Source organism: Malania oleifera, chromosome 13 (genome assembly GCF_029873635.1).
Source record: "Malania oleifera isolate guangnan ecotype guangnan chromosome 13, ASM2987363v1, whole genome shotgun sequence".
Classification (NCBI taxonomy): domain Eukaryota; kingdom Viridiplantae; phylum Streptophyta; class Magnoliopsida; order Santalales; family Ximeniaceae; genus Malania; species Malania oleifera.
Window position 1 is genome coordinate 79,622,328 of NC_080429.1, and position 144,179 is coordinate 79,766,506.

Genomic DNA, 144,179 nt, shown 5'->3' on the forward strand with positions numbered 1-144,179 from the left:
TTTTTCAGGGAACAGGGATAGGCCAGGTGATAGAGCTCTGTGATCATAGGGAGCTGGGATCCTAACACCCAGGGTGAGTTTCTAGACTAGGGAAGGTGTAATTCCCCTAGAGTTGAGTTGTTTTTGAGTCTGTTATGGTGATGTATATAGATGTATATTAATACTCTAAGTATGGTATTCTGACTGATCTGTATATACTGTCTTCCACTGTTAGGTTGTAGAATGAAATAATTTTTAACCAGGTACCTAATGCGGGTCGGTTTGTTTGAATGGTAGTAGGATTGTTGACGTGACCGATTTGTGGATGTTGTTTATGACGAATGAATTTATTTATTATTGTTGTTTTGAAAAAAATTTGTACGAAATTGGGGCGTCACAAATCGCAAGTTTTAGAAAACCATGGTAAATCTATCGACAATGATGTTTTCAAGTAGAAAGATGGGAACTTAAAATTAGAACTCAAAGATTTGGTTAGCTGATAGTGGGAAAAGTCTTTGAAGGAGAATCTTGGTAATTTAGGTGTTGTGATTTGATCATTTGTGGTCAAGTTGGATGCTTGATGTTTTTAATTGAGGATTTGAATGTTAAGTAACGTATTTGTGCATATCTATGGAGTATATTGAATTTGTAATATGATGACAGTGAAGTAATTTTAGGGTTAGGTAAAATGATTGATTAGCAAATTTCGAGAACTAATTTTTTTTAATGGGCAGAGAATGTAGTGATCCCAAAAAAAAAATTAAATTAAAATAAAATTAAAATTATTTATTTAATTAAATAATTAAATAAATAATAAATCATAATTATTATTAATTTAATAATATAATAATAATAATAATAATAATAATAATAATAATAATATTATTATTATTATTATTATAAAGGTTATCTTCCTAAGGAAGATAACTTCCTTAGGAACAGATTACAGAGAGCATTCCCTCTCTCTCTCTCTCCTCACACCTTCCCTCTCTCTCTCTCCTCATTTTCTCGGTCAATTGGAGAACGGAAAATAGCACTGGGTTCCTATCTCAGCCACCAACATTTTAACTAAAGTGGATTTGTGATTAGGGCGTCATAGGCACCACTCTTGGGATAAGGTAAACCCACTCTCTCTCTTCAATTTTTCCCCAATATTCAGCCAAACTGATGATCGAACACCACCACAGAGTCCCAGCTTCGATCCTTAGCAAGTTAGTCAGAGTAGATTTTAGGTTTGGACTTTCTAAACACCACTCTTGGAATGAGGTAAAGGGAATAAATTATGTTAGGAATTTTTATAAATTAACCGATTAAATTGTAATATGAGATTATAAGAATTATATACAAGTTTTTTTTAATATTCTGACATATGAAAATTGGATTTTGGAATATTATTATTATTATTATTATTATTATTATTATTATTATTATTATTATTATAAATTGATTAAATTGGTGTTTGTGAGTCTAGGGATTTTATAATAAGTATTACTTTAAAGTTGAACTGATTGAATTAAAATATTTGATTTCTCGATGATTATAACAGATTTTTTGAATAAATTAAACAGATGAAATTAATGGTCTTGGATTATTAAAGTATGATTTATTATTTACAAACAGCTTAGTAAATTATGGTTAAACACATAAATCGTGTGGCATGAGATTAATATTTTATTTTAATAAATTGGTTGTGATTGTTGTGGTGTGAGTATTTATATGTTTGTGTGATTTAGTGTCCTTCATGCATATCGCAATATAACGTTGGCTGGCTAATGAGGAGTTCATTATATTGTCCATCATATAAGTTGTGATATAAGGTAGGCAGGATTATGAGGAGTTCATTATATATATTGTCATTTATATATATTAATGGGGCAAAAACGTTGGCAGGATGGATAAGGAGTTCGTTTTTGTCAATGTACTATGAATGGTGTTGTGTGTATTGTATCTGTGAAAGTCCCTATGTGGGTCACATATTGAGATCTACTCGGTACGCAGTGGGAATGATGAATATTGAAATTCTTGTGCATTATCTTTGGTGGGTGTGAGTTTGTGTAGGTGAATTGATTACATTATGATTTTGGATATGTTGTGTTATTATGAAAAGTACGTGTATGTTGATTCTGTGGTATGATTGATGATGAATGTGTGTGAGTACATGTATGTGAATTAAAATGCATAAACAAATTATGGCAAGGTAAGACTTTCTGCCCGAGAGCTTGCTGAGTAAGGCGAGTGCCCTAATAGGTATCAGTTATAGTCACACCCAAACTAAATGGGTAAGGTTGCTTAAGGTATTAGAGCAAAGGGACGTTACATGTATGGGCATGTAATCTCCCCAATTCTCGGGAACTCTCGCTTTTAAAATAATGTTGCATATGTGAATACAATTTATAAGTGTTTTAACAGTTGTCGTTTAACAAATGATTATATTTTGTATATACTAAAACTCATTTGGCCACACACTGATAATAATTTATTCCATCCTTACTAAAAAGTGTCTCACCCCATTATTATCAAATATTTTTTAGATGCCCTGTGGAGTTTTACAGGAATCAAGTAGTGCAGTGGAAGCGTGAGTGGGGTTAGAAATAGTAGTTTAGATTAATTATTAAATTTGTTATTCATGGTTTATCTTGAAATTCCTAAGGATGTATTAAATTGATATTAAAGATATTATTGATATTTTATTTAGGTTTTAATGAGTTGGGAACTTCATTGAGATAATAGGATGGATTTAATGTTATATTGGGATATTTTAGCTATTCTAGTAATTTTTATGGAGATCTTCCACTGTTATTTATGTGGTATCATAGATTTAAGTTAGAATAGCACCCCGGACCCCACTTGGCGGGTTCTAGGGCGTTACAATTATTGTTTTCCATAACCCATTTTCTTTCCTGCTAAAGCACCATACCCATTTGCTCAAAAGAGCTTTGTTCATTAGCTCTAATTGTTTAATGCCCAATCCACCATGGGCTTTAGAACATGTAACAATGCTCCATTTGCAAAGGGGTATTTGAATTTTTCTTCTAAAAAATTCCTTTGCGTCCTCCCTAGAACCTACATTAGCTTCTTGGGCATGGAAAATAATGACATGAAGTAAATAGGCCGATTGGATAAGAGAGAATTAATGAGTGTGAGTCTACCTCCCATTGACAAAAATTTTGACTTCCATGACGCCAGCTTACGCTCCATTTTGTCCACCACGAGATCCTAGATATGACAAGAGTTTGAATTTACTCCTAATGGAAGCCCTAGATATGTTGTGGGAAAGGCATCCAGATTGCAATTGAGGATTTCCGCCTTCCACTCTGCTCTTGTTGACACGCCCATTGGGAATATACTACTTTTGGAAAAATTGACTTTCAGCCAGTTACTACCTCAAAACGGAGTAATATTGCCCTTAAATTCTTGAATTCAGATGAAAAATTGTTACAAAAAATCAAAGTGTCATCTGCGAAGAAAACATGAGTTAAAGTGGTGGAGTGAGATGGACTGTAAATATTTACTTCGTTTAATAGATTCTTTTACAAACCTCTTATTATCATCTGCAATAGAGCTTCCATCACAATGACAAAAAGGAAGGGAGAGAGTGGGTCTCCTTGAATTATACCCCGGGTGCTATTAAAGAATCCAATAGCCTCTCCATTTACCAACACTGAAAGGGAAGCCGTTGATATGCACCATTTCATCTATTTCCTCCATTTTTCTCCGAAGCCTATGATTCTCAGAATATTAATAAGGCAGCTCCAGCTTACATGATCAAAAGCCTTTTCCAAATCAAGCTTGCAGGCAAAACTTCTAATCTTCTTTCTCCGCAAGAAGTCCACACCTTCATTTGCTATCAAAGCTGCATCTAAGATTTGTCTTCCTGAGACGAAGGTCATCTACTATTGGGTATAATCATAGGTAAAACTTCTTTAAGCCTGAGAGATAGAACCTTTGCTAAGATTTTTGCAGAAGATTCCAATTAAACTGATTGGCCTAAAATATTTAATATTCTCAGCCCTTCCCTTCTTTGGTATGGTAACTATGAATGTGGCGTTTAGAATTTTTTCGAATCTTTCTTCTTCATAAATTTCCTGGAACGCCAATATGAAGTCTTCTTTCAAGAATCCCCAGCATTTCTGAATAAAAGCAATGGTAAAACCATCTGGGCCAGGAGTTTTGTCTCCGTTCATAGAGGAAATGGCTCTCCATAGTTCGGTCTCTGTAAATTGTCTTTCAAGCTCCTTTGAACTGTTGTCTGTCAAGGAGATAATCCCTTCTTTCTTTTGTCTAGGTCTCCACTCATATGGTTCTTGAAGGAGATCTTAGAAAAAATTTGTGATCCCAAATTTTATTTCTTCCTTTTCTGTGCTCGTCTTATTCCCGATGACTATCCTTGAGATGTAATTCTATCGTCTGTGTTGGAAAGCCATATTGTGGAAAAAACTAGTATTTCTATCTCCTGCTTTTAGCCATAGTTCTCGGGATTTTAATCTCCATGAAGCTTCTTCCCTATCTAGCAGAATAAGAAGCTTTTTATTAGCTTCTTCTTTAAGAGCTTTGTCTTTTGGGGAGAGAGGCCCCTGCTCTAACTTAATATTCCACGCATCTACCTCCTTTAGCCATGAAGCTTTAAGCTGTGTTTCGACTACCCTGTGCTCCTTCCTCCACATTTTTAAGAAATCTTTCAAGCCCTTCAATTTTTTGGCTAGAACAAGTGAAGCTGATCCTTTGAAAGACAAAGACCCCCATTTTTCCTCCATCTTTCTTTGAAGCCCTTCAATTTTTAGCCAGCTGCTATCAAATATGAAAGGGGAATTACCCCATTTGATACCTCTGCAATCTAACATGATAGGATTGTGACCTGATAAACATCGAATTATATCCAATTAAGCAATCTGAGGAGAATTTAACATCCACTCTGATGTGACCAAGAATTTGTCAATTCTGAACATTGTGGGAGAATCTTGGTTGTTAGCCCAAGTGAACTCAGCCCACTAAGCAGTAGGTCTATTAGCTCCCATTTGGATATGAAGGCAGAAAAGAGACCCATGGACTGAGAGATTTGTGTGTAGCCTGTTCTTTTGTTAGGAAATCTAATCTCATTGAAGTCTCCACAAATGTGTTGGGTTATTTCCTTCCATGTGGAGGAAGTCCAAGTGAGGTTTATTAAAAGTTCAAAGTTCAGCCCTTTTAGTGTGAAAAAACCTAAAGGAAGTTATAAAAAGAGAGGGGAGAAGAGAGGACCCGTCACTTCTCAAAAGAAAGAGAAAAACATGATTTTCTCATGCTGTCCAAATTTTATCAAGACTCCGATCTCGCTTCGTCTGTGGTCTGATCGAGCTGAAATTTGGAGGAGAGGTTCACGACTCAATGAGCTACAACCTGAACAGTGGAGATCAGATTTGGAGCTCGAGAATTGAGGTTTTTGCTCGTGAACAGTAACCGCGAATTTGGTATGTTATCTCCAATTCTCTTTGTATTTGCCAAGATTGTTGATATCTTGATAAGAGATATTTGTATCCTCTAATTACGATTAGAGAAGACTTTGTATACCCATTATTTGATTGATAGTGGAGATTTTAACTGGATTAAGTCCCATGATTTTTCTTCTTCACACTGGGGATGTTTTCCACGTAAAAAATTACTTGTATTCTTGTGGCTTGGTGTGATTGATTATTTCTCTTATTATTTCCAGCACGTATAAAAGTAGAGATACACTATATTTTCTTGCATAGAGAGAGAAGAATTATTCCACTATGGTTGTTTATTGATATCTCTCCCAACAAAGTGATATCAGAACCCGATTAATAGATTGTCAGGTTGGTAGTTTGAGTTATGGAAGCAAATACTAGTACAATAATTAATCTCAATGGTTCAAATTATCACATATGGAAAGGAAAAATGGAGGATCTTCTTTGTGTTAAAGATTATTACCTACCGATGTTTAGTGCTGAAAAACCAGAAAAAAAATCTAATGTGGAATGGACTTTGTTACATCAACAGGTATGTGGATATATCAGGCAATGGGTAGATGATAATGTTTTGAACCATATTAGTGGAGAAACAAATGCACGTTCTCTATGGAATAAGCTTGAACAGTTATATGCTAGAAAGACTAGAAATAATAAGTTGTTTCTGATTAAACAAATAATGGCTTTGAGGTACCAAGACAGGACTCCTTTATCTGATCACCTGAATATATTCCAAAGAATTATGAATCAGCTGGCTGGAATGGGTATTAAGTTTGATGATGAGATACAAGGGTTATGGTTGCTTGGTTCATTACCGGACTCGTGGGAGATGCTCAGAACTTCATTGTCTAACTCTGCTCCATAGGGTGTAATCACAATGGATATGGCCAAGAAATGTTTGCTAAATGAAGAGATGAGAAGAAAAACACAGGGATCCTCTTCACAGTCAGAGATCTTGGTTATAGAAAAGAGGGGGAGAAGTAAGAGCAGAGGTCTGAAGAACAGAGATAACAGTAGAAGCAAGTCCAACAAGTTTGCAAATGTTGAGTGTCATCATTGCGGGAAAAAGGGACACATCAAGAAATATTGCAGGCAATTGAAGAAAGAAAACAAGAATGAGAAAGGGAAGGGAACGAAGAATAGAGATGACAAAGATGGTGATGATAGAGTTGCTACCACCACTCTTGCAGAATTCCTCATTATTTATGATGAAGAGATGATAAATGTTGCATATCATAAGACCAGTTGGGTGATTGACAGTGGTGCCTCCATTCATGCTACATCTTGGAAGGATTTCTTTACATCCTATAGATTTGGTGACTTTGGAACAGTAAAGATGGGCAATGATGGCCTGGTTAAAGTCATTGGAATTGGTGATGTGTATTTGAAGACAAATAATGGCACGAGTTTAGTTCTTAGAGATGTAAAGCATATTCCTAACATTCTTTTGAATTTGATTTCTATAGGTAAACTTAATGACGAGGGGTATTGCAGCACTTTTAGTGATGGCCCGTGGAAGCTCACCAGGGGTGCTATGGTTGTGGCTCGTGGCATGAAGCACTCTGCATTGTACATTCTGCAAGCAAAGATCTCCAACTACATTATTAATGCGATGGAGGATAATGGTATAGTAGAGTTGTGGCACAAGAGACTGGCTCACATGAGTGAGAAAGGATTAGCTCTACTTGGAAAGAAAAGTCTACTATGTGGACTGAAAAGTACACTTCTGAAAAGATGTACTCATTGTTTGTCAGGGAAGCAGAGCAGAGTTTCCTTCAAGAATTCCCCTCATTCAAGAAAGTCAAAGATACTGGATTTAATACATTTGAATGTGTGTGGCCCTATGAAGACGAGAACACTTGGTGGCTCCAGATACTTTGTGACCTTCATAGATGATCATTCAAGGAAGTTGTGGGTATATATCTTAAAGTTAAAAAACCAAGTGTTGGCTGAGTTCAAGAAATTTCAAGCCCTAGTTGAGAGACAAACTGGGAAGAAACTGAGGTGCATCCGGACTGACAACGGTGGAGAGTATTCTGGTCCATTTGATGAGTATTGCAAACAGAAGGGCATTTGGCATCAAAAGACTCCTCCAAAAACTCAATTGAATGGCATAGCAGAAAGGATGAACAGAACACTGCTTTAGAGAGTGAGATGTTTGCTTTCACAAGCCCGGTTGCCAAAATCCTTTTGGGGGGAGGCATTAAGCACTGTTGTTCATGTGTTGAATCTTACACCTTGTGTTCCTCTATAGTTTGATGTGTTAGACCGAGTTTGGACAGGTAAGGATGTTGCCTATAATCATATACGTGTTTTTGGGTGCAAAGCATTTGTGCATATTCCAAAATATGAAAGGTCCAAACTTGATGAGAAAATGCGACAGTATATATTCCTTAGCTACGGTCAAGATGAGTTTGGATACAAGCTTTATGATCCAATTGAGAAGAAAATTGTGAGAAGCAGAGATGTCGTGTTTGTAGAAGATCAGACGATTTAGGATATTGAGAAGGTAAAGAAATCTATGTCTAACAAGGTGACAGTATGTTTGATGTGGATCCAGTTCCTTTGAAGAATTTTTCATCTCAAGTTGAGAATGATATTCAGGATGACCACCAGGATAGAGGTGATATGGATGTTGCCTTACATGTTCAAAGAGATGTTGAGACTGATGAGCAGTTAACAGTGCCAAAGATTCCACCAGAGATTCCATCCAGGAGGTCAGTTAAAGACCAACATCCTTTCACTCGGTATTCAGCAGAACAATATATGTTATTGACTAACGGGGGAGAGTCCCAGTGTTTTGCAGAAGCCCTGGAAGATGAACACAAGACAGAGTGGGTTGAGGCCATGCAAGATGAGATGCAGTCATTGTATGATAACCACACCTTTGAGTTAGTGAAGCCGCCTAAAAGAAAAAGGAGCTTTGGAGAACAAGTGGATTTACAAAAAGAAGCCAAATGAGTTCTCTTCACGACCACAGTACAAAGCTAGATTGGTTGTAAAAGGGCTTGGTCAGAGAAAAGGTATTGATTTTGATGAGATCTTCTCTCCAATTGTAAAGATGTCATCGATCCGTACAGTACTCGGTTTAGCAACTAGTCTTGACTTGGAAGTTGAGCAGATGGATGTGAAAATTGCCTTCCTTCACGGTGATTTGGAGGAAGAGATTTATATAAAGTAGCCAAAGGGTTTCAGAGTGAAAGGAAAAGAGGATTATGTGTGCAAGCTGAAGAAAAGCCTATATGGTTTGAAACAAGCACCGAGACAGTGGTATAAGAAGTTTGAGTCTGTTTTGGGGGAGCAAGGCTACTAGAAGACAACTTCAGATCACTGTGTATTTATTCAGAAATTCTCTGATGATGATTTTATTTTCTTACTGCTTTATGTGGATGACATGCTAATTTTTGGCAAGAATGCTTCAAGGATTGACCAGTTGAAGAAGTAATTGAGTAAGTCATTTGCTATGAAGGATTTGGGGCCAGTAAAGAAAATTCTTGGCATAAGAATCAGTCGTGACAGGGGTGTTAAGAAATTATATTTGTCACAGGAGGAGTACATTGAGAAAGTGCTTCAGAGGTTCAATATGGACAAAGTTAAAGTGGTTAGCTCTCCTCTTGCTACCCACTTCATACTAAGTACAAAGGAATGTCCTTCTACAGATAAGGAAAAGGAAGACATGGAAAGAGTTCCTTACGCCTCAGTAATAGGAAGTTTGATATATGCAATGGTTTGCACAAGACCAGATATAGCCTATGTAGTTGGTGTAGTTAGCTAATTCTTGTCAAATCCAGGAATAGAGCACTGGAATGCAGTGAAGTGGATCATGAGATATCTTCGAGACACTTCTAGTTTGAGACTTGGTTTGGGAAACGGACAACCATTGTTAGTTGGCTACACAAATGCAGATATGGCTGGGGATGTGAACACTCATAAGTCTACTTTGGGCTATTTGATAACTTTTGCAGGTGGGGCTATAACTTGGCAATCGAGACTTTAGAAGTGCAATGCTCTTTCTATAACAGAGGCAGAGTTCATTGTAGCAACGGAAGCGACTAAAGAGTTGTTATGGGCAAAGAAGTTCTTGAGAAAACTTGGTTTTGAGCAGCAGAGGTATGTATTGTTTTGTGATAGTCAGAGTACTATTCATCTTGCTAAGAATTTCAGTTTCCATACAAGATCGAAGCACATTGATGTACGATACCATTGGATCAGAGATGTGTTGAACGATAAGTTATTGGAACTTGATAAGGTTCACACTGATGATAATGGTTCTAATATGTTGACAAAGACACTACCAAGGGAGAAGTTTGAAGTTTGTTGTTTGATTGCCGGGATGGCGATTCCCTCCACATAGTTGGAAAGGGGGAGATTTGTTGGGTTATTTCCTTCCATGTGGAGAAAAGCCCAAGTGGGCTTTATTAAAAGCCCAAAGCCTAGCCCTTTTAGTGTGAAAAAACCTAAAAGAAGTTATAAAAAGAGAGGGGAGAAGAGAGGAGCCGTCACTTCTCAAAAGAAAGAGAGAAAAACGTGATTTTTCTCATACTGCCCATATTTCATCAAGACTTCGATCCCACTTCTTCTATGGTCCGATCGAGCTAAAACTTGGAGGATAGGTTCATGACTCAAGGAACTACAATCTAAACGGTGGAGATTGGATTTGGAGCTCAAGAGTTGGGGTTTGTTCCCGTGAACAGTAATCGCAAATTTGGTATATTCTCTCTAATTCTCTTTGTATTTTCCAAGATTTTTGATATCTTGATGAGAGATATTCGTATCCTCTAATTACGATTAAAGAAGACTTTGTGTACCCATTGTTTGATTGATAGTGGAGATTTTAATTAGACTAGATCCCGTGATTTTTCCTCTTCACACTGGGAAAATTTTCCACGTAAAAAATTGCTTATGTTCTTATGGCTTGGTGTGATTGATTATTTCTCTTATTATTTCCAGCAAGTATAAAAGTACAGATACACTATATTTGCTTGTATATAGGGAGAAGAATTATTCCGTTGTGGTTGTTTATTAATATCTCTCTCAACAAAATGCACCAAGTTAGTGACCTGTTTTCTTTGTAGCTCAACAATTCTACTCAAAAACTGGATTTTTCTTACACTCTGTAAGGGTCGTAGTCAACCGTGTGGAGTCATTCTCATCCCATGGAGATGTTTTGAATGACGATGGAGATAGAGAACTTTCCTTTGATAATTTCCTTATGTGAAAATTTAGCTTTATTCCAAGCTACTAAAATATGTCCAAAGATCCATTCACATTCAAGACTGTGCTCTCTGATTGACTATTGTTCCATACCAGTTTCACGTCCTTACTTTCCGTATCAGTTGAGATCGCCGTTGTAGTTACCAATCCATAAGCATCACTAAACCATCACTAATAATTAATAGTGACGGTTTAAAACCGTCACTAAAAATCTTTTTTTTTTGTTTTTTTTTTTTTTTGTAGTATATATGATACCAAAAGTTGTAGAGTTGGTCATCTTCATATTGAGTAGTCATTGAAGCAACGAGTCGGGCAATAATCGTATAAATCAATCTATCTTTTAAAATAAAATAAAAAATTTATTAATGTGTTATGCATGAAAGCCTCAAATCACTCACGAATTGCAGGTTCTAAATTCACAAATGCCCTGTATCGGTGCAAAGTCAAGTATGACTTCTGAGTGAAGTCTTTAAGCTTAACTTCAATAAATTGTTGTTTCCTTTCTAAAAGAAAATTATATATAATAATCCAAGAAAGAAGAAACTTTTCAAAAATGAAAGTTTACTAGATTAAGATAAGGGTGACAAGAAATTAATCAACCTAAAAGTGATCCTGTGAACAATAATCAAAACACATATTATATATTATAAAATAGTATTTCTGATTGAACGAAGCTTTAATTTCTCGTCATATCACCGACAAGATAAATTAAGGAAGACAGGTGAATTAAGCAATTCACAATCCACATGGTAACATCACTTTAACACGTACGCACTGAGCTAGCGGAATCTCTTTTATCCTCTTTCCCATAAATAAAGCCTCATCCCTAAAGCCATGCATGCACCAATCACCATGCAAACCCAATAAAGCATAATAAAGCCAATATTATACATCTGTGCATGGTGGGCATAGTGGAAAACCACATGGAAAGTGTATGTAAAAGCATGCATGAATTCTATCTGTACATGTTCTGCATGTGTATATCTATCTTTCCGGCCTTAACTTTAATGTATACACATATATATAATGCATGAGGTACGTGTGGTTAAGCTAAGAATTAGAGGGAGGTCTAGCTAGGGTTGATGCTATTACTGATGGAGACAACGACGCAGCAAGAGCCACAACAGGGAACAGCAGCGGGGGCGGCCGCGACAGCGATAGAGAACCCAGAAGCCGCGGTATCGGGCGGTTCGTGGCAGCAGTCGGGATCAATCGGGCCATTTTTCGCAGTGATCTCGGTTCTCGCTGTTCTTGCCGTGCTTTCGTGCGTGGTGGGGAGGAGCTTCGCCGGCCGGGAAGCGATTCCGTTGAGGAGAATTAGTATGGAGAGTTGCAGGGGCTGTTCCTTAGTTGCGTGGGTAAAGTGCAGGTGGCGCCACCGTCGGTGTGCCTGCGATGTTGAAGTGGGAGGAGGAGTAAAGAAGGTGACTGCAGCTCCCTGTGAAGTGAATGCTGATGGAATGGAACATGCCCCTCCTTCTGGTTGATCCTAGATTGCATATTGCAAGATTATTATATTAGACTACTCACTTGTAATATGTTTGAAATTTTTTTTCTTTTATGATCCAAAATCTCAATCTAAGCAAGTCGTTCGGATCCAGCAGTATCAAATCGAAGGAAGAAAACATTGCCGCTCGTCTATTAACACATCATGTCCCTGATAATCCATGAGACAAATTAGAAGTGAAAAATCAAACTTGGGACCTTGGAGCCACCAAAGTCCAACTTCACCCTCCCAACTTGAGTAAATCCAATTAGACAATATGTTTGAAATTTTTATATTGGAGATTATCTTAAAATGCAAACCTATATTTAGATTGAACTGGGAAATAGGTTGGATTATTTTTCCTTTGTGAAGATCAAGTTCGACGGGTCTCTCAAGTTAATTAGTCAGTTAACTTGCCAATTTTCTGCATGTCTATTCTGCTCATTACTTCAAAGGTTGCTAACAGAATTGAGAAGCTCCAAAGAGACTTGTTTTGGAGAGGAAGTGCCGAGAATTTCAAATACCCTTTGATCATATGGGCTAATTGCTATCATCCAATTTCGAAGGGAGGCTTGGGCATAAGATCATCAAGCTTATGAACAGAGAGTTGCTTGGGAAATGGAGCAGGAAGTTTTATATTGGAAAAAAATAAAACACAGAAGTGGAGATCATTCATCGAACTAAAATATGGGTACAATGGTTATAAAAGGGAGTTGGAAGATTATAGAAAAAATCAGGGATGGGCTATATGAAAAGGAGTTCAAAAAGCAAAGGCAGAATTTTGGAATTGTGCACAAATTCAGATTGAGAATGTCAAAAAAAAAAAATCCTTCAGGCATCACAAATGGGCAACAAATGCATCTCTCAAAGTTTAATTCCCTGATCTTTTTAGTTTATTCACTCAGCATGAAGCTAAGATCAATGAGTTGCTAGTCATTAATCAAGTCAAATGGTATTGGAATGTTGAGTTCTATAGGAGCCTCAAAGGTAATGAAGTTTCTTAAGCCATAAAGATGTTGGAATTGGTTTATTTGGCAAAGAGGAACTTATCTGATAATAATTTATTCCCAATTAAAAGCTTTTACCGTCATCTTTAATTTGTGTGTTTCTATTATGATTTATAACAGAGCAGCAGTAGCAGCAGCTACTGCTCATCTCACGCAATGATTAGCAGTAGCAGCAGTTAGCAGCAGCTGCAGTTAGTAGTAGCAGCAGCTCTCAGTTGGCAACAACAGCTTGCAGTTGTAATTTAGTTAATTGTTAATTTAGTTCTTCGGTTGGTAGTTCAGTTGTTACTTTAGTTAGTTGTTATTTTAGTTCTTGAGTTGGTAGTTCAGTTATTGAATTGTTGTATATATATACACTATTGTAGGCTACTTTTGGTGTGAATAAAACTGAAGTACTTTCACAAATTTGATATTGTATCAAAGAAATTTTGAAGTGTTTTCTCTCAAGCTTCTCTAATGGTCAAAGCTCCAATTTCCAACTCCTTTCGCATCTATCATTCCACCTTATTCTTCATTAACCATTGATGATTTTGTAAATCCATATCATTTTAGTAATTCAAACCATCCTGGTGTTGTTCTTGTTTCTCATGTCTTGACCGGAGATAATTGTCATACATGGAGTCGATCGATGTTCACTTCTTTGAATGCAAAGAATAAGATAGCTTTCATTGATGGATCTCTCCCTCAACCATTGATTTCATATTCTCTTCACTATCCATGGAGCCGCTGTAATAGCATGGTTGTGGCATGGCTTCTCAATTCAATTTCTAAGGAGATTGTAGCCAGTGACATCTATGCGACCATTGCTCATGCAATTTGGTTGGATCTTCATGATCATTTCTCTCGCAGCAATGGTCCTCGCATCTTTCAACTCAAGAAAGTTATCTCGGATTTATCTCAAGGTCAATTTTCTATTACTCAATATTATACTCAGTTAAAGGGCTATTGGGATGAACTTCACAGCTATCGTCCTTCTTCCTTATGTTCTTGTGTTCCTGCTTGTTCTTGTAGTGCTGTCAGATCTATTGTGGACTTTCAACACTAGGATCATCTTTTTCAATTTCAAATGGGCTTGAATGAATCCTATAGTCACATACGGGGTCAAATTCTTTTACTTGATCCTCCTCCACTGATCAACAAAGTATTTTCTCTCTTACTTCAAGAAGAGAGTCAACGATAGAATGTAGTTACATCTGCTCCTCTTTTTGATTCAACTGCATTGATCAGTTCCTCTATTCCAGCATCTTCCACACTCAGTAACACAAAATCTTCCATCAAGAAAGATCGTCCTATTTGTTCGCATTGTGGTATAACAGGTCACACTATGGAAAAATGTTATCGGTTGCATGGTTTTCCTCCCGAATACAAATTTACTAAGTCTAAATCTGCAACACCAAGTTCAGCTCACAATGTTTCTACTGAGCCTACTTTTGATTCTCCATCATTGTCTTTTACTCAAGAGCAATGTCAGCAATTGTTAACTCTCATTCAGCCATTAGTTTCAACAATTACTGGTACTTCTTTAACTCCAACTCACATGACATGTATTCTTTCATCCCAGTCTCAAGATTTTGCTTCTCTCATGGTTAATTCTCCTTCCACTTCATGGATTATTGATACCGGGGCTACTGATCACATGGTTAACTCGGTTACTTTCTTTTCTTCCATTACATCCATTGTTTCAAGTTTTTTTGTGCTTCCTAATGGTCTTCAAGCACCTATTACTCATATTCGTAATATTGTGCTTTCTGATTCTTTAGTTTAAACAATGTTTTGTGTGTTCCTTCTTTTACATTCAATCTTATTTCTACTAGTAAATTGGTTCGGATCTTCCTTGCTCCTTCATTTTTATTTCTTCTTTTTGTTTTATACAGGACCTGCAGTAATGGAGGACAATAGGCTTAGGTAAATTGCTTGATGGCCTTTACCATTTGATATCACCCTCTATTTCGGCTCCAAAGTGCTTCACCGCTACATATTCTTCTTTAGATATTTGGCATAAAAGGCTTGGTCATCCATATGATTCCAGGTTATTGTTGCTTCGTGATCTCCTTTCTTTTTCCTCTTTCAAGTCTACTAATAATTCTCCTTGTACTGTTTTTCCAATGGCTAAGTAGCATCGCTTGCCTTTTCCTTCAAGCGCTTTAGTGACTACATTTAGTTTTCAAATTGTTCATGTTGATATTTGGTGCCCTTTTTCTATGGCTTCCTTACAAGGATTTTGTTATTTTTTTTTTCCATTGTAGATGATTTCTCTTGATGTACATGGATTTTTTTAATGAAGAATAAAAGTGAGACACATATGCTCCTTCGTAATTTTTTTATTCTTGTTGAAAATCAGTTTCATACCTCTGTCAAAATTCTTCACACTGATAATAAGCCGGAATTTCTTATGTCTGATTTTCTTGCTTCAAAAGGTTCATCCACCAATGCACTTGTGTTGCTACACCTCAACAAAATTCAGTTGTTGAATGAAAGCACCAAAATCTGCTTAATGTTGCTCGTGCTCTTCGATTTCAAGCTCACCTTCCTTTACCCTTTTGGGAAGATTGTATCCTCATTACAGCCTATTTTATAAACTAAATGCCTACTCCTCTTTTGTCTAACAAATCCCCTTTTGAAATTCTCTTTTCTAAACTTCCTTCTTACAAACATTTACGGGTATTTGACTGTTTGTGTTTTGCATCAACTTTATATTCCTCTCGTAACAAGTTTGATTCTCAAGCTCGAAAGTGTATATTTCTTGGTTATCCTTTTGCTGTCAAAGGTTACCGATTGTTTGATCTTTCCTCTCATGAAATTTTTATTTAACAAGATGTTATTTTTCATGAAACACACTTTCCTTTTTCATCTCTTCCTTTTAATTTTCTCACCTCTACTTCTGATTTTCTTTCTTCTTCTATAGTTCTTTCGCGTCCTTCTGATGATATTTCTTTTCCTTTTCCATCAAACACTTTGGTTTCTAATTCACACACTCAGGCTTCTCCATCTAATTTTACTTCTAATGATTTTGATATTCCAATTGTTCTACTCGTATTCATCATCCTCCATTATATTTATGTGATTATCACTGTAATCTAGTCAATGTTTCACAACCTGGAAATTATGTTCTTCATTGCTCTCGGCCTTCTTCAGGTATGCCCTATGATCTTAGTTTAGTTCTTTCATATTCTTCACTATCTCCTACCTATCACTTTTTTGTTCTTAATGTTTCTTCCACTAAGGAACCACAATTCTATCATGAAACTGTTAAGTTTTCTCATTGGAGAGATGTTATGGCTATTGAGATTAAGGCTCTTAAAGAAAATCATACATGGACTATCACTGCTTTGCCTCCCACACATCAACCTATTAGCTGTAAATGGGTCTATTGGATTAAATATCGTTTAGATGGTTCAATTGAATGTTATAAAGCCTGTTTGGTAGCCAAAGGATATACTTAACGTGAAGGCCTAGGTTACATTGAAACTTTTTCACCGGTTGCTAAGCTTGTCAATGTTCAGTGTTTACTTGCTGTTGTTGCCTCCCAGAATCTCTTTGTTCACCAGCTTGATGTGAATAATGCTTTTCTTCATGATGATTTGTCTGAGGAAGTGTATATGAAGCTTCCTCTCGGATTTGCAGCTCAGGGGGCGAATATGGTTTGTAGATTGATTAAAAGCTTATATGGTTTAAAGCAAACTTCACGTCAATGGTTTTCTAAGCTTTTTTTTTTTTTTTTTTAACAAAGAGTCAATAGCCACCCACATAGTGGTCCCGTCCCAAATTTAGTAATAAACCCTCACTTGTGGCAGAGGAAAACCGTAGTTATATTTCAAAGCCTTTTGGAGATTACAAATAAGAAGAAAAAAAAAAAAAAAAAACCCTCCCAAAACAAACCACAAACATAAACCATAAACAGAAAGAAATCAAAACTAAACAACACTAACCAAACGGCCCAAACTAAACAAGCCTAACTCAAACATCCAAGCAAACTACATAAAACTAACTGAAAGGAAGGGTGAAAGACAAAACATAAACATCTAATGTTAGGGAAGCCAAGACTATCAAGTCTTAATATACCTCTAAGCTTTCTCGGAAGCTCATCTGCCTTCTCGAATTGAATATCATACCTTCTTCACTTAAGCACTTTTCTCTTATGGATTCACTCAATCGAAAGCTGATTTTTGCTTGTTTACTCTTATTAATGGTGCTAATTTTATAGCTCTTCTCATCTATGTTGATGACATTATAATTTCTAGTTCTAATATTTCTTGCATTACTACCATTAAATCATTTCTTAATGAGAAGTTTAAGATTAAGGTTCTTGGTTCCTTGCCTTATTTCTTGGGTTTGGAGGTAGCTTGTTCTTCAAAGGGTATTTCTCTTTGTCAGTGGAAATATGCCTTGGACATTCTACAAGATTCAGGTTTTTTAGGATGTAAACCAGTTGCTTTTCCAATGGTGCAGAATCTCAAACTTACCAATGAAGATGGTGAGTTACTTGGTGATCCATTACCTTATAGAAAGCTGGTTGGTCACTTGCTATATCTTACTATCACTCGGTTTGACCTGACCTACAACATTCAAGTTCTAAGCTAGTTTATGGCCAATCCACGTACTCCTCATTTCCAAGCTGCAGAACGTGTATTACGTTATCTCAAATCTAGTCCTGGTCAAGGATTGTTCTTCTCAAGTAGCTCAAGTTTTCAACTTATTGCTTTCACTAACTCAGATTGGGCCAGCTGCTCTACAACTCGAAGATCTTTTACTGGTTTTTGTGTCTTTCTTGGTTCATCTCTCATTTTGTGGCGTTCTAAAAGGCAAACAACAGTATCTAGATCCTCTGCTGAGACTAAATATAAGGCTATGGCTTCTACTACATGTGAGCTAGTTTGTCTAGTATCTTTACTTAAGGATCTCCATGTTTCTCATCTGCAATCTATAGCCTTATACCATGATAACCAATCTGTTATGCACATTGCCTCGAATCTAGTCTTTCACAAACAAACCAAACATATTGAAATAGACTGTCATTTGGTTCAAGATCATGTTTAGTCTGGTTTTCTTAATTTGCTTTATATGCCTTCATTAGAAAATTAAATTAGAAAATTAATCTAGAACACTTTCATTCCATTTAAAGTTTCAATCTTCATGGGTTGGCTTCCAAAAATAGACTTCTCACCATGGACGACTTGTAGAGAAGAGGATGACAATTTCCCTCAATCTATCACTTATGTAAAAAGGAAGGGGAGACAGTTGATCATCTTCTCATTTATGCTAGTTCAGTTCACAAATTTGGAACCTCATTTTACATAGCATTAAGCTGCAGTGGTTTATGCCAAAAACATTTCAAGGAATGCTTAACAATTGGGTTCTATCGAAAAGCAAGGGAAAGAGCAGAAAGCTTAAATTTTCAATCTCAATAGCAAAGAAATGTAAGAATTTTTCAAGATAAACACGACACTGCTTCTCCTATGTATCTATAAGAATATTTTGAACAATCTATTCTTTTAAAACAAACCTAATTTAAGTTTTATAGCAATGGAATGGAAAGATTTCATTGCTTTTTGTTAGAATTGGTGTATTCCCAAGAGGGGGGGTGAATTGGAATTTTAAACTTTTCTCTTAGGTTGAACTAGATGTTAGCAGAATATTACAACCTAGGGTCTTTCTATGCAGTTCCAAATACACCGATAAATATAATATATGGAAATTTAAATCAAGCGAATCATTCATATAATAACATAAACGTGCGGTAAATATAAAATGTAGAAATATAAATAAACACACGATATGTTATCAGGGTTTGGCCAACTGTGCCTACATCCCCGCCTCTAACTCGCAAGCCCAAGTATTTCACTAAAGGCTCACTTAAGGGTGGAGCGGCACCGATTACAACCCAGTCAATTAGCACAGGGCTAACCTCAACCTTAACAACCAGGTCAATTTGCGGGGCTGACCTAAATCTACACGCCTTAACAGAACGGCACATCTAGCTTTCCTAACCGGGTCTAAGCCAATCCGGGACTATTTCAAAGGGCTAGTCTCCCTCTTCAGGCTCATGCCTGGTATACAACAATTTTGCTCAATAAATGAAATGGTACAGTGATTATGCTTTCAAGTAAAGCAGATGTGTACCCAGATACGCTCATTCACATACACCACAATATGATTTAATATGTAAGCTCAATGTGGTTTAAGATATATCAGCTCTCAACTAAATATTTGCTATCGATGTAATCAGTGCGTGAGAGTACCAATCAAACAATCTTTGCATCACAAGATATTCAACCAAGATGTTCACACAAAGATATCAAGTGAGTCTCAAGTATATTGATCAGTATGATATCTCAGTCACGTAGATCAGATAATGTATATGCTTGGTTTGCAAAAGATGTATAGTCTTTGTATTCAGCAAATGATATGCAAATAGATATTGCAACAAAGATCTATATTACAAACGAAAATATCTTCTCAAAGATATATCAATATAAATCACACAAAATATTTGAGTATGTTTTGAAAGAGTTTTTGTAACACAAAGACAAATACAAGTTTCCTAAAATATTGCAACACAAATGCAATACTCAAAAACTTCGGCGAGTCTTCTTAGGATAGGCTTATGAACAAAGCCCCCTAAGAATACTCTAGTTTAGCTCTCGTTAAAATCGAATCAATCAAATACAAATAGGAGAGCGAACCTATAGTAATAAACACTCAATCAACTTACAAATGACTTTTGGCAATAAGAGAAAGTAAGTATGAGTGGTTGGGGCTTAGATATAAGTATTATAGGTTTTGGAAATTTCATAGAATCTCTCCTAATCAAAGTGACTAATCATGTACTAATAATCCCAAATGAGGGGGTATATATAGACATCCCATGAAATATAACCATTGGGGACATAGCTGGGATTATTAGAAAAGTTTAATGAAGTATTAGTCATTTTAATCATGTTTTAAAATTATTAACCACGGTAAAAAATCAAGGCAACCCGAGAGGTCCTGTCGACTAGAAACCTTTTCGGTCGATCGAAGTTCATATGGTTCGGTCGATTGGGCCATTTTTGAACTACTCAGTCGGTCGACCAGGAGAAGGTGGATTTTTCAATTCACATGGCTCGATCGACCAAAGGAAAATGAACTGAGCCTCTCGGTCAACCAGATTGTTGGGCCAACTCTTGAGGACCCTCGGTCGACCAAGTTGGTGTAATACAAAATTTACTCGGTCGACTAGGAAGTCAAACTGTTGACTTCAAGAGGTTTCGGTCGACTGGGGTAAAATGAGCTTTAGAAACTCGGTCAACCGGACTGCGGTCAACATGTTGACCTAGACCTGATTCGGTCGACCAGGGCCAAAATGAACTCCCTAGGTCGATCGACCGAAAGTGCCTAACTTGTGCATTTCGGTCCTTTTTCAATACACAATCACCATATTCAAGTGCCTAACACATACAATTGCAATGGTGAGTGTCCTAGGGTCATTTCTAGGCCTTTTTCAAAACATCGAAAAAATCTTGTGTCGGTCGACCGAAGGGTAATCCCTAAAGTCTTTCTAAGGTCATTTTTAATTATATTTCAATTTGAACTTACCTATTAAATCATGCAGGTGATGCATGCAATTATTACAAGTCATAAGCCTTAATTACTATTACAGACCGTTTGCATAGAAATGAAATACAATACAATCGTAAATTGAGTCTTCAGCTTCAGTTCCTCTTTGTGCTATTACTATGATCTTCCAATTAGAATACCTGCACATCATCTCGGCAGACATTAAATACCTAAGTATTTATTTTAAATTGTTCTTCTCAATTTCCTTGTACTGATTCTGCTCTATCTCAAGCTCCTTTCTTATGAGTTATTTCAATAAGTTTCACTTAACCTTTTAATATATATATATATATATATATATATATATATATATATGAGAAGTATCATCATCCATTTTTTTCATTTCTCAATTTAAAATAAATTTTAACTTAATGACAATTTACAAGTAAATATAAATCTTACTAAAAGCTACGTACATAATATATCATAAATTTTATCCATATATCATACTTTACAAAGCTAACCACTAGGGGGATTTGTTTCACAGCATTTTTCAAGATTATTAGAATTGTGATGCTCATGGCATCTCATTTTCATGTTTGTTTGACTATGGAATCTAATGTGGCGGGTATATTCACATTCATGAAAATGTAAGAATTCCCATAAAGCATGGACATTTTATTCCCACCTGTTGTGAAAATAGGGTCTCTTCCAACAATGCGCAATGAAATAAACATTATATAAAAGGATCACACATATACTAGCAACAATATCAATGATGAATACAAAATCATTATGAAAACTAAGGTGTAATCCCAAAAGGGGGGTGAATTGGATTTTAAAATTTCTTTTACTTCTTTTTAATGTATTCTTGACTTCTTGTTGGTTTACCAAATACACAACCAATACTTAAAATAATATACAATTCACAACCATATACTAATAAAGTATTTAAACAATTAAGTAATCAATCAATCAATCAAACCAATCAATTTTTCAATCAACCACAATATCCAATCAAGATGGTTATTTTGTTTGCAGCCCTGCATATACAATTTTGTAAGCCTTGTAGAGAATGTAATTTGTTTCTGAATTTAACATTCAACAAAACATTCACACTCTTCCCAAAATTTAGAATCCAAACAAACTCTTAGTAAATTTATCTTTGTGTGTTAACTAAGTAACGTACTCCCTTATGGTTTCCGCAAAGTAGGGTTTAACCAATGTACACCCTTTTGGTTTCCGCAATCCCAAATCAAAATTAAACTTTAAGTTTACTTGATTTCCAAATATGCGTAATATATATAATTAAGAAATTAAATCATCCACGCAATTTATATGTGCTGAAAATAAAGAGTAAGGGAAAGAGAGAGTGAGACCACGATTTTTACGAGGTTCGACTTATACCCAGTCTATGTCCCTACCTTTGGCAAACCACCAAAGGATTCACTAAAACCAGTTCTTTTTCCGAGCGGAACAACACCGTTTACACACTCCTTTAGTTGGCTTGAGTCCGCCTCTCCAAACGATGTACCCTCGTTCGGTCACTCCTTCAATTAGGCTAGAGCCCACCTCTCTAAGTGATATCCCCGTGCTTAGCCAACAATCCAAATAACCTTGAACTGTCAATATCTACAACATATAAATCAAATAGAGGTGTACAAAGAATGCTCACACAAAGAGCTAATTAGTACAAGTTAAATCTATATACTTCAATCAAATTCACAATATGGAAATATGAAGCTCAAGAAGATATCACCGTAAGCCTTCTTTCTACGTTGAAAGAATTAAGAGTAGGCTCAAAATTTTCTTGATAAATTCACAGCAAATCTTAGTAGTGAAACTTGGAAATTGATTGCATAAGAGAGCTTTGAGAGAATTGGGAGATTTGAGAGCAAGAAAGCTTGTTTGCTATATTTTCTTGGTGTGTTTAATCCTTAGCCTTGGGGGGGTATTTATAGATGATAAATCAACTCTATTTCATGTTCTCCAAGTGGCTTGGAGTGTTTCCCAATTTTATAGAAAGTTTGAAGCACAAAAAATATAAGTTTGAATTTAAAATCTCTTCTCTCAATACGATAACATTTGACATATACAAAAGTAAGAAGCAAGGGCCCTCTATCCTCTGTTAACAAAACCATCACACATTGATTGGAGGCACCTACCCAATCCACTTGAACATCCTCTTTCCAAAACAACCAAATCTTCTCACCTTCCTCTACATTAGAGCAAAAGTTAGTAAATTGCAAATACACTGCCCACCTTCTTATCTTTTCTATATCTTGAAAAGGTTTTGAAACTGCCAAAATCGAAACTTTCTAATCTTTCACAATTTGTTTCAATCTTCTTTTCGACGTGCTCAACCCTCTTAAATTCCAAAACATAGTTTTTTCCATCATAAGTTCAACTTTTGAGGCACTGCCTTAGCCCTCTTAGACTTTTTCACTTGACCATTATCTTTATATCTTCCCTCCGACTCACCCATTGTGAGATTACCTAGAATAGAATGATATTCTTTTTGAGTATTAATGCAAACCTCCATATCTCTCTCAGAAAACACATCATAATTCTCCCTACACCCTACACCCTCCACATCACTCTCTCTCTCATCCACCTCCTCCACCAAAATCACCTCCCCATCCTTGTCCTTTTCAACTTTTCCCCTCTCTCCTTCATCAGCAACTTCGATTTCCTGGGCAGACCTAGAGCAACCTCCCAGTTCTACCTGCACCCCTACTACCTCTGATTTCTAGTCTTGACAACAATTGACTTTCTCTCCACTCTTTTTCTCCATCAAATTAACTTCATCCACTTTTTGAGTGCCCACATTATTAACCTCATTCAAAATTTCTTTATTTTTCTCAATCTCCTTCCACAGCCCACTCACATTTCAATCCTTCTTCTCCTCCATCCTCTGAACCTGAATCTTCAAAACAGGACCTTCCACTTCAACTAACATATTCTTTTTTCTACCCACTTCTTTCCAAACCCTCTTATCTCCCTCCTTCCTCATACCTACCTTTCTTTTATCCTTAGGCTTAACTCCAAATCGGCATACTACTTCATTATGACCTTGTCTACAACATTTATAACAATAGAAACCTCTTTTCTCATATATTACCCTTTGCCAATTCTGCTTTTGTCCTACCACCAACGGAAAACCCTCCACAGGATCTTTTTGCAAGTCCACTTCAACACATATTCTCGCACCAGTGGCGCGTGTTCTATATAATGTGGCATTATTTGTCCCCAGGAATCTACCAAACCTAGTGGCCAAACTTTGCAAATAGTCCATTCTATATAAATGTAAAAGCAAACCTAGTAGGAAAATCCACTGACATGCAATCAATGGCTCCTTGTTTACATCAAAATTCATAGACCAGTTAAAAAGCCGAAATTGGCACCCTGCCACCTATCTTCCTTCTCATGCCCATGCATGAATGTAATCCTTTTCGTATACCAAATTCAACAAAACATGGTAGTTGTCCATAAAACTTATCATTGGGACTACAGAGAGACCCCATGATTGGATAATATGCCTCCGAAGGACATCAATAGACAACCTTACAGAAAGAAATTTAAGAACCAACGCAAACTTCAGATCCTCAGCGGCCTTTTCCATCTCCACATCCGAGAAAACAAAACCTAATTCTTCATTAATTAATTCCGGTTTCCTCAACGGGATTTTGAATTTTGAAGATGGGATTGGCCTCTTCAAGGCTTCCGCAAACGATTTTCCCCCAGCGAAACCTCCCCCCTTTTCGACCTTATTTTCCCCTGAACCACTCCCCTCAACCCATAAGCTAGCGTTGACACCTCCCCTCAACCCTCCGGTAATAGCTACCATAGATGGGGTCATGACTAAAAGTTATTCCATATTGAATACCAAAAAAACAAAATAACAAATAAACAATAATAAAAAACCAAACCTGCGGTAGACTTATGTCTTCCGTCACCGTATATCGCCGACAGAGGTTCACCGTCACCACTTTGTCGTTGTCGTCGTCTCAAATCATTAGAGTTTGTTCAAGGAATTAACATAAGAGGCAAATAGATGAACATCAACCATACAAAATGTCAACATAAATAAAGAAGATGAGTACCAAGATGGCTTTATTGACAAATAATGAAAAAAATTCATCGATACAAACACATAATTAAACAAAAAATAGAAGAATAGAATGATGTATCAAAGACAGGGCTAGAAGTATCTTTAAATGATCATACACACGCATAGACGCATGGATGCACTCAAAAGGACACCAAAATTTGATAGAAATAAATATAGGATTCTTGAATTTGTGAGAAACTACTATTACGAGTATAACTAAAAGTTACAATTTCCTAAATGCATCACACATCTATAGGTCATTAGTATCAAGTTGACACCATCAAGTCAACATTGTCTCTATATTCTCCTTACAACTTTAGAGCTTTATTCTCAAAGTAGTGCATATGAGTATCTTATATCTTCAACTACTTTTTGAGTTTTGTTCAAATGAAAATTTTAAGGAGAACAATAAATTTTTACTAAGAAATTTAAATAAATTATTAGACTCCAAGAAAGTAGGTGATTACATATCTTGTGTTTAGGAGCATGGACTTCAGACCACAAATTTGTATTTGTGTAGATTTGCACAAAGCTTAGAATATAATTATATTAAAAGTATTTATAAAATGGATACGAATCCAAATCCAAGGTCAAAATTTTTTGTTCTCAAACACTATCCCAATTTTGCAAATGGTTTAGCTAAAGTGAAAAGACAATATTCCTTCTAATTGTCTAAATGAACTATCAATATTATATTTCTTATAATATATTAAGGATAACCAGGAATAAAGTGTTTAAAAGTTGACACAAATGAATTATTAGATATCTTGGGTTTTGAATTGGAATATATATACATTATGTTCCATTTTTTTTTTAGGTTTATATATCTTGTCTACTTCTGCTTTGCAGTTTAGTTGATAATATATTTGGGAAGAAATTGAGCAAACATGATGATCAATCCATAAATTTATGAAAATTAATTGGAAAACACGAATATCGATCACATCTAAAAAGCATACATGTGCCCACCTACTCAACCTAGTTTACTACTGCTGAATGGACTAGTGACGTACAATAGCATTACGAATAGATGTAATGGCCTAATAGCTAAGAGATAAATCTATGAGATCATCTTTCTAGTACTATATGAAGTTGTAATTTATATGATGATAAATTTTAAAAATTGCACAAATAATATTGCATAGTGCAAACTTATAAACTAAACATTTACATACAATTTTTTTTTTTTTTTGAATAACGCAATCTTTATTGATATGCCCTCACTTTTGGCGGAGGAATACCGTGGTTGCAAGATAAACATTGGGAGATTACAGATAAAGAAATTAAAGCCCTCCCAAAAACAACACCAACAACCAACCAAACCAAGACCACAAATTTACACAATGCTAAATAAGAAACAAATCTAAACAGACCTAGATAAAAACACAAAAACTTTAAACAAATCTAAACCCACCAAACAACTTGTATTTCAAGTCATCCAAGAATTGAAAACAGGCCAATCTCCAAACCTTGTTCAACATTAAAGGACCCAAAACAGCCCAAAAACCCACAACAAATCCAAATGGCATGCCCAAATAGAACCACCTCATATCAATCCATCCATCTCTTTCATTGTGCCAACTTGGTTTTAGAACTAGAGGTGTTTTAGCTTTTGTGCATTCATCTGCCAATGGTAGACCACAGAGCTCATGGTTGCCAATGAAACTGAGTGAAGTGAAGCCTTGGATCTGGGTACCTAAAGGAATTCTTCCGGATAAGTTATTGTATGACAAATTTAAATATTCCAAGAATGTCAAACTTGACATACTTTGAGGAATTATGCCTGAAAGTTTATTCATTGATAAATCAACAGACTCCAGTGATGTCATGTTGCCAATTTTATCTGGGATCCTTCCTTGAAGTTTGTTCATGGATAAGTTTAGGGATAACAAACCTTTAAGATGGGTCAACTCTGCAGGGATCTCTCCATACAAGTTGTTGCATGAAATGTCAATGCTTGTTAATAGAGAGAGAGAATTGCTGAATTCATACTGATATTGCTTTATCACAACCATTGCTTTTTCTAAGGGTGTACTTGTATGATTGTAAAAAAATTTGTCTAAATATTTTGGTCTGTTAATCATTGCACTGTAGTTACCAAAGCATGTCGGAATGGCTCCAGAGAGATTGTTGTGTGCAAGGTCCAAGATTTGAAGAGAATAGAGATGACAGAGCTGGATGGAAATACTGCCACTCAACTTATTTGTGCGAAGAATAAGGACTCGAAGTTGGGGTAGGCTTTCTCCTATCAATAACGGTATTCTTCCAGAAAATTTATTTTCACTAAGATCCAAAACTTTCAAATAATGAAAACTTGACAATGTGGTAGACAAGTTTCCAGAGAGCTTGTTCTTGCTCAAGTGTAGTGATCCAAGCCGAGTTAGAGAACCCATGGAACTTGGTATTTTTCCTACCAAATTATTGTTGTCCAATCGCAATGTCAATAAATTTTTCCAATTCATCCAACAATCAGGAATTTCTCCAGACAAAAAATTTTTTGATAGATCTAAATGGTATAAATTAGATTCCAAATCTACCATTTTATTGCACAAGAAGGGAACAAGAGATCCATTCAAGTAATTATTTGAAAGATCTAAATAGCTTAGTGTAGCAGGCATAGGAGGCAATGGGCCTTGGATATGGTTTTGAGATAGATCCACATTGGAAAGTTGGGACATATTGGAAAGCCAAGTTGGGATTACACCTAATATTGAAGCATTTGATAGGTATAAAGCTATCAATTCCCTGTGTGTTTGAAGCCATGAAGGAAATAATTGAGGTCCCATATGAGTTGAGCTCAGTGAAATTAGACGGAGTTGAAATGGAGGAATCCAATTGGGGCTTATTTTCAAGGCCAATGGGTTTGAATCAGCAAAGAAATCCTTCAGTCTTGTCAGATTTGCAAAGTGAACTTCTGAAATGGTGCCTTCCATGGAATTGTTAGAGATGTCCACACTTTCCAATTTAGAGAGACTCCCAAGAGTTTCTGGAATACTCCCATTGAAAAGATTGGAAAAAATATGTAAGACCCTCAAGGATGATAATTTCCCTATAGACATTGGAAGTGGGCCTGAAATGGAGTTGCAGGAAATATCAAGCACGGACAAACTTTTAAATTCTCCGAGATGCTTGGGCAATTGGCCTGACTCTAGTGTTTCCTTGGCGCACGAATCAAATGAATAATCTCCAAAATTTTCAGAAATGTCTCCACTGAGTTGGTTCCCTGCCAAATCTAAAACTCTCAAATTGAAGAGGTTTCCCAAGGATATTGGAATCCCTCCTTCAAAGTCATTGCCAGATAACCGGAGTTCTGTGAGTGATGTCAGGTCACCAGAAATTGATCCTTGAAAATGATTGAAAGGAAGACGGAGTATTGTGAGTGATGTCAGGTTGCCAATAGCACTAGAAATTGATCCTTGAAAATGATTGGAAGAAAGATCGAGACTTTGGAGGCCGGTCATGTCGTACAACCACTCTGGTATTGCAAAGTTAAATTGGTTACCAGCAAGATTAAGGAACCGAAGAGTAGTTAGGTTCCGTAGAGGGGCGGGAAGCAAACCAGGAATTCGATTATGACTCAGATCAAGGGAAACAATAGAAGAGAGACCAGAAAACCAGTTCGGTGTGGTAGAGTTCAAATTGCAATATGAAAGGTCCATGGATCGAAGAGTAGTGGACATGTTCTGAAGATATAATGGGATCGAACCCTCTGTAAAATAGGTCATACGCAGATTGAGTGAAACAAGAGAAGTGAGACTGGAGAGCCATCCAAATGTGGAAGAATTCCTGAAAAAGTTATCGGAGAGATCAAGAGCGACAAGGGAAGAAAAATTGACATGGGAAAGAGGAAGATTATGGCTGAGGGAACAATAATGCAAGATCAACGTGGATAAGGAAGGGAGGATGTTCATTGCCTGAAGCCAATTATTAGATGCCCGGCTGAGATTGACAAAGCTCATGTCGAGGAATTCAATTGAGGAGAGATGAGAAATCCATCTTACGTCATCTGTAATGTACAAATCATAATTCCTTCCAAGATCAAGATAATGCAAGCTTGAAAGATTCCCAAGTTGAGGAGGAATGGCACCCACAAATCCTACAGAAGAAAGGTTAAGATAAGCGAGATTGTGGAGGGAACCCAAGAACTGTGGAATCTGAAGTCCCTGAAAATGATTGAGACTCAAGTCCAGATGCTGAAGATGTTTCAATTGCAGCAAAGAGCCGCTTATGTTCCCACCCAAACTGGACCTGTTCTGCGCAGCAACCAAAGACTCATAATCATAGTAGTAATACCCATCCTCATCATGAATAGGGAATATTGGATTGGAGAGGTTGAGATGGATTACATGGCCAGTGGCGTTGTGGCAGCGAACTCCTGTCCACCTGCAGCAATCCTCACCAACCCAGGAAGAGAGGCGGTTGGAAGGATCGGTGAGAGATTGCTTGAAGTCCAGAAGGGCTTCCCTCTCCTCTGCCTTACAATGGGTGGCATTTGAATTTACTCCATCCCAAGAAATCAATGTAAAAACAATCCCCAAAACTGCAGCTGAGTATCTCATTGAGATATACCAACAAAATCCAACTTCAATTCTTCTAGGGAAAGGAGTTGTTTTGTTTTGTTCTTTGAATTTGAAGATGAGAGGCAGCTTGCATTTACATTTATATATAGGGTGGGGAAGGAATGAAGCCACTGCTAGGAAATTATTAATTTGATGTTCTGAGTCAAGTCAACGTTGATTGGTCAATGTGAGAAAATTCCTCAGCTGGGGTGGGGGAGGATGCATAATTTGTTGGGAAGGAATTAAGGCACTAGGAAAATACTTTGGTCCGTATTAAATTTGTAATTTCAAAATATGGTTTATCCACAAGAAATTCTACTTTCAAATGCTTTTTTTTTTAGTAAAAAATTCTGAATAAATAAATAAATAAATTTATAACTAAATTTTAACGTAATTTTAATGTGGTCTCAAACAGCACTCTCCAAAACCAAATAATTAACCAAAAAAATTTAAAAAAAAAAAAAATTATTTTCTTAGTGACATGTTACGAATCACAATCTTTCCACGGACGAAAAGGCTATAAATAAATGTTTTGAATGCAACAAATCTCACAAAACCAACTAATTAACCAAAAAAGAAGAGTTCCAGTGGAAGAGTTCTAACTAAAGCTCAAAAAAGCAACATAAAGAAAAGGTTTAGATGGAGAAAATAAGGATAATGTCCAAATATGATTTATTGATATTCCTGTGGGTAGACTGGGCTACGACCATGAACCATGCAGAAACAATTTAGCATGAAAATCAATTTTCCTTTTTGTCAAACATAGCCATCTAAAACCAGTATGACCTTGAAATGCCCCTAGCAGTCTCAAATTGTTACTGAGCTTATGCTCAATAGGATCATTGAGGATACAGAATGGAATGGGTTTTACATGTAAGACAAATGGAAAGAAATGATTAAATTGAACAAGCAACATGGAGCTTAGGAAGGGGCATGACTTCAGAGGATGCGGGATCAATTTGTTTGCAATTTTTTTTTTCTTTCGAAAAAATCATAGCATGTCATTGGGTCCCCATTTAAGTTTAAGTTGATTTGTATATATATCATGTGAATTGAATTGAATGGAATATCATTTTTTTCAGTTGAATGGTTCTATTAAGAAACTTGAAAAAATTCATATTGATTTGTTCGATTGTATACATCTCCTTTATTACTGTGAAATTATCAAATGATTAATTTTAGTTGAATATAAACAGATAATACAGTCTTAAGATATGATTTTCAAGATGCCATGCATGTGGTCTAAAATGCTTATTGTAACTCAAAGGTCACATTTGTCCCACACACATCATTTTCAATCTTTTTTGAAGCAACCATGGTTATGAAACTAATTAGCAAACAACTATTCTATACCGTGTCAAACAAGTTGTTAGCATTGGTGTTTTGTGTTTTTCCAAAATGTGAAATTGTTTGTGTAAGACATATTGACACTGATTGCTTGGTATCTTTCCAAAAAAGCAGTCTCTCCTAGTAGACTGCATTTTCCACACGGAGCTGGAGTCTTCATTTGCCCCTAAACAAGGGTCATGACTTGCATTCCTATTCCTACTTTTTTTGTTTCATCTGGAAAATAATAGATCATGTCATTGTAAAGATAAATGATGGACCCTGCCATTTAATGTGAATGATTTAGCATATCTCCTTTTTAGTTTTTTCTTTCTCTTTTGGCTGAGTGGTTGGTCTAAAGATATTACTAAAGAATTGACTTAAGATTGAATACTATATTTGTTTTAATGGGGAATCTTATCACTGCAAGCTTCCTCTATTTTCCTTTCCAATAGGTTAGCACCGAAAGCAATTAGGCCAACCCAAGCAGTGGTGAGGCTTGATTGGTAACGAGATATTTTGGACATATTGTCTTGGGACATCAAAAGCACTGGTACCTCATGGTTTATGATTGAATAATTATAGACTATTATGGAGTATCAGTAGTAGCAAATGTTTTAGGCATAATATAATGAAATATCGAAACATTTAATTATTTTGTTCGTGGGTACCCCTTTGAATGTATTTTTATTGTCTATTAATCATAGCAATACATACACCAAGGCACTCAGAGGGTATAGGCTACATGTGCAATCTTCTTAGGCTTTTTGGGGAAGGACATGAGAAGAGGATCCCCTTGCAGGCAATCAAAAGGATGAGGTTGTCACTTTCCATGATTGTTTTGAGATACAAAAACAAGCAATGTGAGGATACAAAGGTTTTACTTCACTGAAACCTGAAGTGTTTTGATTCAATAAAGGGAATTCAACAAATGATGCTGCAACCATGATGAGGTTTGAAGACGGAAGATATAATAAGTGGTTTTGGAAGATAGAAGGAAGATATTATTTGTCTTCAGTATTGAGTTGGTAACTATAAATTTTTCTGTTAGATCAACATATAATCTTCTTCTGAAATGTAAAAAATACTAATGCACGAGGATAAAAAATTCACTGGTTGATCCAGAAAATATAAATAAAACAGAAAAAAAAAAAAAAAAAAAAAAAAAAAAAAAAAACATATTTCTTTATTTTTCTGCTTTCATTGTTTTATAAGCAGTCCTAATTCAAAGCAACTAAAATAGAAACCAAGTTGCCAAGTTGGTTTTCTAAAGTATGAACATGCATTTACATACCTGAAAAAGAATCATGAACAAAATTACAGCAGTAGAGTAGCATATATCACCAATCTCAGCCTAAATAAACACACAGAAAACCACGGAGAGGCAGAATTGCTTAGTGATACTAGTTGTAGCAATCTTTACTGCTTTGTGCCTGAAAGAGCACAACAATGTCTTCACTAGTTCGCAAGATAAGAAACCTTTGGCAAAATAAATTAATTCGTTGAGTAATATATGCTAATAATGAATCATTTCAATTTTCATTAATGAAATGTACAAATCATTTTTCACTTAGCAGAGGAAGTTAGACCATCAGTTTTCAGTGATTGAAGTTCCAAATGAAAACAAAGGTTGGTAAAAAGATGCATAACTTGTAATGCAATCTGGAACAAATAAAAAAATGAACATTGATTGTTGTGTTGTGAGTTGTGACAGTGAGGAACAAATATTTTGGTTTGTTAACTATTGCACCATATCTACAAAAGCATGTTGGAATGGATCCAGATAGATTATTCTATGCAAGGTCCAAGATTTGAAGAGAATAGAGATGGCAGAATCGGATAGGAATAATTTTTATTGACAAACAAGCTATTTGAATGAAGAGCAAGGACTCTAATTTTATGAACAAGTTGTTTATAAAATTATAATTTTTAAATATTAATGTTATAATTTAATTAGAGTTTCTTCAATTATGATATTTCATGATATTAAAAGTAAACACAAAAGAGAATTATAAGTGATTATGAATTAAATATTTTCAAACACAGACACTATAAGTTGGATGCAAATTTTTATTTATTTTTATAGCATTTTCCTTTGTTGTCATCAACTTTTTTTATTTGACAAATTCTTTTACCATAATATTCAGAAAACACATGTAGACACACAAGTGATAAATATCTTTTTCTTTTTACAAATAATATTGCTCTTTCTTTAAACCATATTTTATCAGAGTAATTGCTTAAGAGGAATGCGAGGATATACAGTTCCAAAACAAACAAGGACTAGATCCTTGCAATAAAAATTACCACTAGTTGTTTTATTTCTTTCCGAGAAGGCGGTCTCCCTTTGGAGATAATTGAATAGTCATGAACAAAGCAACAAAATAAAAATTATGAATTTTTAAGATCCTTACATCCTTTGCAGCATCCCTCAATATGAGAGTCATATAGTTCTATGAGTCACATAGACAAATAAGCCATATTGGAAGATAAACCCCAAATATCAAGCAATAACTTATTCATTAGTTATGCAATTCTGCACAACATTAAAACCTTTACTGTTTGATTCCATGAACTGAACTCAACTCTTTAATGCTGCAAAGATGTCTATGATATTTGGTTTTAGTGGAAGGATTACGATTGAAGTTCACTTGGGATTGAAGATGGATGAGAACAACTATTCAGGATAATTTTTGGGGTCTTCAGTTCTTCACTGGTAGGCATTTTCTGTTGAAGAATGAAGAAACTTGAAATGGTTGGCAGGCAACTATTCATAACCGTATCTGCAGAATTTTTTTTACTTTGTTTTTATTTTCTCCATTCTGTTACAGGAAAGTTGTTAGGAATAATTGTATTTTTATTCCTGTAGTTAGCCTCCAACCATTTTGATTCCATTTTATACTGTATATATATATGCTGATCAAATACAGAAAAGAAATACAGAGAATTCTTCCATTATTATTCTTTCCTCTGTTCTGCATTCTCTTCTTCTCCTCCCTGCGTTTGATCCATTACAGCCCAGCGGTTCTCACTCACAACAGCAGAGACAAATTCTTACATGGTAATAAACAAATAAATAAATAAATAAATAAATAAATATATATATATATATATATATATATATATATATATATACTCTATTAATAAAGTCATAAAATAAGTAGATTTTATAGAGAATAAAAAGTTCAAATGAATAAAATCTTAAATAGTCAAATATTCGCATATCATAGCAGTACTAGTATTACCCATATGAATATACACATGGAGACACTTATTCACATATGCTCATATATAATTTCAGTGCAAACACTAGAAAACTGCACACTAGTCAACAAACAAATAAATTAAGTGCATGAAGTTCAATTAAATTAAACAAAAAAAAAATGTTTAAAATTTGTTTTTAGCCTTTGAGTTTATAATCCATGGGCTTTTTCTACTAAATTATTTATTTTGAAGAGAAAAATGTCTTAAATTATTATTATTATTATTATTATTATTATTATTATTATTTTCCGGTCATTAGACTATTTGTTAAGTCTATAAGTTTACATTAAATAAAGTTTGATATTTAAGAATCGAACCAACAAATTTTGTTCAGTTCCAAATAACGATTAGGGTTGTATTCCAAACTAGTCTTGTTCACCCTTGAGAATTGAAAGAGTTTCAACCCTTCTTAATGATCTTTATTCAACTAATTTTTGAGTAAGATAATAAATATGGAAAGCAAAAGTAGGAAAACTATACAAAATATTTTTAAGATACGCTTTGTTTGTTAAATATCTATTTCTTAAAATAAGATAATAATAATACAAAAATTTGATAGTTTATAAAGATAAAAATATTACCATCATAAAATAATAATTATTTCGATGAAAATACTTATTTTTATTTTATGTCACAAACAAAATGTGATGTGGAATTCCAACCACAAAAATGAGCTACAATTGAACACCACAATATCCTATCAAACATTTAAAATTGGGGCAAAATGGAACTCAAACCTCTCATAAACTGTCTTTTCTAGTGGATTTGAAGTGTGCAAAATTGAAACTATTACACAACAAGATACAAATCAAGCTATTAAATTTTGATTTCGACTCAAATTTCAAAGTTTCGAAAATACGGAAATTTTGATGAAAATTTAGATTTTGATTTGAAAAAAAAAATGGAAATTAGTAGTAAAACATAGAATTCTTCGTGAAACTTTAAAAATGATTGACAAACATAATAATATAAGTTTTAGGACTAATATATTACAAATTAAATACATTTATGTTTTGTATGAGACAAAAGTTGTGTGAGATAATGTACATTAAACATATTTCGTTAATACAAATGAATTCATAAATTATTTAATATTATTTATTATACGAATAATGATAATTTAGACATGATGGGTTAAATAAAATATTATTGTATGTTTATTTTTTCATATAATTTTGAAAGTACTTGTAATAATCTATTGTTTCAATAAAATAAATTAAGACAGAAATTTCACTTCATTCCTAAATTTCTCAAATATATGTGCGAGATAATGTACATTAAACATATTCAGTTAATACAAAAGAAATTCATAAATCATTTAAATATTATTTATTATACAAATAATGATAATTTAGACACGAATGGTTAAATAAAATATTACTGTATGTTTATTTTTTCATATACTTTTGAAAGCACTTGTAATAATCTTTTGTTTCGATAAAATAAATTAAGACAAAAATTTCACTTCATTCCTAAATTTCTCATTTGAATTATAACAAAATTTCATTGTATGGTTAAAATTGTGACAAATTTCACTAAAATTTCAAGATTTCAAAAAATTTCAGATGATTCGTTGAAATTTAGACGGATATTATGCAAAACAAAAATAGACTGCCATTTTCATTTTGAGGGTGACAAAATTTTAAAATTTCGATAATTTTGTGAAAATTTAAGACAATGGATACAATTCGTTCTCCTCAACTCTTTTGAAATTCAAATCTAAGACTTCCAATATTAAAATCTCAATTTAGTTCACAACACTCTTAAAATTCAAATATAAGACTTCTAATATAAAAATCTCAATTTAATCACCGAAAAGTCTACTATAACATCAAAGTTCTCGCATTAAACAATGTATAGCTCTTAAAAAATTTACAAGCTAATAACTGGTTCACTTCATACAAGCATGTGTTATTTGTTTGGGTCCCAAAAATGAAATGGATCAGATTTCATCTATATAATTTTGTACATTCACTTTACATTTTTTTTCATTCCATTATATTCTGGCGTACCAAATATTTTTCTAAAAAAAAATTAAATATTTTAATACTATCTTTTTAAGTTTTGATGCATTGATTCGTTCAAGGTATGATTGGATACCAAGAAAATTTGAATGTTCCCAATGTATTCCATTACATTTCCCTTTCTCATGAAACAAAACAGAACTTCTTTCATAAACAAAATTATTCACTAGGAAAAAGGATAAAAAGGACAAACACCCAATTACAATATATCAAACGTCCCACAACATTTGTCTGCAAAATCATGATATATTGTTTTTCTTGTTTTCCCGGTGTATCTATCCAATTTTCGGTGAATTCATCTGATATGCTTCATAGAGATCCCTCACTGCGACTCAAAACGCAACAAAACATGTTTTGCTGGCAACCCCGCAGGACTCCCCAAATGGCCGACATAAACAGCCAGCCAAGAAAGTCGGAAGCATTAGCCGTTAGTACTGATTTAAAGAAACAATCAGCCACGCTACACACCTTGTCTGCAGAAGCCAACAAAGTGCAACCCATTAAGAAATGGAAACCAGCTTAAAGATTAGTTGTGATAGCCTTAATTAAAAATAAAAAATTTATTAACGCACATTTTTGGGGCAATTTTGGGCTATATAATTGCTAAATATTATTTCTGAACAAGATGCAATACAAGAGCCAGCAAAAAGAGTCGAAAGAAGCAATCCGTTTGCTCAAAATTTATTTGGTAAACTGATAAATAACATGAGAGTAATAAGTTCACCTTTTCTGGAGCTGCCACAGCACAGACGAACATCGTCAGTATATGTTGCTTGGAGACCCATCATCCATGAACCCAACGATACATCATCATGAGCATAAGTCTTTAGAGATGCGCTGCACATATAAGTTCAGCGAGCTTATGAGTATTTAAAACGATGCAGCATACTGATAGTACTAGGCTATTTCCAAGTCTGATTAGCATAGGTTATGGTAAGCTATCAGCAACTTCGCTTTAGAGCTTTGCAGAAATCAGCTTACCTTCATAGTTTCTAGTCTCATTTCTAAAAATCAAATAATAAAATTAAAGTAAATTTTGTAAGTCATGTTGATAAACATTGAATCAGACTCCTCTGACAATCAATGATTCACATTCAGGGAAACTTTGTGCAGTGGTTTTGGAAAAATGCGCATGGAACCAAGGCATCAAGTTCTTTATCGACTTTAGGCAATTATTATTTGAATGTGTGATTAAACATGAATAGTTTCAAAACTTTGCTTCATCCAAGGGGGGGCACTAGGTCACTTCTCAATCATAATACCCTAAACAACGCAATTTTATAATCAGGTTCAAAGAAATGAAAATTTAGATTCAAAGAAAATCCTTCTTCCCAGCCAAGAGGTTATTAATAATAAACCTGTTTACGTGAATGTGCTGAGCCAAATTCCTGGAAAGTATAATCAGAGGACCAGCAGTATGTTGAAAGTACCTAAAGGAAGAAAAGATAGATATAATCAGGTTTCACATTATAGCAGTGGCTGGAATTACCAATTTAGCATACAATAGATGAATTTTAATTCAAAAGAAATTTAGTTCTGCACCATTCAATTCATTCCGACCACCAATACAATGGCTGCATTATAGCTTAAAATCAATGCATCATAATTATAAAAAAAAAAACATGTACAGAAAGGCCAGCGCAAGGAGCTGGCCAGCACAGGAAAGAGCCAGTCCTACATAACTACTAAGATTTATCAGAAGAAAATATACCAGGGGCATTGTTTTAATTTGGCAGGATAATCTGCAACAAAGCATATTCGTGCGTGCCGCGCTTCCATCTTGACTATTTCCACAGAGTCCCAAGTCTAAATAAAACAGGAGGGTTGCATTTGGTAGTTGAGAGCTAGTGTAAAACTAGTCATCTATGATATGGTTCCCTCAGCTACAAGACATGAATTGCACTTTCATTACCTGGGAAAAGCAAAAACTACATGAAGGCAGGTTAGATTGTTGTTTCAAATGATGCACTATATTGTCACCCAAGTACGGTGTTACTTATGTGTCAGTTCCTACACAATCCAGAGGCTTATGCATATTTTGGGCCTGATTTAATGGGCCACTCATATCTTAGGCCAGATCACAATTGGGCATAACCAGCAATGTATACTTCAAGCCTGGATGCACAGGGCTAACTGAAGCCTACCAATTAAGCATATCTGATTCTTTTTGAAAGTCTAAAATCTGGCCCAAATCCCCTAAGCCCACACTAGTTGGTCCTTTTATGTAAGAATTTTGTACACAGCCCAAGTCCAAATCACCTGTACACCTAGACCATCTTTTAGTAACTAGGCCCCATATGGCCCATCACTGGTTACCAGCAGCCCAACCTTGCCTCAGCCCACACATCCCTTCTCCTCCTGCATACCAGCTAACCCTAAATTCTCCAGTCCCACCAGCTCCTCCTTTCAACCCATCGAGGTGGCCAAACAAGTACAAGCCAACTTGGGAAGCTGATCTCTGGAAGATGCCATTTTTCCACCAAATGAAGCACAAACCAATAACTTATCATCCTTATTTGATCGTTCTGGATGGTTTCCTGCTGCCCTAAAAACCCTTGTATTCCATCCATATAATATCTACCCTGGAACGAAAATCAATTAATCCATTTGTACAAATTTTCCAGATCGAGTTGGTCTAATTGCCACCAGATACTTGAATCAACTAAACCTTTTCCTCTGAACAAAGCTACCCAAATGAGTAACCAAGGTCACACTTTGAACAGTTCACCAAACAGCCGGCAATGACAATTTGACACCCTGTTTTTAAATTTGATTCTTCTCCTAAATAATCATAAATGTCTCTCCTCCAAGTTTCTCTAGCCTCAGATTGAAGGATTTCCCTTAATCTAGACTTGCTTCCATGGGGGATTTCTTTTCATCAACACAAAAAGATCATCGCTTGACAAGAGATTAATGAAGTATATTTGCTTTGTCATAGGCCTAAAAGCCCAGCAGTGTGTGTGTGTGTGTGTGAGAGAGAGAGAGAGAGAGAGAGAGGATTTCCCAGCACCAGCAAGGACTGCTGCCATCCTCTCAGCGGTTGCTGTGTTAGGATAAACATGAAATTGGAGTATATTGTTTGCAGATGATATTGTCCTGATTGATGAAATAGGAGGTGGAGTAATCTAAGTTAAAAAATGGAAAGAAGTTTTAGACTCTAGAGGCTTTTAGATAAGTATAAGCTTGAAATAATATAAAAAATACAATTTTAGTCATTCTTGTAGGAATAATGGAGAAAATATTCAAATTCATGGTTGAAAAATTCCTAGTACCAGAGGATTTTAGTACCTTGGATCTATTACGAGAGCTGAAGGAGAAGTTGAAAATGTGATCAAGCAGCATTTGTTTTGTAAATCATTTTTATCATCTTGTTGTATTAAGGTTCTTAGTGAACCTAGTTCAAGGGTTCTTGGTGAACCGAATTGCAAGGGTTCTTGGTGAACCTTACTAGAAGGCTCTGTGTGAGCCTGAAGGGATTTGTTCCCGTGTGTAAAGGCTTCTTCTCCTGTGAAGGAGTTTGTTTAGTGGATTGTGGAAACCTTGGGTGTGACTCAAGGTGTGGACGTACGCAAGGGGCAGAACCACGTTAAACATCGGTGTTAAGCTTTTCCTCCCTTCTCTTTAATTTATATCTTGTGCATGATTTACATTGTATTTATTGTGATAGAATCATTTGCATGCTGCCAAACTTTATATTTTGTAGAGAAAAGCGAAAATACGCGAAAGAGTCTATTCACCCCCCCTTTAGACTCAACTCTAGGGCCAACAGTTCCTTCAATTTGAATAGAATGCTTGCTTAAATCTAATGTCTTTTTCTAACAATTCCATTGCGCAATAAAAAGTGAAAGAGAAAATAAAGTTTTGCGAGAGAGTATTCCATCGCACCCTTACTATAAATTTCATCTCCCTTTTTTTGCATCTTAAGACTATTCTACTCTTAGGAATAGATCCTAGTATACATATAAGTTTATTAAGGCTTCCGATCATTATAAGCCTAGAAAAGGCCTCCTCCGTATTCCTCTTATAATTGTTTCGCATTGGACGTTGGTCCTACATCACAAGCAGCACTAGCTCCTCATCAGAACCAGAAAGTACAGAGAGAAAGAACTTGTTTTTGACTTCCTGAAACATATGCACTCCCTGTTGTTGACCTAAAATGGCTGGTATAGACCACAAAGGATGATTAATATAACAAAATTCCAAAGCTACTTTAGCACCCTAGCATTCTAAAGGCTCATTTGGTTCATAAATGTTTTCTTGTTTTTAAAAATGGAAAAAAATAAATAAACTGGAAATGCAGAAAACACCACCATTCTCACTTCCATTCTAGAAAACTCGTAAAATAAATGAATCTCATTTCTTCAGATGAGCCTGCTTCAAGAACATTCTTGGAAAACAATTTTCAAAAAGCCAACAAAAAATGTATCAGCCACATTTTTTTTTTTTTTTTTTCCATCTTCACAAAAATCTGAAAATCAAAGTCAATAAGGCAGGGCCTAGGAATCCAAATATTCTTTTTCTTTTTCAGCCCCTCTGCTTGATAGCAAACTAGAACATATGAAAATTTCAATAAGAATCATATCAAAATTGAGAATGCAACTGAATTCCATATGATGCTACCAACAAAATATGAAGCTAGTCGTACTCAATAGAAGATAAACTACACCTAATCAACATATTCAATGGTTTTTCCAATCCAAGAGCCAGTTACTTACGATTTCTCATCCCCAAATTTCCACCAGTCAGGTTCATACCATGCCCTTCCCCTGAAAAATGAATAAGACATTTGATGCTCAAAAGCTGAAATCCAGTAAATTCCAATTTAAAATAAAAAATAAAATGTGTAAAACAAATATCAAGCCAATTTCTAAAATAAAAAAGCAAAAGGAAACTAAATATACTCTGAAACAACAATACGCAATTTGCGAAGACCAAATATTTCTTGCAAAGTGCTTTTCAATATTATATATTAGTATGAAATCATAAATGTGGCAAAGGATCAAACAGTTGGAGAACAAATGACTCAAAAAAACCAGCATATTCTACCACTTGATTAAAGTGACCTAGAATTTCACTTCCGTACATTAAAGCTTCATATCTTCTTATTTGCAGCTGATTTACTGCCATATACATGTGTGTGTGTGTCTGTTCCAAAAAGTAAAAGTTGTCGAGATGAGAATGCTTAAATGGATGAGTGGTATAACATTGAAAGATAAATTAAAGAATGAACATATTCGTGGTAAGTTAGGTGTAGCTCCTATAGAAGATAAGATAAGAGAGGGATGACTCAGATGGTATGGACACTTGCAACGTAGGCCTTATAGTGCACCTTTGAGGAAGAGTGACTTAGTTACTGTAGGGGGCAATAGAAGGGGTAGGGGTAGACCTAAAATAACTTGGAAGGAGATAGTGAGTAAGGATTTAATATCCTTGAATCTATCAAAAGATATGGTCCATGATCGCATAAATTGACGGAAAATGATTCATATAATTGACCCCACTTAGTGGGACTAAGGCTTGGTTTTGTTGTTGTTGTTGTTGTTGTTATGTGTGCGTGCATGCGTGCGTGTGTGTGTGTGTCTGTGTGTGTGTTTGTTTATGTATATATAATTAGACTTTGCTAGCACAAGAAGAGGAATTGAAATGTATAATTCCTATTTGTTGGATTAAAGGATTGTAATGATGAACTAGTCAAACCAATAAAATTCAATAAACCCATATCAAGGTTCAACATGGGTCAAATTATGCAAAGCAGATAATAAAAACTTGTGGACCATTTTTTGCTTAAAACAAGGATGTAGGTCCTTTAAGGTACTTTCTTGGGATTGAAGTTGCCCAACCCAATGGATGTGCCTTCATCTCTGAGGAAGTATATTCATGACCTCCATGAAGAAATGGGGATGTTGGATTTCAGACCAACCTAATAACCTATTGAAGCCAACGGTCAGCTTAGCAATGGCATTGGTCACCCAGATGATAAGAGGAGAGATACCAGAGGCTTGTTGGGAAACTAAGGCATATCCCACCATACAATGCCAGATATTGCACATGTCATGGGAGCTGTGTAATACTGTAATCCCTGGTCCCAAAAGTTGGTGGAATATGAGAGCCAAGATGTACACACACCAAGTCAAGTGGCCCATAAAAAACCCTATGGGGCCATGTTGACAACGGCATCCCCCCCTCACCAATAAGGTCATGCATTTCCTCTTCCTAAGGTCGATGTCAGACTTGGACTGAGCTAAACAGAGAAAAAATTCATCCATTTTTTCATATACTTTTCACTTCTATTAGGGATTGATCAACACCCTTCTGCTACAGATCAGCCGCCTGCCGGTGCATGGCCTGCTACTTAGCCACTGCACATTGTTCAGCTGCTCAACTAAAGGTCTACTACAGCTTGTTATACGTCATCCATTGCATATTAGGACCAATCTTCACCGATTGTCACTCGCAAACTTACTACTACTCCCTCACAAGTTTTAGTAAGTCTATGCATGATCTCCATATCTATCATCTTGAGCTTGCTCATCATAATTTGAGATTATGTGAATCTGCTCAAAGAAAATAGATTTTGTTTCCTACTCACAATCTCAAAATAGAAATTATTGAGCGCAATGGATGATAGGTGCTTGTTGCTAGTTTTTAGGCAGAAATCTAGTCACATAGCAAACTGAAAATAAGACTTGGTGGCTGGATCTAGGGAAGAGGCCGTATACATGGCTACAGCACATCAAGTTTGTGAACTTCTATGGCTTCAGATCTTACTAAGAAATTTGGGAGCATTCAATGGAGGACCTACAATATTATATTGTCAGAAAGACTGCCTAGTATTGCTATAATTCAGTTCAGCGTGACAAGACCAAACATCTCTCTCTGCCCAAGAAGGAAATCGATGTCGAATCTTGAAGATCCTCTCATGCGGAAAGACTCTTGGCCACTTTCCTTTCTCATCTGATTTTATTTATGTTTGGTGTGATGTAGATTTTCTATTTTTATGTTCATTATTTTTAGTTTTTCAATTTAGATGAATGTTTCTGTTTCATAATTTTATTTCAGTTGTGAATTGATATTTTCATTTCATTCCTTTGTCAGTCAATGCAGTAAACATAACCAAACTTATTAGCCGAATTGATAGATAATCATTGGTTATAATCATTGGTGTCTGATCAGTTATTTGTTTATGATTTTTTTTTTCTTGAAGAAAAACTTTCTTAAGAGAAGAAAACAATATACCAGCAGGATAAGAAATTGCACTAGAACAAAACAGATTACCTATAAGGAGAAGAAAATCACTTGAAGATTATAGAAACCAACACTGCTAAAACAACCACAAGAAAAAGCCCATGACAAAGCAAAAAAGACTAACAGCAAGAAGAAAAAAACCCACAAGAAAACAAAAAAGACAATCTTTTCCAAAATCATATTTATGGACGAAGTGCAATCACAAAAAATACAAGCACTTTCTCTAGCCAAGCACCTAAAGAAACAAAAACTGCAGACCACCATAATCTCCTCACATCCTTACACACCTCTTGAAACCTCTAAAAACAATTAGCAGAAAAGCCTCCAAAAACTAGGGCACACCCAACAATCTCCGAATAAATCAAAAAGCTTGTATTGTAAACTCAAGGCCACAAAGCAATGAAGAAAAAGATTTGCACTAGTGTCACCACTGGCATAACACATTACACATATCAGGAGGGAGACAGAGCATTGTGAGATCCTTAAATCTGCAACAGATTGTTGGTGTTAAATCTATTAGGAATGATCATCCACATGAAAAGCCTTAACTTTAGAAGGCGTCTCTGCTTTCCATGAATGATTAAAAAGAGGAAAAGAATAAGAAGAGAACAAATCAGGCTAAGATAAAAAGAATTAAAAGAAACAAACTACATGGTTCTGAACCCCAGATTCTGACATCCCTATTATAGGAATAATGAAAGAACTCCAACAAACTAAGGAGAGAAAAGCTCTTCAGCCTCCTATCAGTAAGATTCCTTCAGAAAAATTGAAGTCCCCGAGAAATACAATCACTATCAATCATTTTAAAAAATGCAGTAGTAGGAACATCATGATGCAAAATAAAATTAAAACGAGAGGAAAAGCATTAGAAAAAAAATGTTCAGCACAAGGTTATTAAAATTGGGATCCTATGTAAGATAAGTGGATGGTTAGCAGCAGGATTGGCAAATGAGGATTGCATGATTTTACTAACCATACAAATAAATATGAAAAAAAGCATTTCTATGCCATTTCGTTCATAATTAGCCCTATGGTAGGATTTTGATCACTAAATTTTCAAATTGCTGCGTTCCTAACTCAATCAACCTGGCTTATAATGAAAATAAGATAAATAAATACTTATAAAGAAAAACAAAACATAATGTTTAACATAAATCAATCAACACAAAACTATACAACATGGAATCACATGTTTTTTTTGGGAAAAAAAGAAGAAGATAAATGTCAACAAACAAAAGCAAAACTATCAAGCTAGCCCATCATCATTAATCTCAGCACCCAGGCCATCAATTGTCTCATTAATATCTCTAAGACCATAATCATTATTATTGCCAAATGCATTGATGTATAATATAAGAGTATTCATTCATAGGTGGTGTTTGGCAATTGAGAATCAACTCGAGAAATCGGAATTAAAATCCGAATGATAATTCCAATTCCTCGCATTTAGTTTGCAGTAATCTAATTTCAATTTCCACACAGAAATGAGACCCTTTAGCCCACTTTTTGATTCTTGCCACTTAACTTGGAATCAATTTCCAATTCCCGAAAACACAATATGTATTACCCTACTCACAATAATGCATAGACAAATATACATAAATACACAAAAAAAATATGCTACACATACATACATATTATAATATAATATTTTATACTTTATAATATGATATACATTACATAAATTTCAAAAATAATATTCATATTATGATATCATTATAATCATATTATAACCAATAAAAAATAATATAATAATGTTAAATAGTAGAATACTATGATATAACTGTGATATGATTACTGATTTATTATATTATTATTTAGTCTTAAAAAAAAATATTAACTATTAATATCAATAATTATAAATATATAATAAAATTAATAATCAATATACAAAAGAATACAATACTATTGTATAATAAAATTGTGAGACGTTATATGTCTTTTAGTATCATTATTATTGAGTGTGTTAGTATGTTAATTAGTGAGAGTAAGGGTATTATTGTCATTAGAATGTATTTAATTTGTATCATAAATAGAGGAAGAGACCTATCTTCAAGTTAGGTCATTCATTTTAATCAAATCTTAACATGGTATCAAAGCGTGATCCAACCTAAACCCTTCCTGCAGCTTTCCTTCCCAGATCCACCCCCATCCCATATTATTTCACAAATCAACCATACACCCAAAAATACCTCCAATGACCCACCTCACAAAACCCCATCGCTCGAGGACACCCCACGCGCTGACCAAATGCCACCAGGACCGACTCCACGCATTGGCGCATGAATGAAGTTCCGGCCACTTTTTTTCTTTTTTTTCCTCTGCCATGCTCTGATTCCTTCTTTAGACAATATAATCAAGCTGTTAGGTCAGTTTTTTGCTCAAAAATTCAACCTTTTTTCAACCATGCACTTGCAGTATTTTGTGAAGGCTTCTTTGTGATTTTTTTTTGGCGCTGTGGCAGCGTTCATACATTCAGTTGTGAAGCTGTGGCAGTCCTATATCCGTCAGTGAGTTGTTCACCTCGTCCATGGTTATGTCGATGCTTCAAATAGTTTGTGATTGTCCCAATTATGTATTGTTCTTGTTTTTGGTATGGTTGCTGATTTGTGAGTGCTGTGGCAGTGCTATATCCGTCCGTGAGTAGTTCACCTCATCCATCATTGTGTTAGTGCTTCACATAGCTTGTGATTGTCCCGATTAGTTTTGATTGTTCTTCTTGCTTTTGGCATGGTTGTTGTTTTGCGAGTGTTGGGATGGAATCTGCAAAAATTTGTTTCCTACATCACTGCCACAAATAATGACTCAATAGTTGGATGGAAAGAACTATGTTCAATGGTCTAAAGCTGTTTGGATTTATTTAGCAGATTAGAGAAATCGGACCACTTGCTCCAATTTGATTCTTCTAATGAGAAGAGAAAATATGTGTGGGTTCAAAAAATGCCTTGATTGTTTCCCTTTTATGGAATTCAAAGGAGCCACAGATTGCATAGACATGTATGCATCTAGATACATGCAATGAGATTTGGGATTATGTCAAGCTTCTATACTCTAGTAACATTACACGTATGTATGATTTATCCTAGGAGTATTTTCAGTTACAACAAGAAGATAGGTGTATTGCAGATTATTTTGGAGAGATGAAGCGTATTCATGAGGAGCTTAACGTCGTGCAACCTATAACCAAGGTCTTAAATTTTGATTTCAACTCAAATTTCGAAACTCCAAAAGTATGGAAATTTCAACGGAAATTTTGATTTCGATTTGAAAAAATAAGGGAAATCAATAGTAAAGTAGAATTCTTTTATAAAGGTTTAGAAATGATTAATAGACATAATAATGTAAGTTTTAGGACTAATATATTACAAGTAAATAAATCTATGCTGTGTATGAGGTGGAGAAGTTGTAATATAATATGTGCATCACACATATTTGTAAGATAATGTACATTAAACATATTTAGTGAATCAATTAATACAGATGAAATTCATAAATCATTTAAATCTTATTTATTATACAAATAATGATAATTTAGACATGAATGGTTAAATAAAATGTTGTTGTAAGTTTATATTTTCATACATTTTCAAAAGCACTAATAATATTTTTTTGATCAAAATAAATAAAATAAATTAAGAGAGAAATTTCACTTCACTCCTAAATCTCTCATTTGAATTCCGAGGAAATTTCATTGCATTGTTTAATTTGAGATTTCGAGAAATTTCAGATGATTCATTGAGATTTCGACGTAAATTATACAAGACGGAAATCGACTACCATTTCAATTTCGAAGGTGACAAAAACCGGAAATTTTGACAATTTCATGGAAATTTAAGATCATGCCTATAACTGCTGATGTTCATGAGATGTAGAAGCAGAAGGAGCATATGACAATTCTTCGTGACTAGGATTGAGACCTGAGTTTGAAGCAGTTCCGTCCTAGATACTCAGTATTGTCGAGCTGCCATCATTTGCCGATGTTAATTCTTGTGTCCTTCGTGCTTCCTTCAGCACGCATTCTCCTGTTCTTGCATTTGGCTCTAAGTGCACAGCCTTTCCTACATAGGGTGATTCTAGTTCCCTGCCAAACAATCGCAAAAGTTATCGCGGTGGTTTGAGTGTTCATAGTGGTAGAGATGGACGATGCAGAGGTACTCCTCACAAGTGCAATCGTGGACGGAATAATCATACTATTGAGCAGTGTTGGGATCTTCATGGCAGACCTTCACATGTTGCCAATGCAGCCACCACTGACTTCACACCTTTGGGGGCAGCCAATGCAGCCACCATCAACTCCTCACCTTTGGGGTCAAGTGGGGGGCAATGTACTGTATCTTTGTTAGAGGAAGAGTATTCCAAGTTCCAGCAATATCAAGCATCACAAGGAGCTTCTCTTCCCATTGCATCTCTTGCCCAAACAGGTAATCACATAGTATGCCTATCATCCAGTACTTCTCGTCCTAGTCCTTGGGTTATAGACTCTGCTCCCACTGATCATATCATAGGTATACCTAGCTTTTTCTCCACTCTTCAATAACTTGCAAATTTACCTTGTGTCGCTCTTGTCTAGGGAATTGGGACTATAAATCCCACTTCTTCTATTTCTCTTCCTTTGGTTTTATATATTCCCAAATTTCCTTTCAACATGTCCATTAGAAAAATTACTAGACCATGAATTGTTTGATGACATTCTTCCCTGATTCTATGGTTATTTAGGATTTGAAGACGAGGAAGACGATTGGCAAAGGGCGTGAAGCTAGTGAACTCTATCACTTTGAGCTGCTATCTCCTTCTATCGCCTGCACTATTGCTGCAACACCTTTCCAAATTCATTGTCACCTAGGTCATCCTTCATTGGAAAAGTTAAAATGTCTTGTTCCTAGTTTGAGTTCTGTGTCTAGTCTCGATTGTAAGTCTTGACAATTGGGAAAGAACCATCATGTTTCTTTCGCTTCCAAAGTCAATAAATGGGCCACAAGCCCTTTTATGTTAGTTTATTTAGACGTCTGGGGTCCTAGTAGGGTTGTGTCCAAGTTGGGTTTTTGTTACTTTGTAACCGTTGTGGATGATTATTCAAGAATGACTTAGTTATATTTAATAAAATATTTTTTCGAGTTATTTCATGTATTTTGTATCTTTTGTTCTGAAATAAAGATTCAATTTGGTTTTCCAATTCGAATACTTCAAAGTGAAAATGCTAAAGAGTTTTTTAGTGCACAATTCATTACTTGTATGACTCAGTTTGGTATTGTTCATCAATCATCTTGTTCCCACACTCCTCAACAAAATGGGGTCGTAGAGCGGAAAAATAGACAACTTCTTGAAATCACTCACACCTTACTTTATCAAATGCATTTACCTAAAGTGTTTTGGAAGGATGCTAAACTTACTACTGGTTATCTGATCAATAGAATGTCATCCTCTGTTCTTTGTGGTAAAATTCCCTACTCCATTCTCTTTCCTAATTTACCTTTATTTTCTCTTCCTCCTCGTATATTTAGGTGCGTGTCCTTTGTTCATCAAATAACTACTGCGGTGGATAAGTTGGATCCTTATGCTATAAAATGTGTCTTTCGGGGCTACTCGTATACTCAAAGGGATATCGTTGTTATAGTCCTGTACTGCATCGCTTCTTTGTTTCAGCCAATGTTACCTTCTTTGAGTCTCCATGTAGTTTGAGTCCTTCTCATCGTCTTGATCATCCAAAATTTGCAAGTGTATTCATAATGGCGGTTCCAAGGAAGAGAGTCCCCTCTAGCTTCTACCACCACGCTCTTGGTTTCCTCGTCTGATGATCATACTTCCCATGATGTTGATCCTCATTATGCTGTTTGGAACTATGTTTCTTCTAACTCCTTACCACCCTCCTATTATTGTTTTGTTACTACTCTATCATCTACTACCCTTCCTCATTCTATTTCAGAAGCCTTAGCCCATTCTGGGTGGAGGGATGCTATGGTTGAAGAGATGAAGGCTTTACATGACAATGGTACTTGGGACTTGGTACCTCTTCCTCCTAACAAGTTTGTGGTTGGTTGTCACTGGGTTTACATTGTGAAAGTCAACCCTGATGGTTCTGACGCTCGTCTAAAGGCCCGTATTGTTACTAAGGGATACACTCAAGTGTATGGTTTGGATTATTCTGACACTTTTTCTCCGATTGCCAAACTTACATTAGTATGTCTGTTCATCTCGTTGGCTACTACTTGTCACTAGCCTCTGCATTAGCTAGACATGAAAAATGTCTTTTTGCATGGTGACCTTGAGGAGGAGGTTTATATGGAGTAACCCCCTGGATTTGTTGCTCAAGAGGAGTTAGGTTTAGTGTGTTAGCTCAAGAAGGCTTTATATGATTTAAAACAGTCTCCCAAAGCATGGTTTGGTCATTTTAGCATTGTAGTATTTGAGTTTGGTCTTCAACAGTGTGTTATGGGTCATTCTGTGTTTTATCATTATACTTCATCAGGTAGGATCTTTCTTGTCGTTTATCTGGATGATATTGTTATTACAGGTGATGATGATATAAAGGTATTTAGAGTCTCAATTTTTTCTACAAACTAAGTTTCAGACCAAAGATTTAGGACCGTTGAAATACTTCTTAGTTATAGAAGTATCTAGATCTCGCATCGAAATTGTTGTGTCACAGAGGAAGTACGTTCTTGATCTGTTGGATGAAATGGGCTTGTTGGAATCTAAACCGGTTGATACACCCATGGATCCTAATAGTAAGTTAATGCCAGATATGGATGTTTTGCTACCTAATCCTGAAAAATATCAGAGACTTGTTGGAAAGTTGAATTATCTCACAGTTACTTGGCCAAATATATCTTTTGCAACAAGTGTTGTGAGTCAATTTCTAGATTTTCCGAGGACAAGTCATTGGGACACAGTAATTTGCATATTGCGATTTCTCAAATGTGCACTTGGAAGAGGTCTTTTATATTGTGATCAGGGTTACACTTATATCCATGGATATATAGATGCAAATTGGGCTGGATCACCTTCCAATTAGAGATCTACCACTGGATATTGTATCTTGGTTGGTGGCAATTTGATTTCTTAGAAGAGTAAGGAACAAACTGTGGTGGTAAAGTCAAGTGCTGAATCAAAATATAAAGCTCTCGTTCACACTACTTGTAAACTTGTCTAGTTGAAGAACATGTTGGAAGAATTGGGTTTTTCGCATTCTCATCCTATGAAGTTGATGTTATAATCAACTTGCTCTTCATATTGCCTCCAACTCGGTCTTTCACTAGCGGACAAAGCACATAGAAGTTGATTGCCACTTTGTTTGGGAGAAACTTGGGCAGAAGCTTATTACAACCGCTTATGTGAAGTTAGACATGCAGCTTGCTGATTTGTTTACTAAAGCATTGGGGGGTGCTCGTGTTAAATTCACTTGTAACAAGCTAGGAGCATATGACATTTATGCTCCAGCTTGAGGGGGAGTGTTAGAGGTTACATATGTCTTTTAGAAATATTATTATTGAGTGTGTTAGTATGTTAATTAGTGAGAGTTGGTAAGGGTATTATTGTCATTATAATGTATTTAATTTGTATTATACATAAAGGAAGAGACCTATCTTCAAGTTAGGTCATTCATTTTAATCAAATCTTAACAAAGATACAATGCTATGGTTGTTGCTTCATTATATATTATTTTATATTAAATAATATATTTTACTATAATACTATATAATATCAGCGATTTTTATTTAAATTTAATAAATTACGCATTAAAATGTGATATTAGTAACGTAGTTAATAATATAATAACTGTAATAATAACTAAAAATATGATAAAATATAATGTGAAAAGTATAATCAAGCACATGATGATAATGATATTATTATAAAAAATTATTATTTAATATAATATTATATAATAACTATATATTCATGCCTTTTTTTATAGAAAAAGAAATTCATTAGATAGAGAAAGAATATACAATCAAGAAAGAAGACATCTCCTTAACGGAATTTGGAAATCCCCAGAAATATATATATATATATATATATATATATATATATAAAGGACAGCAAAAGAAAATCAGCACGCCCAAAGAAGAGGTTGTCAATCACTCAACATCTGAAATATCCATCCCCTTGAAATTTCCATAGCCCACACACCATAAAAAGGCCATAAAATGAACCTTTTCCTACACCAACCAATATGGCAACTTCTTCCCTGAAAACACACGCAAGTTAAGTTCCTTCCACAAGCCCCAGAACACTGCAAATAAAGCACAATTCCATAATGTAATTTCTTCCTTCTTCCTACCAAACCCCACAAAAGATATTGCCAATAACTCATCCACTGTTCTAGGACAAACCCAACCTTTTCCAAAATAATTGAATAGCATGTTCCAAACCTTCCATGCAAAATTTCAATGCAAGAAAAGATGTCAAACAGATTCTGAACAATAAAAAAAGAGCATAGATATATTAGGAGAGAGAGCCTTTCAAGGTCTCCTCATCCATCTGCAGCAAGTCATTAGTATTTATCCTATTAAACACAACCAACCAAAGAAACACTCTGATTTTAGGGGGGATTTTGACCTTCTAGATAACTTTGTAGAGTGGAAAGGAGAAATTGGTACCAATCAAGAGTTCACAGAAAGATTCACAAGAAAAAACACCCGAAGAATCAAACAATCAAGATCAACTATCATCTTTGGAAGATACCTTACAATTATTCAACTATATTTATAATATTATTATTTAATATGGAATAATATTATTATTCCACATTAAATTAATTGCATAAGTTTTTTATGCTATGTAGTGCCATAGTTGATAAACTAGACTCATTCCAATTCATATGTCTACATATGCCAAACACTATAATACAATTCAAATTCCAATTCTGTGTCAAATGAAACATGAGAGAGGAATTTGACATTCTGTTTCCAATTCCAGTCCACTCCAATCCCAATTCTAGTTCCGACTCCGATTTTTGTGAACCACACGCTACCTTAATGTTTAAAGTTTGCACCACTTAATAATCATCAACAAACTAAATATAAATCATTGAGTCATAATTTCATTAATATAAAACAAATCAATCACTTCTTAATTTGTCCATTTCATGATTAATACAGGTCAAAAACCAAGCCTCTTAGACAAGTAATTCAGTAAATAATTTTAAAATATAAATGTATGTTGGATCTGATCCTACCAAAATCCTTCTACGAACTCATCGATCCCACCAATCCTACCCATCCCTATCACAATCCTAAGAATTTGTGATTCTCACAAGAATACAATCGTTTTGGTAGAGTATGAACATAGGTCGTTCCTATGGCTCTACGATCTAGATTGCAATTTTAAAAGCCATAGCTATCCAAGCCAATGATCCTCCCAAAAAGAAACCCAACAGCCATCTTCCGTTTTATACAGGGAAAGAAAAGACAAGATACCTGCAAAATGAATTTCCATGAGCTTTCATGGAAAAGTACGGCTCCAATATTAGCATTACACCACTTCTCTTGCAAGACAAATCCACTCTTGATGACTTTATACGGAAGTAAACTAGTCTTCGAAGGGAAACGTCATAACCAGTTACCCACCAGGCCAATATTTTAAACACCAAATCATCAAACCAGCCATTTGCACAGCCTCACATTAAAGTAAAGAACTTAACCTCAGAATGAAAGAAGCAACATATGGAAACCCTGATCTTTGGGACATATTAGGCTTGAAAACAGGAAGGGGTCAATGATGAAATCTAGCATGCCCACATGCCATAGTTCTATAAACTAGATTAATAGCAGGCTGACAGTGACACATGGGCAGAACAAAAACTGAAGCTTGCTCACATGCTTCACCTTCAATCACATGCATAAAAAAGTTTCAAGATAGCATTTAGAGGCAGTAAATTGATTAATTGCGAATCAAGCCCCAATTCTTTCAAATTTGACCTGTAATCCTTAACAATTATCAGGCAACATCATTGCCAGCTTTGAAGACCAAAAGATGGACAATCGAAAGAGCAAAAAACATAGATCATTAGCAAAGCAATAATACTAAAGGAAAGTGGTCGCCACAGCATAGACCATGACATTTAAATATATATAGTCATAATAAAGGTATTTCAGTTATCAGGTTATAGCTACCCTACTTCTCTTTAAAAAGTCTCTTTGGAAAATGTTGAAATATTACACAAAGAAAATCCCAAAGATAATTCTTTAGCAACTTTAACAGTTGAGACAAATTTTTAAGACACTTCCAAAATTGATCCAGGAAAGGAATCGAGTTTAAAGCAAATTTAATGTTCTCTCGCCAAAGAAGAATACGACATCAATGTTTGGATGGAGCCAGTTTCCCGCTTCCTCACATTTATGGGCAAAGGCCAGGGAGACAAAGGGTGCTCCAATACATTCAAAAGTTCAACAAACATGCTGATTGGCTGTGTCTTTAATAAACTTGAGTGTTGGTCAAAAGTTGATAAGTGGGAATGAATGCTAAGAAATCATATTTAAGTTAAAATTTCCTTTTCATGTTTTGATACCTTTCCTTAATTTTGTGTTAAATTATTAAAAACAATTTGCAATGACTTTAGTGCACAGCTAATTCATAGAAGTTCGTAAGAAATGACCTAGGATTTTTTTTTTTTTTAATCAGCGATGAACTAAGGAAATTATATCATGTAAATTTATTAGAAAGGCCAAGATATGCAATTATCAATTTACCATTAAGTTTAACAAAGCTAAAATGAAATATAATAAGGGTACTTACTCTTCAGTTATCACATCTCCAGACTTCATGCATCCAATATAAGCACCATCTTGACCACGACGCTTCTCAAGAATTTTGATTAACTCATCTAACAGAGGCCAAAAGTCATAATGAATTCATTGCAGAAATTCTAACAAATGCCTAGAAAACAAAATTGATAATTTATCTATAAATACAGAAGCTGTACCAAGATCAAGGTCAATGTCGTCATTAACTTTTACATAAAATTCAGCATCCCAACTTTGAACTGCTGCACTGAGAAAGAACTTTACTTTCTTAGGCAACTCCTCTTCAGCCTCCTCATGACCATCCTGATAGATTTAAAAGAGCAGATCCTCAAATTCAATAATTTGCATCCTTTAGAAGTTTATCATTCTAACGACATGGAGTAATAACCAACTCAAATTTGAGCTAAAATTTATCCAACAATACATCACTAGTTAACTTTCATGAAACAAAATACTATACAATGAAAAAATAACTATCAAATCTTTATCCCAAATATTTTGTGTAAGCTACATAGATTCTTTTCATACATTCAATGTGATTCAAAGCTACCATTTTTTCCATCATTTTTCCTCTTTACTACCATAACGCACCCTCTTCTTGGCTTTCCTTTAGTTCTTGGTTATATTTTAGCTCAAGTTTGAGTTGGTTATCACTCCATATCCTAATTCTATTAAACGTGATTTTTTTTTTCTCAGCATTGATCCATATAAAACAACCCATCTTATAGCTGTTTAGTAAATGTTTTCTTTCAATCTACCATGTATTTTAAGATTACAGTACACCAATCTTTAGCAATCCTACCTTTACCCTATGTGAAATAAGGACCTCAATCTTTCCATTCTTACAGATAATTGACCTTAAGTAACATGATGTAATGTGACCAGTAACATCAACTATTTCAATAAATATTATTCTGTAATATTCTAATAATCAAATAAAGATAAATATTTGTCTATTCATCTATGATGTTAAAAAATTAATTTAAATTTAAACCATTATCATTGAGATATGAAGTGACAAAATCCAATACAATCCAAGTTTTAAAAAAATAAAATATTCAAATTATAGGAACAATTAAATCAATAACTTACGAGAATCAGGAAATCCTTCGTTCGGCGATTTTCCTCATCAACATTGCGATCTAAGCTATCACCTCGATTCGGACTGCCAATTAAAAAATAGTTCAGCTATGAAAGAAAGTTTTGTCCAATTAATTGATAACCATAATGATAATTCTAAATGTTAAAAGGAAGTGAATCAAGAAAAGAAAACAAATATTGTCAAAGGAAAACATAGATTTCAGTGAGTGGGAGACCTCCGACCAATTACAAATCGTATGACTACTCCTCTTTCCTCAAGTTTTTTTAAGGCATCACCTGAAACAGCCATGCAATTGCATCAAACATATTGCTTGCGAATAAAAGGTGCAGATTCATGATAACTATGATTCAACCTAGGCTTGTTACACAATGTTGTAAGGGGTTTAAAATTAATTAAAATGAAAAAAAAAAAGGCAGAACTTACAACATTGCAAAATATAATTAAAGAAGTTTTAAGAAACCTTGAATGAGGAATTGACAATGGTGTAAAAATTGACGGCTTAAAGCAAAACGAAATCATAAAAAAAATGGCAGCATATAAACTCAAAATTGGCAACAAAACTACTTATTCCATTTCCAGACACACACAGTGGGGTAGCACAGGCCCTAAAGCACAAAAACAGTGTGTTGGAGATCTTTATTGTAGGTAGAAAATCTTCAAGAAAGTCAAATGTGGCAGCCAAAGTTTTCAATCCAATATTTCTAATTATGATTAGACAGCTAACTGAGAAAGTGATCTCAAGCATTAAGATATTAATGAAACATATAATATTGCCACTTTTAGGAACTGGGTGATCATCATTATTGTCTCAAGGTTTCTCATTTCCTAAGTCAAAGTTCATTACTTGCATATAGTTCATTTATGCACCCAGTCCAAGTGATGCAGAACCAACTTCCAACAACTTTGACTCTCAATTCAACTTTCCATAAAACCAGTACATAAGGGAAACAATGGATCCCTCAATGAATCTAGAATCCAAACAAGGTTACCTGGAAAGCAGTACATTTTGAGTGGTGGTACAGGTTTGGGAATAGGGTACAGTACTTAAGTGGCACACAGTTCTTGTGGGGTAGGGTTAGTCATTATGCCATTTTAGGTCATGGTATGCTTAAACCACTTAGTTGGGATAATTAGTCAATGCGCTACGTCAGATCACAGTAAGTTTTGAATTATTTGCTTACAAGGAGATATAGAGAATATAGAAGAACATCCTTACTATTCTTTCTCAATTAAATTATATAAATCAGAAATGAACAATTAATTAGAAAAATTAATTTATTTCTTTTAATGTAAATCAATGTGTTAATTTTTTAACAATAATATTATACTACTAAGTGAACAAAGTTGTCGGACTCTTTAAATAAACGGATCAATATAAAAAATTCAAAATTTGTAATTGTGAGCTGTACTTGCTTATAAGAAAAAGTATGACCTGTACTAGAATAAACATGTCAAAGACTATTGGCATTCCTCCTGTCTGCACAAAAAGGTGGGTTGGGGGAGGGGTAAATTCCTCAGTCACTCAAGCAGCTCTCTCTCTCTCTCTCTCTCTCTCTTCACCTGTCCAAATCTATCCACCATTGTAACAGCAGGATAGCCTCTTCTCTCACCACAACAGGATTCCTGGCCCTCTTCTCTCACCATACCAGGCTTCACATCAGCAGGAAGCCAGCTTCTCTCTTTGCCGCAGGCTTCACAGGCATCTTCTCTCACCATGCATACTTTGCCAAATCAGGAAGCCCTCTTCTCTCACTGTCGCAGGCTTCGCAGAAGCAGTTTTGTGGCAATGATTTCACATATGCCATCTCTTTGACGATTATACCATTCAATGCTGTTTATGCACAGCTCAAACTTGAACTTCAGCCGATCAAACAATTAGAAGCCACAAGTGCACATTGTCATGAGCCAAGCTTGTTCATGGCATTATGCTTGCTTGTGACAACTTATCTTTGGCACATTGGGTGGGTAACCATCATGTAAGTACTAGTTTAGGTTTTATTCCTTGGGTAGAGTAATGCCTCAGTTAAAAAATTTGCCAACTATCATGATAATCAAATCTAAGAATTATCAACAATTTTTGTCAAAAATTAGAGTGGTCGACCACTGAAGATCTATTGAGCCTTAAAACAGGATTTCTTTAGTTTTGCATGGTTAATCTTTAGCAAGCAAAAGCGACCAATCCACTCTTTTTTCCAACTTTGTCTATTTACCATGCCTTTCTACAAGCATACAACAATCTCAAACAATCCCTTCATCATCTTGATATTTGATTTATATCCTTTGAGAATTGATGACCCCAGCATGATGTAAGCTGATTTCTTGTTGTAGAGGACTTGAAAGTTGATTTGGATGAAAGCAAAGGTTTGGTTTTGTTGAAGGAGTAATCTATACTTCACAAGATCACAAAATCCAAACTTTATAGTTGAAATGATAGAACTAAAATGAGGACTCAAAATAAACCCCCCTTGGGGTTGCTTAGGTGGTAAGGTGAGGGTCTTATCTACCACATGGTCGAGGGTTCGAGCCCATTTGCCCTGAGATCATACTCAAGACATACGCCGGATGCTGGCGGTCGGGTATGCTAAACATCGCCCAGGTTTGGTATTGCACCATAGTGTCTAATGTGGTGCGATGGTGGTTGGAGTCCCCGGGTCATTTAAAAAAAAAGGACTCAAAATAGCCACTGCAGCCAAGTAAAGGTTGCTGCTTCTTCCTTGAAATCAATTTATCCTTTCCAGTGCAACTCCATGCCTTTGTGCTTCAAAACAAAAGAATTCTTAATCCGTCAACTGGATGAGTAATCACTACCAAAGCTTCGTTGCTTGTAACACTGTGTTGGAGGCAGATAATTCATAAAGCTTGAGGGAGGAATTCTACACTAATTTGATTGCTTTGGAGTTCTGATTGACAAATTTATATGGAATTTTATATCTCCAATTTATTTATTAGAGAAGAGGCATTGTGCAGGATACTTATCCATATGTGGATCACAAAAGCTCCATGGAATTAAATTATTGCTGAATTGAGCATTATTAGATGATGCATAACATACACCTGCTTGATTGCATCATCTTCAATTGGGTGCAGAACATATGGCAAATTTTTTATTTGTTTTTGTAAGCATCATCTATACTACAAATAAAGGGGATTCCCAAGGCTTAAACTGGTCTTTTGATTTCCAAAAATATCCATCTAACCATTTTCCAGCATCACACAAATTCCCTCTTTTAACTGCTTTCTGCCAATAAAAAACTCCATATTAATTAAGAATATGGTGAATAAGTGTGTATTACACCCTTCATATCTATCATGTTCTAAAAACTGTCAAGCCCACCTCTCTTCCATCGATTTCTTCCCCTGCCTGAACATAATTGCTTCAGAAAATTTCCTTCTCTTATATTCCCATCAACAATCAACAGAAAAATTTCCTTCTACCATTCTGGTAATTTATTTTTTTCCTCATTTTCTTATATTGTTTTTTTTATTCCTTGGTGCGTCCAACACCATTCTGCCATTTTTCCGCATTCGTACTACTCAACAGTAGCATTACACCGTTGTTCCTTATATTGGTAATAAAAATGGCAGAATTCTGTCATGTTTTACATTCTTACTACTCATCAGCAGCATTCTACCATTTTTCATCTTGCATTCTTTAACTATATTAGAACTTCATTTTGCCTTCATTATGTTTACTATTGACAATTAAAATTTTTTTTAAACGAAAAAAATTATATACATATTCACTTTATTGTGGAGTTCCAATTCAAAACCATCATGAAGGGAGCACCACCTCACCCCACCCCCAAAGAAAAAGAAATAAATAAATAAATTTACATGCACTTTTGATTGGATTTGAAAAAAAATAAAAATAAATAACATGCTCAATTTATGAGCAAAATATGTTCAATTAATAATCAAAAAATAAAATAAAATTTAGAATCCAGATAGGGATAACTTAAGATGTCACAAAATAGATAGCCCAGAAAAAGTTGTTATTTACTTATATGTTAGTTCAGAAAAATTTATGTGTTAATTACACATAGTATGGGTTTCTATATTCCAAATGGAAATGGCAGTCAATTTCTATTTTACAAAATTCCCATTGAAATTTTCACGAATCACCTGAATTGAAATCTTGAAATTTCAGCAAATCTGCCAAAATATTACATGTAGAATGAAATTTCCTAGAAATTCAAATTTGAGATTCAAAAGCCAAACTGAAATTCTTGCCTTGATTTATCTTCTTTTCTTATAGAAAGTAAAATTATTACAAGAAATATATGAATATATTTTTCACACTTTTGAAATTATATGAAAATTAAAGTTAGATATTAGCTACAACATTTTATCGAACCATTTATGTCAAAATCTCTATATTAGTATAATAAATTATATTTAACTGAGCTATGAATTTTCTATTTATATAATGAAAATGTTTATGCCTTTATTATATTATAGTTATCACACCTTATAGACAACATACCTATCTTTGATGTATTTTATTTTTATATTCTAGTTCTAAGTCTTGCACTATCATGCCTATTAATGATTTCTAAAGTTTCATAATAGAATTCAACATCATTTTTTAGAAATTGAAATCAAAATTTACATCAACATCGAAATTTCTAATTTTTGAAGCCTCAAAATTTAAGACCTTGGTTTAGAAGTATATTATTGACAGATTCCTAGAAATGCGGCATCTCCATGTCCGGTTTATTCTGGGAATGATGATAAAATAACTATATTTTTCTAACCAACAACACTTCTCAAAAAAGAAAAACTAGAATATAGTATTTTAGCACAGAATTCAACATATAAAATAAAATACTAGAAATTATTCAACTCATTAAAAGAACAATATCAAAAACTACAATTAAACAAGAGGAAGACGACAAGGAAGAAGCAGTTGAGATGAGGAGAGAGAGGGGAGGAGACAAGCATTAATTACAAATAAAATAGTTTATAAACTGTGATATTATTTTTGGACTATAAAATTTGAGGCCTGTTTTGTTACCCATGCCTTTGTTGATGATTCCCGTCCCCCAGTTATGAATCCCCAAGCCACATATTTAAATAGGGTGGGGCAACATTGCATTACGAAAGTCATTAGAATATGAACAGTCCTAAGAATAGTGGATTCCATTTTGTTTATTTAATATAAAAAGATAAACATTACGTAGTATGTTTTAATCAAATATTATACTTATTTTTACGTAATAAGTATTTAAAATTAGGACTATTTAGTACTTATTATTTAATATTTACTAAATTACTAATTATATTATTCCTGTCATTGTAGGAAGGTTGTAACTTTGTATTTTCTTTATATTTTGTGTAGAGATCATCAAATTAAGTCTATCAATATGTCACGTGATAGAGGAAATGAAATCTTACCTAGTGAAGATATTGGATGGCTTTTTGGTACTGCGGTAGACGGTAATAGACATGTTATTATGTGTCAGTTATGTGGGAAGATAATCAAAGGGGGCATTACACGCTTGAAACAACACTTGGCACATAAAAAGGGTCAAGTAGCTGGATGCTCAAATGTGACCACACAAGTAAGAGAACAAATGATGAAACATCTACAACAGTATGCTGAGAAGAAAAGAGATAAACAAAAAAGGCAAGAAGAAGCAGAAGCCCAAATTAGAGGAGATTTTGAGAATTTGAGCGATGAAGAAGACTTGGAAGAAGAAAGTATGAGATTTGCTCGACAAGAAAGCATGCGATCACAACAACAATGGGAAGAGAGACAAAGATTTTGAGCAAGAACAACTGGAAGGGGTAATATTTATGAAGAGGGAGGTGGCTCTGGCAGTGGTGCTACCAGTGGTTTCAATAGAGCAGGAGCTCGATCTTATAGTGGTCGAGAAGCTGGAGGTAGTGGACGACAATGGATCAATCCTGATGCCCCTGAAGCTAGACTAAAGGCAATGGATCCTATTTTAGAAAGAAGCAAGAGTGCGAAACAACCAAAACTCAACACAAAGTTACTGAAAGGTTTAAGAAGTAAATTAGGAAAAGCGGTTGGAAAATTCCTAATTTATAATCGGATTCCAGCGAATGTAGCTGACTCTCCATTTATGCAGCCTATGCTTGATATTGCTGCAGAGGTTGGAAAGGGGGTGAAGGGTCCATCACCCTATGAGATATCTGAAATTTATTTGGAGCAAGAGTATCAAGAAATGAAAAATTATATAGCTTCTTTTGCTGGAATTTGGAAGGAAAGAGGTGTAACACTTATGTGTGATGGTTGGTCAAGACCAACTAGAAAACACATTATAAAATTTTTAGTTTATTGCGATAAAGGCACCGTGTTTCATAAATCAGTTGATGCCTCTGATGTGCCAAGCAGAACAGCTGAATATTATTTCAGGTAATTTTTTAATTTTAATTGTATATGCAAATAGTATTATGGACTTGCATGTTTTTAATTAAATAGTAGTAATTATTGAATTTATAATTTTATTTCAGATTAATGGATAAGGTGGTTGAAGAAATTGGAGAGGAGAATGTTGTCCAAGTAGTGACTGATAATGAAGCTGCAATGAAGGCAGGAGGAAAATTATTAATGCAGAAGAGGCCCAATCTCTATTGGACAGCATGTGCAGCTCATTGCATAGACCTTATTCTTGAAGATATTGGTAAGAAAAGTAACGTGAAGAAGGTCTTAGAAGATGCAAGAACAATAACCTCATTTATTTACAACCACACATGGACAGTGAATTTCATGAAAAAATTCACAAATAATAGAGAGTTACTTCGCCCTGCCATCACTCGATTTGCCACAAATTTCATTGCTTTGGAGACTATTGTCAGGCATAAACAAGCACTAAAGGAAATGTTTACATCTGATGCTTGGAAAAACTCAAGGTTTGGAATGGCAAAATCAGGCCCAGCATATGATTCAAAGAAAATTATCTTAGGCAAAGAGTTTTGGCAAAAGGCCTCTGATATAATTAAAGTGCAAGAACCCTTGGTGAAAGTTCTTAAATTGGTTGATGGTGATGAAAAACCAACCATGGGCTTCATATACGAGGCAATGGATAGGGCGAAGTTGGCCATTCAAAAAGATTGCCGGTTTTACAAAGACTATTGGAAAATTATTGACAACCGGTGGAGTTTTCAGTTGCACCAAGATTTGCACGCTGCTGGTAAGTGTAAATCAAATACAATTTCTTATTATTTTAACTTTTAAATTATGCATAGTTGCATTAGAAAACTATTGATTAATATGTTTCTAAATTTAATCGTAGGGTATTTTTTGAACCCACAATTTCTTTATGGTGCCCCACCCTCTCCTGAAGTTGCTAGAGAAGTCATGGATGGAGTTAAAAAAGTGATAACCAAGTTGGTACCCGATATAGATACTCAAATTCGGGCTATTAATCAAGTAAGTATTGGTTCCATTAAATTGAATAATGAATTGTTCTAGTATTTAGTAATACTTTTAAGAATAATTATTAATATATCTAATTAATTAATTATATTTCACAATCATCCTTTTTTAGTTGTTGCTATATCGAGATAGGCAGGAGACTTTTGGAACCCCGTTGGCTCAAAGGGCAGTAAAACAAACAAATCCTGGTAAATATGGCTATATAGCTAAATAATAGAGAATTACTCTATTTTCTCTCTTTGTGTTCAAATTTGACTTTTGAAATACGCTATACTAACATAAAACTCTTTTTAATTATTCATGCAACTGAATGGTGGATTCATTATGGCTTGTGTGCTCCTGAGCTCCAAAAAATAGCAATTAGAGTTCTTAGCCAGACCACATCAGCTTCGAACTGTGAGCGTAATTGGAGCACCTTTAGCCTCATCCATACGAAAACAAGAAATAGATTAAAGTACATGAGACTACAAAAACTTGTTTTCGTACATTACAACATGAGGTTAAAGTTAAGACGTACAATGAGAAGAAGCCAACGAGAAATTGTAGAGGGTTTCAATCCTATCAATTTGGACTACATTTTCGAAGAAGATGATCCTTTAAGTCAATGGTTAGAGGAGAGAGAGACACCACTACTCCACGGTCAGGACAATTCAAATTGGTTAAATGAAGAGGTTGGTGGTACTACAGAAGGAGGTGATCAACCACCAATAAACGCGCATGATGATTCAAGTTCAAGTCCTGAACGCACACAAAGTGATGACAATCTTGGTTTGAGCCCACCAAGTGATGATGATGGTAATAGTGGTGCTGGAGCTAGGGTTGGGGGGGGGGTGGCAATGGTGGTGGTGGAGGCGGCGGTGTAGAATATAATTATGGATATAATACAGGGACATCATTTGGAAGGGATATATATCCTTCTGATCCTTATGGACTACATGACATACCTGAAAATTATGACTTGGGTATTCCTCCAGGGAACCAATCTTCACAACCTAGGAGAAGGAGTGCTCGTGGTGACCCTAGCGATTCTATTGAAGATTCATATGGTGTGGTTCGTAGTTTTGGCGACTTTGGTTTAGATGGTTCATCATCACAATCATATGGATCTCATCCAGCATATCCACATTATGCATCTCGTGACTCACATTTTTATCCCAGTGGATCAGGAATCTCAGGATCTAGTGAGTCTTCTTCTACACACTACCCAGAGCCAGCCCCTACCCCAACTTATAGACATTATTCAGGAGAATTTTCATCACCAGTACATTTTCAAGAGCAACAACAAACTGACGCAAACTTGGGTTCATTTAACTATGTATTTCCACAAGGATGGGGAGATAATTTCCCATCCCAATCTCAAGATACAGATGCAAATTATGAAGACCCTCCACGTCATTCTTTTTGGTGGTGACATGTGTTATGTTATAAATTTGTAATATTGTATTCATGTATTTTCAACTATTTATTGATATTTGATATTAATCACTTTTTAAATTCATGTATGTGTAATCACTGTAATGTGTATATTGAGTATTAAGTCTATTGAGTATTGATTCATTTTTAGTAACTTTATGACTTTAATTAATTGATTCTTACATTTCTACATCTTTTTACTCATTAAACTAATGTAAACTATAAAAAAATATGCTTTTTTTTGTAAACAGCGCACTAAAATTAATATAAAAATCATAATGTCTATTAAAAAGCATTTGTAGGGTGAATGAAAGCCTGCAAAATTCATTAAAAATCATGTATTAATGGATTTCATGCTTATTTTTTAATTTTGGCATGGTTGTGCATGTGTGAAAAAAATTCACGACCGTTACGCCCGCTTCCCGTTACGTAACACCCGCGTCTCCCGCGACCCGCGACACTCGCGACCGTTTCGCGACGTTACCCGCGACCGCGATTTCGAACCATGGATGATATTGTTAGTACAGGTGATGATGATATAAAGGTATTTAGAGTCTCAAATTTTTTCTACAAACTAAGTTTCAAACCAAAGATTTAGGACCGTTGAAATACTTCTTAGTTATAGAAGTATCTAGATCTCGCATCGAAATTGTTGTGTCACAGAGGAAGTACGTTCTTGATCTGTTGGATGAAATGGGCTTGTTGGAATCTAAACCGGTTGATACACCCATGGATCCTAATAGTAAGTTAATGCCAGATATGGGTGATTTTCTACCTAATCCTGTAAAATATCAGAGACTTGTTGGAAAGTTGAATTATCTCACAGTTACTTGACCAAATATATCTTTTGCAACAAGTGTTGTGAGTCAATTTCAAGATTTTCCGAGAACAAGTCATTGGGGCACAGTAATTTGCATATTGCGATTTCTCAAATGTGCACTTGGAAGAGGTCTTTTATATTGTGATCAGGGTTACACTTATATCCATGGATATATAGATGCAAATTGGGCTGGATCGCCTTCCAATTAGAGATCTACCACTGGATATTGTATCTTGGTTGGTGGCAATTTGGTTTCTTAGAAAAGTAAGGAACAAACTGTGGGGGTAAAGTCAAGTGCTGAATCAAAATATAAAGCTATCGTTCACACTACTTGTAAACTTGTCTAGTTGAAGAACATGTTGGAAGAATTGGGTTTTTCGCATTCTCAGCCTATGAAGTTGATGTGATAATCAAGTTGCTCTTCATATTGCCTCCAACTCGGTCTTTCACTAGCGGACAAAGCACATTGAAGTTGATTGCCACTTTGTTTGGGAGAAACTTGGGCAGAAGCCTATTACAACCACTTATGTGAAGATAGACATGCAGCTTGCTGATTTGTTTACTAAAGCATTGGGGGGTGCTTGTGTTAAATTCACTTGTAACAAGCTAGGAGCATATGACATTTATGCTCCAGCTTGAGGGGGAGTGTTAGAGGTTACATATGTCTTTTAGAAATATTATTATTGAGTGTGTTAGTATGTTAATTAGTGAGAGTTGGTAAGGGTATTATTGTCATTATAATGTATTTAATTTGTATTATACATAAAGGAAGAGACCTATCTTCAAGTTAGGTCATTCATTTTAATCAAATCTTAACAAAGATACAATGCTATGGTTGTTGCTTCATTATATATTATTTTATATTAAATAATATATTTTACTATAATACTATATAATATCTATCATTTTTATTTAAATTTAATAAATTACGCATTAAAATGTGATATTAGTAACGTAGTTAATAATATAATAACTGTAATAATAACTAAAAATATGATAAAATATAATGTGAAAAGCATAATCAAGTACATGATGATAATGATATTATTATAAAAAATTATTATTTAATATAATATTATATAATAACTATATATTCATGCTTTTTTTTATAGAAAAAGAAATTCATTAGATAGAGAAAGAATATACAATCAAGAAAGAAGACATCTCCTTAACGGAATTTGGAAATCCCTAGAAAATATATATATATATATATTTTCTGGGGATTTCCGAATTCCGTTAAGGAGATGTCTTCTTTCTTGATTGTATATTCTTTCTCTATCTAATGAATATAAAGGACAGCAAAAGAAAATCAGCACGCCCAAAGAAGAGGTTGTCAATCACTCAACATCTGAAATATCCATCCCCTTGAAATTTCCATTGCCCACACACCATAAAAAGGCCATAAAATGAACCTTTTCCTACACCAACCAATATGGTAACTTCTTCCCTGAAAACACACGCAAGTTAAGTTCCTTCCACAAGCCCCAGAACACTGCAAATAAAGCACAATCCCATAATGCAATTTCTTCCTTCTTCCTACCAAACCCCACAATAGATATTGCCAATAACTCATCCACTGCTCTAGGACAAACCCAACCTTTTCCAAAATAATTGAATAGCATGTTCCAAACCTTCCATGCAAAATTTCAATGCAAGAAAAGATGTGAAACAGATTCTGAACCATGGTTCGAAATCGCGGTCGCGGGTGCAGCGGGATGCGGGAGACGCAGGTGTTACGTAACGGGAAGCAAATGTAACGGTCGTGAATGTTTTTTCACGCATGCACAACCATGCCAAAATCAAAAAATAAGCATGAAATATATTAATACATGATTTTTAATGAATTTTAAAGGTCTTCATACAACCTACAAATGTTTTTTAATAGGAATTATGATTTTTAGATTAATTTTAGTGCGCTGTTTACAAAAAAAAATATTTTTTTTTATAATTTACATTACTTTAAAATTTACAATTTAACAAAATAAATATAGAATTGTAAATCTTACAATTTAATTATTCAAATGGCAATAGACTTGAACTTGAGTCACTTAAGAGTTGAGACTTGACTAATTGTGTACAAATTAGAGTTTATTATAAATTGTAGATCTAATATTAAATTATTAATTGTCAAGGACCTCAAGGTATGAAAAAAAAATATATGTAGACTATTAGTTAATATTTTTTTTACTAAATCTGTACTCTAAGTTTTTAAGTTCTAAGTTTTAGGTTCTAACTCTCTAAGAGTCTAAGTAACTCTATAAATTTTATATTTTAAAAACTTTATACTATTTTTTTTATTTTAATTAATAAATTCTACTTATACAATCATTATTAATTTACAATTGTTAATTTGTATTCTAATTAAATTTTAAATAAACTAAATTTATATACTAATCATATTTATAAACTGAAATTATAAAACAAAATTTACAATTTATATACTAATTAAATGAACTGAAATTTACAATTTATATACTAATTAAATAAAGTGAAATTTATAATTTATATAAAGCAATAAAGCATAAATTAAAATAATAAAACAGAATAAATTATTAAGCAATAAAGCATAAATTGAAATAATAAATTACATACCCACTGGCCACCACCCATGAACCCCAGTTACCACTTACCCAATACCCAATACCCACTCCCGACTCCCACTCCCACAAAAGTTACGAGCCTGCGCTGCGAGAGAACTGCTGGCCTACTGCAGTTGCAACCTGCAAGCCTCCAAATTTTGGAGGAATCGAAGGCTTGCTATTTTTTGTGTTCTTGGACGAAGGAGATGAATGACGGACCGAGGAAGACGAAGCTCTACGAAGCAGATTTTGGGGGTTTTAGGGATTTCGAAGCTTCAGATCAGTAGATCGAAGCTGTACGTACGAAGGAGACGAAGAATCGAAGAGTAATTCAAGTGAAGAGAGAACTGAACTCAGCTTGCAGACGACAAATGTAAGGGTTCAAAGGCTCGAAGCTGCTTTTCAGTTCTTCGTACTTTGGAGGATTCAAATGACGATATCAGACGAAGGAGAGACGCACAAAGTGGAGCAGATTCGAGGAGACAAGGTACGCTGTAAGGGGCTTTCAGCAGTGATGTGGAGTAACGGACGTTACGTTCCGTAACGTTAGTGTAACGGCCGTTACAAGTCGTTATGTCTCCGTAACGGCCGTTACTCATGTGAATTTTTGGCTCGCCGCTAATGCGGCCTATAACAGAATCAGTGACCTGTTTTTCCGTTACGTAACAGCCGTTACGCTACGTAACGGCCGTTATTTAATACCACGTTCTGAACAATAAAAAAAGAGCATAGATATATTAGGAGAGAGAGCCTTTAAAGGTCTCCTCATCCATCTGCAGCAAGTCACTAGTATTTATCCTATTAAACACAACCAACCAAAGAAACACTCTGATTTTAGGGGGGATTTTGACCTTCTAGATAACTTTGTAGAGTAGAAAGGAGAAATTGGTACCAATCAAGAGTTCACAGAAAGATTCACAAGAAAAAACACCCGAAGAATCAAACAATCAAGATCAACTATCATCTTTGGAAGATACCTTACAATTATTCAACTATATTTATAATATTATTATTTAATATGGAATAATATTATTATTCCACATTTAATTAATTGCATAAGTTTTTTATGCTATGTAGTGCCATAGTTGATAAACTAGACTCATTCCAATTCATATGTCTACATATGCCAAACACTATAATACAATTCAAATTCCAATTCTGTGTCAAATGAAACATGAGAGAGGAATTTGACATTCTGTTTCCAATTCCAGTCCACTCCAATCCCAATTCTAGTTCTGACTCCGATTTTTGTGAACCACACGCTACCTTAATGTTTAAAGTTTGCACCACTTAATAATCATCAACAAACTAAATATAAATCATTGAGTCATAATTTCATTAATATAAAATAAATCAATCACTTCTTAATTTGTCCATTTCATGATTAATACAGGTCAAAAACCAAGCCTCTTAGACAAGTAATTCAGTAAATAATTTTAAAATATAAATGTATGTTGGATCTGATCCTACCAAAATCCTTCTACGAACTCATCGATCCCACCAATCCTACCCATCCCTATCACAATCCCAAGAATTTGTGATTCTCACAAGAATACAATCGTTTTGGTAGAGTATGAACATAGGATCTTTCCTATGGCTCTACGATCTAGATTGCAATTTTAAAAGCCATAGCTATCCAAGCCAATGATCCTCCCAAAAAGAAACCCAACAGCCATCTTCCGTTTTATACAGGGAAAGAAAAGACAAGATACCTGCAAAATGAATTTCCATGAGCTTTCATGGAAAAGTACGGCTCCAATATTAGCATTACACCACTTCTCTTGCAAGAGAAATCCACTCTTGATGACTTTATATGGAAGTAAACTAGTCTTCGAAGGGAAATGTCATAACCAGTTACCCACCAGGCCAATATTTTAAACACCAAATCATCAAACCAGCCATTTGCACAGCCTCACATTAAAGTAAAGAACTTAACCTCAGAATGAAAGAAGCAACATATGGAAACCCTGATCTTTGGGACATATTAGGCTTGAAAACAGGAAGGGGTCAATGATGAAATCTAGCATGCCCACATGCCATAGTTCTATAAACTAGATTAATAGCAGGCTGACAGTGACACATGGGCAGAACAAAAACTGAAGCTTGCTCACATGCTTCACCTTCAATCACATGCATAAAAAAGTTTCAAGATAGCATTTAGAGGCAGTAAATTGATCAATTGCAAATCAAGCCCCAATTCTTTCAAATTTGACCTGTAATCCTTAACAATTATCAGGCAACATCATTGCCAGCTTTGAAGACCAAAAGATGGACAATCAAAAGAGCAAAAAACATAGATCATTAGCAAAGCAATAATACTAAAGGAAAGTGGGCCCCACAACATAGACCATGACATTTAAATATATATATATATATAGTCATAATAAGGGTATTTCAGTTATCAGGTTATAGCTACCCTACTTCTCTTTAAAAAGTCTCTTTGGAAAATGTTGAAATATTACACAAAGAAAATCCCAAAGATAATTCTTTAGCAACTTTAACAGTTGAGACAAATTTTTAAGACACTTCCAAAATTTATCCTGGAAAGGAATCAAGTTTAAAGCAAATTGAATGTTCTCTCGCCAAAGAAGAATACGACATCAATGTTTGGATGGAGCCAGTTTCCCGCTTCTTCACATTTATGGGCAAAGGCCAGGGAGACAAAGGGTGCTCCAATACGTTCAAAAGTTCAACAAACATGCTGATGGCTGTGTCTTTAATAAACTTGAGTGTTGGTCAAAAGTTGATAAGTGGGAATGAATGCTAAGAAATCATATTCAAGTTAAAATTTCCTTTTCATGTTTTGATACCTTTCCTTAATTTTGTGTTAAATTATTAAAAACAATTTGCAATGACTTTAGGGCACAGCTAATTCATAGAAGTTCGTAAGAAATGACCTAGGATTTTTTTATTTTTTTTTTAATCAGCAATGAACTAAGGAAATTATATCATGTAAATTTATTAGAAAGGCCAAGATATGCAATTATCAATTTACCATTAAGTTTAACAGAGCTAAAATGAAATATAATAAGGGTACTTACTCTTCAGTTATCACATCTCCAGACTTCATGCATCCAATATAAGCACCATCTTGACCACGACGCTTCTCAAGAATTTTGATTAACTCATCTAACAGAGGCCAAAAGTCATAATGAATTCATTGCAGAAATTCTAACAAATGCCTAGAAAACAAAATTGATAATTTATCTATAAATACAGAAGCTGTACCAAGATCAAGGTCAATGTCGTCATTAACTTTTACATAAAATTCAGCATCCCAACTTTGAACTGCTGCACTGAGAAAGAACTTTACTTTCTTAGGCAACTCCTCTTCAGCCTCCTCATGACTGATAGATTTAAAAGAGCAGATCCTCAAATTCAATAATTTGCATCCTTTAGAAGTTTATCATTCTAACGACATGGAGTAATAACCAACTCAAATTTGAGCTAAAATTTATCCAACAATACATCACTAGTTAATTTTCATGAAACAAAATACTATACAATGAAAAAATAACTATCAAATCTTTATCCCAAATATTTTGTGTAAGCTACATAGATTCTTTTTATACATTCAATGTGATTCAAAGCTACCATTTTTTCCATCATTTTTCCTCTTTACTACCATAACCCACCCTCTTCTTGGCCTTCCTTTAGTTCTTGGTTATATTTTAGCTCAAGTTTGAGTTGGTTATCACTCCATATCCTAATTCTATTAAACGAGATTTTTTTTTTCTCAGCATTGATCAATATAAAACAACCCATCTTATAGCTGTTTAGTAAATGTTTTCTTTCAATCTACCATGTATTTTAAGATTACAGTACACTAATCTTTAGCCATCCTACCTTTACCCTATGTGAAATAAGGACCTCAATCTTTCCATTCTTACAGATAATTGACCTTACGTAACATGATGTAATGTGACCAGTAACATCAACTATTTCAATAAACATTATTCTGTAATATTCTAATAATCAAATAAAGATAAATATTTGTCTATTCATCTATGATGTTAAAAAATTAATTTAAATTTAAACCATTGTCATTGAGATATGAAGTGACAAAATCCAATACAATCCAAGTTTTTAAAAAATAAAATATTCAAATTATAGGAACAATTAAATCAATAACTTACGAGAATCAGGAAATCCTTCGTTCGGAGATTTTCCTCATCAACATTGCGATCTAAGCTATCACCTCGATTCGGACTGCCAATTAAAAAATAGTTCAGCTATGAAAGAAAGTTTTGTCCAATTAATTGATAACCATAACGATAATTCTAAATGTTAAAAGGAAGTGAATCAAGAAAAGAAAACAAATATTGTCAAAGGAAAACATAGATTTCAGTGAGTGGGAGACCTCCGACCAATTACAAATCGTATGACTACTCCTCTTTCCTCGAGTTTTTTTAAGGCATCACCTGAAACAGCCATGCAATTGCATCAAACATATTGCTTGTGAATAAAAGGTGCAGATTCATGATAACTATGATTCAACCTAGGCTTGTTACATAATGTTGTAAGGGGTTTAAAATTAATTAAAATGAAAAACAAAAGGGCAGAAATTACAACATTGCAAAATATAATTAAAAAAGTCTTAAGAAACCTTGAATGAGGAAATTGACAATGGTGTAAAAACTGACGGCTTAAAGCAAAACAAAATCATAAAAAAAATGGCAGCATATAAACTCAAAATTGGCAACAAAACTACTTATTCCATTTCCAGACACACACAGTGGGGTAGCACAGGCCCTAAAGCACAAAAACAGTGTGTTGGAGATCTTTATTGTAGGCAGAAAATCTTCGAGAAAGTAAAATGTGGCAGCCAAAGTTTTCAATCCAATATTTCTAATTATGATTAGACAGCTAACTGAGAAAGTGATCTCAAGCATTAAGATATTAATGAAACATATAATATTGCCACTTTTAGGAACCGGGTGATCATCATTATTGTCTCAAGGTTTCTCATTTCCTAAGTCAAAGTTCATTACTTGCATATAGTTCATTTATGCACCCAGTCCAAGTGATGCAGAACCAACTTCCAACAACTTTGACTCTCAATTCAACTTTGCATAAAACCAGTACATAAGGGAAACAATGGATCCCTCGATGAATCTAGAATCCAAACAAGGTTACCTGGAAAGCAGTACATTTTGAGTGGTGGTACGGGTTTGGGAATAGGGTACAGTACTTAAGTGGCACACAGTTCTTGTGGGGTAGGGTTAGTCATTATGCCATTTTAGGTCATGGTATGCTTAAACCACATAGTTGGGATAATTAGTCAATGCGCTACTTCAGATCACAGTAAGTTTTGAATTATTTACTTACAATGAGATATAGAGAATATAGAAGAACATCCTTACTATTCTTTCTCAATTAAATTATATAAATCAGAAATGAACAATTAATTAGAAAAATTAATTTATTTCTTTTAATGTAAATCAATGTGTTAATTTTTTAACAATAATATTATACTACTAAGTGAACAAAGTTGTTGGACTCTTTAAATAAACGGATCAATATAAAAAATTCAAAATTTGTAATTGTGAGCTGTACTTGCTTATAAGAAAAAGTATGACCTGTACTAGAATAAACATGTCAAAGACTATTGGCATTCCTCCTGTCTGCACAAAAAGGTGGGTTGGGGGAGGGGTAAATTCCTCAGTCACTCAAGCAGCTCTCTCTCTCTCTCTCTCTCTCTCTCTCTCTTCACCTGTCCAAATCTATCCACCATTGTGGCAGCAGGATAGCCTCTTCTCTCACACTGAAGGATTCCTGGCCCTCTTCTCTCACCATACCAGGCTTCACATCAGCAGGAAGCCAGCTTCTCTCTTTGCCGCAGGCTTCACAGGCATCTTCTCTCACTGTTGCAGGCTTCGCAGAAGCAGTTTTGTGGCAATGATTTCACATATGCCATCTCTTTGACGATTATACCATTCAATGCTGTTTATGCACAGCTCAAACTTGAACTTCAACCGATCAAACAATTAGAAGCCACAAGTGCACATTGTCATGAGCCAAGCTTGTTCATGGCATTTTGCTTGCTTGTGACAACTTATCTTTGGCACATTGGGTGGGTAACCATCATGTAAATACTAGTTAAGGTTTTATTCCTTGGGTAGAGTAATGCCTCAGTGAAAAAATTTGGCAACTATCATGATAATCAAATCTAAGAATTATCAACAAATTTTTCTCAAAAATTAGAGTGGTCGACCACTGAAGATCATATTGAGCCTTAAAACAGGATTTCTTTAGTTTTGCATGGTTAATCTTTAGCAAGCAAAGGCAACCAATCCACTCTTTTTTCCACCTTTGTCTATTTACCATGCCTTTCTACAAGCGTACAACAATCTCAAACAATCCCTTCATCATCTTGATATTTGATTTATATCCTTTGAGAATTGATGACCCCAGCATGATGCAAGTTGATTTCTTGTTGTAGAGGACTTGAAAGTTGATTTGGATGAAAGCAAAGGTTTGGTTTTGTTGAAGGAGTAATCTATACTTCACAAGATCACAAAATCCAAACTTTATAGTTGAAATGATAGAACTAAAATGAGGACTCAAAATAAACCCCCCTTGGGGTTGCTTAGGTGGTAAGGTAAGGGTCTTATCTACCACATGGTCGAGGGTTCAAGCCCATTTGCCCTGAGATCATACTCAAGATATAAGCCGGATGCTGGCGGTGGGGTATGCTAAACATCGCCCAAGTTTGGTATTGCACCATAGTGTCTAATGTGATGCGATGGTGGTTGGAGTCCCCGGGTCATTTAAAAAAAAAGGACTCAAAATAGCCACAGCAGCCAAGTAAAGGTTGCTGCTTCTTCCTTGAAATCAATTTATCCTTTCCAGTGCAACTCCATGCCTTTGTGCTTCAAAACAAAAGAATTCTCAATCCGTCAACTGGATGAGTAATCACTACCAAAGCTTCGTTGCTTGTAACACTGTGTTGGAGGCAGATAATTCATAAAGCTTGAGGGAGGATTCTACACTAATTTGATTGCTTTGGAGTTCTGATTGACAAATTTATATGGAATTTTATATCTCCAATTTATTTATTAGAGAAGAGGCATTGTGCAGGATACTTATCCATATGTGGATCACAAAAGCTACATGGAATTAAATTATTGCTGAATTGAGCATTATTAGATGATGCATAACATACACCTGCTTGATTGCATCATCTTCAATTGGGTGCAGAACATATGGCAACTTTTTTATTTGTTTTTGTAAGCATCATCTATACTACAAATAAAGGGGATTCCCAAGGCTTAAACTGGTCTTTTGATTTCCAAAAATATCCACCTAACCATTTTCCAGCATCACACAAATTCCCTCTTTTAACTGCTTTCTGCCAATAAAAAACTCCATAGTAATTAAGAATATGGTGAATAAGTGTGTATGACACCCATCATATCTATCATGTTCTAAAAACTGTCAAGCCCACCTCTCTTCCATCAATTTCTTCCCCTGCCTGAACATAATTGCTTCAGAAAATTTCCTTCTCTTAAATTCCCATCAACAATCAACAGAAAATTTTCCTTCTCCCATTCTGGTAATTTATTTTTTTCCTCATTTTCTTATATTGTTTTTTTTATTCCTTGATGCGTCCAACACCATTCTGCCATTTTTCCGCATTCGTACTACTCAACAGTAGCATTACACCGTTGTTCCTTATATTGGTAAAAAAAATGGCAGAATTCTGTCATGTTTTACATTCTTACTACTCATCAGCAGCATTCTACCATTTTTCATCTTGCATTCTTTAACAATATTAAAACTTCATTTTGCCTTCATTATGTTTACTATTGACAATTAAAATTTTTTTGAAAAGAAAAAAATTATATACATATTCACTTTATTGTGGAGTTCCAATTCAAAACCATCATGAAGGGAGCACCACCTCACCCCACCCCCAAAGAAAAAGAATAAATAAATAAATAAATTTACATGCACTTTTGATTGGATTTGAAAAAAAATAAAAATAAATAACATGCTCAATTTATGAGCAAAATATGTTCAATTAATAATCAAAAAATAAAATAAAATTTAGAATCCGGATATGGATAACTTAAGATGTCACAAAATAGATAGCCCAGAAAAAGTTGTTATTTACTTATATGTTAGTTCAGAAAAATTTATGTGTTAATTACACATAGTTATGGGTTTCTATATTCCAAATGGAAATGGCAGTCAATTTCTATTTTACAAAATTCCCATTGAAATTTTCACGAATCACCTAAATTGAAATCTTGAAATTTCAGCAAATCTGCCAAAATATTACATGTATGAAATTTCCTAGAAATTCAAATTTGAGATTCAAAAGCCAAACTGAAATTCTTGCCTTGATTTATCTTCTTTTCTTATAGAAAGTAAAATTATTACAAGAAATATATGAATATATTTTTCACACTTTTGAAATTATATGAAAATTAAAGTTAGATATTAGCTACAACATTTTATCAAACCATTTATGTCAAAATCTCTATATTAGTATAATAAATTACATTTAACTGAGCTATGAATTTTCTATTTATATAATGAAAATGTTTATGCCTTTATTATATTATAGTTATCACACCTTATAGACAACATACCTATCTTTGATGTATTTTATTTTTATATTCTAGTTCTAAATCTTGCACTATCATGCCTATTAATGATTTCTAAAGTTTCATAATAGAATTCAACATCATTTTTTAGAAATTGAAATCAAAATTTACATCAACATCGAAATTTCTAATTTTTGAAGCCTCAAAATTTAAGACCTTGGTTTAGAAGTATATTATTGACAGATTCCTAGAAATGCGGCATCTCCATGTCTGGTTTATTCTGGGAATGATGATAAAATAACTATATTTTTCTAACCAACAACGCTTCTCAAAAAAGAAAAACTAGAATATAGTATTTTAGCACAGAATTCAACATATAAAATAAAATACTAGAAATTACTCAACTCATTAAAAGAACAATATCAAAAACTACAATTAAACAAGAGGAAGACGACAAGGAAGAAGCAGTTGAGATGAGGAGAGAGAGGGAGAGAGGCAGCATTAGATTACAAATAAAATAGGTTATAAACATGTGATAGTATTTTTGGACTATTAAAAATTGAGGCCTGTTTTGTTACTTCATGCTTTTGGATGATTCCCCCAAGTTAAGAATCCACAAAGCCACATATTTAAATAGGGGTGGGGCACCAATGCATTAAGAAAGTCATGAGAATATGAACCATACCTAAGAATAGGATTCCTAGTTATAAAACGTGAACCAAACATGGGAATACTCGAGACTTAATGAGTATTTTCAAGAACCTGTTGATTCTGCGTGCCAAATGCCACTTAGAGTCACAATGACAAAAATTTGCACCTTAATCAAGCCAGATCATCAAACGAGCGATGAAGTAGAGAACACCATCATATCCAAAACGAAAATTTAATATAAAAGTTATGTATAAACAATTGAATGAATCTAAAGAACAGCAGTATAATGACATATATGCATTGTCCAACAGTGCTTTCCACGATTAACTTAGTTTGGCACAAAATCATGACAGACCTTTTGGCATCCAAGAGCCTCGAAACACATTGCGCTTCAAGTGACTACCAAATCCAGTATAAACTCCTATAACAGCAAGAAGCTTCTGGCCTGACGATGAACCACCTTGCTTCGACTGGTATCCTTGACTCTTTGCCAAAGTTAGGTCCATCTCAGCTTCCACAATCCTCTTCTCCAAATCTCTGAAAAATCACCACCATGAACACAAAACACTAGAACGATTTTACAATATATCAACAAAATAAAAATCTCCAACCCTTAGAACTGGGTAAAAATGAAAGAGAACAGATACTGGCAGAACGCACTTGCATCCAAGGATCATTAGCTTATCTTCAACGGAAAGAACCTTTGGTCTCTACCAGCAAGAATAAACAAACAGAAAACAATTAAGCAAACACTAGATAGTATCAAAAATAAAAAATAAGAACATCATGTCAGCAATCCTTTATTTAGCCTTGGAGAAAATGGAAGGAACGATAGAGAAACAATTATAAGGAGGGGGAGGGAGGGGGGTATGCTTTCTGCTGAGTTTGCTCCCACAAACCAAAAACCTCCACTCCACAAGCAAAAATTAAGTTCTATGTTTTATAATGTCCAAATGGAGTGAGATTGCTTTCATCATTCAAAATTTTGAATTTTTTTTTTAAGAACATTTCGAATTGAAACAAACCTGGCCCGAGTTCATCCTAAGAAGATCAGCCCAGCAACGTTCTGTTCTCTGAATCTTGCCACAACCTAAAATTCCTCAAGCGAATAAATAAATAAGCAATTAAATAACGGTGATAATTAAAAAAAAAAAAAAAAAAACGTGATTTCAAGGAAAGCGGAACAATATAGCGTAAATAGATTATCGATCCACATGTTGCAGCAAATTAAAGTGATAAAAAATAGTTGTTCGCTGAGAAAATGTAGGGAAATATCGGAATTAAAATTTTGCACTAGGTTTTTTAAGACCTGAGACAACTATATCAGGCTTTGCTGAATCAAGTCTTCAATTTCTCAGAAACAAAAAGAACACAAAACGCAAAATTCGAAAATTTCTTCGATCTTCTATCACTTTCCACAGGTTTCTCGACAACCAAACGACTCAGAGACAGAGAGAGAGAGAGAGAGAGAGACCTGCCCGCGACGTAGAGCCAGGCGAGGCAAGAAAAGAAAGCCATGACGACGGAGGACTTGCTCGTTTGAAGATTCTTCGATCTCCATCGTCTCTCAGGCTTCGACGTTGTCGGTAAGCTATCCATTGTCAAAATTCACAGATATGGAAAGAGGGGGAAGAATTCGAATTCCTAAGTCGATAGACCGAGAAATGGCTCCTGGCCCTGATTTCTATATAAGAGAGAGAGAGAGAGAGAGAGAGAGAGAGAGAGAGAGAGGGGTTTGGATTTTGGAGCAAACTACTAATCGCATGTTTGCTGCATGAACCTCAAAAAAATTCATTTGATTAAAAAATAACAACATAAACATAATATATTAAGTAATTTTGTCTCAAGTTTTCTGAAATTTTTGTAAAGCGTGAACTATAATTAAACAACTCATTAATTTAAAAAATTTACTAAAAATTTTAGCAACTCATTAATTCTTTGATCTCTAATTAAACAAGAAATAACAATTATTAAATTTTTGTCAATGAACCATCATTAATAAACTTATTAATATGTTCATTAAAAGAATTCTTACATTAGTATTTTTTTTCCTTGAAAAAATGAAAAAAAAATGTATGAACCATAATTAGTAAACTTATTAATTTTTTTTATGACCCAAAACATCAATCCTGATAAGCCACCACCAAATCGAGAAAAACTGCATGGCTCTACATAAAGTTATGTAATATTAAATTTTAATATTCGCATACTTTTAATTAAGGAATTTCTCTCAATCACATACAACTTCAAAGATTTTCCATGTACTTCTATTTACATAACTATCTCATATTCATGTTTATTTTTTAAATTTTTTAAAAATATAAATTTGTAAAAAAATTATATATTAATATTTTAACATTTGTAAATTAAATTATGTCAATATATAATTAATTTGTTTTAAAATATATCTAAATTTTATTAAGAATTATAAAAAGGGGATCATTATTGGCACTCCAAAAGATATCTTTTGTAAATACCCGAAAAAAAATAATGATATTTAAATATTAAGAGAGAGGGAAATGGAAACAAAAATGAAAGGAGGTAACAGGTTTCGTCGACAAACACTCGCGTTCGTCAACAACATTGCATTTTGGAAAAATAACTCGAAAGATTTTTCACAGGATTTCGTCGACGAATACAGAAGATTCTCGTCGACGAGTGTATAAGGGACTTCGTCGACAAAGCCATGTCTCGTCGACGAGAAAATACAGAAAGAGGTTTTTGAGCAAACTGAATTTCGTCGACGAGGAGTGGATTTAGTCGACGAAATTATTAAAGGACTCGTCGACAAGATGATGTGTTTATCGATAAGTCCAGTCCAATAAGTAGCTAAAACTTGGATTTTTATCCATTTTTAACACCGCTCTCTCTCCTCTCTCTCTCTCTCTCTCTCTCTCTCTCTCTCTCTCTCTCTCTCTCTCTCTCTACGTCTCTCTCACTTCTCTCTTCGTTTCCGAGCCTGTTTCTCGCCTGATCGAATATCTAAGGCTACCACAATGCTCCTAACAAAGTTTTTTGCAAGTCTACCGACGCTGATCGTTGGAAAAGTTGGGTTGGATTTCGTCCCAATCTCAGGGTAAGGCATTTTATTCAGAATTTGTCTTTCTCTCAGTTATAAGAAATGTTGTAGGTAAGAAAATACTGATATTTTGTTATGGGAGATTGTATTTTCAGGATGTTGAGTTAGGAACCCTGCAAGTATAGAGCCAGAATTTTATAGGGGTTTTTCAAAGTTAAGGTAAGGGAAATATGTTTTACTAGGAGTTTTCATAATGCTATTAGAGATTTTCATGTGATAAAGAATTTATACAACTTTTATAATGTATCATACTATACTAAATACACAGATATAGATAATATATATAGTTTATATAGTTTTTCCCAGTATATGGAGTTATACAAAATATACAGATATAAATATATATTCACATATATTATACAAAGAAATTTACATGCATATACAACGTTTATATGAATAGTTTGATGATATAGACATATATATATATATATATATATATATACATATACATGTATATAGTTATATTCAAATCAGTATATATATATATCACAGCTTTATATAGAACAATATATACAGAGTTATAGTATAACATGTTTCCTATTACCATAACATACAGAGTATACAAACAGAGTATGTAGACAGAGTATACAGACAGATATACAGAGGTAGCATCAAGATGCTACAGATATAGTATACAAAAATTACAGTATTTACAGTACAGAAAGATAGCATTATGGTAATTTTGGAAACATGCTGAAAACAGTAAAAGAGTATATATGTATATATGTATATAGTATTAGATCCCTGTGGAAAGATTACCGACAGATATAGTGCAAATATAGATTACAGAGCACGGTATTGTTACTATATACAGATAGAGTCCAACCACATATCTCAGATAGTAGGGTACCGTTGACCATGCTCGAAGAGTATGCAGCTCCCCAAATCATTGGGTGGAGGGGGCCGGTTTAACGAGGTAGTAGCCAGCACTGAGCCTAAGAGTGGATGCAGTTTGGTCGGGTTGAGGTAGTGTAGAGTATATTAACTTATCTGGAGGGCCGACCAAATGAAGTCCCGCCTACGGGCCGCACAACCTTGTCATGAGGGGTCATATCATAATATACAAAGTCTTAGGGATAAGCACAGTTATGTATATGTATACAGCTTTACAGTATATGATGATTATAGTATGATATTAGCAGTATGAAAAATAGAAAATACAAATGATACTGTTATATTTTAAATTGTGAAAAGAAAGATATGCTTTATAGATTGTTTATTGTATTACAATTTAGTCGTTATTTAAAGGTATTCTTAATTTAGTTGCCATGCACTAGTAATAACATATTTCCACTTACTGAGCGTCGACTCACCCCATTTCTTTAACATTTTGCAGGTGAACTAGTTAGGCGAGCAGATCAGACTCGCAGATAGAGAGTAGTTTGATTACCCTGGTTATAGAGTGAGTTTTTGACAGAGTTGTGTGTATTTTTGAGTGGATGATGCTGGAGGGGTATTTTTGTATGGTTATGGCTGTATATACTGGATTCTGGTATTGTATAATATATATGTGAATGGTTGTATGATTTGTGTTTCTACTGCTTAGGTATGGGTGTAGATACACAGATACGGACATATATATATATATATATATATATAATGGTAAGAATTTTGAGGATGTTACATCTTTAGTAGTCAACATTTATTTTTATGTGTGTATCAAAGGACAATTTTACCCCTTTATTTTTTCAATAAAATCACAAATTTGTCCTCTATTTACCCTTTTCACTTGCAAAAACTCAAAGGATAAATTTGTAATTTAATACGTGATAAAACAAATATGGAATGCCAATAATATCTTTTAGAGTGTCAATAACACCTACCCTTATAAAAATATTGTACAATATTATTTGCAACACACCATACATTTATGTTAGGATTTGTTTGGAAACAAAATGTAACGGAAATTTAAATGAAGAGAATGCATAAATCAAGCGATAAAGATTTACAAATCCATTCCATCCAATTTCATTTTGTTGACACATTTTGGACCAAGGGGTTCAAACCAAACGCGTCAACTTGAATGGCGACCAAGCAAGTGTGGAATAAGATTATGGGTTCATAAATATTCAATAGAATCGCACTAACCCAATCAAGAGGAGGAGAGATCCACGCCAGCGGCTTTAATAGCCGAGTAATAGGTGCACACACTTATGGCTGGAGAGCGATTCACGCTCCAGCGCAATAAATTCGAGCCAACCTACGGTCAACTCGAGCCCCTATAAGAAGAGATTCGGAGAAAAGGCCAAGGTAAGTCATTCAACACAATTATACTGTTGCATTCAGCCTCTCTAAAAGCATTCCTCTTACTTAGGAATCGGAGTGATCCCCTGGAGTACACTCCGGGTCCTCCAAGCCTTTCTTTTCTTCCTCCTTCAGGTCAACGGGAGTCGAAGGAGCATCCTGCTATTTTTATCCTGCAACAGTTGGCACCATCTGTGGGAACAGCTTTTAAGAGGCGATTATATATTGCTCTCGACTTTCGACCTTCCAACAATGTCGACCTCCCACAGTTCTACCTCCATCCTTGCCGCAAAAGGATCATTCCAATCCATTCATTCCGCGCCTGCTGAGTCAACTGGTGTCAGTAGGGAGGAGTTCCTCACTTTCCCAAAGGAAATGAAGGACATGCTTAACCGACTCTTACAACAAAAGAGTCAAGAAGGACACGTCCTCCACCAACCGCAAGAGAACCCCAGCGCAGACAAGCAGGCTAACAAACCAGTGGAGAATGAGGAGAAAACCTACGTTAACAAGAAGGTAGAAGATGCAAACAGTGTGGGCGTCAACCAACAAAGATGTACGGAACTTAAAGAAAGAATCAAAAGATAGATCATATAGAGAAGATGATGAAAGAGGGCAGAACCAAACCCTACTATGGGGAAGCATCCCTGAGGTCTTCGGAGCCACCATTCAATAAAGAAATCATGGAGGCTCCATTGCCAAGTAGATTCAAGGTGCCCACCTTTGACAAGTACGAAGGTTTATCTGACCCAATTGATCACCTTTATAATTTTAGAATGTTGATGCAGTTGCAAGGGGCTCCAGACGCAATCATGTGTCGAGCTTTTGCGACCACCCTTAAGGGTACTGCCAGAGATTGGTACCGAACGCTGCGACCCGGATCCATCAGTTCCTTCTCAGACATGGAACAACTCTTCACTGGCCACTTCCTTAGCAGCAGGAGAGTTACTAAAGCAACTGGCCATCTCATGAGTATGGCGCAAGGAGAGCAGGAGACCCTGAAAGATTTTATGCATCGCTTCAACACGGCAACCCTAGAAATCCGCAACTTAGACATGGGAGTGGCCTTAGCAGCCCTGACAACGGCTCTCCAGCTTGGAAGCTTCTTATACTCGCTAGGAAAAAAGTCGCCGGTAGACATGGGGGAGCTGATGGTCCGAGCGCAGAAGTACATCAATCTAAAGGAGATGATGGATACGAGAGGAAGTCGCATAGAGCGGAAAAGGAAAAACAATAGCAGGGAAACAGGAGATTCCTATAGATTCGCAAAAAGACACGAGACTAGTGCGCTGCACGCGGGTCAAAAGATGAGAGGACAACACAACAAGTTCTCCACCTACACACCCCTGAACATACCGCGCTCGGAATTACTGATGCAAATCAGAAAGAAGGATTACATCTCGTGGCCTGATCCCATGTGAACACCTCTTCATAAGCGGGACATGTCCAAGTTCTGTGCATTCCACAGGGATCACGGCCACGAGACAGAAGAATGCATTCAATTAAAGAAAGAAATCGAAGTCCTAATAAGAAGAGGACACCTGTCAAAGTTTGTGAAAAGAGAAGATCCCGTGCGGGAACCTCTCGAATAGAGAAGGCATGGCATAAAAGAAAAAGACGAGCAGGTCATAGGTGAGATCGCGGTGATCTTCGGAGGATCCGCTAGTGGAGGAGATAGCGAGAGTGCCCACAAAAGATATACTAAACAGGTGTTATCAATGGAGAAGGGGGAAACCAGTAGCAAACGAAACAAAAAAGATGATGCCACAACTTTTGACAACAGAGACGAAGAAGGGGTGCAGCAGCCACATGATGATGCCCTGGTGCTCTCCCTACTTGTGGCCAATTACATGGTTAGACTCATATTGATAGACAACGGGAGCTCGACTAACATCATGTTCTGGTCGGTCCTAGTCGGGATGAAGATTGGCAAGGAATGACTCAAACCGATCTCGACCCCCCTGGTAGGATTCGGAGGAGACATTGTTCACCCCTTGGGAACAATCACGTTACCGGTGACAATGGGGACGAACCCGCAACAAGTAACAACACTGACGGAATTCCTTGTTATCGATGGAGGGACATGTCCATCCAAGTGAGCCCTCTGGTGGAAGATAGGGAGGCTATTTTCCTATTCGTGAATACATTGAAAGATCCCTACTTTGGGCATCTCTTAGGGGCAACCCCCCATGACTTTATGGACATTGTTTCTACCGGAGAGAGAATCGAAACAGCCATCAAAGTCGGAAAAGCCAGAAGTAGTGGCGAAGAAACTAGTTCAGACAAGAAATGGACAAATAGGAAGAAGGATGATGAAACTCATATGATTCAAGGGCGACAATACCAAAGAGGTCATAACCAAGGGTTTAGAAGAAATATTGTTAGCCAGATAGCGCATACAGGCACAGGGTCTCAGTCTGTTCCCTATAGGCCTACGCTCACACAGAAAAATGTTCAAACACAGAGATATGGTCCTAATAGGGTGCAACCAATTCCCATGTCCTATTCGGAATTGCTCCCCCAATTGCTCAAAAGAAGGCTTATTTCAACAATCCCGGGAGTAGCCGTACGACACCCTCTACCACAATGGTATGACCCGGATGCTAAGTGCGCGTATCACTCCAATTCTCCCGGTCACACCGTTGACCACTGTTGGACATTTAAACACAAGGTACAGTCGTTGAGGGATGCCGGTTGGTTGGTCTTCAATGATAAACAGCCAGGAGCCCAGAGTGATCCCTTACCCAATCACGGGGAAAGAAATGGTTAATATGTTGTACGAAGGACTGGGAGCCGAGGTCAGGCAAAAGAATATGTCAAGTTATAGATCCTAGAGTTCTCGTAAGGAGCCCAAAGGGAGCAAAAGTACACAAGGGGCAAGTTTTTGATTATCTAGTTTGTTTTATGTGATGATGTCATTTTAATTCCCTATCTTCTAGCAGTCTGCCGACACTATTATCAATAAATTGAATTATACATTTTCTCATATCACTTGTGTCCTGAGTTCAGTTGACCAAAAATTTGTTTGCTGATGTTTCGTGTAAAGATAAGGAAAATAATAATACCAATATTCATAAGCCAGAAAGTGATGTTAATTTTGAAAACCAAACACGGGAGGTGGAATCAGAAGAAGATAAAATAATTTTCCTCACCCTATGAAGACAGATGTTGTGAAGAAATAAAGAATCTCGAAGGAATTCAGCAAAATATATGTGTTGTGCCAAGAATTTCAAGTCAATTCACTATTCATGTTTTGATCAAATGATAGATGGCCATCTTTGGCCGACCAGTTATCCCTAAAAAGAACCAAATATTGATTTACCATTTGTTAACCAAGTTGAGCCTGGATGTTAAACCAATCTTTTCTTAAAAGCCAGTTCACCAAAAAGTTAACCTGGGTTGCGTCTCCTAGCATTTGGCAAGTCATAAGAGACAACAATGGGCTACTAAAATGATGGCAGGCCATTTTTTTCTGCTACCCAAAAGAAATTCAAAAATCTCTTGCAAACCCTTTTGAGCCTAAAAAATTTATTTATTGATTAACCTGTCGAAGGATCACACCCCACACTGGGGCAGTTTAAAAGGATTAGTCCCAAATGAAGTCCAAACAAAAATGACAAAATCCCTTCATGAAAGAGAAAAACAAAAGGGAGCAGTAAAAGAAAATGGAAAGAAAAAGAAAGAAAATAAGCGACATACTACGCATGTGATCCTTGACCAAATTACCCTTGATGAAAATGATGATTTTGAGCCCTATTTAACTCTTTCTTTCTTTAACCCATAACCCCCCAGCCTACATTACGGTCCAAATGAAGTCCTGACCAGATTGGTATACATCGTTGTCTCTAATGATTTGTCAGACTCAATGTTGGGTCTGAACTACGTAATGACCTGATCCTGAAAAGGTACATAGGTAGCTTGTTTAAATAACAAGTTCGGTCAACATCTTGCAAAACGTCCCAACTTGAACTGGGGGCGTAAAACATTATTTGGGGTGGTATTTTTGAGCTTTAGTTTCCATTTCATTCTAAAAACCTGTATCCCTCAGTCTACGTTTCGTCCTGAGTCTTAAAGACCATCTTGAGATCAAAACATGAGTTGAACTTGACTAAACTAAAGGCAACGTTTAAATACGTGAAATTTCTAATGGTTTCACAGTAGGATGAAACAAAAGAAGAGAGATGGCCATCGATAAATCTGGGATAGTCGAAGAAAAGATCAGCCATTCAGTTTGGTAAATTAACATCAATATCATATGGCTTTTGAATACTGGTATAAATTTTTCTTGTAATAGCATTGGAACATGGTAAAACATCTATTTTTGGGTGGTTGACCTTTTGATTTCACAAGTTGATGTCATAATTGCGTAATCATTCCTCATTTGAAAAAAAAAAAGGGATGAATAGTCAAAGAGTTTCGGAACCACTAGTGTTCTTCTTATAGAGAAGGTCCACATTGAGGAAATACGATGCACATAGAATCAGTCAATTTAACTGGGGCAAATGTCATGTCAGGCTTTAGAGATCTGCTTATTCAAGAAGAATCTAACAACCAGGCCAAGATCCTTGGCAAATAAACTCATCTGAGGCAAGTTTCAGTTTCAGTGGGACTTATTCAAGCATCTTCTTATCAGATTGGATGAATAGGAAAACAAGGCCAAGAGCAGTTATAAATCCGTTCAACTGGGTAGATTCTGTGATGGAGTTTCATTTGAGCCAAGTTGACCACCTCTATTAAGAAAATTGGGCCAAGATCAGTCATGGATCCATTCAGCTGGGGCAAGTTTCGAGGGAACCAAGGCAGAGGCAACATAGTCAAGATTAGAGGCACATTGGAAAAAGAAAAGTTCATGCATCGTCATGTATTTCATGTACTACATAGAAAAGTGCATACATATTATACAACATGCTTGCATATCCCCATGTTCCATTGTCATATCAAACACCTTGCATGCATGTACCCCCACATAGCATCATTCATTCACACCTGTCTTGTCATCCTTGTCTAAGTAATCCATGTTTCATCTAAAAAAAAACAAACAAAAAGAAAAGGAAGAAGAAGAAAAGGGGTTGGGGCAACTGGCCTAGGTACCAATCGATCCATCTACCTTGAGACTGGGGCAACTGGCCCAGGTCTTATTCAAGTCTTTCGCTTCCAAACTGGGGCAATCGACCCTAGTTCAAAGTTTAGCATTCATTTTGAAGCTGGGGATTTTGCTTTCTTGGGATCCTATACTTGATTATTCATCATCAATTCAAAATTTCATCCGGTTCTTGGTATCCTATACCTGAGTATTCATCATCAAATTGACAATTCATCTAGCTCTCGGGATCCTATACCCGAGCATTCATCATCAATTCAAAATTTCATCCGGTTCTTGGTATCCTATACCTGAGTATTCATCATCAAATTGACGATTCATCTAGCTCTCGGGATCCTATACCCGAGCATTCATCATCAATTCAAAATTTCATCTGACTCTCGGTATCCCATACCTGAGCATTCATCATCAAATTGACAATTCATCTAGCTCTCGGGATCCTATACCCGAGCATTCATCATCAATTCAAAATTTCATCTGGCTCTTGGGACCCTATATTCAAGTATTCATCATCAATTCAAAAATTCCCATTGCAAACCGGGATTCTACACCCGAGTCATCATTAACCATCAGTCCAAAATTCCCATCGAATAGTCATTAGACTCTTAGAATCCTACATCGGAGAAGTCCTCGAGATCCTACACTCGAGCAATCAAGAGACTCTCAGAATCCTACATCTGAGAAGTCCTCGAGATCCTACACTCGAGCAACTAGAAAACTCTCAGAATCCTACATCTGAGAAAGTCCTCGAGATCCTACACTCGAGCAATCAGAAAACTCTCAGAATCTACATCTGAGAAGTCCTCGAGATCCTACACTCGAGCAATCAACAAACTCTCAGAATCCTACATCTGAGAAGTCTTTGAGATCCTACACTCGAGCAATCAACAAACTCTCAGAATCCTACATCTGAGAAGTCCTCGAGATCCTACACTCGAGCAATCAACAGACTCTCAGAATCCTACATCTGAGAAGTCCTCGAGATCCTACACTCGAGCAACCAGAAAACTCTTAGAATCCTACATCTGAGAAGTCCTCGAGATCCTACACTCGAGCAACCAAAAAACTCTCAAAATCCTACATTTGAGAAGTCCTCGAGATCCTACACTCGAGCAATCAGCAAACTCTCAGAATCCTACATCTGAGAAGTCCTCGAGATCCTACACTCGAGCAACCAAAAAACTCTCAGAATCCTACATCTGAGAAAGTCCTCGAGATCCTACACTCGAGCAATCAGAAAACTCTCAGAATTCTACATCTGAGAAGTCCTCGAGATCCTACACTCGAGCAATCAACAAACTCTTAGAAGGCCTCGAGATCCTACACTTGAGCAATCATTATACTCTAGGAATCCTACATCTGAGAAGTTCTCAAGATCCTACGCTTGATGCACATCATCCTCATACTATAGCACGGGTTCCTACCCTCGATGCGAGTCTCTTTCCGTGAACTATAGCTCGGGTTCCTACACCCGGTGCAAGTCACCCTTCCGTGAACTATAGCTCGGGTTCCTACACCCGGTGCAAGTCGCCCTTCTGTGAACTATAGCTTGGGTTCCTACACCAGATGCAAGTCGCCCTTCTGTGAATTATAGCTCGGGTTCCTACACCCGGTGCAAGTCGCCCTTCCGTGAACTATAGCTCGGGTTCCTACACTCGACACAAGTCATTCTCATATGCTCTCAATCATACATGCAAATCGGTTTTCACAAATCATTTTAGTCTCTTTTGTTACATTGGGCCCGGTCCAAAATCAGCGTCTTTTATCTTTGCAGGCTTGTTGCTACAAATAACGTAGGAGAGTTCCTACTTTTACTTTGAAGCGACGAAGCCTACAAAGAGGGGCAGCTGTAGACACCCCATTTTTACCCAGACCCAATATATTTATTATCATTATTATTATTATTATTTTATTAGTATTTTTATTATTTTATTTATTCTTATTATTATTATTATTTTTCATTAGTATTATTATTATTACTTTTATTTTTATTTTTACTTCTATTTATATTATTATTATTATTATTATTTATTATTTTCATTATTATTAATATTATTTTTAACTTTTATTATTATTAGTATTTTTTATTACTATTATTATTATTATTATTATTATTATTATTTATTTCTGTTATTATTATTATTATTATTATTTTGTTTTAGTATTATTATTATTATTATTATTATTATTATTATCATTATTATTACTTTATTACTATTTTTATTAATTTTCTATTATTACAAATTATTTTCTTATATTACTTTGTTATTATTGTTATTATTATTTTTATTTTCATATATTATTATTATTACTTTTATTATTATTTTTATTATTTTATTTACATGGGTCTAGGGTTTTTGGGGGATGCCTTTATAAAGGCTTGAACACGCACAGGGAAAGGGGGGCAGCGCAACACGGCCACCATCGCGACCACCACTCTCCACCGTCACCTTCATCTTCTCCATTCTCCACTCTCCCCATCCTTCCTCACGACTCTCACTCCCTCCAAAATCCCTGCAAGCAGCCGAGCATCCCACGATCATCACTACTGTTTGCACGCACCGCCGCGTTTCCCCACAGGCGCCACGCCTCCCGCAGCAGCTTCATCTTTTCCAGCTCCGACCGCCGACAGCCAGCCACCGCCAGGAGCACCAGCCGAGACCTTCATCATCTTCGGCCATCACAAATATCTCCCCAAGACCTCCGGCCACGTGCAGCCTCTGCAAACCTCCCCGGCGAGTCCCTCTGTGAGCCCCCCCTCGCCTCCTATTTTTGCTGCAACTCCGGCCACACAATAGCTGCCTGCAGAGCCTCCAGCAGGCCAACCCGAGGCCTCTCCACCTTGTTCCTGGCGAGATCTCGCAGAGCTCCCGCCCATCTCTTCCGGCCTCCCGGCGGTACAGCCCCAGCAACCTCCCTCTGAATGCAGCGCCAACAACTCCGCGGCACTGCACCACCGGAGTTCCCCTGCTTCTCAGCCACAAGCTCTTGCCCCGACAAGGTCCCTTGCACCAGCTCTGACAGTTACCTGCTTCAACTGCAGAAACCATCCAAAACACCTGGCGGTCTACCCCTCCCAGTTCCGACCATCATTTTGGCAGTAACTCATCCCCGGTGGTAAGTTTCTTTCATGCAAGTTAAACACACACACCCGAGCCCATAACCAGCCACACACACATACACACACCAATTATTCATGCTTTACTATTATTAAATTTCAGTTCTTGCTTGCAGTTGTTATATTTAAGTATATACATATTGACCATATTAGTATTAGTATTTGTATATTTTTTTCTGGTAATATTATTATTGTTTATATATTGTTATTAGTAATAGTGTTATCATTATTGATGATGTTATTATATTGTTTGTATAGTATAATTAATATTATTATTACATAGTGGGTCCACTATTGTTATACTGTTGGCTCATTATTATTAGTGTTGTTATATTAATTATATTAGTATTAATATTATATGGTGGGTATAGTATTATTATTATTATTATTATTATTATTATTATTATTATTATAGTAATTGTAGATTGTTGTATATTTAACCGTTCTTGTTCTTTTAAATATATATATTTGACATCAATTTGTTTTTATTGCAAGATTCTTATTCTTTCTAATTTTAGGAAGTCCATATTATTTCCGTATTGGTAGTTAGGGTTTTAGGTCATATACATTGTTGTGTGTATTTAGGGTGTCTAGTTGTTATTGTATTCATTTTATGTTTAATAATTATAAATTCAGGGTTGTGTATTGATTTTGGTTGCTATATTGAATAGGTACACATTAATTTTAGAAATAATTTGTTTCCATAAGTTCAATTATTTTCTTACCCTTTTCATTGGTTTCCATACATTAATCTTAAGTTTGATTTGTTTCTTTAATTAATTGTTGGCATAGGTGTCTTGTGTATATCTTTAATAGCGTGTTAATATTAAGCTAAAAATCATATTATCAAAATATGTATATTATTAGTTAACGATATTTATTATTATTTATGTTAATATTATTATTATTACTATTATAGTTATTTATTATTATTATTGTTATCATTATGGTATTTCTTATTATTATTGTTAATATTAATATTATTATTACTATTATTATTATTTATTAATATTATCATTCTTATCATTATTAATATTGTTATCACTATTTTTAGTATTTTCGTTATTTGGCCTTATTTGTACTATGGTATTTATTTTCATAAAATATTTTTTTGATTTTAATCCCTATGATTTTATTGCGAGGGTATGAGCCTTCGGGCATCATGTACCCTAAGCTCTGAGGGAATAAATATATGTATATATTATCTTTATTTATTTATTATTTTATTTATTTATTTTTTACATGTATTTATAAATTCATAAAAAGGAGTAATTTAAAGAATTATTAGATTAACTTAGGGATAATTTCAAATTAATTAGGTACCGTTCGTAAGAAAGGGCGCGTAGGGGGTGCTTGTACCTTCCCCTAGCGTAACCGAACTCCCGGCCCCAACTGTAGTAATATAGACCGATTCTACCCCTAACGGGGTAGTAATCATGTGTTCTAACCGCACTAAAGGTTAGTGGCGACTCCGATATCCATGTTTTTCCATTAAAATATTAAATTGATTTTAACCTCGCCGCTCGGGGCACACGCGCTCCCGGGACGTCGCGACACTAAGGTTAGGGAAGCTCATAGCATGCCCATTCTCTCTCTTTTTGATAGGGTAGATCCACATATCGCAAATAAGTTCGTCATAACATTAGGCTTATGGTTTCATTTACATAATCCACACCATTTCATTTGCATCATTCCTGGAATAGGGGTATTAGACCTTAGACACTCATGTTTTCACAAAATAAACAATGTCTAAAAAATTTGTCGTCTGTAGGAACATGTTTTGACTCATCATCTTTATTTTATCATAGACGTACATGATTTGATTCCCTGTATCAAAATTTTTCTTTAAAAAAAAAAAAAGATCTTTCAAACCAAAATTGTGCTCGAGCAAAAACATAATGTCAAAGTTTTCTTCCACCCTCCACTTCAAGCTTGTCCAAGAACAACCTCTAATGGCAGGTCATGCAAACAACTCAATACTACTAACATCTTAGAGTAGAGGGTTGATAAGCGGGGCAAAACGGGTTGATGGGTCAAATTTGGGAGAATCACAAATGGGCAGATGTTAAACGGGTTCGGGTTTTAATTGATCTGTTTATTAACAGGTGAACAATTTATAAACCCAAACACATCTGTTTAATAGATGTGTTATAAACGGGTATCTGTTTAAAATAACAACTTATTTATTTTCATTTTTTATTTAATATTTCATCAAAATTGACTTAATATATGGAAAAAAAAAACTAAAAGTGGATGGCCCAAAGGTCAAAAAGCCCAAAAGCACCAAAATAAAAAAATAAAATAAGCAAACGGGTTACCCAACGAATACCTGACCTAAATCCACCCAACGCATTTAATAAACGGGTTGGGTTCGAGTAGACCCATTTTTAAACGATTTATCTCTTTCCAAAACCAAATCCAATCTAAATGGGTGGGTAACAGGTCACCGGTTGGGTTTTGACCTGTTTTGCCACCCGTAAGGATAGAGGCCTTGGAGAAGAATGACAACTTGATTATCGACGTGCTGAAAGACTTGACAAAACAACAAGAACTTGGAATGATGCAGCCAGACATCGTTTCAACTCCTACCCATCAGATGCATTTACAAATCAAAATAGAGCTTCAAGTCGAGGGATTCCAAAGAAGAAGAAGATTGTTATTGAGCCCATTCCGATCTTATATGCAGAGGTGTATCATCAACTAAAAGAAGGAACATCTGATAGGCCTAGAGGTGTTTCAAGAGGTTTGTGACCCACTATACAGGTAGTACAATCATGATGAATTCACTTTGGAGCTATTGGTCATTCCATTGAAACATGTTGGCAATTGAAGAATCCGGTTCAGCATCTCAAAGACATAAGGTTCCTATGGTTTCATCTGACAAGCAATCAAATGTGACTTAGACTTTTACTTTTACTCTGTTAAGCTATCCATCTGTATTCCTACTTAAAGTAGAGTAGGGCCAATAATGGCATCTTTTTTCTTAAGTACGCTTTGTATCAAATTAGTGTGGCATTTTTCTATTTAAGTATGCTTCCTTTTAGTATAACTAGCCTATGGCCATTCATAGCAATCTTTTGTATTTCCTATTATCATTTTCTAATTGATAAAGGTAGTTCTTTTTGTATGTTAATATGGGTTTCAACAAGATATAAGTATCAAGCATAGAGGTCACATTTTCAACCGTCAATTCCATTTCATTTCACACAATCCCAAGGAACAAATAAGATAAAGATACTACAAAATAAGCAATCAAACTTTAGGATGAAGAACGGCCTTGGCTCTACTACCCTCATACAATTCATAAAATCCCTTAATGTCCTAATTTAAGCCTACATGTTCATTTTTCAAACCAAGGACAAGGATCACTCTCGCATTGAGGTGAACACATTGGTTGCTCATTACTTAGATATCATTCTCATTGGAAGAATTCATCACAGAAGTCGTTCTTCATGTTTTCAACATTCTAAGACGATCATGAATGAACTTTGATTATATCATGTTAAGAAGTTGTGACTAAATAAAGGAGGCCATCATGTTAAGGAGTTGTAACTAAATAAAGGTGACCATTTATTAATCGACCACTTTAATCCACAAACCCTATACATTGAGTAGTTTCCCATTGTCAACCCTTTAAATTGTTTAATTGGCCTATTTCTTTCTAAAACCTTGAATTCCTATCTCACTTGCATATGGGGCCCCTAGCATGGTCACTATATACAAGCGTTCTACAAAGCAAAAGGCAAAAATAAAAATAAAAAGCATGTGTGGGCACGAAAAAGCCAAATATGTCCATGGCATTAGAAAATGAATGCAAAAGCCATGAAATGGATGTCAAATTTGAAAAAAGCAATTCCAAAGCAACGTTTCAACAAATGTCAACATGAACTACGACAAGACCTGATCCTATACTAGATACATAGGAAACTTGTTTCTAAAACAAGTTCAGTCCAAACTTTGTTGCCTTCAAATTTTAAAATTACTAATAACAATGTTAGGGGCAAATGGTGAATCATTGGGATTTCTTTAGCCTCGTTTCCATTGTTTCATTTTTCCTAAACCAAGCTTACATTTCATCCTGCGTCTAGAAGTCCAACTTGAGGTTTCAACTCCTACCATGATTTTTAAAAAAGTTTGTTCATGACTGATGAGAAAAGAGGAAAGAGAAAAGGAGGATTGGAAAAATAGAACTCACTAAGCTAAAAACCCGAAGGATGGTCTAGGCAAAAGTTAAGAGCATAAAAAAGGAGCATTATTAAAGGACCCTATCCAGTGAGGCAATGTGGTAGATGTTGATGTTTTTATAGAAGCAGCTAGAGGTTTCATAAGTACAACTAATAGGAGTGATCTTTGGCCCTCATTAACCCTCATACATAATATATTTGTGTCAAATATATCCATTCTTTCATGGCCCCAAGCTTAGCCTACATTACGTACTTCCAAACCCATTCCGAGCAAGAATTGACTGCTTATGATGTAGAGTTTCAATCTTAATATGTGCAAGGAAACATTATTCACATCATACCATTAGTACAACATTGTGACCTAAGTGCATGACGTTTATTACTTGTGAGCCATGAGACCTTGATGATTACCAATTATAGAACCACTGACATCTCAACCCTACTTGGAGTAATCATCACCATCTATTCTGCCATCACTCCATACCAACTTTAACTTCTTGATCATCCCTCTATCTCATTTCACTTAATTGTTATTATGGTTATGCATGCTTTAATGGTAATAATGATAGTTTGAGTTCAGAGTAGAACATGGAGTTAGTGAAACTCTACAATCACAAGACATAGGGGCTAGTACCATGTGTCATATGTGGATTTGATCATCTTGATTGGATTATGAAAGGAGTCTGATACACCAAATAAGATTTGGGGTCTAAGGATCTTGGTGGGATTAAAGGTTCTTTTGCAAAAGACTATGTGGAACAGCCATGAGATATTTGTAGCATGTCATGCTTTGGTGCAAAATAATTTTAAAGGAGTTTTAAACTTTGGGGGCTTTGTTTTCTTTTTGTGTGTTTTTTTCTTAAAATAAAAGCATCATTATTTTCAAGACTTTTATCATTCCTTGCATCCAACATCATTTTAAGCATAAACGATGCCCTTTTTCTCAAATTTTTTTCTCACAAATTTAGGGCTAATTGATTCCCTACATTGTCATTTATGAATACAATACGTCATGCACTTGTATTTTTTTACATGATTACAGCACTATGTATGGTCCCATTGGCCGTGATCTTCCATCACACCAACACCCTTACATGATTACCACACAATGTGTGGTCCCGTTGGTTATGATCTTTTATCACCCCAACACCTTTATGCCATTAACACACTATGTATGGCCCTATTGGTCGTAATCTTCTATCACCCCAACACCCTTACATGATTACTACACTGTGTGTGGCCCCCTTCGTTGTGATCTTTTGTCATATCAATACTCTTACATGATTATCACACAATGTGTGGTTCCGCTATCCAACACCCTTTCACATGATTACCACACCATGTGTGGTTCCATTGATCGTGATCTTCTGTCATCCTAACACCTTTACATGATTACCACCTTATGAGTGGGGTCCCATTAGTCAAAATTTTCTGACTCTAGCACCTTTTTCATGATTACCACCTTATGTGTGGTTTTATTAGTTGTGATCTTTTGTCATCCCATCACCTTTTACATGATTGCCAACTTATGTTGTCACCCCAACATCCTTTTTCTTTTATATGCTGAGATGGTAATTAGACATGTCACCACTACGTCATCTTTTTATGTTTGTGCATAGATGGTAGTTGGACACGCTATCATAACACTCTTTTTCTTTTTGCAAATTGATGATAATTGGACAAGTAGCCACTGCATCTTCCTTTTATCTTTGCTTATAAATGATAGTTGAACACACTATCATAACACTCTTCCCTATTATAAGCCAAGTTGGTAACTAAACACATTGTCACTGCATTTTTTTTTTAATCTCTGCGCATAGACAGTAGTTGTACACACTATTGCAGTACATTTGTCTTTCATATGTTAAGATGTAAACTAGGCATGTTGTCACTGTCTTCTTTCTATTGTAAGGCATTTAGACAAACTTTTTCACCTTAACCAGTGTACTCATTTGACTATCCAGAATTAATCCCAAACAAAAAATCGGTGAATTTAGCTTTGTTGCACTCTTTTAGATAGAAAAGATGAACAAGGGAATGAGGCCTGTTGTTGATTCCTACTTTTGTTCAGAAAAATTTCAAACTCCAATTTTGAATTTTAAGAAATTAATGTATTTTTGTAAGGCACTAAAGTCCAAGTTGGGCTAATTTTCAGTTTAATTTCATTAAATTTGGGTGAATGTGAGCATAAGTGAAAGCTAGGTTCATTACTATGGCAATGTGGTGAAAAGAAGGCATTTTGGGCAAAAAAAATGGACCTCTTTGCTGACAACCTATACATTGCTTATAAAAAAACAAAAAGCCTTGAGGCAAGGAAGGGAGGTGAATTGGATCTAGTAGGCACGCGCAGTATGCAGACAACTAAAGGAGATAGTGGCTCAAAGTGATAAATTCCATTAACTTTACGCCCTCCACCAATTGTCTTCCTTATCTTCAAATCCTGAATAATCACAGAATCAAAGCAGAATGTCACTAAACAATTCATGGATTTAGTAATCTTGCTAACAAACATAAGATTGAAAGGAAATTTGGAAATATACAGAACCGAAGGAAGAGAAATAAAAGAAGTGGGATTTACAGTCCCAATTCCCTTGATTGCACTGGTGGGTCCATCAGCAAGACTAACACAAGGTCAATTTGTAGGATATTAAAGAGCTAAGAAGAAGCTAAGTGTGACTGTGATATGATCACTAGCAGTGGAGTCTATGATCCAAAGACTAGGGCGAGAAGTACTAGATCACAGGAATACTATGGGATTACCTGTTTGGGCAAGCGATATGCAATGGGAAGAAAAGCTTGTTGTGATGTTTGATACTACTGGAACTTGGAATACTATTCCTCTGACTTGGATACAGTATGTTGCTCCCCACTCAGCCCCAAAGGTGAGGAGTCAATAGCGGCTACATTGGTTGCTCCCAAAGGTGTCAAGACGGTGGTGGCTGGATTTGCAACACATGAAGGCCAATCGTGGAGATCCCAGCACTACTCAATAGTATGATTACTCCATCCACAATGAGTGCACTTACCACTACCTCATCCATCTCCACCACCACCACTACTCGAACCACCTCAATAACTTTTGTGGTTGTTTCATAGAGAACTAGAATCCCCTTTGTAGCAAAGGATGTCCTCTCAGAGCCAAATGCAAGAGTAGGAGAATGCATGCTAAAGGAAGCACGAAGGAAACGAGAATAAACATCGGCAAATGATGGCAACTTAACACTACCAAGTATCTAAGACCAGACTGCTTCAAACTCGAGTCTTAAGCCCACTAGAACACAAAGGACTGCCATCTGCTCCCTTTGCTTCTGTATCTCACAAACATTGGCAGTTATAGGTTGCTCGACGTTAAGCTCCTCATAAATATGCTTCATCTCTCCAAAATAATATGCAATACTCCTATCTCCTTATTGTAACTGAAAGTACTCCTCGGATAAATCATACATCAGTATAATGTTACTAGAGTATAGAAGCTTGACATAATCCCAAATCTCCTTGCACGTATCTAGATGCATACACATCCATGCAATCTATGAACCCACACTTCTTTTCTATTTTCATCAGAAGGATCAGATTGGAGCAAGTGGTTAGATTCTCCTAATCCTGCTAAATAAACCCAGACAGCTTTAGACCATTGAACATAATTCTTTCCATCCAACTTTTTAGTCATTATCTGTGGTAACGAAGTAGGAAAAAAATTTTTGGGATTCATAGATTCTATCACAACACTCAAAAATCAGCAGCCACACCAATGTCAAATAAGAATAACAATCAAAGCCAAATCGAGACAATCACAAACTACGTGAAGCACCGACACAACCACAAATGAGGTGTAGGACTCACCAATGGATATAGCACTGCCACAACCTCACAACTAGACAAGAAAACACTACCACTACTCCAAAAACTACAAAGAATCCTTCACAAACTCCAAATGGAGATTAACAGAGTGTTGCGAGTGCATGATCAAAAAAGGTTGGATTTTTCAACAAAAAACAGGCCCAATAGATTGATAATATTGTCTAGAGAAGGAATCAAAACATGGGAGAGGAAAGAAAAAAAAAGGTGGTCAGAAACTCTCTCATGCATAGGCGCGTGGGGTCAGCACTACAGCCAGTTGGCTAGTGCGCGGCGGCGTGTGGGAGCTCCTCCAACGATGGGGTTTTGTGAGGTTAGGCTTTGGATGGTTCTATGTTTGGGTATAGGATCGGTTTTGTGAAATAATGAGGGGTGGAGGTGGATCTAAGAAGTACAGCTGCAAGAATGACTTTTCCAGCGACAGTTGAGAAGAATAGGGTTTAGGTTGGATCACGCTCTGATACCATGTTGATATTTTGATTAAAATGAATGACCCAACTTGAAGATGGGTCTCTCCCTTTATTTATAATACAAACTAAATACACTCTAATGACAATACTACTCTTACTAACTGTCACTGATTAACATACTAACACACTTAATAATAATAATAATAATAATAATAATAATAATAATAATAATAATAATAATACTAAAAGACATAAATAACCTCCAACACCACTAAACTTTGAAAATGGGTCAAAACATTTCTAATAAAACCTCAAACCAAGTAATTCAGCAAATATCGAATAGAGCATTTATATATCAAATATCAAAGGGTTGCAAACCTAGTGAGTGACATCTGAAATTCACAAACTACCGGTTCATATATTCACAATAGAAAAACATTGAGTAGAAACAAAATAAAGTAGCTGAGCGCAAGGTTCCATCATAATATTAAAGAAGTAGTTATTCACCTTCAGCTCATTCTTGGACCTAATAGGTCCTCTCATAATGTTGCTGTCATCCTCATCTTTCTCACTCCACTCAACAATTTCATCCACATCAGAATCCCTCATCTCACCTTCCTCAACTTCTCCTTCCATAAACATTTCTCTCTTCATGCTCACCATACCCTCATCCCTATTACCATCATTATCCCCAACATCACCACCAACACTACAGGATGTTGAAGATGACGACGACGACGATGAACTAGAATCCTCCAACTTTGAGTTACTCTTGCTTGCATAATCATCACCCGATATTTCATCCCTCCTCATCCCAACCCCATTAACAGCCACAAAACCATCTGATGCTCCTACCAAACTAACCTCCCCCCTCACTTGCCTAATAGAACAACTCAATTTTCGTGATTTATTAGACCCATCTACAATTTGCTCCTCAAGGCACCTTTCTTGACCACGCCCATCTTCTACCTTTACATCACAGCTTGACCAAGGTAGTGTTTGGCCCTCAACACGGCTTTCACCACAAAAGTCATTTTCCACCTTCAGCACACTACTGAAACCACCACCAACAACTGGGTTTTCAGTAGAGTTCTCTCCAGATACCCCTTCTTCAATTTTCACCTTACGAAGAGTCTTACGAACAACAGAACCCTGAAAGCAGCTATCTGTACAAGATTCTTCTTCCACAACAACCGCACGACCAGTTATATCTGCATCTTGGTCTTGAACGTAGCCTTCTACAGCAGTAATTTCCTTGTCATTCATTTCAATATGCTTCTCAACAGCCCCGAGTTTGAACTTTTCCTAGGAAGTCTTAAAATTTTGGCCTATAAATTCTTCAACGCAATCCTCTATGGAATCAAAATCAAGAAAAGAACCAGAGAGGTTTGGGGGGTCGTTTGAGTTCTTATAAGCTTCAGAACTTGGTCGTGTTCTTCGATGGAGGGATCAAAAACAAGCACCGCAATCTCCTAGCCACGAGGTTAGGGTTTTAGAGTTCCCAGTGACGCTAAAGGGTTTTACACTCCTACCAATGTTTTGAAAACTAGACCCAACAGCGAACTGATCCCGATTCGAAGTCCACCGGTTCGGATTAATGTGAAATATTATGACATTTTATAAATGTGAGAAAAATTGAACAATACCTTTGAATATGAACTCCATCTCACGAATTTTTAAATACTATAAAAAAATTCATAAAATTTAATTTTATTAATAAAATAACTTTTTTAGTAATTAATCATAGAGAATCAGGCATATAAAATAAAATAATAATTTAAAATAATATCAATTTAATAAATTAATTTTAGAATAATATCTTCAAAACTAATTATCAATTTTTTTAATTAATCAATCTGTCTAATCACTTTAAATCAATGAATTGACGTAAGCATAACAAAAAATTCTATTATTATTTTAAAAAATTAAAAAATATATGAAATTTTTTTAAAAAAAAAGCTAAATTATAAAATTTATAGTAATTATAATGCTGTAAAACGTTTGTTACATGTACTTTTTATATTAATTGGTTTATCTTAATTTGAGACAATTCACTAATTTTTATTTATTTTATTCAAGTTGCTATATTATTAAATATGGTATCCAACTAGATTTTGAAAGCAAGCCACAGTATGACCGACCAACTAATCTGCACCAATTTTTTAGCTTTTTTTTTTTTTAAGATATATTTAGTCATTTAGTTCGCATAAAATATGTATAATAAATATTTTGGAATGATATAATTATCTAAGTATTTTCTTTGAATTATTATTATTTATTTTAATATATTTTATTTTTTTTTAAAATAATAGTTTAATTATGTTATCGGACTTATGTTAACTAGTTGACCCAAACTAGTTGTTGGGCATTCGATTTATTTACCAGTAACATAATATTCTTAACTGACCAATTTTCTTAACTTAATTTGTTAAATTTATGTTATTTTCCTAGCTCTTCTCATCAAAATGGAATGAAATGATAAAATTATCATTTTATTAAGAGTAAAGTTTACTTCTTTTCAGTAGGCTTAACGGTTGATTGACAATCAACTAGTGAAAGGTTCATTTTATCATTTAAATTAAAATGTAGGGGATTTTTATAGTTTTTGAAAACTTAGGAGGTGTTGTTTGATTTTATTAGTGTATTTTAATATTTTAATATTATTAATTTATATATGGAGTAAATGTATCATGGGATAGGACATGTACCTTAGATTGAGAAATGTATCTACATTTAGATGAGTCTTTAATTCTTGTATTACATTAATCTATAAGTCATTTATGTGAGTGTACCTTGATTTTGGATATGTACCTAATTTATTTTAGACACGTCATATTTATTAGGTGTTTGTGTAACGAAAAGGTCCAATACGCATATAAATAGACCTCTCTAGTCTTGGTTCTATGTAGCATAGTATATACACAATAAAATCTCTACATACGAACATCTTCACATTATTTTTATCATCATTCGAGTTTAGAGAGTTTGATAACTAAAGAAAGGTGTTCTTTTTGTGGAGCTTTAGACTCTCTTCCATTGTTGTATCCTTGAGGAGACAAGTCAAAAGGAGTTCTACTACACCAATTTGCAGGCTAAAGTGAAAAAACTGTAAAAGGCTTGAATTTCCTTAAAGTGAGTGAGATATGCGTACATTAGCCTTATTGTGAATCATACTTGTATTTGTGTTTTAAGTTTTTTTTAATAATTGTACTATATTCTTAACAATTTAAGAAGATTCAATAAATATGAACGACAATATTAGAGATCTCAACAAACCCTTTCGGTTTAAAGGAGCCCACTTCAAGAAATGGAAAGCCAAGGTGCTCTTCTACCTTAGTCTCCTCAAGGTTGTTTATGTTCTTACCAAGAAGTATCCTAAAAAAATCAATACCGACTACATGAATGAAGAGGAATTAGTCGACCAATATGAAAAAATAAGTATAAATTTCAGTTTTATATTTTAAATATGTCTTGCCAATCATTTTTATGATTATTATGATACTACTTATTCCTCTGCAAAAGAAATTTGGAAGACTTTGCAGAATAAGTATGATACCGAGGAGATAGGGGCAAAGAAATATGTAGTTAAGCAATTTTTTCGTTATCAAATGGTGGATGGAAAATCGATTGTAGAGCAAACACAAGATTCCCAAATGATAGTGACCTAGGTTACATTCGGAGGCATGAAGATTAGAAACAATCTTGTTGTAACTGGAATCATTGACAAGCTACCCCCATTTTGGAGAGAATTTCAAAAGAGCATGCGCTACAAGCAGAAGAATATGTCTTTTGAGACTTTGATAACTCGAATCCATGTAAAAGAGGAGGCAAGGGGGTAAGACACACTTATGCAAGAAAGCAACAGTAATGTCAATAATGGAGATACCACAAAGGTAAATTTAATTGCTTTTTAACATACTACTTTACCTAGTAGTCATTTTTCTAAAAAAAAACCACAATTAAAGCCTAAGAAGAAAATATATATATATATATATATATATATATATATATATATATATATATATATATATATATATATACACATACATATATAAACATACTGGTAGACCTCATGAAATTAATAAGATCAACCCTAAGCGAAAGAATTTGAACCAAGAACCCCCTTATAATTAAAACAAGTAAAGCAATAATGTTTGCTTCGTTTTTGGCCAAAGTGGACATATTACTCGAATTTGAAAATCTTGGAAACGTAGACCTAATCCTCAAGCCAATATAGTTGAGGAACAATTTGTGGCAATGATTAGAGATATAAATAGGGTCCATAGTATTGAAGGGTGATGGGCAGACTCGGGTGCTAATAGAAATGTATGCCTGTTATGATAAAATTTGGTTCAAGGTGTATACTCCCTTTTGTTGGCCTAACAATGATTAATCTCGGTTTTGATGATAACAAAAAAATGAATCTACCTATGCATTCAAGTGAAGCTTTAGGTTTTATATCTTACAAGCAAAATGATAGCACAATGGTTCTTATTTAAAGCATAAAAGTCATGAAGAACAAAAGTTAAATGAAGATTGGCTAAAGCTAGGATGAAGTCAAAGCTTCAAGACATGAGGACTTAATTTTTATTTTATATGTATTGTATTAGAAGTCTCATGTAAGTACTTCTCAGTGTTAAGATTGTGTATGAAGTTCATATGATAAAATTGGACTTAACATATTTCAAAAACTTGGAAAATGTCTTTTCAAAGTTAAAATATTCTTTTAAAAGGCATATAAAAGAGTTTTGAAGTAAAGAACATTGAATTTCATAAGAATCTAAACAAATTGGTCTAACAACAGTGAGTTTGGGCAACCAAATCATTAGTTCAATCGACCGAAGTTGTACTCTATTGGGTAAAAGTCAAGACTGTTGGTTTGAGCGACCGAACATGTTCGAGTGACTGAAGTCAAGGTTCGGGCACTTGAAAGGCTACTACCTGTTTGAAATTCCTATCTTTTAATAAGTTCGGGCAACCAACCTATTAGTTTGAGCGATCGACCTATCAGTTCGAGTGACTAAAGTATCGCAGATTAAGTTTTAAACAATGCAATTTCTTATTGTTTTGAGAATATATTGTTTCTAAACTTTGAGAAAACGATCAGATTTCAAAACCCACCTATTTAAGGGTAACCCTAATCACATTATAATATCCAATCGCACAAAAATCATATTGATTTCATCTTCTAAAGCTACTGTGCACTGTTCATACTTTCCTACATTGATTTTTTGGTTTTTGCTCTTCATTTTCATATTTCTCAGTCCAAAAAACCTAGGTTTATCTTCAGCTTCATTACATCTTATTATTGAGAGTATATTTGTGTTTTATAGTGTAAAAATTTGCTCCTCTAAGAGAGTAGTCACTTGTATGAAAAATTGTTGCTGTATTGATTTGGAACTTTCGATTCGAGGATAGAATTGAACAAGCAAAAGGGTGTTCTTGCTTGAGAGATGTCTTTAACTACTAAATATAGAGAGGGAACTCTACCTATTGAACAAAGAGAGTAAAGGAAATCCTCACAACGGGTTGCTTGAGGCAATGACGTAGGTGGGGCACCGAACCTTGTAAAAAATCTTGGTATTCTTCTTTCCCTTAATCTCTTTACTTTCTTGCACTTATAAATTGATTATTATCTGCTATGAATGAATTAAAATTCACTTTGGAATTGTATGAATGCTGAGGTTAAATTTGGGAATGTTTTGAATGCTTAAGTTGATTTGTGGATATTGTGAATGATTTAAGTTTCCATTGTAAATCAAACGCCGCTGCAATTGTAAATTTAGAATTGAGTTAATTAGTTGAGATAATTTAATATTGTTTGATATTAATTCATTGGTTGTTCAAATACAAGAAGAATATTTAATTGGTTAAAAATCTTGTTACCAATATTGATTTGCTTGGAATATTGTATATCTTGTGAGTTGATTATATATTTAGGATTGCTCATTGGTATAGTTGTTCAATGCTTTTTTTTTTTTTTTCGTTATTGATTTAAATATCTAGAGTTCATAGTAAATACGTTTTAAAATTAATCAAGACTCCATGCGTTAAAATATTAAAATACCAAATTCACCCCCCTCTTGGTACTACACCATTACTTTTCTTGTTTGTGGCTTTTATACTTTGTTTTTGTAAGCAAAGAAGGAAAATGGAAAAACATGAAGGGGCAACACAGCAGAGATCGTCAATGAATGCCCTGTGTTCATCGACGAGGGGACAATGATGGTTCGTCAACGAAGGCACTGAAATTCGTCGATGAGAAAATACTGAGAGTAGGAAATTTCATATTTCTGGATTCGTCAACGAAAGTCTGTTCTAGTCGACGAAGTGTCTTCTGTGGATCGTCGATGAAGCCCTGTACTCATCGACGAAAGACGCCTAGGCTGCAAGCAGTTTTTCTAAATTTTGAATTTTTGAATGTTGGGTGGTTGGGTAAATGGGGGAAAACCTCCGAGAAACTTTTATATATGTTATTCTGGGCATATATTGAAGAAAGAGTAATCATTTTGAGAAGCGTATTGTGTATATTGTGATTTCCATAGTGAAATTTGTGTGTCATTGCTTCCGTGGATGTAGGCTTTTCTGAACCACGTAAATCTTTGTATTTTTCTTGTTTTGGTTGTGTGTTATTTACTTGTTGTTGTTTATTCCACTGTGCATCTTCATTATTTGATCCATATCACAACAAATAGGTATCAGAGCAATTGTTGTTATGGCATCAGGATCGTCTTCTGCAAGATTTGACGTTGTCAAATTCGATGGAATCGAAAACTTCGGTTTATGGCAGAGGAGAGTGAAGGACATTCTTGTGCAACAAGGAATGACTAAGACTTTCCTTGATACTCAACCGGAAGGAATGGATGAGACAACATGGTTAGATTTGAAAGCAAAGGCAGCGTCTACAATATGCTTATATTTAGCTGACAAAGTTCTCTATCGGGTGATGGAGGAGGATTCTATAGCGGCTATCTGTCAAAAGTTAGAAAGTTGGTACATGTCTAAATCCCTCAATAACACACTTTTTCTTAAGCAGCATTTATATTGACTTAAGATGGTTGAAGGATCAAGTCTGGATCAACACATAAATGCTTTTAACCAAATCATAAGTGATTTGATGAGGGTTGATGTGAAGTTTGATGAGGATGATAAGACTTTGATGCTGTTAAATTCTCTACCCTCGACTCATATCTATGAAAATCTTGTGACCACTCTTATATGAGGAAAAAGAACTCTTGATCTAGAAGAGGTAACTAGTGTCTTATTAAATTTTCATCAAAGGTTGAAGATATGTGATAAAGGAGAAGGACTTGTCGTAAAGGGTAGTAATGAGCGAGGAAAAGGAAATTTTAGGAATGGGTCTAGTCAGAAATCAGCCCAAAATCAATCCAAGAAGAAGAAGAAAATCTGGTGTTATAAATGCGATAAACAGGGGCATGTGAAACCGTAGTGTCCGAATTGGAAGAAGGGAAATGCTGAAAAAGTGTGAGGAGATTTCAAAATCTATAAATGTTGTTCAAGAAGAAGATTCAGTGGATGGTGATGTTCTATCAGTTTTAGTGGAGTCGGATAATCTAACGAACTCTTGGATACTTGACTAGGCATGTTCCGGATTGTAAAAAATCTCTGCATCATATTAGAAACATAAGTTGTACATCGAGAATCAATCCACCAAGTATTATAAGGAACTTGAGCTAAATTTGATTTGAAACATACATAAGCACTAGGCTTACCCTTCCTTTCGAACCAAGCTTTCCGTTTCAAGCAATATTTCTGGTAATGTCCAGGTTTTCCACAGAAATGACATTTGTCCTTACTTGATACCTTCTTCTGGATATGAGAAAAGGATTCATTATCCTTTAAAAATCCTTTCTCCTTTCCATGCTTCTTTGCTTTCTTCTCAATTCTTTGATTGTTCACATAATGAATAGAGTGAATTCCTTTACTGTTCAGTCTTGTTTCCTCTTGAACTAGCATACTATGCAACTCATGCACATTCCATTTATCTTTCATGGTGTTATAGTTCATTTGAAATGGTCCATACTCAGTTGGTAATGAGTTTAAAATGAACTGAACAAGAAAATTTTCATTCACATCCATTCCCAAAGTCTTAAGTTTTGTTGTAGTATTTGTCATTTCAACAACATGCCCATACATAGTACGTGAACCATCAAACTTCATGGTGGTTAACGTACCCATTAATGTCCCAGTAAGAGACTTATCTGCTGTTTAGGAACGCTCTCCCACTAACTTTAAAAACTTTTTAACACTTTTAGTTTTGAGAATAGTTGGCTTGATGTTATTTGCAACACTCATTCACATAAACATCAAACGTAATCTGTTTGATCTTTGCCAATTATTGTTATAGGTTATTTCTTCAGCACGGCTAGAATCAGTAATAGCAACAGGTTGATCGCTTAAGAGTGCCAAATCAAGATCCAATACACTGAGGTGAAATTGAACTTGTTCATTCAAATCAGCAAAATTCAACCCATTAAATATTGGAATAGATGAAGCATGCAAGTGTAACGATCTAGACATATGTACTGTAAAAATTAACCATACTTAATGTTTTGAATGAAATATTTATAAGATCACAAACATAAATATATTAATGTTTTCCTTTGAAAGAATCTAAAAGGGACATAACCTTGAAAACAAGAAAGACTTAGAAATAAGTAATCTTAGAAGTAAAATTGAAGATTAAGATAAAACCATTTACAACTTTACTGGAGGAAAAGAGAATTTTGAAAAAATGGTTGGATAACAAAGGATGTAGTAACAAAGAAGAAATTGGTTACAATGGAATTGAAAACAAAAATAAGAAGAACTTATTTATGGGATATTTTGTAAAAGAAGCAAAATACTATGCTAGTACATCTTCTACAAATATTCATGAACACACTACTTGCTTCTTGTGTAGGAATAAGGGACACATAAAGTTTAATTGTCCACTTAAAAAGAAGTATGTCAAAACAAAATGAATGAAAAGTAAACACTAAAAATAGATATGACTTAAAAAAGAATTAAGAAGGTTTGGGTTCTAATAGTAACACCGTAAATCCTTCCTTGTAGGTATGCTATAGGACCACTCTATCAAAGGAAAAATGGTACTTGGACAGCAGGTGTTCAAGACATATGACCGGTGATAGAACAAAGTTCACCACCCTAGTTCAAAAAGATGGAGGGTATGTGACCTTTGGTAACAACGCTAAAGGTAAAATCGTTGGGATTGGTAAAATAGGTAAAGAACCCTCCTTTACAATTGATAATGTTTTGTTAGTGGATGGATTCAAACATAATCTTTTAAGCATAAGTCAACTTAGTGATAAAGGGTTTGATATAGTCTTTAAGCAAGATAAGTGCATAGTTCAAAACCCAAGAAAACATGAAGTACCCTGATTATACACGCACATCACTTCCATCCACTTCGGCAATGTTTGATATGACATCTCTCAATCGCTAAAGACTTGAGCAGTGGCCTTCTATTTGCCCAACCAAACTTTCTTATGTGAGATAGAATAGCCGAAACAACTATCTATTAATTATTTCAATGGGGCGATTGATGTACATGCATCTCCCCTAATCATATTCACTATCTCCCCAGCAATTAGGAACAATGTGATTTGATTATGCTCCTGCGATAGTAGTTCATTCAAAAACGTGTGTGGACCACCATATTGAGTGATTTTGAATAAATTGTGTTTCTTTTGAAACATTGCACGCAATCTCCATCTGCACTCAAACTCCTCCTTACACTTAGTGTAACGCCCCAAACCCTTAAACCCAGGTCCGGCACGTTATACCTGATAAAATCTTGATAGATTATAATCTATAACATACGTAGCGAAAACATAAATCATAATCTCCATATAACATAATACCAGAGTTTATTAATTCTAACTACCAACCATAATAAATTAATCATCCACCAGTATTCAAATATATACATGTCTTTAAAACATTATCCACTAGTACCAGTATGTTTCACAACCATCCATATCTTATAAAACTTAAAACATAAATTATAAAACATAAAATATACATATCAAAATTAACATAAATGTCGCGACGTCCCGGGAGCGCGTGTGCCCCGGACGGCGAAATAAAAAAATCATTTTAATTTTTAAGGAAAAACATGGAATATCGGAGTCGCCACTAACCTTTAGTGCGGTTAGAACACATGATTACTACCCCGTTAGGGGTAGAATCGGTCTACATTACCAGATTTGGGGCCGGGAGTTCGGTTACGCGAGGCGAAGGTATGAGCACCCCCTACGCGCCCGTTCTTACGAACGGTACCTAATTAATTTGAAATTATCCCTAAGTTAATCTAATAATTCTTTAAATTACTCCTTTTTATGAATTTATAAATACATGTAAAAAATAAATAAATAAATATATATATATATATATATATATATATATATATATATATATATATATATTCCCTCAGAGCTTAGGGTACGTGATGCCCGAAGGCTCATACCCCCGCAATAAAATCATAGGGATTAAAATCAAGGAAATATTTAATAAACATAATAAGACTAATTAATACAAATATATATAATATTAAACATAACACAACATATGATATAACCTAAAATCATAACAATGATAATGATAAATATTAATACCCTAGTAAATAATGCTATACACACTAAAATACTAAAAAAAATATTAACAATAACAAAACACATAATTCTATATATACTAAAAATATTAGAACAAATAATGCAATATCAACATAATAAACATACGTAATACTAAACATTTAATAATAAATAATATTGGATAATTTAGTGTGCTAAAAATAAATACTACGAAATATCTTAAGATACTAAAATTATTAATATACTAGAAATAGCTAATTCTAAATATATTAAGATACTATAAATAAGTAACACTAGGTATACCAATATATTAGGAATAATTAATGCTGAATATATTAAGACACTAAATATGTTAATGTAATGCAAAATGTATTAAGATACTAAATATATATCATTACTAAATATGTAGTTACCTAAGATCCTAATTTACTAAATATGTAATATTACCTAACTACTAAATATGTAAAAACCCTACCTTGATAATACATCATTTAATATTTACAATAAACCAAAAATTTAAAATTGAATATTAAATAATGGGTTTTAACCATAAAAATTTTACAATCATAACAATCATCATTAAATAATATGTGCAGTCAAAATACAAGACATTAGAAATCTTACAACAATAAAAGTTTGAACTTAACAAGAAAATTTTACAATAACAATTATAACCATTTAATAACAAACTCTTAAAAATATAAACATGAATATTCATTATTAAGCATGGATGTTAAATAAATAGGACAATAATAAAAATCACTCATTTAATATATACACATATATAATCTAGATACAAATATTAATTAAATACTACAACAAACAAAGTATTAGTATACACACATCAATAGCATAGATATAAATATTACAACAAATAATATATTAACATACATATATACATAGCACTTATATTAATTAAACACTACAAAAATATCATATTAATATACACACACTAAATACCATAACAAATATTATATTAGTATACTCACATGCAAATAAAAGATGAACAGAGAAAAAAAACAAAATTTAAAAACTTAAACTTTAAGGATTAAAATAAAACTAATACACACACACACTCATATATATATATATATATATATGTATATATGTATATTGTGTGTGTGTGCGAGTGAGTGTGTGTACTGTGTGTGAGTGAGTGTGTGTGCAGGTGTGTGTACAGGGGGGGCTTACAGAGGTGTATCTGGAGGTCGCCGGAGTTGCAGCAGGTGGAGACTGGTGGCCATGGCCGTGGGGGAGCAACGGGTGGAGATTGGTGGCTGTGGCCGGAGCAGCTACGGGGTCTGGGACTTCAATGGTGATGACGACAGTGGTGACTGAGATGGAAGCCGAGGATGGTCTGTTGCTTTTGCCGGAGTTGATGAGCAGAGATGGGAGGTCCGCCGATGTTGCCGGGATTGAGAAGAGAGTCCAAGAGACGCCAAGGGTGGAGGCTGCGATGGCGGCGGTACTGGGTGGCTGGTGCTCGGGTCTGGTGTGGAGGTGATGCTGAGATGGGGATGGCGTCGCTGGTTTGTCGGAGAAGGAGAGTTGCTGTGGTGGACTGTGCTGTGTGTGGCCGGGGAGAACGCCGGAGAACTGCTGGTGTGGCTCGGTTGTGGGTGTGTATGGAGAGAATAAGTTGGAGAGAGAGAGACGCGAGAGAGTGGGCGCCGCTGTCTGTGCGTGAGGTGAGGTGAAGCTGGGAGATTGAGAGATGGAAGAGGAAGAAGATGAAGAGCAGCGGCTAGAGTTGCCCGCGCGTGTGAAAGAGAAGGAGAAGAAGAAGAAGAACACCACGAGAATTTTTTTTTATTTGTTTTCTTCTTTGTTGTTTTGGCCTCCACTGTGCTGTGCGTGCTCCGCCTCCCCCCCTTGTGTGAACCCTTATTGCCATTATATAAAAAAAATTCCAAAACCCTAAAACAACTTTCCTTTTGGGATTTTATTTTTCTTTTTCTTTTTTTTATTCTTTTATTCTTATGGTAATAATGAAAAAGGAAATAATAATAATAATAATTATCATAATAATATTAGTATCAATAGGGTAATAATAATAATACTACTACTAATAATAATAAATAATTATAGTAAAAATAAAAACTAAGATACTATTGGTAAAATAATAATAGTATTAATATTAATAAAAATAAAGCAATAATACTAAAAATAATAATAAAAATAATAATAGCCAAAATAGGATACTAATGCTAATAATAATATATCAAAAACAATAAATGAAAAATAAAAATAATTATAGTAAAGTAAAAATAAAATAAAGATAATAAAAGTACTAGTAATAATAATAACAATGAAAAATAATAATAATGATAATAAAAATACTAGAAAAATAATAGTAAAGTACTAATAATATAGGAAAATAATAATAATAAAATAATAATAATAATAATAATAAAATAAGAGGGGACCTAGTGTTCTATTTGGCTAGGGCAAAAATAGGGTGTCTACAATAAAAATATACCATTTTCTTATATCTTCCAAAAAATGTTATAAAATCTCGAGCTCTCAAAGCTCGATCCTAAGAAATCCTGAAAAAGATGAATTTATATTCGGGTGAGACACATCTCAGTAAGGAAAGAAACAATATATTAAACTCAGCGTGTGGCCATCATGAGATTTTACATATCAGTTTATAATATTTGCAAATCATTAACATAACACTGAAAGTCATTTTTTGAACCTAACAATCACATGCAAATGTTTAACCCATGATATTACCCGAGGATAGGGGTGATTACCCACCCAGACAAGTAGCACCCCTCTGCTCTAATACCTAGGCAACCCAAAGGTCGCAGCTAAAGCGTACCAGGACACTTACCTTACTCAGTAAGCCCTTAAGTGATAAATTAATCTTGTACTCACGCATTCAACAATAGTTTACTGGCAAAGGCCCAAAGGATAGGGAATTCTACCCGCCCATACAAATAGGTTCCCTCTGCCCTAATGCCCGTTATGCAGCTACTGCCACATCTGAAGCTACTAGTGCACTCGTCTTACTTAGCAAGCCCTCGGGCGAAGAGTATGCCTCGCCCAATCGTAACATGTTCTACGTACATAGATACTTCTAATATCATAATACATCATTCTTTCCATCGTTATTCATTCATTCACATTCTTTCATGTTTATAACATAACATTTCATTGCATTTCACTTAAAGTGACTCTTTCCCATTTGTATCATTCACATTTCACATTTTATTTCATTGCATTGTCATTCCTTGTCATTTCATTTCATAACATTTTCATTTCATTCATTTGTACTACAGCTGCTCTTTAGCCGTCATTTGTTAGTTCACATAGTAATGCGCTAGAATCTAACGCAATTCCTTTTAGCTGTCATCAGTTAGTCCACATAGAAATGAGTTAGATCTGCTAACCCGGCTTTCAGTTGTCGTACCTTTACATGGTTGCATTTAACATACACAGACAACATTGTCCATATCACATTTTATTCTCATTGCTTTACTTACTTAACCTGCATCTCGTACACTTAACATATATTTGCACATATTCTCATGCCACACAATTTAACAGTAAAATTCACACATATTATTGTAAAATAGGTCAACCCACATTTTACATTTATATACTCAAAATACACTTCATTTCTTACATAATTCCTTAGAAAATTTCTTTCACTTTCGTTCGTTTACTTTCACATATACATAACTATATTGACAATCCTAGGCTTAGAAAACATAAATTTCATGGCTGGCATTTTAAACCCACATAAAAACATATATATACATAAATAACACATAATCATTTTTAATTCATGAAAAACCTGATTTAACATATAAATTTTCCCCTTACATGATTTCTTGAACTACGCCAATAAAGATCCTGAAAAATACCTGCGGCGCTCACCCGGATCCTGAATCAAAAATCCTAATTCCATTATATTAATCCTAAATAAAATATTATTTTAATATTTCCTAGGGCCATAAATTCTAAATAAATAAATATACCCTTAAATTTAGTCAAATTGCCAAAATTTTCAAATCCTACTCTCGCTTTAGAATAAGGCCTAGAAAACCCCAATTAAAAAATTACCTATGCTAAAATGACGACAACGACGATTAGGACCCCGTGGTGGTGCCTCATCGTCGATTCAACAGTAGATTTAACCAAAAATTGAGAAATTGAGGAAAAAAAAAAACCTTTTCTCAGGAGCAGTGCCTAATCCATTTCCATGAAAAATCTGCTCTAGTAGAAATGTCGGCAACGGAACTAAGAATCTAATGGCACCTTCCGTTTCCTGATCCACTGCAAACTCGTCGAGAAATTGAGAGAAGGAGAGAGACGGAGACAGAGACGGCGAAGGAATTCCAGAGGGGGGGGGGGTAGCGCAGCTCTCTGCAAGTCGATTTTAGATTTCAATTTGAAATCTTAAGGAAGCTTCTAGCTTCCTTTTTCTTTTTTCTTTTCCTTTGTTTTTTTTTTCTTTACTTTAACTTAACATAATAATATTATATTTTATATATATACATATATATATATATATATATTTATATATATATATATATATATCTTTATTCCAATTCTTTTTTTACTATTCTTTTATTCATTTAATTAATTCATTAATTAATTAATAATAACTTTTTTTATACTATTTTTTTATTTTTTATTTAATACATTAATTTAATAATGTTTAACTAATTAATTGATTAATAATTTTAATGAATTAATTTTTGTTAATTATTTTTTTAATTTTTAATTATTATTATTTTTTTCCGGATTATTACACTTAGCAACCCATAACACTAGGTTAGACTGCACCACGTAGAAGTCATGGTGAGTTCGAGCGTGATAAATACACACTGCAGCTATCAACTGATCCTTAGACCCGAAGAGCATCCCCTTACATAGCTCGGATGCTTATCCCAAAGAATCACTTGTACAGGAAGCTCCTCTTGGCGTGACACATCTGTAGCATCTACATCAATTTGAGCGTACATTGGAGGTTCCTCCATAAACTATGCGTTGTAGATGGCATCATTCATTTCACCCGAGGGGGGGGGGGGGGGAGGTGGATTCACATCATTAGTGAACTCGTTTAACCCTTCAGCGATTTCCTACTCGTAGGTTTCCTTGTCTTCTAAATTAACGTCATTCGTAATATTCATCCCCTCGTCTAACGTAATGTTTGCAATGGCGAACAAATCAGCGGGGACTTCAGCGCACCCATACTGTTCATCCGTGTGACAAACAGGCATTTCATATGTCAGCGGCTCGAACGGCGATTCTGGACCTTCATTCAAATCCACAGCAGTCATCCCACCAAACTCCGCGCTCCTGTACTGCTCATCCATACCACATAGCCATTTCATAATGACATGCTGGTTGGATGTCTTGTTCCATTTCAGTCACATGTTCGACAAATATCTCTATTTGCCTATCCTCAGCGACACCAATTTGAGGAATGATCTCCACATATAACTGCACAGTTAAAATATTAGCATTGGAATTGTGTGCATCCAACAAATGTGCAAGTCATAGTCATAGGTTATACGAACAACCTCATAGAGTACTGTATCATTTAACCCTCGTATAGGGTAGCTTATGGTCACCCGCAATGCATATTGGTTTTGATCAATATGCAAATATTTGATATCTTCACATACAATTTAACGTAGCCTTATTGCCAATTCAAATTGCTTGAACAGGCTTAATACTATAACTAACACCTTCTACTCCTATGATAATCCCCCCCCCCCCAAAATATACAACAACACAGTCGCCGAAACACTGTTTTAACTTCCTGCCATTTAGACCGGCCCTTGGAAATAGTAAAGACCTATGAAAAACAGAAAAATTGTATACTTTAGACTTCGATTAATTAGAAAATTATTTTTTTGTATTACTTTGAAATCTATAAAGAAAACAACAAACTATTTTGTACAATTAATATGATATCGCTACATGTCCCCATAATACTCAATGGATGGGATGTACTCTATAAAATATGATGTCTTTAGCTTTGGGGTTTTGGTGTTCGAGATAATAGGTGGATTTTATTGTTGTCATCCGACACCCCACCGAAGAGTCCTTAATCAAAAGGCAAGCAAATATATTTTTTGCTATGTCATGCTCCTTTTACATTCAATGTTAATAAATCCTACCGCTTCGAACAAACTAATTTCTACCCTATATCATACCCGTTCCCTAAATCCTACCCCTGAATATTGGGCTATGGATGAAAAGGGAACCAAGCCCGTCATTGGATAAGCCTAAATTTGATTAGACATTAAGAATAACCATTAGATGGTTTATGTGCGTGCATTATAAAATAATTTTATGTGTGTTCATCATAAAAGTATGTCTTTTGCATATAATTATGTATGGTTCATGGGAAGGTATTGCATGTGAATATTTTTTTTAACTTTGTGGCAGCACATATTCAAAGCAGATAATTTTGCACATATTCAGAGCGGATAATTTTATGAGGAAGCCTAAATAAGGGGCAACACATATTCAAAGCAAATAATTTGCAAGGTATATTTTCCACAATTTTAAAGAATCAAACAAAAATATTTTACATCGAAAAGTAGAATAAATTAAGTAGAACATCTGTTATATGGTTTATCCAAAAATAAGTATAAAGAGGAAAATAACAAATCACCAAGAATAAGAACAAATTGGACATGAAAAATCTAACTAACAACAAATAAAAAATTCAGATTCAAGACAAGAACAAATTGGACATGAAAATAAGAACAAATTCAAATAAATTAAATAGGAGCTTATCAAGCCACGAATAAACCCTAACCTCAAATTGGGGGTTTCCAAATGATGCTTCCAATCACAAAATTTGATTCAATATAATCAAATTGAACGTATCAAATACTAATTTATACCACAAACTAACACAAATTTCAAATCAAAATAACAAATCTTAACAAAAACAAGATCAGAGTTTAAATGGAGGAAATATACCTCATCTCCCCTTTATATAGTACCTTCCCAAAAGTTCGGGTTCTCCCTTGTCTCACAATAATCGCCACTTCAATTCGTAGCAACGGTCACCTGCAGTGTCAGATTGTCCAACCATCAGTCGTCCTTTCATCTGCTCTCCCTTGGCTTGCTCTGCTCTACAATTCGCAAGAAAAATGGAGGAAGACGTTGAAAACCAGAGCAAAAGATGCTGAATGGTCCAATATTTTTTGTTGCCACCCGTCAAATAGGGCCCAACTCTTCCAGACTAAAAGATGCTGGACCATCCAGTGTTTCTGTTTAAAAAACATTGGACGGTCCAACGCCTTTAGCTTAAAAAACACTAAACTATCCAGCAAGTTTTAGGAAACATTAAAGTGGGAAATAAAGTTTCCCGATACCTTTATTAAATATTTTTATATAATATAAAACTAAAAAAGAAAAAAACTCTTATTTATAATATGTGCCTGATGAGTTGATGGAGTTCACAGCATGAATGTGCAGGAAAGCAGACTTTGCCAAAAGTCCGTCTTACATATAAATTTATTGAGTTCAAAATACAGACTGTATTTAAATTTACTAATTCACATGTATTTAAACTTAAAACTCCCGGCCACAATTTGACCCTCAAATGAAAATGGCAAAAGCTCATAGTTACTGGCCAAATTCAGCTCTAAAGATGAAAAAGGAGAAACACCTATCGCCCTGTGATACAGCTTTCACCCTGGATTCTCAAAAATGGTGCGGTTGCCATTAATTTTGTGGTCAAGGAACACAAAGCATGTGCAAATTCCATAGCAGTACAACTTTAAAAAACCAGTGCATGTATTTCTTTACATATGATGATTAAAATGCTATTAAAAATAATCATAAAGCTACATGATATATTTTAATAATTAATGATCCTTTTCATATAAAACATATATTAATGCGGATACAAGCATACGAAAAATCATAGTTGAAGAAATTCTACTTTATAGGCATCAAACTAAAAACACGACATATTTATATGTCATGCTTCACAAAAGGGGAAAAAAAAACATAATTACATCTTAAAATTACATTCTAATAATAACAAAAGAGGTCATGAATAAAGGTTTGGCCTGAGAAATTTGCCAAATGAATTAACTGACTTTTTGTGCTACCCTAAACCAAAATACTTCACAAATAATTTTCAGGAGACTGGCTTTAAAACTCGGTGGCTTGCGCTCATTTTCACTAAGTTTTTTCCAGATTTGGTTTTAATTTATTTAAAAATATTTAATAAAGTTTGGCGAAAACTTTATTTTTCCATTTGATGCGTCCTAAAAAATATTAGATCATTGAGTGTTTTTTAAATGAAAGATGCTAGATGGTCCAGCGCCTTTTAATCTGGGAGAGCTCACCCTCCACTAACATGCGGCAACTTAAAAATGTTGGATGATCCAACATTTTTTAAATAAAATTTTTTTTTAAAAAAATGCTACATCAAGTAGAGTTTTTTTCTCTGTTTCTGAACTCTTCCTCCCTTCCCTTCCCCTATTTCATTTGAATGCCAATCACCATAGCAACCTGCAAAGCCTCAACAGCAAGTTTCTCCATGAGGACCTTGGTCATCTCGTACACAACCTCGCTCTCCACATCTAAACAATAAATCCAAATAAACTCAAAAAATTATACGACCCAAAATTCAAGAACCAAATTTAGGAGGAAAAGAAACCCGCAGAAATCCCTAAGAATACAAAGCAGCAAATCAAATTAAAAGTGAAGATGTTGAGTACTGGAGAAGGCATGGACGAGGTGAATGTTGTGGGCGAGCCGACAAAAGTGGACGAGGGCCCAATCAAAGGTGTGCTTGCTGTTGGGGCCATGATCAACGGCGATGACGATGTCTCGGCAACGCCTTCTCTCGCCTGTTTCTCTCTCCAGCTCCAGCTCCGGCACAATCGGTATGAGCAACGGCTGCTTGACTTCCCTCCAACTGTAATCTTCTTCCTCCATCACTGTTTCCATTCTCAATGCTTTGAAGAAAAGAATGAAATCAAAATGATTTGATTTTTTGCGCACAGTGACAACACAAGAAGAAAACCAGAGGGGATAAAGGCGAGTGTCACGACTTTTATGCCCGAGATTTTGAGTCAACGACAATGGGGTTGGTGAGTTAGATGTTGGACAGGGGAAGGGAAGGGAGGAAGAGTTCAGAAACAGAGCAAAAAGAACGATAGTTGATGTAGCATTTTTTTTTAAAAAAATTGTTTAAAAAACGCTGGACCATCCAACATTTTTCGGCTGCCACGCGCCAGTGGGTAGTGAGTTTTCCCAGATTAAAAGTCGCCGGACGATCCAACATTTTTTAGGACGCATGAAATGGGGAAATAAAGTTCCCCGAACTGTTCTTAAATATTTTTAAATCAATTAAAACCAAATTTGAAAAAAAAACTCCATTTTCACTACCACCTTTAAGCACCATATCCTCCCCAACATGAGGTCTTCAGTTCTAGTGCTTGTGTTTGTTAGTGAGAACAGGAAAGGAAAACAAGATTTAGAATGTAGAAAGAATTGTCAACTTTCCTTTACATCGGATCAAACACAGATGCGGTCGGGATCAACTGCTTTAGAACCAACAAAGGAAAGAAAAACAAACTGCACAAGAAACCATCCAGGGCACCAGTGAAGAAGACAAATTTCTAACTTACATAATTTGCACATAGCTGGAAAATTTGAAGGACAACTCCATTCATATGTAAATTCAAAGCCTACCGAAAGCAAAATGACTGACCGCCAGGCAATATGGTCTCTTTAGTCTCTGCAAAAAAGATGCTCTCCAGTATAAAATTGTTGGGGACCTTCAAATTTCCCTGGAATAACAGTAGGTGGCAGCGGATCAGAACTATGTTCCATGTGCAACCCATTTGACAGAATTCCTTGCACTCCTGCATTTACCGGTGGCTGAGCATGTTGACCATATAGATTCATCCCAATTGGAAATTGGTTGAAGCCACTTTGACCCACAAACCCCAGACAAAGTGCAAATGCAGGCCTTGCAAGAAAATTTGGCTGTGCATGCTGTAAGAAAACATTAGGTGAAGTCTGCTCAAATGGCGGCTGAAAAGGCATTCCGTTTAGCAAAAGAATCTGACGGGGATGTTGATTATGCTGTGGCAACACCATACCGTACACTGGATATCCTGAAGTCTGCTGCTGATACAGCAACCCATTTTCCCGAATCCCATTTGGCACTACAGCAAAACCAGAGGGCTGGGTGGGCTCTGGAAATGATGGGATCATCCCAACAGAAGAAGTTAGTCCCATGCTACCAACATAGTGCAAGCAATTACTCTAATTCAGTAGTGGTGCTGAAATAGGTAAAGTATGATGTTGGTTTTGATTTTTGGGGGGGGGGGGGGGAGCAGTTGATCAGTTGCTGGTTTTCGGGCCGAAGGTTGATTCTGCTTTTGAGTCCCATCCCTATTTTTAACCTTCTTCTTTTTTTCTTTTTTTCTTTTTTTATTTCATTCCCAAGTTTTTTATATTTTACGTCCATTTTGATCTTTTTCAATTCTCTCCTGTATTCTGCCTCTTTTTCATCATCTGAAAACTCCACATCAGACAACTCTTCATCATTTTCACCAGATGCATCAAAGCCTTTCTTGTACAGACTGCTGTCATGGAGCACATGGATGGCAAATTCTGAAACAAAAGAAATCAAAACCCCTTCACAAATCCCACCAAGGACTTCATTCTTAGAATTGTATCTCACCACATAATATGGATGTTTGACAGGTCCAAAAATTTCATCTACCAGACCTAATGGGGATCTGGCTTCTGTAACCCAGAGGATAGAACACTCATTAAGAGGGTTGTGCTTCTCCACGCCTTCTACAATGACTTGGGCACCAATCATCTATAAAATTGCAAAAATAAAATCATCAAAAGGTCACTGAATTAAGTTCAATTGTGCAAATCACAAATCAGCAATGTGGTGTCTATATTTGAAATTAAGGTTTTGTTTTTTCTAAATAAAGGTCTTTTCCTTTTTCAGCAGAATCCTACTCCAGGGTCATCTGGAAAATAATTACATCATTTGCAAGGTGGCTTTCACTAGAGGAACTGGAGGAAGAACTTGCAAAATATTTACAATATGAAGTGATTAACAACAATAGTGTCGCAATGTCCCGGGAGCGTGTGTGCCCCGGGCGGCGAAATAAAAATGAGTTTTATAATGTTTGGGGAAAACAAGGAATGTCGGAGTCGCCACTAACCTTTTAATGTGGTTAGAATACATGATTACTATTCCGTTAAGGGTAGAATGGGTCTATGTTACCAGAGTTTGGTTCGAGAGTTCGGTTACGCGAGGGGAAGGTAGGAGCACCCCCTACGCGCCCGTTCTTGCGAACGGTACCTAATTAATTTGGAATTATCCCTAAGTCAATCTAGTAAGTTTTTAAAATTACTCCTCTAATAAATTTACTAATACAAGTACAAAGTGGATAAATAAATAAATAAATAAGTAAATAAGTAATACAAAAATATATATATATATATAAAATATAAATATTTACTTATTCCCTCATAACCAAAGGTAAGTGAAGCCCCCAAGGCTCATACCCCAACATTAAAATCATAGGGATATACATATACGAAAATAAATAATAATTTAAAATAAATATTAATATCTTACATATGATATAAAATATAAATATACCTAAGAAATAAAAATACTAAGAATATTTAATATTAGTAATAATAGAAAGTAACAAGAATAAAAGCAATTATAAAAACAGGTTACCATAATCATAACCCTATTCTAATATTATCATATCAATAGTACAACACTATAATATAACAGTAGCATACAATAATATCACAATGACACTAGGTAAATAATTATAAGCTAATAATAATAATAATACATAGTTATAATAACACTGTCCCGACATATGTATACATATGTATGACAACAATAAATAATATGTAATTCAAATATATATACATACACTAATAGTAATAACACCATCTACTTACCTATATATGTACTTGCCCAAAAATGATAATACTAATAATACCGCATACTAGGGAATACACATTTAAAAATATACCTATGTATATGTATAATTATTGTAATAATAATAATATTAGTAATAATAGGCATACCTAAATAATACAATATCTGCCTTAATATTAACATGCGATTAATGATGATATATACAATATGGAAATAATTAATGAAAGTAAAGAAACAAATCAATCCCACAATTAATATGTAAACTATATATAATATGGAGACAAATCAATTCTAAAATTAGTACACAAACAATATGGAAACAATTGAGCCCTAAACATGGAAACTAATAAAAATCTTAAAACATGTTTAAATAATAACATAACATAATTACAATCATAAATGATGATAATCAATAAGTATTACAATAATAATAATACATGACAATAAGGAAAAACAAACTTTATCAACAATGTACAATATTAAATACCGCTCACACATATACCAGAAAAACTTAAGCTTTAAATATTAGAACCCACATATAAACATTTTAATAATAATACAAGATAAATATATATAATAAAAATAGAAATTCTATAAGGAAGACAACATGAACATAATATTGATAAATGTGTATAATAGCAATAATAATAACCATATACAAAACTACATACCGTAGACACCTACCCTTAAATATTAACTTCTAAACAAAATCAAAAAATATGTATATCTATATGTATATATGCTTGCAAAAATAAACAGCCATTTCAGTGTCTCAAAATATACCAAAATAAACAAAGATGTAAAAATAAAATAAAAATAAATAAATAAATAAAAATGCATGTGTGTGCTGTGTGTGGGTGTTGCTGTGTGTGCTGTGTGTGTGTGTGCAGTGTATATTTTGTGTGTGTGCAGTGTGTGTTTTGCAGTGTGTGCTGTGTGTGGGTGTTGCTGTGTGTGCTGTATGTGTGTGTGTGCAGTGTGTGTGTTGCTGTGTGTGCTGTGTGTGTGTTTCTGTGTGTGCTGTGTGTATTTTGTGTGTGTGTAGTGCGTGTTTTGCAGTGTGTGTTGTGTGTATTTTGTGTGTGTGCAGTGTGTGTTTTGCAGTGTGTGCTGTGTGTGTGTTGCTGTGTGTGTGTGTTTCTATGTGTGTTGTGTGTATTTTGTGTGTGTGCTGTGTGTGTGTGTTGCTGTGTGTGCTGTGTGTGTGTTTCTGTGTGTGCTGCGTGTGTGTGCAGTATGTGTTTTGCAGGATATACACACAGATGCAGAAGTAAAATAAATAAATAAAAAACTTAAACTTTATGTAATAAAACACAAGTTGAATCAATATATATATATATATATATATATATATTTGTATGTGTGTGTATGAATATACAGCAGAGGGGCAGGGAGCTCACCGTGGGTTTTCGGCCGGAGGGACTGGTCCTGGAGAAGAGGTTTGTTAGGTAACTTGGCCGCGGGCAGAGGAGCCGTGGCTGGGTGGTGCTGCAGATGGTTTGCGTTGGTGGGGGCTCGCCGGTGTTACAGGACAACCGCTGCTACTGCTGGAGTTAGTGGCCGCTGCTGGTGCACGCGGTGGCTGGAGCAGTGCAGAGGGGTTGAACAAGGGTGGTCTGGTGCAACGCAGGGAAGAAGAAGAAAGAGAATAAGGAGTTGCAGAGGGAGGCTGGTGTAGACACCCCATTTTTACCCAGACCCCATATTATTATTATTATTATTATTTTTTTTAATATTATTATTATTTTGCCATTATTATTATTTTTATTACTATTATTATTAGTATTATTATTATTATTAGTATTTTTATTATCTTTATTTTATTGATTACTATTATTATTATTATTATTATTATTATTATTATTATTATTATTATTATTATCTTTGTTATTTTATTTTATTACCATTTTACTAATCATCATATTTACTATTATTATTATTATTATTATTATTATTATTATTATTATTATTATTATTATTAGGGTTTGGGGTGGGTTAAAGCCTATAAAAGGCTAGCAAACACACAAGAAGGGGGGGCGCTGCACACACACAGCCGGAGAGGCCAAGGGAAAAAACCAAAAAAAAAAAACATAAAAAAACCTAGCCTCTTCTTCTCCTTCTTCTTCTTCTTCCCCTGCCTCCAGTCTCTCCCGCTGCTTTTTTTTTTTTTTTCTCCATCTTTCCCTGCCTCCATCTTCCCCGCCCACCACCGCAACGCTAGTCACCGCTGCAACTCCGGCAACCACGAACAGCCCCTCCAGCCCACGCCGTGAACATCCACAGCCACCGGTGGCCTCCCCTTGCCGCCTCTGCCAGTAGCCACCGCAAGTCACCATTGGCAACAGCTCCGTCAACCTCGGCCGAGACCAGTCTCGGTTCTCTATCGTCACTCCCCGCAGACCAGCATAGCCCCACTCCGGCCGCCCCATCAACTCTCGCTACTCATGCATCACTGTCATCATCTCTCACACTACTCATCTTCGTCTCCATCCCCGCGCCCAGCTCTGGTCTTTAACTCCGGCCACGACCCAGTTCCTGCAAACCCAAACACGTACCAGCTCCCGCAAATCCAGCCTTAGCCACCTCACGGCCAGCCTCCAACCCCTGCTGTGAGTTCCCTCCACATATTGACACACACACACACACTAACCCACACAGTGCACACACACAACATACACAATACACACGTGCACGTGTATTTTATTTTATTTTATTTTTTGATTTGTTTTAATATTTAAAACTGAAGACTTCATGGGTATGTATATTAATATATTATTTGTCGTAGTTGGCATCTAGGCTTTTTATTATATATACGTAAAATTGTAATAGTGTTTATGGTTTCATTTTATTGTTGGGATATTTGTTTAGATTTTTTGTGATAATTATTTTAAATACTAATCGGTTCATGCTCATTATTGTAGGATTTTGTTTTACTGGGGAGGTAAGAGTTCTATTGTTTGATATCTAAATGTAATAAGTTTTGATTGTCAAATATTATCGAATGTGTCATACTTATGTTATACATTTAATATTTAAAATTTTTTTTTTAGGTCATATTTAAGCATGTGATTAACATTTAGGGTCATGGTCGTGTTTATCTAAATACGTTGTGTTCATTGTTGTTGTATATCCAAGAATTCATGATTAGAGTTTTTGTTGTTAGATTCATATGGTGAGTTTTTTATGGCTATCTTAACTGTTCGATTTTCATCGTTGTACTTATTTAATTAAGGGCATTGTTGTTTGATATTTACATACTTAGGACTTTTGTTATTGAACGTCATACTTAATGTTCATGTGTAGTGTTATTATTATTGGACATATTTAGTGTTTATTTCATATTTGGCATATTAATATTTAGGATTGTACATCAATTTTCAATTCGATTTACTTCTATGATTTCCCATTTAGTAGTCATATTAAATATTTACATTGTTGCCATAATTTCTTTGTCTGCTTACCCTTGTGTAATTACCTGCTAACCTTAGGGCTACTTGGTTTCCATAATTTGATGAGTAGATTGTTTCCTTAGTTTTTGGTTAATATTTGTTTTCTATAATTATTAAAGTATATCATTGATTTTGTGTTCATATTAAGGTAAGTGTCCTTTAGTTAAAATATGCATATTATCTTTATTACTATTTTAATAATATTATTATTCTTACTATTATTAATATTATTATTGTATTACTTATTATTACTGCTAATACTACTATTATCATTATTATTACTATTAATATTTATTATTATTATTATTATCATTTTTGGTATTGTTATCATTATGGTATTAATCATTATTACTATTATCATTTATTAATGTTATCATCATTTTCATTATTAGTATTATTATTACTATTGTTAATATTTTTTGTTATTTGGTCTTATATGTACTAGAGTATTTATTTTTATGAAAATATTTTCTTAAGTTTTTCCCTATGATTTTAATGCGGGGGTATGAGCCTTCGGGCTTCACGTACCTTAAGCTCTGAGGGAATATATATGTATATATTTATTTATTTATTTATTTATTTTTCATATGTATTTATAAATTCATAAAAAGGAGTAATTTAAAGACTTATTAGATTAACTTAGGGATAATTTCAAATTAATTAGGTACCATTCGTAAGAACGGGCGCGTAGGGGGTGCTCGTACCTTCTCCTCGCGTAACTGAACTCCCGAGCCTAACTCTGGTAATGTAGACCTATTTTACCCCTAACGGGGTAGTCATCACGTGTTCTAACCACACTAAAGGTTAGTGGCGACTCCAACATTCCATATTTTTCTTTGAAAATTAAAATTTTATTTTTATTTCGCAGCCCGGGGCACACGCGCTCCTGGGACGTGGCGACAGCTGGTTCGTGGATGACCGAAGGGCAGAGATTTGACGGTGAGGTGATGAACAGTAGGTTTTTTTTTCTTTGAATGTCTCCTTCCGCCCCCTCTTGGCTGTCTTGTGAGCCCTGTATTTATAAACTTTTCAACCCTAAAAATCCTTCTTTTCTTTTCCTTTTTCATTGTTATTCTTTTTATACTTTTATGGTAATAATAGATATAATAATAATAATAATAATAATAATAATAATAATAATAATAATAATAATAATAATAATAATACAAATATTGAAAGCAATGATAAAAAATAACAATAATAATAATAATAGTAAAATAATAGAAATAATAATAAAGTAATAATAATATATGAAAATACTAATAATAATAAATATATCCAAAATAATAGTAGTAAAGTAATACTAATAATACTACTAGTAATAATAATAAATAATACCAATAATTTTAAGAAAGTAATAATAAAATAAAGATAAAAATACTAATAATAATAATAATAATAATAAAAATAAAAATAATAGTGATAATAATAATAATAATAATAATAATAATAATAATAATAATAATAATAATAATAAGAGGGGACCCCTTGTTCTATTTGACTAGGGCAAGAATAGGGTGTCTACAAACAGGATTGCCCACCAATACGAAGACTAGAAATACAAAAAATCATACAATTTAAATAGCCAAGGTTAATGCTACATTGGGACCAGTAATGCAATCAACCCATGAAATGAGGAATTACTTCCCAAGAGGGGGGTGAATTGGATTCTTTTTAAATTTTAATAATTTTTAAGCTTTTAATTTTAATTACCCAGAAAACAAGATATATATATGAACAATAACCACACTTAAGAAATACTGAAATTTAAATTCATAAGTTAATCAATGAAATCAAGATAATTTAATCACTTAATCAAAAGTATTAAAGCTTTTGTTGATTTCCCTGTAAACTCTTAGTACGCACTCTACTTGATTAAGATTTTCATAGATTAACCAACGTGCTCCCTCTTTGGGTTTCCGCAAATGATTAATCAAAACGTACTTTTTAAATATCAAGTACCTTTGTTTCTTTCCCACTTAAGAACCTACAACTTACACTTTCAAATCATACAACAATAACAGGTAAAGAATATAAAATAAAGCAAAGAGAAAGAGACAAGAATTTTTATGAGGTTTGGCTTCAACACAGCCTACGTCCTCGCCTCTGGCAAAACACCAAAGGATTCCACTATATCAGTTTCGTTACCTGGTGGAACAATACCTATTTACAACCACTATTTCGGTTAGGCTAGAGTCTGCCTCTCTAAACAATAATCCCTTATTTTTTCCAACGATTCAACAACTCTGAATCGTTTAAGAATGATGATAAAGAAAGTTTGTGTACAAAAGAGAACTCTAACGACAGAGTAAATTAGTACAATGATCAGTTCACTTATACTCCAAAGTAATTCAAATATAAGAAATTTGAAACTCAATACTTAGTATGAATTACCAAATAATTTTTTCAAAGAAAAATGAAAGATTCTGATTTTTGAAAGCTTTGCTTCAAAATATAAATCAATATCAGATCAGAAATTTAAGCTCAAGAGAGTTTTAGATCCTTTCAGAATTTTGAATACTTGAAGATCGGTTGATCTAAAAACTTTTGAAAATTTGCTTGATCTAAAAACCTTTGAAGATTGCTGGATCTGAAAACTTTTGAAGATTACTAGATCTAAAAACTTTCGAAGATTGCTCAATTTCAAAAACCTTTGAATATTGCATCAATGTTAAAAACTTTTGAAGATTAGGACTATTTATAGATCTTTTAGAAGCCATCCATTACTCCCAAATATTCCTAAAAATCATTTCCAGGTATTTTGAAATAATTATGTCCAAAAATGTGGTTTAAAAAATTTTCCCGTTGAGAGATTTAATGCCAACATTCGAGTGGCAGTCGCTTGCCACGACTTGGCAGTCACCTATCATAGAGCAACTCTTAATACAGAATGCTGGCAGTCGCCTGCCAGAACCAAGGCAGTCGCCTGGCTTGTTCACACAGGCGCCTAGCAGGTTAGGCAGTCGCCTGTCTAACGACTGACTTTTTGAAAAATCATTTTCTTAATGTGGCAGTCGCCTGCCTCATTATGACAGTTGCCAGACCCTTCATTATTTTAAAAAGTTTTCTTTTCTTAAACCCTTTCTTTTTATTTATTTAAAAAATATTCTTTAGAGTATATATATAAAAACATATTTTTCAATATATATGAGCTTCAAACCACTTTATACTTGAGATTAACTTTGAAGTACTTACATTTAGAATATCCTTAAAAAAAAATATAATTCTTTTAGTCTTCAAACTTGTTCTTCCACCATCTTTGTAGTTGCAATCTTTCGTTTGAACTTTTCACAGTATAACTTTGTTTTTCATGCTTTTTATAATCTATAAGCTTTACTTTTAATTCTTCAAGGATTCTTTGTAATCCATAAACTTCCTTATGCACTTGAGCTTTATTGTTTTCCTGAAAAACTTTTACTTGAAATATATTAAACAAATCATTTTATTTGTTACCATCAAGATAAGAATTGTAAGCCATAGTAGGCCGATAACCCAAACCCCATGCATTAGTATAGTAGATGTTAACAAACCAACAGATGCCACTTTTGACTCATTTGGCCCACGACACACTTACAAAACATTAATGTCAAATGGTGGTATGAACCACAGTAAGTTGAACTTCAACCAGGAAAACAACAGAAAACAAGAAATATTTAATTGCTATAAGGTTTTAGCAATACAATGATCTAAATTTTCAGCCCCGCAACCACCAGCAGTTCAAAGAAGTCTAAAGAAATTTAGGGGCTGGTCATCACTATCAAATATTATGAAAACAAATACCAGAAATGAAATTTAAAAACCAGAATAGAAACTAAAACTGAAACTTGCAAACTGTTTGGTCAAATCAAAAGCATAATTGAACGCATGTTCATTTTTGTCCTTGAATCAAATAACAATTAAAAATATAATTGAACAATAAAAATACAAAAGATTACAAATCAGAAAATATCATAATAAAAATAAAAATAGAAACTAGCTATAATCATTCTAATTGTTTTAGAGAGTCAAGCCAAAAGACGTCTTTGGAATGTTTCAAATATGAAATGAAGCATTGCCTTTGACTTTTCGACATTGTAATTGTTTGGTAACTTTCTCATGATTAATTGGATGCGTTAAGGTTTATGGGATAGGATTCACACACACACTCACTAACCCTATATTCGGCCTAGTCCTTCTAGGATTCGATCGGGGCGAAATAGTGTTTTTGGTCTCATGATGCAAGAGTCTCCACATAGCCCCACAAAAAATCTTGCTCAAATTGCATCCTTTCCAAGTCTTTGATGCATGAGATTGGAGACTCCACTAGCTCATGTGTACGAAAACAATTTAGGAACCTTTATCATTAGGATTTAGACTTGATGCCATGCACATAGTTAACCATAGAAGGCCACCATCTTAAAAAAGGGGATCCTAACATGGCATTCCTAGTTTAGAGATTTCATTGAGGGCTTTTGTTCTTTTTAAATCTTTCCAAAATTCAATCCTTGTATATTCTCATATCTTGCTTCAATACTAAGTTTCTTCATTAGGACATTGCATATCATCGGTAGGTTTAAATAATCTCTTATCACCTTCATTTGTATACATGTAGCTAATTAGCTTCTACATTGGTTTTCATGCATGAAGGAACCCTAAAAAGGTTTTCCCTCTAGTATAAACATTCATCACGACATAGTCCAGACATAAGGGCTTGTTGGGTTTGCATCTAGTCCCACCATCCATTAATTCATCAAAGGTGGAAAGCCTTTATCATGCCCCTCCCATCAAGGGCTTGGAACCTATCAACGAGAGTTTGCATCATCTCATGAATAATGTCTCTTTCCTTGAGTTAGCATGCATCTCATCTAGTTAAGGTTGATCATTGTTTGCATCACTAGGGCTAGAACACATCAAACTTTCCCTTATGACATTTTCATATAGCCGAAACTAGGCACTCTCTAGTTCTTGATTTAGGTTGGTTCATAGTTGGTCTTGTCCATCATCTAATTTGCTAAGGTTAGGGAAGCTCATAGCATGCCCATTCTCTCTCTTTTTGATAGGGTAGATCCTCATATCGCAAATAAGTTCGTCATAACATTAGGCTTAAGGTTTCATTTACATAATCCACACCATTTCATTTGCATCATTCCTAGAATAGGGGTAATAGACTTTAGACACTCATGTTTCCACAAAATAAGCAATGTATGAAAAATTTGTCCTCTGTAGGAAAATGTTTTGATTCATCATCTTTATTTTATCATAGATGTACATGATTTGATTCCCTGTATCAAAATTTTTCTTTAGAAAAAAAAAGATCTTTCAAACCAAAATTGTGCTCAGGCAAAAACATAATGTCAAAGTTTTCTTCCACCCTCCACTTCAAGCTTGTCTAAGAACAACCTCCAATGGAAGGTCATGCAAACAACTCAATACTACTAACATCTTAGAGTAGAGGGTTAATAAGGGTGGCAAAACGGGTTGATGGGTCAAGTTTGGGAGAATCACAAATGGACTGATGTTAAACAGCTTCGGGTTTGAATTGACCGTTTATTAACAAGTGAACAATTTATAAACCCAAACACGTATGTTTAATAGATGCGTCATAAATGGGTATCCGTTTAAAAATACAACTTATTTATTTTAATTTTTTCTTTAATATTTCATCAAATTGACTTAAAATATAAAAATAAATAAAACAGCACTTGAAAAAAAAAAAAAAAACGTAAAAGTGGCTGGCCCAAAGGTTAAAAAGCCCAAAAGCACAAAAATAAAAAAATAAAATAAGCAAACAAGTCACCCAACGAATACCTGACCCAAACCCACCCAACGCATTTAATAAATGGGTTAGGTTCGAGTTGACCCATTTTTGAACGGGTCATCTCTTTCCAAAACCAAATCCAATCTAAATGGGTGGGTAAAAGGTCACCGGTTGGGTTTTGACCTTTTCTGCCACCCCTAGGGATAGAGGCCTTGGAGAAGAATGACGTGTTGAAAGACTTGACAAAACAACAAGAACTTGGAATGATGCAGCCAGACATCGTTTCAAATCCTACCCATCAGATGCATTTAGAAATCAAAATAGAGCTTCAAGTCGAGGGATTCCAAAGAAGAAGAAGATTGTTATTGCGCCCATTCCGATCTTATATGCATAGGTGTATCATTAACTAAAAGAAGGAACATCTGATAGGCCCAGAGGTGTCTCAAGAGGTTCGCGACCCACTGTCCAAGTAGTACAATCATGATGAACGGTGTGAGTTTCACTTTGGAGCTATTGGTCATTCCATTGAAACATGTTGGCAATTGAAGAATCGGGTTCAGCACCTCAAAGACATAGGGTTCCTATTTTTTCATCTGATAAGCAATCGAATGTGACTTAGACTTTTAGTTTTACTCTGTTAAGCTATCCATCTGTATTCCTACTTAAAGTAGCGTAGGGCCAATAATGGCATCTTTTTTCTTGAGTACGCTTTGTATCAAATTAGTATGGCATTTTTCTATTTAACTATGCTTTCTTTTAGTATAACTAGCCTATGGCCATTCATAGCAATCTTTTGTATTTCCTATTATCATTTTCTAATTGATAAAGGTTGTTCTTTTGGTATGTTAATATGGGTTTCAACAAGATATAAGTATCAAGCATAGAGGTCACATTTTCAACCATCAATTCCATTTCATTTCACACAATCCCAAGGAACAAATAAGATAAAGATACTGCAAAATAAGCAATCAAACTTTTGGATGAAGAACAACCTTGGCTCTACTACCCTCATCCAATTCATAAAATCCCTTGTTGTCCCAATGTAAGCCTACATGTTCATTTTTCAAACCTAGGACAAGGATCACCCTCGCATTGAGCTGAACACATTGGTTGCTCATTACTCAGATATCATTCTCATTGGAAGAATTCATCACAGAAGTTGTTCTTCATGTTTTCAACATTCTGGGAGGATCATGAATGAACTTTGATTATATCATGTTAAGAAGTTGTGACTAAATAAAAGGTGGCCATCATGTTAAGGAGTTGTAACTAAATAAAGTTGACCATTTATTAATCGACCACTTTAATCCATAAACCCTATACATTGAGTAGTTTCCCATTGTCAACCCTTTAAATTGTTTAATTGGCCTATTTCTTTCTATAACCTTGAATTCCTATGTCACTTGCAAATGGGGCCCCTAGCATGGTCACTATATACAAGCGTTCTTCAAAGCAAAAGGCAAAAATAAAAATAAAAAGCATTTGTGGGCACGAAAAAGCCAAATATGTCCATGGCATTAGAAAATGAATGCAAAAGTCATGAAATGAATGTCAAATTTGAAAAAAGGCAATTCCGAAGCAACGTTTCAACAAATGTCAACATGAACTACGACAAGACCTGATCCTATACTGGATACATAGGAAACTTGTTTCTAAAACAAGTTCAATCCAAACTTTGTTGCCTTCAAATTTTAAAATTACTAATAAAAATGTTAAGGGAAAATGGTGAATCATTGGGATTTCTTTAGCCTCGTTTCCATTGTTTCATTTTTCCTAAACCAAGCCTACATTTCATCTTGCGTCTAGAAGTCGAACTTGAGGTTTCAACTCTTACCATGATTTTTAAAAAAGTTTGTTCATGACTGATGAGAAAAGAGGAAAGAGAAAAGGAGGATTGGAAATAAGCTAAAAACCCGAAGGACGGTCTAGGAAAAAGTTAAGAGCGTAAAAAAGGAGCATTATTAAAGGACCCTATCTAGTGAGGCAATGTGGCAGATGTTGATGTTTTTACAGAAGCAGCAAGAGGTTTCATAAGTACAATTAATAGGAGTGATCTTTGGCCCTTATTAACCCTCATACATGATATATTTGTGTCAAATATATCCATTCTTTCATGGCCCCAAGCTTAGCCTACATTACGTACTTCCAAACCCATTCTGACCAAGAATTGACTGCTTATAATGTAGAGTCTCAATCTTAAGATGTGCAAGGAAACATTACTCACATCACACCATTAGTACAAAATTGTGACCTAAGTGCATGATGTTTATTACTTGTGAGCCATGAGACCTTGATGATTTCCAATTATAGAACCACTTACATCTCAACCCTACTTGGAGTAATCATCACCATATATTCCACTATCACTCCATACCAACTTTAACTTCTTTATCATCCCTCTATCTCATTTCACTTAATTGTTATTATGGTTATGCATGCTTTAATGGTAATAATGATAGTTTGAGTTCAGAGTAGAACATGGAGTTAGTGAAATTCTGCAATCACAAGACATAGGGGTAGTACAATGTGTCATATGTGGATTTGATCATCTTGATTGGATTATGAAAGGAGTTTGATACACCAAATAAGATTTGGGGTCTAAGGATCTTGGTGGGATTAAAGGTTCTTTTGCAAAAGACTACGTGGGACAGCCATGAGATATTTGTAGCATGTCATGCTTTGGTGCAAAATAATTTTGAAGGAGTTTTAAACTTTGGGGCTTTGTTTTCTTTTTGTGTGTTTTTTTCTTAAAATAAAAGCATCATTATTTTCAAGACTTTTATCATTCCTTGCATCCAACATCATTTTAAGCATAAACGATGCCCTTTTTCTCAAATTTTTTTCTCACAAATTTAGGGCTAATTGATTCCCTACATTGTCATTTATGAATACAATACGTCATGCACTTGTATTTTTTTGCATGATTACCGCACTTGTATGGTCCCATTGGCCATGATCTTCTACCACACCAACACCCTTACACGATTACCACACAATGTGTGGTCCCGTTGGTTATGATCTTTTATCACCCTAACACCTTTATGCCATTAACACACTATGTATGGCCCCGTTGGTCGTAATCTTCTATCACCCCAACACCCTTACATGATTACTACATTATGTGTGGCCCCCTTAGTTGTGATCTTTTGTCATATCAACACTCTTACATGATTATCACACAATGTGTGGTTCCGTTATCCCAACACCCTTTTACATGATTACCACACCATGTGTGGTTCCATTGATCTTGATCTTCTGTCATCCTAACACCTTTACATGATTACCAACTTATGAGTGGTCCCATTAGTCAAAACTTTCTGACCCTAGCACCTTTTACATGATTACCACCTTATGTGTGGTCTTATTAGTTGTGATCTTTTGTCATCCCATCACCTTTTACATGATTGCCACCTTATGTTGTCACCCGAACATCCCTTTTCTTTTATATGCTGAGATGGTAATTAGACATGTCACCACTACGTCATCTTTTTATGTTTGTGCTTAGATGGTAGTTGGACACGCTATCATAACACTCTTTTTATTTTTGCAAATTGATGATAATTGGACAAGTAGCCACTGCATCTTCTTTTTATCTTTGCGTATAAATGATAGTTGAACACACTATCATAACACTCTTCCCTCTTATAAGCCGTGGTGGTAACTAAACACGTTGTCACTGCATTTTTTTTTAATCTCTGTGCATAGACAGTAGTTGGACACACTATTGCAGTACATTTGTCTTTCATATGTTGAGATGGAAACTAGGCATGTTGTCACTGTCTTCTTTCTATTGTAAGGCATTTAGACAAACTTTTTCACCTTAACCAGTGTACTCATTTGACTGTCCAGAATTAATCCCGAACAAAAAATCGGTGAATTTAGCTTTGTTGCACTCTTTTAGATAGAAAAGATGAACAAGGGAATGAGGCCTGTTGTTGATTCCAATTTTTGTTTAGACAAATTTCAAACTCCAATTTTGAATTTTAAGAAATTAATACATTTTTATAAGGCACTAAAGTCCAAGTTGGGCTAATTTTCAGTTTAATTTCATTAAATTTGGGTGAATGTGGGCATAAGTGAAAGCTAGGTTCATTACTATGGAAATTTGGTGAAAAGAAGGCATTTTGGGAAAAAACTCTTTTTCTCAAAACCCTATACCTTTGCTTCTAAAAAAAAGCCTTGGAGGCAAGGAAGGGGGAGTTTACGTTGGACATCTAGTAGGCATGCTCACACAAGGGGGGAAGAGGAGTTGCATTCAACAAGAGGGGGAAGACAGAGAGTACACATTCAAGAGAGTGGGTAATTCTCTTGCTTCTTGGAGATCAAGCTAGGGTTCCTCTTAGACATAGAAACCAATTGAAGACCTTTTTGCTATCAAGATTGGTTTTTCCTATCACTTAGTTGAATCAAGATTTGATCTTTGCTATCATTTACTTGAATCAAGATTTGATCTTTACTCTTGGGAGATCATGATCTTGGTATTCCTTAGCTTGTGTGTGGAGTCAATACCATCGCAAGGTATGTATTCGACCCATGCAGTGTATTGATTTCTTTTTCCATGTTAGCATCAAAATATTTCTTTTTCCAAGTTAGAGAACCCATGGAATTGGTATTTTTCCTACAAGAAGAGGATCCCCTTGCAGGCAATCAGATGGTTGCATTTGTCACTTTTCCATGATTTTTCTAAGATATAAAAACAAGCAATGTGAGGATACAAAGTTGTTACTTGATTGAAACCTGAAGTGTTTTGATTCAATGAAGGGAATTCAACAAATGATGTTGCAACCATGATGAGGTTTGAAGATGGAAGATATAAGTTGTTTTGGAATTGGTAATTTCCATAGGAGCCAATTTGGAAGGAAAAACAAAGATATTCATAATTCATTCGAAACAATAAAATTTATCACTCTGTAATGCTTGCCAATGCTTTTGTAATGCCTACCAATGCTTAAGCTTGGGGTAGTTAAAGCCTTGTCTTTGAGATCTACTTATTCAAATTTATTTAGTGCATTATAAGATGTTAAAGCCATATAACTAGAAATTTCAAAAGAATTTTTATGAAATTTGAATCGAGGAGAAGAATTCTAATTAAAGCCCAAAAAGCAACACAATGAAAAGTTTTGAAAGATGGAAAACAAAAGAATTCAGGGGCAGGTGAGTCCCATGTAAGCTTATTTGGAGAGAAAAAAAAATAAAGAAAAAGGAAAAGAAGACAATGTCCAAATAACTGAAAATCAAACCATTCCCTATGACCACTCTGTTGTGATGTCCCGGCGCGCGTGGGCCCCGGGCGGCGAAATAAAAATCAATTTTAATTTTTCAAAGAAAATAAGGAATGTCGGAGTCGCCACTAACCTTTTAGTGTGGTTAGAACATATGATTACTACCCCGTTAGGGATAGAATGGGTCTACGTTACCAGATTTAGGCTTGGGAGTTCGGTTACGCGAGGGGAAGGTACAAGCACCCCCTACGCGCCCGTTCTTACGAATGGTACCTAATTAATTTGAAATTATCCCTAAGTCAATCTAATAAGTCTTTAAATTACTCTTTTTTATGAATTTATAAATACACATGAAAAATAAATAAATAAATATAATATATACATATATATTCCCTCAGAGCTTAAGGAACGTGATGCCCGAAGGCTCATACCCCAGCAATAAAATCATAGGGATAAATATACACGAAAATAAATAATACTATAAAATAATAAAAATAAATATCATAATACATGATACAAAATATCCCCAAGGAACAAAAATACTAAAGATATTTAACATTAGTAATAATTAAAAGTGATGACAACATTGACAATAATATTACTATAATAATAGTCCCATACTAATAATATCATATTAATATTGCGACGCTACACTATAATAGTGGTATATAATATCATAATAATACCATAGTAATATACGTAGTAAATATAATAGTAATAACAACGAATAAATAATAATAGTAAATAATAAATATGATAATAATAATAAGTAACAAATGATAAAGGATAATAATAAATTATGATAGGAATAGTAACAATATTTATGGTAATATACATATTTTATTTACCTTAATATTAAAACCTAATTAAAGATTCAATACATACGTATATAAGCAATTAAATACTGAAACAAATCAAATTAAAGACAAACAAATAATGAATTTATGGAAACTTATTCAAGTTATTACTAATATGTAAACAATGAGTATGACAACTTCTAGACTTATGGTAATAAATCAAATTTAATTCGATATACAATTCTAAACAGTTAACATGATGATAATACAATATCAATGGTCAACCATTATATTACATACAATACAAAATAATGAATTATTTCATATATAGGATAATAGAAACAATATAATAAACCCTAATATACCTAAATATTATATGCATGACAACCTTATAACCTAATAAACCATAATAATAAAAATAATATGAAATAACCTATTACCCTATTACCTAAATATACACATGACAAAAATACCAATAAACAACAATATTACAACATACCCTAAAGAGCTATGACCTAAATAACACAAATTCAATAATAATATTTAAACCTCAAACAAATATCTAATATGAACAAAAATCCTGCACTCAAGAAAAATAAATCAATTAGTATTTGATATGCATAAACAAAAACAACAAAGATTTAAAAATGAACAAAAATCCTGCAACCAAGAAAAATAAATTAATTAGTATTTAATATGCATAAACAAAAATAATTAAAATATGGAAACAAATAAAAATGGCAAGAAGGTAATGAACTTATGGAAACAAGTTAATTTCTAAAATTAATATGTACCTATTCAATATGACCACCAAAATTAATACACAACCATAAGTATACAAATATTAAACATAAAATGAGTGCAATAATAACCAAAAACCCTAAACACACTCAACAATGATTGTAAAACAATTAAGCTATATAACAAATACGATAAAAAAACTTGCATGAATATTAAATATTAAAATAAATACAAAGAAAACTGTAAGACGAAAGGTAATTAATTAATACACACACACACTTACTATGTATATATAATAAATACAACCGGGATATCTTACCTGCATATACAATGAAGACCCAACATTAGATCGAAATAGGAAAATAATCAAAATAGGAAACAGAAAGAAAGAAATAAAAAAAATAAAAAAATAAAAAAAAAAACTCCAATTGCACGTATGTGTGTGTGTGTGGGTGTGCATGTGGTGAGTTTACTATGTGGGTGCGCGCGCGCGCGTGAGTTCTGCAGGAAACTCACAGCAAAGGGGGGCTTACAGTGGGTGAGGAATGATGGAGCTGCTGGTTGGCGGTTGGATTGATGCGTGGAGTCCTGGTGGTTGGCCGGAGGGGTGGCTTGCTGCGGGGCTGAAAATCTGGAGCAGAGAGCAGAGTAGGCTTGCTGGAATGGCCCGAGGCTGAGCAGGAGTGGTGCTGTAATGAGCTGTATGCTCCGGCGGTTGCAGAGGAGCTGCTGCTGGAGAAGGACAGCGCTGTGGAGGGGTCGGAACAGGATGTGGAGGCTGTGGCCGTGGGAGAAGGCTGGAGCTGGGCTGGTGTTTGAGGATGGTGGTTCAAGGCAGAGGAGATACAAGGGAGAGTTGAAACAGAGAGCTGAGAAAAAAGAGAGAAGGCAGGGTAAGGGAGAAAAGAAGAAGATAGAAGAAAGGTTGAGGGAAGAGAAGGAGAGGAGAGGAGAAGAAGAAGAAGCAGTACACTTTTTTTTTTTTCTTTGCTTTGGCTCTGCTGCGCGCCCCCCTTTGGCCTATGTGTATCACCCTTATATAAAAAAAATTTTTAGAACCCTAAAAATCCTTCCTTTTTGATTTTATTTTTCTTTTTCTTTTCTTTTTTCTGCTTTTACTCTTATGGTAATAATAAAAATAGAAATAATAATAATAATAATTATTATAATAATATAAGGATCAATAAGGTAATAATAATAATAATAATTATAATACTACTACTAATAGTAAATAATAATAAATAATTATAGTAAAAATAAAAATGAAGATACTATCGGTGAAATAATAATAATAATAACATTAATAAAAATAAAGTAATAATACTAATATTAAAACTAATAAATAATAATAATAATGATAACATTACTAAAAATAATAAAAATAATAATAGCAAAAATAAGATAATAATGCTAATAATAATAATAATAATAATAATAATAATAATAACAATAATAATAATAAAATAATAATAATAATAAGGTAATAAAAATAAAAATAATAGTAATAATAATCCAGAATAATTATAATAAAATAATAATAATAAATAATAAAAATAATTATAAGAAAGTAATAATAACGATAATAATAATAATAATAATAATAATAATAATAATAATAATAATAATAATAATAAAAGGGAACCCCTTGTTTAATTTGGTTAGGGCAAAAATAGGGTGTCTACAAACCATGCCATTGCAGTAATCTGAAAAGATCATTGACCTTATTGTCCAATAAGATCATTGAGGGAAACAAAATGGAAATTACAATGGACAGAAACGTGAATCAAAATGACAAAATTTATTAGTTCTTTACTTCTACACAGTTTCGGATGAAGAAATTGCATATGATCGTAAGTTGATTGTAGATATGATAGGTGCACACAGCAGCACATGGCATAAGGGTTGGATTAAATAATTTTTCCTATCTCTTAACCTTCGTCTGCAGTCCCATCACTTTAGTTTACATATGCAATTTTGAATTGATTCTCTATTTTTTTATGATTGCACTGTAGGAATTCACTGGACATCTCTTAAATTCTGCAAGCAGAGGATAAATGTGTAATCAGGTAGGTCAATTTGTGAGTCTCAAGCAATTTCCTAATATGAAACTAAACAATGCTGCAAATATGTCAATGAAATTCGTGTTCAGCGAATGGATTCCCATTAAAGCTCACTCATGTTAAAGGATCTATGTATACACAAATAAGTAAAAGAAATAAAGAAAAGTAAATTTGAAGTGGATATTGATGAACGATGACCTATCCACGAAATTACTACCCATGACAGTCTTTCACAGACAAAACCTGGAGAGGAATGTTTTGAATCCAAACTTGATACATGAATTCATGCTCTTAAACACAACTTAGGTTATTTTGCTTTCTGAGATTGATCCTAGTCACTTTTTTCTCCCTCACACAGTTATAAGCAGTTTTTAACACATATGACTTCCATAACTTGCTTCCTATAAACTTTTTTCAATTTTTTGTGTAGCAGAAAGTGCTTTTTTTTTTTTAATAAGAAACTTCAAATAAATAAATAAATAAGTTTATAAGAGAATTACAACACAATTTTATGGGAGTAGATATTGTCAAGAGACCATGCTTATGGTCTAAAATGTTCGTTCAACTCTCATATTACATTTGTTCCCTCCATTTTCAATCTCATTAGTCACTGTTACATTTTGGGAATCCCATTTATGAGCTTGTCCCACAATGAAAAATTAGAGTAAAGGATGGGTGCTTATATATATGGTTGGCCCCAAAACTCAATAAGCTTAAACTTTTAGGTCAAGTTGGTGTTCAACCATGTGTATTAAGCTCACTTATGAACTCTTCTAGCACTAACATTATGACATCATTATAGTTATGAGACATTGGCAAATAACAAACCTTAGACATTGGCAAATAACACAAAGTATAGCTTAAACTTTTAGGTCAAACAAGTTATGATCGTTGGTGTTATCTTTCTTTCCAAAATATGAAACTTTGCCATGGACAGTGTCAAACAAGTTACCACTATTGGTTCAGGATATTATTTAAGGAAATTTGTGCCTGCACATCAATATTACTGTAATTCTTTTTCTGTTTGATGCTGCTTCTTCCATTTTCCTTTCAACATGTTACTAGTATCAAAAGCAATTAGGCCATAAGATAGGTGTTTTAGGCATATTGTTTTAGAATGGTAGAAGATGTTTTGGCCTTGTAGGCATATTGTTCTTAATGCTGCGAAGATGTCAATTATATTTGGGTCTACTAGAAGGATTCTAATTGAAGCTCACTCAGTTTCCAAGATGTATGTCACGCAACACTCTCCAAAGTATATAGCTGCTTCCCCTAGCTCTTAAAAAATTTATGGTCTTAGTGACATGTTACAAATGACAATCTTTCCATGGATGAAAAGCCTATACATAAATGTTTTGAATGCTAAAAATTTCACAAATCCAACTAATTAAACAAGAACATGAAAAACAGACTCAGCAATAAATGAACAAATAAATAAATCTAATATTGATATCCTATCATGCTAATCAAAATAGAGGGTAAATTCGAAATCGCATACATAAAGTCAAGTGATGAGAGATGGTAGTTAAAAATCAATTTTTTTTTTCTTCTTTTATTGATTTAAGCACAACAATTTCATTTTCTCCTCCCTCATGCCATGGGCTGTTGTGAGTACATATCATATCTACGATTAACATCACTCATAGTTTCAGTTTTTCCCTCTAGATGAGAATACTTTCACTCTACAACCACATGAAAGTTCTGCTCCCCCCTACCCCCTAAGAAAATCACAGAATACTACTTTAAATGCAAATGGTGATTGGTTTAGCATCCATTTTCTTTCTTTTAGTTTTCTTTTTTTCTTTTTATACTGAATGGCTCTAAATAAACTAATGAAATATTGTATCGAGTTGATCAGTTTTGTAGCTTCTCATGGCATGATTGATTCAAGAATATTCCTTTTATTATTATGTATATATTGAATATACAGCTGAAATATTGTGCTGAGTACGTACTGAGTTGATAACTATAAAAAAACATATTTCCTTATTTGTCTGCCTTCCATTGTTGTATAAGCAGCCGTAATTCAAAGCAACTAAAATAGAAACCAAGTTGGTTTTCTAAAGTATGAACATGCATTTACATACCTGAAAAAGAATCATGAACAAAATTAAAGCAGTAAAATAGTATGTATCACCAATCTTAGCCTAAATAAACACACAGAAAACCACAGAGAGGCGGAATTGCTTTGTGATACCAGCTACAACAATCTTTACTGCTTTCTGTTTGCACGACAATGTCTTCACTGGTTCACATGGTAAGAAACCTTTGGCGAAATAAATTAATTCGTTGATTAATATATGCTAATAATAAATCATTTCAATTTTCATCAATGAATTGTACAAATCATTTTCCACTTAGCAGAGGCACTTAGACCATCAGTTTTCAGTGATTGAAGTTCCAAATGAAGACAAAGGTTGGTAAAAAATGCATAACTTGTAATGCAATTTGGAACAAATAAAAAAATGAACATTGATTGTTGTGTTGTGATTTGTGACAGTGAGGAATGAGACCTCAACTCAATTATGGCTTTAATTTATAGGAGCAAATTGAACAAAATCCAAAATAATTAAATTTACCTCATCCCACCATCTTCAACTTGTAATTTCCATCTACTCATTGCAATTTCAACATGTAGTTTTGAACCCATGTAACATCCTTGTGAACTTTTACTTTCAATTTTATGTCTAGGAGATGGTAGGATTGTCAAGATATGAAGCATATGGTCTAAAATGGTAGGATTGTTTATCTTAGTTAAGGACAAGAAGAACATCCTTTTAAATGCAGAGATAATGCAATCTTCATCTAGCCTTAAGAAGGGCCTTGACTAACATCACAGTTAAACTAGTGGCCATTAAGTAACAGAATGGAAAAAAAAAAAATAAAGAGAAGAAAATATATAATAGATGCATAGAAATAAAATTATCAATTTTTTTCCATTTCATTTTGTTTTTATGTATCAAAAATTACGTAGAATGTTTTGAATGCAAAGTTAGGACTTGCCTAAATAAGAAAGATGAAATGTCAATAGTATTTTTTGGAGTGCCAATTACAAATTTCTTCGCAGATAAATATGAAGTGTTAATAGTCATGAACATCTATTATAACTATGCCATTGAAATACATATTCCAAAATAATATAAAATTAACTTGTTCAAATTTCAATTTCTATAGTGTAAGTATATATTCGGAACATCTTATTGTTAGATTATCACTTTACCTAAAAACTTAAGCTTTTAGGTTGTGGGTCAACAATGTATATCAAGTTTTAACACTCCCTCCATGTGCAACTAGACAGCAGGTGGAGAGAGAAACACGAAATAAATTTTTAAATACCACAAAATAAATGCAGACGACAAGACTTAAACATAGGACCTCTTGGTAACCAGCTCTGATATCATGTTAGATTACCACTTTATCTAAAAGTTTAAGCTTTTAGGTTATGATCCAACAATGTATATCAAGTTTTAAAACTTATTACTTTCCATTGCAACTAGTTAAATGTCAACACTTTGTGGCTGAGTAACATGATCAAATATTGACTGCAAATACTTTCGCATTTTTATTTCCTTGTATGACTTTATCCAGCAAGCATAAACAACCAAACATATATATATATATATATATATATATATATATATATATATATATATATATATTAAATTCACCATATCAAATTCGTGTTTCCACATTCCAAAGAGGACTGAATTTACTATAACAGGAGGAAGATTTACTATAACAGGTTGGTGGAAGATTTACTATAACAGGTTGGTGGACAGCACTCTGGGTGTTTCTTTTCTATTTAAACTATTTAGGTGCAAATTTTATATATTACAAAATTTTCTTACCATAAAACATATTATTAAACATGAATTATCACAATTTTAATTATGTACTATTTATTTTGAGCATTATGTATATCTATATATATTGCCCATTGGGTCACTCTTTTTTTCTTAATTCTCATTACTTTAAAGCTAGCTATGTCTAATTTATGTTGAAACAATTTTGTATGGTCATCAGTATTGTGATATAGAACATAGAATTAAAAAAAAAAAAAAACAAGAGGGAATTTATTAACAAATGCATCTTGAAAATATTTCATGTTTTGACTACTTTATAGTAAGGCAAAAAAAATAACGAATTAAAGTGCAAAACAATGAAGTAATATGGTTTAATGACAGACTTTTTGTTGAAATTTAGTAGGATTCACTTATAAATGTTGGTATTTGGACAAATTGGCAATAAAAATTGAGGTGAAAATTTTCTCCTTTCTACAGCTTAATAACCCTACAAGCTTCGATAAATAAAAGATTTAAGATTTTTTAATTGTGGGAATCAATTTCTTTTTTATTATTTTTGTTTCACTCTTAGAAGGATGATGAGCATAAAGGCAATAAAATTCAAAATTTGACCCAAAATATAGTAAACGAAAATTTCAATTGTTTAAACCTACTCAAAATATATAATTTTAGAAAACTCTTAAGTAAGCAGAAGTAAAGGTTCGAGTTCAAACTAATTTCATATTCTCACACCTTTTTTTGTCTCCCTTATGCTTCTAGACTTGAGCATAAATTTTTAAGTAAATTCATATATTAAGTAAATTCATTATATTAAGATCACAAGAGATTATATTACAGGAAATATATAATGAATTTACTTAAAAATCAATTTCCTATGACATGTAGTTTCTATAATGCCATTATTTATGTTTCTTCTCTCTCTCTCTCTCCCTCCTTGGTTTTTTTTTTTTTTTTCAAATAAAGTAGAAAGAAACCATGCTTGCAGCACAATCACCTCTGTTTTATGATTGGTTGGTGATATGAAATAAGATGAAAATACAATAAATAATGTATAATGGTAGACGATTTTCTTTTTGATAACATAGAAGATGTCGTAGTGAAATTCAAATAGAAACTCAACCAGAAAAATAAAAGGAAAAAAAAACAAGAAAATGCACAAATCAAGCAAAATCAATCAATCTGAAAAGAAAGCAATAAATTCATGAATTAACACACCAACCTCTAAAGAGAAGGGGGGGCGGAGGGGTAGCGCTCCTGAAATAGAGATTTGATGGAGAAGATAGCCCCTTCGAAGGCTTGTTCGTTAGAAAGCTATTTCTGGAGATCCAACAACTGCTGCCTTAAAGCA

At 34.6% G+C, this 144,179-nt stretch overlaps 5 protein-coding genes across 5 annotated transcripts; 2 read left to right on the forward strand and 3 right to left on the reverse strand.

The window, feature by feature from the left end:
• The first annotated feature begins 11,675 nt into the window (after positions 1-11,675).
• Positions 11,676-12,256, forward strand: LOC131146121 (uncharacterized). The gene has a single exon (XM_058095474.1). It carries the CDS (start codon positions 11,741-11,743, stop codon positions 12,143-12,145), a length of 405 nt encoding a protein of 134 aa, XP_057951457.1. The 5' UTR covers positions 11,676-11,740; the 3' UTR covers positions 12,146-12,256.
• A 13,719-nt stretch (positions 12,257-25,975) lies between these two features.
• On the reverse strand, positions 25,976-29,429 carry LOC131146122 (receptor-like protein EIX1). Its single transcript, XM_058095475.1, has one exon. The coding sequence runs from the start codon at positions 29,355-29,357 to the stop codon at positions 26,193-26,195; it is 3,165 nt and encodes a 1,054-aa protein (XP_057951458.1). The 5' UTR covers positions 29,358-29,429; the 3' UTR covers positions 25,976-26,192.
• A 6,626-nt stretch (positions 29,430-36,055) lies between these two features.
• Positions 36,056-78,157, reverse strand: LOC131146123 (hydroxyproline O-galactosyltransferase HPGT3-like). The gene is given in 13 exon segments (XM_058095476.1): positions 36,056-36,444; positions 36,696-36,808; positions 37,330-37,401; positions 40,687-40,737; positions 53,954-54,041; positions 54,141-54,264; positions 55,054-55,126; positions 71,638-71,698; positions 76,836-77,017; positions 77,141-77,190; positions 77,506-77,532; positions 77,534-77,570; positions 77,955-78,157. Coding segments are annotated over 13 exon segments (1,167 nt in total). The 5' UTR covers positions 78,080-78,157; the 3' UTR covers positions 36,056-36,280.
• Positions 78,158-82,405: 4,248 nt separating this feature from the next.
• Positions 82,406-83,224, forward strand: LOC131145930 (uncharacterized). The gene has a single exon (XM_058095104.1). It carries the CDS (start codon positions 82,406-82,408, stop codon positions 83,222-83,224), a length of 819 nt encoding a protein of 272 aa, XP_057951087.1.
• A 30,956-nt stretch (positions 83,225-114,180) lies between these two features.
• On the reverse strand, positions 114,181-118,030 carry LOC131145931 (uncharacterized). The gene is made up of 4 exons (XM_058095105.1): positions 117,799-118,030; positions 117,581-117,660; positions 114,476-114,544; positions 114,181-114,405 (listed from the first exon to the last, which is right to left on the reverse strand). The coding sequence occupies exons 1-4, from the start codon at positions 118,028-118,030 to the stop codon at positions 114,181-114,183; spliced, it is 606 nt and encodes a 201-aa protein (XP_057951088.1).
• Between the last annotated feature and the right edge of the window lie 26,149 nt (positions 118,031-144,179).

Coding starts and splice junctions, on each gene's coding strand:
- LOC131146121 (XM_058095474.1), top strand. CDS start 11,741: ATGCTATTACTGATGGAGACAACGACGCAGCAAGAGCCACAACAGGGA.
- LOC131146122 (XM_058095475.1), bottom strand. CDS start 29,357: ATGAGATACTCAGCTGCAGTTTTGGGGATTGTTTTTACATTGATTTCT.
- LOC131145930 (XM_058095104.1), top strand. CDS start 82,406: ATGATGAAAGAGGGCAGAACCAAACCCTACTATGGGGAAGCATCCCTG.
- LOC131145931 (XM_058095105.1), bottom strand. CDS start 118,030: ATGGAAACAGTGATGGAGGAAGAAGATTACAGTTGGAGGGAAGTCAAG. Junction 117,661..117,798: donor CCTCGTCCATGCCTTCTCCA/GTACTCAACATC, acceptor TTTATTGTTTAG/ATGTGGAGAGCGAGGTTGTG. Junction 114,406..114,475: donor TAGAGATATTTGTCGAACAT/GTGACTGAAATG, acceptor ATGGATGAGCAG/TACAGGAGCGCGGAGTTTGG.